This window comes from Battus philenor, unplaced genomic scaffold, assembly GCF_028537555.1.
Source record: "Battus philenor isolate CCGP_79_NKW_IND1 unplaced genomic scaffold, ilBatPhil1.0.hap1 SCAF_7, whole genome shotgun sequence".
NCBI lineage: Eukaryota > Metazoa > Arthropoda > Insecta > Lepidoptera > Papilionidae > Battus > Battus philenor.
The window spans coordinates 14,583,691-14,727,869 of record NW_027181737.1 but is presented as its reverse complement, the minus strand read 5'-3'; the positions used below and the strand labels follow the sequence as shown (position 1 = coordinate 14,727,869).

Here is a 144,179-nt window from a genome sequence, read left to right as displayed (position 1 = left end):
TTTAGCTGTATTTACCCAAAAGAGAAAATTGTGTAAGAAAAATTGTAAAAAATTATAAAACGCTGTCGTGCCTCGCAGCTGGGAGAAGAAAGATCCATATCAAATAGCGGCAACCCTCTCCCAACTGTCTGCGTTTAGTTTAAGCGAAAAATAAATATTGTAAAAAAAACAGTAGCGATACAAATTAGAATTAATTAAAAAAATATATATATATATATACCTGTATAAGGCAGACTTACTGAAGTGTTTATAACACATACATTAAAATTATTTTTAATTCAAAAAATATATGAAACGAATAGGCAAGTATCACCGACATTATATATTCAAACTTGATTTTTTGTGATAATTTTTGTGCGAATTTTTATTTCTTCTTTTTTTATTACCTTTCATTTTACACGCTGGAAAATATGTACGTATACCAATACCTCACTTTGCGTCGTAGTTACGTTCCAAAAAAAACACGACGCAAATTGAAACGCTGCAAAGTGAATTAAGATTTTCTTTAGCAAACCATGTAAAGATCGAAGATAGGTACCAGGGTCACGAAATTACTACTTTTTAAAAAGAAAATAAACATTTAAAGAACAAAGTAAACATTCAAAATATAAAAATAATATAACTCTGCCAATAAATATAATATTTACCTTTTTTGTAACCAGAAACAACACGTATAAATTTATATAAATTTATTATTCTCTTTTAAAAAAAAGCACAACACATTACATTACTACACACTAAAAATAAGCAAAACAAAGTGAAAATAAAACTGTATTCAAATTGCGTTGATTTTTAGTTAGAAAGGAAATCCCCGAGTTTTGATGGCATGGCGCAAGGTCTCTGCTATTTGGCGCAGAAGATTTCAGCAGGTTTAATATTATGATAATAAAACAAAAAGTAAACAACACGAAAAATTTCCTTGGACTTATAATATGTCATCATAGTTGATATTGAATGAAATAAAATAAAATAAGATAATTTTAAAAAGAAGTCAAATAGTTGATATTTACTAACGATGACTAAACATAAAACAGAGTAAGCGGAGTTTAGAGAGGCGATAGAAGTTGAATTTAAAAAATGAAGATCTACGGCAACAAATTTCTATATTTTTAATCCAGAATTTAGTTGCCTATATTTAACAGAGGATCTCCTACGGCTACAATACTGATAATGAATCTTTATTACATTTACATAAGCATTGTTTGTTATTGCTTAATACAGACGCTTTAAAATGAGACGATTCCGGAAATAATTACGTCATCGGTTGCTACATATTCATAAATAAGTCACGGCATTTGTTTGATTAGGTTCCCCGTCAGTATTACGATAAGGTTGTTCCCTTGAGAAATTTTAAAGTTAATCAATTTTGTGTTAATACATGCATTTTACATTAAACATATAATCATACAGGATGATTATTTATAAGTATTAAAACTTCAAATGGTTTCAGTAATAATAAATGACGCAGTGATATCGTAAAAAAGGGTTTTTTTTTCAGATATCTAAATTAAAAAAAAATAGTTTTTGTCCCTGTAGACTTTGTGATGCAAGAAGCCCTTGGCTTGTAGCATTCCAAAAGAAATGTAACGCCTTTCAGTGTATTCACTTTATACAGGCTGATTAGAAATAGGCTTAAAAGTTCTGAAGCTTTTTGCTGGCAAATGACCAATACATTATATTATAATTACAAGACTTTATACCGATAGTCAGTCGAAAAGTATGTTAGTAATTATTTTTTATTTATATATTCGTACCTGGAAAAACCGAGGGGTCGAAGACCAGTAGGTAGACCCAGGTATCGCTGGATCGATCGCGTTGAGGCAGACTTGCGCGAAATGAATGTCAGCCAATGGCAGACGATGGCGCAAGATAGAGGAAAGTGGAAGTCTCTCGCTTCGGAGGCCAAGACCCACTTTGGGTCACTGAGCTAGCGGAGTAGTAGTAGTTATATATTCATCACAGAATGTAAAATGTTGTTTAGTAATATAATAGATAAATATAAGCCTTTCTTACCTTTATAAATAAACTTTAACGTAGATTTTATCTGTATTAAAATTGTTTTGGAATATTTGGTACTATACACCAAGCTATAACACTTTCTTTCCTCTTCTTCACCTAATATATCGTAAGTGTTTTACAAATGACTTTTTATGTATCTCTGCCTTTAATCTACGACACCAATAGAAAAGTTACAAAGAGGAACTGTCTTCTGAAATATTTTATATTTTATCTGTAGTTCGTTTTATCGCACGTAGATTACTTATATTTGATCACAATATTATATTGAGGATATGTCATAAAATTATGTCCAAATATTAAATCTTTCTTTGACACGGTCGTTTCACCGAAATCAAAGAGAGGGAGAGAGAGAGTGAGATAACATCTTTAATGATTAAGAAGCACTAATTTATATTTACTTTTACTTTTACAGGTAAGAACCGGAAGGCGGAGTTCCTCATGGTAAGTAGCTGCACGTCCTTTTCAAAGTATCGCCAGAACTTTGATATACTATATCAAGGCACTAATGCCTTCATTCCAACTCAAAATCAAACTAACTCTCTCGTTCAGTCAGCTGTCACGAGCTCACAGAGAAAAGACAAGACAGTCGCGTTCATTCACAGATTAATATAATTTGGTCACGTTATACAGAATGACTGAAGAAGGGGCCTTAAGATTTTGAAGTAAAGATCATGTACGAAACACGCAGCGAAGCATATTCACGATGCGGGCACCTTCCAACCTGTGCTATTGGAAATCTATGAAGGAGATCTATGTCCAGTGAATGTTCTACAGCAGAGTTCCCCAAACTTTTTTGTGTCGTAGACCCCTTGCCATGTTTTTCCGTGTTGTGTAGACCCCCTACTTACCTGATATTGATTTCCTGTAAATTTCTAACTGTAATGAAGTTTAGTGTTAAAAACTTTAAGTAAAAACACATGTTAATTTATACATTTAATAATTGAATTTAAATTAAAAGTACTCAAAATAAAATTAGGTATCTACTATACCAACTAAACCAATCTATTATAACATCCTACAACTTACACAATTTTATAAAAATGTAATTTTTTTTTTACTTCATAGGTAATTTAAAAATAATGTAAATGTTTTGATATTATAAGATAGTATGATGTAAGTAAATAGGTACTATCAGTGTATGTGTTTAAATCCACTATCGTGGACCCCCATTTTCATTTCATGGACCCCCAAAATTTTTTTTCGCTGACGTAGACTCCTTGCAGGTTGCCATAGACCCCTAGGGGTCGATATAGACCACTTTGGGAATCACTGTTCTACAGTTTAAATAATGATAATGATCTGTAAAAAGATTGAAGTCTATATTGCTACTCCGAGCCTATTCCACAGAAGCGTATCACGTGGGGTTGAAACTCAAAACTCGCAGAACGATAGAGCAAATAAATTGTTTCATTAATGTTGGTTTTAATACACACAAAAAGAGATTAATACTATAATTAATTACTAACACCAATTTGAAATACAAATTGACTTTCATTGGCACGAAGGAAAGAACGTATGTTATTTTTTTATATATATTTCTTCTTTCCAACCTTCGTCTAGATATCGCGAATATTGGCTTTTGAATTTGGTAAAATTTCTCAAGATATTCACATACCACCGTATCTGTCAAATTAAGATTGCGATCGTTAGAAACAGGTACGCAAAATGCGTTCGAAACGAAAGTTTTTTTGACGCGCTCTTGAAAGTTGTAACTTGTAATGAAAGCCTTAATCGAGCCTCGTCGGATAATCTTCGGCGCCCATAAAGCCAGTGTACTAGGCGTGGTGCTTATAATTTGGTTATCATCCCATCTCCGCTGCGCCGACGAAACCTTTTTATGTTCCCTTGTCCTATCTCACGGACATCGTCATTGTTTTCTTTTAAACACGTTGCTTCACTCCGTACAACTTGTTTGGGTTTCGTTTTGCTGAAATGTAATTATATACACTAGCAAACTCATGTGACTATGTCTGTATAATTTTATTTGAAATATTTCTTTTAATAAAAAAATTCACTTTAAACCACGGTCATGATTTTTATTGTCATAAATAATTATTATACAAAATGATTGGTTATGGATGTAATAGCTTTAAAAAGATGAATGTATACCCCATCTGCTATCAATTTATGTGACATATAAATAACATAGAAGATAATATAGTAAAAAAGCTCCCTGAATTCGATCTACTATATATTAAAATCAATTATTGTTTACTATATCTCCCTAAAGACTTTGTACTGTCATAAGTTATTGGCTTGTCGCATTAAAATAGGAAAAATAATATGTGTAACATATTTCAGAAAGATAACACATACAGAGTTGATTATAAATAAATGTAAAAACTTTTAAACTTTTTGCCTGTACATAGTAGGCCAGTCAGTCTTACGACTACATGTCTGACAATCTGACAGGTCTATACTCACATACTATATCAATTAATAAATTCATTATCTATTACTATTTTGCAGAAAAATAGTTAAAATTTTATTAGAGTTACAACTCCCCATATCACTTTATATGGATGCCTAACTTCTAAAAGTCAGATAAGAGGATTAGACCATGGATGCACAGACCGCGGCCCGCTGACAGCAAAAATAATACTTCTTTTATAATAAAAATAATAATAATAATTCGAAAAATATTGAATTCTATTCCAGAATAAAAACAAAAAATATCCTATACTTCTGGCGGCCGGCCCGCCATCAGTTCGTGATTTGCCCGAGTGGCCCCTAGTCTTAATAAGTCTGTGCAACCATGCATTAGACGTTTTAATAATAAAATACATTATTTCATATAATGCAGCATATAAATTAGTCATATGTGTACGTGACTATATGTGCAGTCTTGGCGCTCACTGCAAGCGGCCTTCCACAAAGATATCAAAGAAGAGATGTACTATAATCGCCACACTTTTTTTGTTTGCTATTATGGTACGCAGAGTATGCTCCTGCCTATCTGAAAAGTTATTTTTTCAGTGTCAATACTATATAATTAATGCACAAAATGTTAATTATATAAGATTGTGTCCTGAGAATCGAACCCGTGATTTATGATCGCTAGTTTCAGTTCTCTACCGAGTCATTATCTGTGCTCACATTTAAATATATTAAATTAAAGTAAGCCGATGTCAATGTGATATATATGAATATGTCTTGTTACAGAAGCTATTAACTTTTCTCGAATACGACAACCGCCTCATATATACTGGCATACAATCTGAGGATGGTAATATGTAGTAGTGATGAGGAAGTAGACGAACATACCGTTATGTTAAAAACTTGACATTGTTTTTTTATGGCTCTCGTTGTAGGGAACCTTTTCTACACCATCTTATTTTTACGAATAGAACCTTTTATTTTTCAATAACTTTTTATTGTCATTTTCGTTTACAACCTTCATATTATCATTCGTTCATTTTCTATCATACATCACAAAATCTTACATTTCCATTCATTCTTAATTTCCCTTTTTGCATCGCCTTTCATTCTCCCTCAATTATCACAGTACAGTGTTTTATCACAGTTTATCACAATATTTATTATTCCAACGATTTAATTTTTATTTCTATCACAGATGTTTACATATATCACTATACATTGTTTTCTTTTGCTTTTTATTTTATTACTCTATTATATACTTACAATTATTAGACATCGTTAAGGCGTGTTAAAAATAGTACAGTTTAATTAATTTAATTAAGTCCAAGTTTTAAGTTAGAAAATAGTATTAGAAGGGAGTAGAATAACTTAGATTTAAATACACTATGGCATGCTTAAATTTAAGAAAAAAAAATCTGAAATATTAAACGTATATGTAAAAACAAAGGCAAATAAAAAAGTTCGTATTAGCTTTACATTTTTGTACTGTCGTTATTAATTTACTTGCTAAGTTTCACTAAGTTACTAAGTTATCTTCTCCATACTTAGTTTAACTAACACTATACAATGCGGTTTATTCTTGTCACAAATAAAAAAAAATTGTTCACATGATTAAATTAAAAAAAAAAAGTCAACTATTCTTAACATCGACTATGCGTTCGGAAAGACATATTTAAACACTTATCTCCTCTTTGAATCTAATACATGATTTGATATCGCGATAAAGATGCGTCTACAGTATGGCGTGTCTTAGATGTTTCAGATTTCGTCTTGACTATCGATTCCTATCGTCGCATTGTTAATTTGACATTCATTGCCATCACGATGATTCTCATATTAGATATAAGCCTTAACCTTTGTATATTACCTTCATTATTTTTAAAAAGTACACCTCACTTTGCTCGTACAAATATATGTGAATAATTTTCTATTTATCATTCCCAGTTGCGTATATTAAAAATAAGCCATACTGAAATATAAATGTAATATGTTCTGATATCATCGCTAATGATATTTTAAATTAATATTTTTTTTTTTATGATTTAGTAAGAATGGGACTACTATATAGCTACTTCCGCTATGCAGCAATAGTCGTGCAATAAAGTGCACCGCCTGCCAGCCCGCTGATAAATGCGCGTGCGGCAAACAATGCGAAACACAACTACCGCCGTTAATTCATTCAACACGTGTTTCACCCCTCCACGAGACATCCTCAGGAGTAATGTTACACCGACCAGTGCCAAACACCGAGTTTTTTTAATTATTGTTTTTCTTTTTATATCAGCGGGCCAGTGCACTTCATTGCACGACTACTGCTGCATAACGGAAGTAGCTATATATTAGTCCCTTTCTTAGTTGGGATGGCCTTTGGCGAGGTAACGCCTGAATCTACATATTAGATTTATAATTTAGTATCATTTAAAGAATATAAAACAACGGTACATAAACAAAAGAACTGGCCGATGCACGCCGTGGTTCGTCCGAACTTCCATGTTGAGTGGGTACGCTTGTACGAAATAAATCTCTATTTTTTATTTATTTCTAATTTGAACTTTCTTCTTTCATTCTTCACAATCTCAATCATTCTGTTCTTCATTCCATACTTAAGTCAATTTTTCTCTTCAGCTCTAATATACTTTCGTCCATCCTCAATTATTGCAATTTAGTTTATTTATACAATATATATATATCTCAGGTTTTTTAGTTAATTTTACATCTTATACCTATATATCACAATTCTCTAATTTTCAATATTAGTATTTATAACTAAATTTAAAAAATAAATCGGTGTTATTGAAATTTCTAGGAGACGACAGTATCCAACGAATGCATTAATGTTGATGATGTCTTATTTAGTGTACAATAAATGTATTATTATTACTATATATGTTCAGTTCTATATCAAAATGATTTCATATTAAAAACATTAGAGACCTTATATACTAAAAAAGTAGATCGTCTTGTATATACGAAACAGGGCCGGTTTGTCGAAGAATTTCACCATCTAAAATTCTAATGCGCATATAAATTGATTTTGGTTTTTAGTCTTGTATCAGAGTCCACGAATCCTAATTTATCTTCGAAACTAAAGTTTCAAGCTGGTTTTTTTTACAATCCGTCAAATTCCAGGTCGAGAGCAGGTATAAAGCGTCCGAAGGGAAACAATAAAAATCAACCCTGCGCAATATAAATATTCATTTATCTCAAACTAGTGAGAACAGGGCTGTAAGTGGATATATGGGGTTTGCCAAAGAAAGAAGTAATAATAATTTTTATACGTCATTACGTACGTGAAATGATGTCGAGTCAGAATTTACATGCGAAAGGGAGTCGCCAATATATTATTTCCCTTCCCGTCGTCGGCGCACCAAATCAACTTTTCGATCCTCCAAGAACTCAACATGAAGGGAGGTTATCTTTCACAGTACAAATAAGATTCTTCAAGTTCTTCGGACATGTCACGTGTATTGCGGAACCTTATACAAGGTTTAGTGTTGCAAGACAAAGTGGAAGGCGATCTCGTGAATGCTCTCCAATAGGATGAAGACGTAATAAAAACTGCAAGTAAAATCCTAATAAATGAATACTCTTACTTCGCCAAACACATGTATGTATGCCACAGAAACGGACCGCAGCATGACCACTACCAATTAAAAGAGTGTACGAGTGACAAGAAAATATACCAGTTAGTAAACATTTAGTTCTTTCTTGAGAATCTAGGTTTGAATTCATAGATATGATTTAAAACGTTCATTGATATTTTATTAGTTTCTTTCTTTACATACTGTGTATTGGCAGACTTGATACCTTTAACGATATTGTGTTTAAAAGTCATGTTTATCTTTAGAATTTGACATAGCGATATTATTGTCCTATGTCCAATTTAATTTTAATCATATTTTTATTTATTAAAAAAAACATTAAATATTGCTTGATGAATATTGAAGAAAATAATTAACATGCTTTATGAGCTTTTGTTCCAGGTAACTGCATTCGTAAATCTAAGAAATAAAAAATGAGTTTGAAATAATAAATTAAAAAGTTTTAATGGCGATTATTAAACCAGAAAGATGATCTTGGGATGTTTAATACAATTAATAATGATTTACATTTTACACATCATGGAGTCCAGACGTTTATATAAGTTTTTTGTTTTAAATTTCTAAAAACTATTAACAATAAACACAAAAGGTCCAACGATGCGTGGTAGCAACAATAAATAAAATGTTACTGATTTAAAACGGTTATTTAATTTGGAACTTAAATATAAACGACTTTCTGGTCGAAACGATAGACGATCCCGAATATTTAACATGGCCGAACAAAAAAAATATACAAGCCAAAGTTTTTTTTTTTTCTCAATATCCCAAGTTTACGTGGGTCGTGTTTTCGAACCACCTTTTTTATTTTTAGGGACATTGATTGATTGAACCTTATGGTACGTCTATGAGAATCTTGGGTATTGTTTTTTGTGGCATACAAACTTTTTTTGACCGTTTTCGGTTACGAATTGATCACCAAATTTATTGTATCTTCATTTCTATTATCGAATCCAATCTATTTAAAACTGTTTCTTGAAATATTATTTAATTACTAACCATAAACATTTGCTTCGTTTCTTCTATAAATAAATCTTTATAAGGACAATAATTTACAACTACGAGGAATGTATATCTACCTCAAAATGTTATTACCAACAAACATATAAGTTACTAGCTGATCCCGCAAACGTTGTTTTGCAAAAAAAATATTTTTAATTTTCAATTTAAAAATAATGGTTGATCGTAGAGGGGTGAAAATTTAGGGTTGTATGTATTTTTGTATGTTGTATCATAAAAAAATAAAAACGAAAAATTTCGTCAAAAAAAAAAAAATTTAAGGGTTAACAACCCTTATCACTTAAGGGTATGAAAAATAGATAGTAGCCGATTCTCAGACCTACTAAATACAATACAAAAGACAATAAATTGATATGACTCATTTCAGGGTGATTATTATTTATTAAACAGATGTAAATAAAAATATTTTGTAACAGATAAATACTGACCGTTAATAGATAATTCAAACTACCGGCATGTGAACAATCAAAATTGCTTTGTTTAAAGCGCGTCCATATGAAACTATTACATGCACAAATATACAAATCATTGTATATTATGAAATTACTTAATTTATACACGAAAACTTTAAACTTTTTACAAAATGTTTCCATAACTTTTCCCATAAGAAAACACTAAGGAACAAAGGGAACATATAAATAAAAGAATCAAAACCATTGTAGAGGTTCTCAAGAGGTTCTCAATTGTGACCAGGAATAGGCAATATATATGTAGGAGAGAAATGAGACTAGAAACCGTATCACGGATTCGATTCCCATAATAAAAATCCTTATTACTTACTTCCCATAATAAAATCTTATATAATTCACACACTGTGCATTAATTATATAGAATTGCCACAGCTCATAAACAAGTTTTCAGAAGATGGGCAGGCTTACCATAATACAATACTACACTCGCTAACACCCCTGCCAACCAAAATATCTTCGGGGGAGACATATGCCCTACAGTGGGCGTTTTTAAACTAAAACGACAATATATATAAATTGAAATTACGATTTCAAAAGATATAATAACAGTTTCGAAAACATAAATTAAATAAAATTTTAAACTTCTCAAGGTCCGCGCACTTAGTTGAGCCCTTGGGCATTCAAATGCGATTAAAACTCTGTCTGTACTTGTCCGGGGGTCCTCTTTAAGAGGTTTAACTTTAACATTAACTTCGTTCACTTAATTTGAAGCAAATAAACTTGTTACGGCATAATAGAAGAGAATAACTTAAGTTTAAGTGTTTTATAACCGGAGATATTTGAACGTAACATCAGATTTAAATTTAAATGGCAATTAAATAAATCAAAACTTGAAGAAAATTTTATTGCAATGTATTTTTTTAAATATATACTATTTATATCCTTTATGACGTGTAGCCTTGGCAAAGAACAGGTCCAACCAATTTTTTCTCGTGAATATCGTACGATACCACAGGGGAATTAGTTTCTTGAGAACAGGCTGCAGAGTCATGATATATCTCCCTATAGATGACTACCAATATATACATGTGCCCCTAGTCCTCGTCGGCTCTACTGTTCCTGGCTGCGGAATCCCCAGCATTTAATGGATTCAGGCGTTACCTTGCGGAAGTCCATCCTAAGTAAGAAAAGGACCAATATTTAGCCACTTCCGCGCATGCAATGGTAGTCGTGCAACAAAGTGCACCGCCCGCCAGCCGCTGATAAATGCGCATGCAAACAATGCGAACCACACAACTGCCACCGCCAAATCACTCAACACCTTTTTCACCCCTCCACGTGGCATCTTCAGGAGTTATGTTACACCGATTAGTGCCAAACACAGTCTTGAGTCAGAGATTGAAAGTCATATAGAGATCAAAGAAGAGTGTATCTATATCTATCTTATATCTATATATACTATTATGTACTCGTATATACGACTCAATTACTTTTCACTAAAAATGTTTGCTGGAATGTATTTTTATATTGCATTATATTACATGTATAATTAATATTGTATTATCAATTACCCATTATTAGTACTTCTACCTTTTCCATACTATGGGTGTCTGTAAGAGATTGCCTTGTGTTTTAAGTCTGTCTTTTGTACTTTTGTTTATATTATTGTGAAACTATTTAAATATGTCCTAATGTGTACAATATAGAATATTAATTTAGGTACTTCAGGTGTTTTGAATAAAATAACAAGAAAATAATTTAAAAAAAAATGTTTTACGGTCTCACGAAAACGAACCTGTGACCTACGACTATTATTAACATATCTTAATCAACAAGCCACAACTGCTAGTGAGCATATTGAATAACAATTGACTACCTAAATATTTTTATAAGCACGTACTTTGAAAAGTTTGTACTTAAAATTCAGTTCATGTGATACATTGTAATGATTATGGGACCAGTAAACGATACTCCGATATCTACAATCTCGCCTCTGTCAAAACGTTTGAAGACACAATCAGACGAATTGGGCATAAAAACTTTCTCGATACAACGTGGGGAGTTTTAATTATAATTGTATTATCTCTATAATTGGCAAGCGGTTCTTCTTGTGACCGCTTGTTTAGACGTAGCTCATATCGTCTTGTTTTGTTCTTTCACTAACTTACAACGTAGAATGTGTGTTACAAGTGACTGGTGACAAGTGTTTAAGTTCACTGACCCTTCTGCTCCGTGAACTCAGTTCAGATGAAGCTGTAAAGCCTTAGGGATAACAGCAACAACTTCTACAGAGTAAATGCATGGTGACAAGTGACAGGCGATATCTCTTCTTCTTCTCAGGGACTTCCCGTGACCCTAACTATTTAGTCGGACCATCTAGTGGGGGATCTGACCTCGCCGCTCCACCGGTTCGTGGTTGCCACTTGAGAACCTTTCGGCCATCGATTGCACGATCGATGTACCTCGCCTACTGTCATTTCAAACGAGCTACATCGATAATGTTGATTCTTCTGCAAATATCCTCATTTCTCAATTGATTCCGCTGTAACTCCGAGCATAGCCCTCTCCATTGTTCTCTGGGTGACAGCTAGCGTTCTTATGAAGAGCATCCTTAGTGTCTACGGAACCTTATGTCTATAAATAAATGTTAAATCAAATCATGATCTTCGTCATTTAGATTTTCCATTGATTTTATGACCGCTAAAGCTTTTGTTATGGTCAAAGGAAGAGATTAGTAAGAAAAGAACCAATATTTAGCCACTTCCGCACATGCAGTGGTAGTCGTGCAACAAAGTGCACCGCCCGCCGGCCCGCTGATAAATGCGTATGCGGCAAACAATGCGAATTACACAACTGCCACCGTCAAATCACTCAACACGTGTTTCACCCCTCCACGGGGCATCTTCAGGAGTTATGTTACACTGATTAGTGCCAAACACAGACTTCTTCAAGGTAACGCCTGATTTCATTAAATATAAGGAAGAGGCTGTTTCCTGGTTGCTTCCAATCGGTCATATCGAAAGTATAGGAGGATATGACCAGTAATTGAAGTGAAGGCTGTAATTATGAAATTTACTGAAGTATAAAAAGCAAGTTCTCATTCAAATCTGCGAACACGTTGGTTATATGAAAAATGTTAAAAATCCACTCTTATATATCAGCGTGTTCGTGCTTTTAAATTTAAGGGTCCATCAAAATATTTCTTTTCGTATTCGCGAGCGGCATCAAGATGCTGTTTCGCGAATAAAATTGAGTGTCTCGCCTGCGGGCGCGCGGAACAAATAGCCCGTTTACCCCAATCTCTCAAATGTCCGACAAGAATTTTATTCGTTATTTCACTCCTTCTGTGTCTCATTTTTTTTTTCCCCCGCCCGCTAACTTTGAATTACCTTCGTAACTGAATACTGACAATTATTCTTGTCCGTCTGAAGTTTGAGGAAGTTTTTCTTTTTACATTTCTCTTTTAGAGAATTTTTTTGACATTAAAACTTGAGATATATTTTAGATGTCGTAAGAGACTTCTTTTTTTTTCATTCACGTTCTAATGATTTATCGCAATGTCACAAATCTCGGTTTTATTTATATATTAACTGTGCCCGCGTGGAACATTATTACGCGTGGTCTTCATCCGCGTGGAACATTATTTAGTTCTTTTTTATCATTTAAGAATTTTCTAAAATAAAAATAGCTTTAGTTACTTCTTATTACATCACCTAACTGCCAGTATGTCCAGTCAAAATCGGTCTAGCCGTTTCACACATTAGCCAGAACAAACAGATGTATGTCTATACAGACAACAGATAAATATACGTATACATACATTACTAAATATTTACATTTATCTCTTTAAATGTAATAATAAACATTCAAAACCATGTTACAATACTAATTTCATATAATAAGTACTTATAATGCAAGGTTTTTCTGTAACAACACTACGACCATTTTCTTGCTGTCAAACTTTCAGAAAACATTTTGTATTCAAAAAAAATCAATTTTAAAAAATATGAAAAAAGGTTTATCATAACCTTTGTAAATAAACTATATCTGGTATATTTAAATTTGATAATAAAGTAAATTTTAGTATGACATGAAGTAGAATTTATTTTAGAGCATAGCTTAAAGTATGAACTGTAACAGTAAACAGCTGGAGTTGCATGTAGCCAGTGGAAATCATGACTCGATGTACAAGCGGCTCAGTCGGAAGCCCTCGAGCGATGTTTTAAGTGTTCGTATTACGTTTAAACTTGGAATGCCGGTTGGCAATGCTTCGTGAATTATACATCCATTCGTTTTGTTCAATACAATATACGATATATATATATATATATATATATTACTAAGATGAGGGAAGGAAGATGATGCACGGGAGACGATTTGAATGTAAAGAAAGATAGAGATTTCTAATGGATTCGGGAGTTATTTTGCGGAAGTCCATCCTAAGTAAGAAAAGGACCAATATATAAAATACTTCCGTAATGCAGCAGTAGTCGTGCAATAAAATGCACCACCCGCCAGCCCGCTGATAAATGTGCGTGCGGTAAACAATGCGAATTACACAACTACCACCGTTAAATCACTCAACACGTGTTTTACCCCTTCATGAGGCATCCTCAGGAGTAATGTTACACCGAATAGTGCCAAACACAGAGTCACAGATAGAGATTGTTAAGGCTTAAACGAGAAAGTGAAATAAAAAAATAAAATGAAAAAATTGTTGACACATGACAAAGTCCATTAAAAATTCCGATCTTATTAGTAATATATGAAAGAAACCAACGTCAAGAAGTGGTCTTCCCACGACTGAATTGATGACGATGATGCTAAGTTCTATCGCTTTGATGATGAAATCTAGTTCCATCATAGCACGATTAAAAACTAAAAGAACTATAGACATAGAAAATTGTTTGTCCTAAAAGCGAACAGAATAAACAACCGAATACACCGAAGTAATGTCGGTATTTGCAAAGACAAACACAATTCGCGGGCCCATTAGGATCGAGGGACATATAGATAAATCTTGGGCAACAATGAAAAATTGGAACATTAAGATATTCTACGTGACATGCGGCGGTTGGATGTTCCAACTCGTTGCTGTCTTGGGAATATAGAACCTTTTGGACAGGAGGCACTTACGGCTTAGCATCCTTTAGATAACGCATCGGACATATTCGTTCTGCTTACGAAATCGACTGTTTTAACTGTACACGGCAATTTGTTATAGGTGTAAAAAATTAAAAGTGTGAATGTGTAGCTATATATTGCATAAATAATAAAGATAAATCGTTTCAAAAATTCTATTTACATATTAAAATCAATTAATGTTTTCTATCTGTACCTGCGTGTTTGTATATTATATTATTTTTAGAAGAAAAATGTTTTAAATATTAACGATATATTAAAACTATTTATTGTTTACTATCACTTTCTGCAGACTTTGTACTACCAGAAGTTATAAGCATATACCATTCCAATAGGGTAACATGGTGATTAGTTTATACAGAATGATTAGAAACTGTTGTAAAAGGTTTAAAAATTTTTGCTTACAAATGACCTATATCTATTCACTCCTTTAAAGGTTTTACATCTATATATAATCTGCCCTGTATGTGATACTAAAACTATTTCGCTATGCCCGTTATTTTTTTTTCCTTCATGTATTTTTCGGAAATAAAAGTAGCCTTATATCTTATTACATCAGGTACCTGCTAGTATAAGTCCCGTCAAAACCGGTCCAGATATTTCATAGTTAAACCGGAAGAAACAGACAGACAGATAAAAATTAATAAAATCTACTTCTGATGTATGTATGTATATAACATATATATTCATCTGCATGTAGTAAAAAGTGGTTATCTTAATATTTAAAACGGATACTGGAATTTTATTAAATAAATTATATACACCATTATAACTATATGAAATAGGATTTAAAAAAAGAACATAAATTAATGACATAATATCATCAATCCTATCATAGATGTCTAAAAGGATCGGTTGAAAGCAGCCTGCTTCTAGAATCTTCTGATGATTTTAACAAAGTCATTTCTCTACCTGACGTCCCACGCTGTGCTTGTTGGTTCCTGGTGTCTTCTCCACAGAGCCCCAGTCGTCGTTTGTTTTTTTTTTTAAATAGTGTTTCATTATCAAATCTAACAAAGTTTCGGATGTCACTAACATGACCCATTACTTCTTTTGTTTATTACTCTTCCTGAGATGGTTTTGCGGAATCTTTTTTGGAAACTTTCTATAGTACACTTTTTTATTCTAAGTAAGGAAAGGACCAATATTTAGCCACTTCCGCATATGCAGTGGTAGTCGTGCCACAAAGTGCACCGCCCGCCAGCCCGCTGATAAATGCGTATGCGGCAAACAATGCGAATTACACAACTGCCACAGTTAAATCACTCAACACGTGTTTCACCCTTCCACGGGGCATCTTTAGGAGTTTTGTTACACCGATTAGTGCCAAACACAGAGTGACTCTGTGTTTGGCACTAATCGGCGACTTTTTTATTCCTTTGTAGATTTTATGAATTTCATTGATTAATAAATAAAGCTTCATATAGAAGGTAATACTTCGTGATAAGTCTGTTCGGACGGAAGGCACTGTAGATTTACCGTTAGGCATGTAAAAATAAACGTTTCTTCTATAACAATGTTCTCTATGTTTCTTTGTTGGAATATTTCGATACAAAGTTCGACATGTTTGTTGAATATCGATTTTGGAACGGAATTCTTCCTTCCTTTACATTATATTTCACGAGTTGTAAACGATTTGTTTTCTCGGTTTAATAAATCATAATATTTTCCTTCTTCAGCCATTCCGACCCGTCCGCGGGGATTAGCAATGATGTTTTATTTGACGGAGCGTCTTTTGAAGAAAACAAAACTGAATGAATAGGGCGTTAAAATCGACTCGCGAAATTGACATTTTTTGATATTTCTTACATGTTACATTCCCATGATACTTTATATGTGTGTTTTTTGAACTTATTTTCAATGCTGCTATAATTTCATTTATAAATTCCACTTCTTCAATATAGCAGGATGTAGAGGAAAACCTTTTTAAGATCTCGAAGCTTGTGGACTCTTTTTTTTTTAAATTGACCAGGATAATTGGACATAAGACAAATATATGCTTAATATTTACCTATATAAAGGTTTCACATTTCTATATTTACTATTATTTACAATTATTTTAACTTTACAAAACTTTTATCAACGAGATTTCTTATATACATTCACAAGTTTGTGAATGATAAATCATAAAATAGAATAAATCATATATTATTCATTACACACAAAAAAACGGCGAAATTTTTCTTATATTTAATTCTATCCTTGTATACCTTGAAATAGTTTTCATGTATATGTATATATATACTATGAATTGAAACAATTATTTTTTCACCCCACTTTTTTATTATATTTATGTTATAAATGGATGGATGGATGGAATGGATTTTTATATTTATATTAGAAATGGATATGTATGCAACGTACAACAAAAATGGTAATTTTATTCAAGCAAAATGTTTAAAAAAAACTCGAAAAAGTTTATAGTTGAATCTAAATCGAAACGAAAATCAAATATTTCTCCGGGTATATAAATATTAATTCTCTTTTCATAAAATATCAAAATATACGATCGTGTTCATAGTACAGGTTTTCTTTGCAAGCTCACAGTTATTATTAAATTGAAAATGGAGGCTTTAAAATTCGTTATAAATTAGATTAACCAACAGGAAACACTTAATTTGTATGCACGTTTCCATTATCTATGTTATATTATGAACAAGCATTATCACCCGACTTCATTTGGATATAAACATCATTTTTATTTTTAAAATTAAATACGTAGTTTTTTTTTAAATAAAAATTAATAGCCAAATGTTGATAAGCGTGAGAATGGCTCGAATAAATCGGCTAACTTAAACAAAAAAAAAAATTTCGCATTTCGCTTTTTCACAAAGTGGCATTTGCAAATTCTCATAAGGATGCTTCATAATATGACTAGATTCAAGAACTTTTCATGAGGATCTAGACTTGGTGTGTCACATAGCGATATTACCAAAGATAGCTGAACCTCCACTTGGTCAATTTCTAATACTTGCCTAATATTAGCAAGCGGTGGGAGAGAGAGAACAAGTGGAAAAAGAAACTCCAGAAACACTTCTATGCATAAAGATTTGATGATGAGATTGTGATGATACCGACAAAGCCTGAAGAATTTTGAAATGTCTTTTTTTAATATTACCTAAATCTAAAGGCATATAACGGTCCGTAGCGTTTGGGCAGCGACTTAAAATAAAATAATGTAGCAACTAATATATAACAGAGTATTCCAAATTGTATTGTTAATATGTATAAATTTTAGCTGTATTTACCCATAAGAAACAATTGTGTAAGAAAAATTATAAAACGCTCTCGTGTCTCGCAGCTGGGAGAAGAAAGATCCGTATCGAATAGTGGCAACACTCTCCCAACTGTCTGCGTTTAGTTAAAGCGAAAAATAAATATTGTTAAAAAACACTAGCGATACAAATTAGAATTAATAAAAAAAATGTACTATTTGTATACAAAATATTTCGTAAGTAAATCAACTTTTATATCATCGTATATTTTATATAATTTTATAAATAAAAAATAGCATAGACGTACAAACAGACCGTCCGAAGTACTGCAAGCGCACAACTGCGCAGTTATCGTAAAACTATGCAAATTAATTACGCTCTCTAAGTAAGTTGATGTTAGATATTTAAGTAAGGGATATATGGTTGTAAAAGATTCAACGAACTTCTAACGATACGCTATCGAGTCAGGTAGTGCGTTAAAGAGAAAGGTACGGTTGGCAATGCCTTCGAAATTTAAAATTCAAATACTTCATTAATAATAATGTTAACTTTATGCTTAAAATAAATATAAAGTTCGAGCAGTGAATGCCCAGCTGTAACACACTGATAATTACAATTGTAGGTGGTGTGTTTGATTTCTGGGATATATGATTGTCACTTTTCACGAACAAGTTTCCAGATGATGGGCAGCAGTGTCCCTTGTACTATAATATCACACGGTGATCATCAACCCGCCTGCCAAGCGTGGTGATTATGCTATATCCCCATAGATATCTTTTTTTTTATGGTCCCCGCTGTTGGGTACCTCTCGTTCCCCTATCTCGTGTGGGACAGGGACTTTTTAATTCTAATAATTTATTCATATTTTTTATTATTATCATTCTTCTCTTTCATATATCTGTCGATAAGATTATCTGTCGTACTGTTTCTTTCATTCTACAATTTTCCCAGTCTTTCTCTTTCATTCCATTAGCCATACATTCATCCTCAATCACTGCATTCTAGGTTTCCTTACTATTTTATTTTGCAACATTATTTATTGTTCAAATATTTAACACGTATTTTCTTTGTAATTATCATCTTATATTATACTATTTATTACACTAATATATATCTTTGGATCATAGATATCTTTGGAAAAGGCCTGTACCTTGTAGAGTGCATCTATATGCGGTAATGCAGTGGTTAGGCTTTCACCAAAGATATCTATGTGGGATATCCATTTTTTTATGGCCCCCGCTATTGGAGGCCTCTCGTACCCCTAATTAGTTGGGATCAGGGTCTTTGTTTACAAATAAGTTTTTCAGATTTTTCATCTTTATTCTTCACTCACTATCATACTTCTCAATTTCTTTAATTCTTACCTTATTTCCATCACAATATCTTTCATTTTGTTCTTTCATTCCTTCTTGCTTTCATCGCCTTCCTTCCATGATCTTATTACTCTTAGGTGGCTAGTTACATTTTTTTTATTCTTTATTTTATTATTTACATATTCTATTACATATTATATTATACTATAATCGCAACGCTTTTCAGGTGGATTGGCGATTGCAATATAGTTTAATGGAATCAGGCGTTACCTCGCGGAAGTCCATCCTAATTAAGAAAAGGACCAATATGTAGCCACTTCTGCACATGCAGTGGTAGTCGTGCAATAAAATGCACCGCCCGCCAGCCCGCTGATAAATGCGTATGCGGCAAACAATGCAAATCACACAACCACCACCGTCAAATTACTCGCGGGCTGGCGGGCGGTGAATTTCATTGCACGACTCAAATCAAAATGTCATCAAATCCTTTAAAAGTCTTAAAAGATTTGGTCTTTGCAAGCTCAAAGTCGCTCAACAATGCCTGAAATTTATCTCCAGAAATGAGAATATATTTAACCAAATGAATTTGCAAGTTGAAGTGGCAATGAGTAAGTCAGATAGAGGTAGAAGATAGCCGCTGGGTTATTAACTTTCTGGAGTAGAGACCACGAAAGCTGTCGGAAGATACTACATGCAAGCCGCTTCCAACCGCTATTGTAAATCTATAGGCCTCCATTTGCATAGCAGAAGTCGTTTTACGACTGAAATGGATATAGACGAAGAGTATATACAGTGAATGGCTTAAAAATAAACTTTTAATGTCTATTAAGGTAAATCAAACTATTGTATTATATTTATAATATGTATTATACCTTATTTATTATAAGTATATATGCTATATGCATATTTATGTATGTCTATGAATGTTTTGTACACGTTAACTACCTATTATTTATACTTCTACTGTTTCCAAACTATAGTTGTCTGCAAGAGATTGCCTCGTATAAGACCGCCCATTATAATTTCTTGTTTATTATTATGAAACTATTTAAATGTCTCCTAGTGTAACAATAAAGTATGTTAAATTAAATTTAAAATAATCTATTGTATTAGTATATAATGTTTACAAATATAGATCGTCAAAATTGGATTCTTTTAACGAGAATATATTTTATATATGTCAATGAATTTACATGTGTATGTTATTCATTACTTTTTATCTCGTCTTTGTATTGTAAACATGTTATTTTATCAATCTCTCATGCTACCCTTTGCGAGTCGCCTTTAGCTATCTGTCGAGTGATGGTTTTACGAATATAACATGAAAATACTCTTGTTCGGAACTGCGTAGAATTATTTACAAGCGTACAATGCTATTTTAAACTCTATTTCTAATGCGTTATGGTATTAAATAGATTGGAATGGAGTTTTTAGTACATCCCACATTGCACAGTGCTTGGATAACATGTAATTATATGTTGATTACTTCGCATACTTTGATTCTGCGAGTACTTTACGATTATGGTCTAGGTGTTAGCTTCTCGTCGGATATAAACATAGTGATTAGCGCAAAACCCGATGTTGCTACGTAAATAATTAAATTTATTTGTTGAATGGCCATAAGCGATCATATTTACAAGAACCGTTTTTCTGTTTCTCTTTACTATTTCTTATCTATTTTATTAAGAACACAATTACTAAAAATATAGCTTGTTTTTGTCCTTTTATAAATGATTTCCATATACACCAATACCTCGCTTTGCGTCGTTTCGTTTGAGTTCTTTTCGTAGTTGCGTCGCTGCTTATTTAGTACTAATATCCACTCAGCGTCGACAGATTTTCGAGGTTACGTTGTTTTGGGTTCGAGTTTAATTTTATATCTAAAAGATGGTAACACTTTTGTTTCTAATTGTTCCATGTTATCAAATCTCGGGGATTCCCTTTCTAACTAAAAACAACGCATTTTTAATACAATTTTATTTACACTTTGTTTTGCTAATTTTAGAGTTCAGTTTCAATTACGTAGTGTGTTGTAATGTAGTGTGTTGTGCTTTTTATAAAAAAGGAAAAATAAATTTATATAAATTTTTACGTATTGTTTCTGGTTACAAAAAAGGTAAACATTATTCCTATTTATTTATTGGCAGAGTTATATTACTTTTGTTTTTTAAATGTTTACTTTGTTTAATTTTTTTTAAAAAGTAGTATTTTCGTGACCCTGGAACCTATCTTCGATCTTTACATGGTTTACTATAGAAAATATTAATTCACTTTGCGTCGTTTCAATTTGCGTCGTGTTTTTTTGGAACGTAACCACGACGCAAAGTGAGGTATTGGTGTATATCTTAGTTTCATAGTCAATAAAAGATTTTATTTATGATGGTAATTATAGATAAAGAAATAATTAAATAATAAGTATTAAAAAAGTGTAAAATTTGGAAAAAGAAAGTCAAGTGGTAGTACAGCGGTAGAGCACTTAGACTTGCCATCATAGATCGCTGTTTCGATTCCTAGTATACAACCTTATACAATTCACACTTTGTACATCAAGTATATAGTGTTGCAACTGCTCAGAGATAAGTTTCCAGATTCCAGATTGGCAGTAGCGTCTTCTTCATACCATAATATCACACTGCGATCACCAATCTCCCTGCCAAGCATGGTGTAATGTAAATATATATAGTATCTCCCCCTATATATATTTATATTTGAGACCTATGCCTTGAAGTGGGCTTCTATGGGAGGTAAACGACGATAGAATATGAGTGCTAATAAAATTTAAGCAAAAAAATATTAATAGGAACTAATGTAATCTAAATGTCGATATTAAGTAGTACTAAGTTAAGTAGGTAATAACCTAGACTGAGGTCAATAGAACTTAACTATGTTATAAGCCTTCCATTAGGTGGATCGATCGAATCGAATGCGGACCTATATCGTTTAACACTAGCTTCTTCTTCTCCTTCTACTTTTCAGGTAATGGACTCCACTGCAAGAAGTAAGCCATCTCCAAAGATCTCCAGGATGACCAGTCCCGCGCTGTCCGCTTCAAGAGACTTCCCACAATCTTAACTATTTCGTCGGTCTACCTAGTGGTATATACATATGTACATATATATATATATATATATATATACTAAAGAAAGTTAAATTGAGAGTAGATAGTTTGTACATATCTCATCTAAAATTTGAGACTAATTACTTATGAAAATCATCAAGTACACTAACATTAACATTAAACGCTTGTCATACCAATAAGCGAGGCTGTATCTTCAAGAGATCTCCGAGAGATCTTTGAACTTTGACCGAGCGACAGGCTGCCGAGATAATTCAAATCGCCCACGTGATTTTAAATCCAGTCTTTAACACTAATATGCGAGGAAGTTACGTTGTATTTCGAAATATCTCGAATTCTTTCACCACGTGTGTAATATTACCTTGACAAGTTTTTTTAAATGTCTTTATGTAAAAAGATATTTAATTAATAATACGTGTATTAAAAATAATAAGTTTATCTATTTGCAGACCATTTTCGGATCATTTTTTGGCGTACCTAAGTACATGATTAAGTCAGTGTTTTGAGGAATAAATCGAAGTAATTTTTTTTATTTAAAACAAATAATTCTTGAAAAATAAATACAATAATTAATTTTGCGCTATTAAAAATGCCATAGTTGATATTTTTCTGTTTTTAAGACAAATTTCAATACTATATCGCCTCAGATCACGTCACGGGTTAGCCAACAAAAAAACTCTGTATATATATATATGTATACATATATATATATATACATATATATATATATAAATTTATTTATGTAAGTATTATATATATGAATAACTATGTATTATTTATTAATAATATAATTAAATAAATATAAAAAGATACATCTGCATTCCTATTTTTCTGCAGTAGTAATTCCACGAGGTGTTGGATTTATTGATAGCATAAAATGGACTCACAGAAAGTTCACAGAATTATTATTTATTTTAATTATATTTATTATAACTACAGATTAATTTATTATTACAGATATTCGGTTTAGTATAAGGAACTTTAAAATGGAATATCGTACCATTTACGTACTACTGTTTGACGACAGATTGGGTATCATTGTTCTTTTTACCTAAAAATGTCTGGACAAAGACATCAACACAAAGCCAATTAGATAATTTAACCAAAGATAATTTTTAAATAAATAACAATAATTAACAATATAGTGAGTTGTCAGTGATGACAGGGAAACTCTATTTGGTATAAAAAAAGTTGAATGAGATTATTGCTATACTGAAGACTAAGGTTTTTGACCAGTATGTGTTGCCGGTGATGATTTGCTTAGATCCGAGATGTGATCGCTTACGATGGTATTTATAAGACGGCTCCAGGTCATCCAAAGAGCTATGAAAAGTACTGTGCTCGAGTTTACACAGATACAGAAATAAAGAGATCGACAGAAAAACCAAATTTAAGTACGTACCCTGAAGAATTATTCGTCTGAACTGGCCTAGTGAGGCCTAGTGGCCAGTAGGTACCAAATAAACTGCACATAAAATAACTAGTCAATTAATAATAAAAATAGAATAAGAAAAGTATAGCAATTTATTAAGAAAGCACAACCCAAAGAAAACTGTGATAAAAAAAATAGAATAAGTCAATAATATAACAAAGAATAAAAAAAATGTACCTAGCCACCTAAGAGTAATAAGATGATGGAAGGTAGGCGATGAAAGCAAGAAGGAATGAAAGAACAAAATGAAAGATATTGTGACGGAAATAAGGTAAGAATAAAATAAATTGAGAAGAATTACAGTAAGTGAAGAATAAAGATGAAAGATCTGAAAAACTTAATTGTAAACAAAGACCCTGATCCCAACTAATTAGGGGTACGAGAGGCCTCCAATAGCGGGGGCCATTAAAAAAAAAGAAATGGCAGTGGAGTGAAAAGAAGCGGAGTACATTGCTTGTTCAATCGAGGGCCATTGGTGTCTAAATATTCTCGAGCGTGGGTGGATTGATGACATATTAAAAGTTGCTTGAAGTAGATGGATCCGGGCAACGTAAGACAGGGCATCGTGGCGACCTTAGTATTAAGTTTATGCCTAACAGTAGGCGTATATCAGCTGAAAGGATGAAGAACAGTTTTGTAATAGGATCAGAATTCTAAAGATGTTTTAAATGACTGTCCAAGCCGATGAACTCTCTCGGTTTTCATGAATTCTAAAGCGTTGTAAGTTTGGTCGACTTCCTTTCAGGTAATATTGCAAATGATATAACAACTATAGTCGAGGTTCTAAAGGAAGCCATTAAGGTAAGTTACTTAAACGCAGTGTAAGCTAATCGCCTTCCGCGGTCTCTCCCCTAAGCTCGAAGACTCTATAAATACATATATCTTAACAGTATAGATACAAAACTTATCAACACGTTGACAGCCATTGCATTTTTTAAACGGTTTTATTTAGTTCGACCCGTACGGAATTTGTTTTGGTCAAAATTAGAAATTGAAATTTAAGCACCTTCCCATTGTCAGATTGATCTGAAATTTGGTACACACATTTAATTTAGATGACAATACAAAATAATAAAATCAATAACATTATAAATCTAAGATGGCCGTCGTTACAAAATGGCGGATTACATATTTTTCCTTAACCCCCTCAATATGGGTATCAAATGAAAGGGCTACACTAGTAAAACACGATGATTATGTCAAAAATTAAAATTCAAGATGGACACCGTTCCAATATGGCGGACTATCAAAAAACCGTTTAACTTAAAAGTTTTTTAAACGTATTTGTCAGATCTGAGAGTGTGGCCTAAAATGACAATTTGATTTAATATCAACATTATTAAAAACTCATTCTAGTGTATAGTCATTATCAAAAAGCATAAAAATGTGTATTTTATGATTTTTGTGAACTCCATTATTTAGAGAGTCTACCGCCTATCGAAAAAAAAACAGCGTCCGACAAAACTATATCTTATATTTACCCAAGAAAAAAAAACGCCAAGAATCACGTTATTTCTGTTCAGCCTATAAAAAGAAGCGAGTCCTTTATGTGGAAGATTGTTTTTAGAAGTTCCACAAAAACTATTTTTTTTTATTTTCTGAATTTTAATTAATTTTCTTTAATTATATTATTTGATCGTTTTCTAATAAATTATCTGTTACTGCAAGCCGGAATAGTTTTTTAGTTATTTTCCCAGAAGCAGTCAATCGATATTGACATAGATATATCTCAAGTATAGTCGTAGCTATATAAAAATAGCAAGTAAACACAGGAAGAGATATCTCGTAGTTTACACTCAACGTGTTGAATGTTTCTTCCTGTAAATGCATATTAAGGATCACTCATTGCGATAAGACTACCTTTTACTTCACTAACATATAACTATAGTAGCAAATCTTTTCTACATACATATTATTCTTCCTCCCCCCCCCCCCTCTTGGTTATCTCTCGTTCTGCCTTACCTAATGTACCTTGAACCTTACGTGTAAGGCAGGGACGATACAACTCGGATAATTTCTATTTCATTTTATTTTTTTATTTCACTTTTTCCTTTCATCCATCACAATCTCTTTCTTACATTACAATTTATTTCTGTTCTCCACTATCTCTTTCTTCCTTCACATTTAAATAGTCTCCCGTGTATCACCTTCCTTCCTTCATCTTTTTTTCTAGACATTATCAAAATTTTGACAAAATTTTTCGATTTTATACATATTTTACTATATATTGTAATTTTTATTTCTAGTTTAGTTTTTGCATAATTATGGCTATTTCATTCTATTTTATTATTTACTAAACCTATATTACTTTATTCATGACTTGCTTGGAATCTTGCTCGACTCTTTCAACTTAGTTATAAGGCTTATTTTTGATGCTGCCTTCTTCCCCGTCTTGACATCAAAATGCTAAACCAATTTTTATTTGACTTTTGCTTTGACTAGTAAGGCTATACCTTTTGGTTCATCATGTTAACATGCATATAATAGTTAACATTTTCTCATTATAACGATGGACAAGTGCCTTATGAAGAAAGTAGATTTTTTTTAAATAAGCAAAGCCGTTGCTATATTCTTTGCGTTGTCAATAAATTATATCCGATCTTAAAGTGAGTCTAAAAGATTATGCAATTTTAATAGAAGAGTCGATTCCGATTCTGCATCCAAGTTCCACAAAATCGATTTTAAACGAGCTAAAAGCGACTACCATAAACAATTTAGAACGCACGATCATAGCTCGCGGGTGAGCGAAAAATACCGGATCGCGAAGATGTAAGATAGACGTAAGTACTGAACAATGGAGTAATGTAGTGTGGAAGCAGTTAGGCGTGGTCTTCAGATGCAAATTGCACTAGCCTCGGGCCAAAGGCAAGCGGCGACCGCACCAGTAGTCCACGATGCGAGACGCCCGAAGCCACCGCAGTGTTTATTATTCTGTCGGCAGCTAAAGTGCTCCCGCCTTCGTGTCTTTGGGGAATTTTAGACCGTGACACGATTAAACAATACCACGGATGTGGTTTCGCGCGAAATCGTGGCGGTATTTGGGCTTCATAGACAGTCAACGATACTAATGACCAATGACATGTACAAATATATCAAATCAATATTCCAAGATCGTTTTATCAATTTATTTCTTTATATATCGGTTTGTTGAAAATTTATTGTTGTAGTGTAAATATGTATTTATAAATCGCTTGATAAAAATTAATGGATTCTTAGATTTTGTTTCATTTAGAGTTATTTACGGAATTGAAGTAATCAAAAACTAGTGCTCTAGTTATGGTAGGAGGGCATCGAGTGATATGTATTAGGAGGACCGAAAAGTAATGTGGTTTCTGTCAACATATCTTACAAAAAAAAATGATTTATTTTTACCACTCCGGCATTAAAAATTTGTATACTAGATAACAAAAGGTTGTTGATAACGAAGGTGAATATATTGTTGATTAAAAATAAAAACTTTTTAAAAATGTAGTCGTGTGATTTTAACTTAAGAAAGCGATATTACTTTTTGGTCCCCCTTATAGAAGAAATTGGACTAATGATATATACGTCATAAAAATAACTATATATAGTACATAGTTCAAACAAAGCTAGCCCTGCGGTAGAGGTGACTTGGGATCGGTCGCGGATTCGATTCCTGGGACACAATCTTATACCATTCACACTTTGTACATTAATTATATAGGATGACCACTGCTCAGGAATAAGTTTCTAGAAGATGGGCAGTATCATCCTCCTCGTACCATAATACCACACTGGGATCGCCAACCCGCCTGCCAAGCGTGATGATAATGATATATCCTCCATGTATATCTTCGGGGAAGGCCTGCAGTGGGCGTCTATGGATTGAAACGGAGACAATATTACTTAGTTAACTTCATAGTTATATACAACATACTATTACAGCTAAGTAAAAGCTTAAAAGCTCTAAACGTATACCTCATCTGGTAGAACAAAGTCTGCAGGGACAGGTACAAAACAATAATTAATTTTAAAAAGAATTTAGCAAAATTGCTTTTACTACCTATATTTTCATTACTTACTTACTTCGCTGGCTCAGTGACCCAAAGTGGGTCTTGGCCTCCGAAGCGAGAGACTTCCACTTTCGTCTATCTCGCGCCATCGTCTGCCATTGGATGACATTCAATTCGCGCAAGTCTACCTCAACGCGATCGATCCAGCGATACCTGGGTCTATCCACTGGTCTTCGACCCCTCGGTTTTTCCAGGTACGCTACCTTCACGCTCCGATCCGATCCCATTCGCTCCAAGTGACCAAGCCAGCGGATTCGTTGAGCTTTATATTCGCCAATGATATTTGGCTGTGCTACTAAAGTCTCAATTTCGGAATTCTTTCGGAGCCTCCAAGATCCGTCTTGATTTCTCGCTGGTCCCAAGATCTTCCGCATGATTTTGCGTTCCGTCACTAGCAGTTTTTGTTCTTCTTTCAAAGTTAGCGTCCAAGCTTCACAGCCATACATATTTTCATTACGTTATTTATTATTTCTGAAACCTTTGGATAGACTTTGCAATACATTGATTGACGTCAAATGAGCTATAAATACACCGCTTCAGAGCTTTTACACTTGCAACAATGCTATATATTTATATGAAATAAAATATAACAATGACAAGTAATCTATATATAATAAGTTTAAGTTTAGCCTTTATTACTACCACATATACATACGTACCAATAACTTGTTAGAATATTAAAAGTAAAATTAATTTTCAGGTTCAGAAATTACATTTAATTACCGGAACCATGTCGTTTCGTCGCCGCGGGCGGTGGATACACGATAGACAGTAAAACGTAAAAACATCTTGTATACTCTACGCTCTTGTATACTCTACGCTTTTACTTTTTAAGTCTAGACGGTATAAATGTAACGTAATATCGAACCTTCCGAGCTTTAGCTATAAATTTTAATAAATCATTTATATTCATCTATTGTAAACATTTGAAAAAATGCAATAATAAAATCAAACTGTACAAATTTTTAAATAAATCACTAATTTAGTACTGCGGCACTTTCACACTTTGTACATTGATTATATAGGATTGCCACTTCTCACAAAAGAGAGAGAGTATGGGCAGAAGCGTTCTCTACATACAACCTACAAAGTGTGGCGATCATAGTATATTTCTCCATATAGAGCTATACCCCTTCAAAACTTTCATTTATAACCAATAAAGTGCGAAGCTTCATTAAGTTTTATAGACATTTCGAATGTCCATTTATATTTGGTTTTTGAAAGAAAGTTTAATAAATTATCATAATTAATAATTTTGGTATAAATTAAAGTAAATGTTTACTTAAAATGATTTTTCATAATGTATCACGTATATTAAACTTAACGCAACGAAAAATTTTAAGTGTCATTATTATGTAAGAAAAGGACCACAAGACTCTGTGTCTGAGAACTGTGTTTGGCACTAATCAGTGTAACATAACTACTCCTGAAGATGCCCCGTGGAGGGGTGAAACACGTGTTGAGTGATTTGACAGTGGCAGTTGTGTAATTCGCATTGTTTTCCGCATGCACATTTATCAGCGGGCTGGCAGGCGGTGCACTTTGTTGCACGACTACCACTGCATGTGCGGAAGTGGCTAAATATTGGTCCTTTTCTTACTTAGGATAGCAATACCGCAAGGTTACGCCTGATTCCATTAAATAGTAATTATTATATCCGATTTTTTTCCCAAAGAACATTTTATAAAGAATTACGAAATTATTAAAAAATCATAAATGACATCAGTAGAGAGTAGATCTTGCACAATATTAAATGCAAAGAAAAATAAAGTGGGATTTTCCTCAGCAATAGAACACTGATTTTTGGGTTGCTATAAAAGTAGCTACTACTAGAAAATATCTAATGGTGGATTGTAACGGATCTCTGCAAAACCCCACAATTGCGCAGCAGGTGAGAAATTTTCAAGCAACTAAAAATATTTCATATAAAAACTTATCACTCACGATTGTTTTGTCATAACCGCTTTTTGCCTGATCTCCTAACGTAGCTCTGATCGATTTCTTATACGATGATCGAAAAGGTCAAACTAAAAACGAAGCGAAGGCGGAAAAGCATAACCGTTACGAAAGATTACTCTTTAACAAAGGGACTACAGTGAAAAAAAAACCTCCGAGACGCCCTAATGGAATCTCCAAACTCGGTCTATTATCGACGCCTGAGTCACGTAGAATATTAGACCTTTGCATTCGGAATAAAGTGAAACGAGATCCGATCGACTTACGTATACAGATCAAAGGTGTCTTTGTAAAATCGATTGACAAGTAACAAGCCTAAAATTGCTACTTGATCGTAATTTGTCTTGCCTACTTTGTTTCGAGGTGTAAATTTTTTACTCCAAATTTCAAGTTAATTAATTTATGGCAAATGACATCTATTAAGACGTCTCATCAATAACAATTCGCACTTCTCTTTTCATCTCAAAGTGCTTTTACCAACAGATATGAACATCACTTACGAGTAGATTAATAGAAATTTCACTTACTGTTTCAACATAGACATAAACTTTTTTTTTGTTTGGTTTCGGTGGGGAAAATCTTCCGGTATTCAAGATGCCCTGACTCTGGGGGGAGGACAGGGATATGTGGGATTCCTACCCACTAAACCTCCCCCGCCGGTGGTCGCCCTCTGCGCTAAACGGGGGACCGCGGTATCTCCCGTTCAGGGATCGCCACGCGGTCTTCCCTCGCGCCGTGCTATTTTTCGATAGCCCGTCCCTGGGTATGCGTGTATACGCTACCCCCGAAACCCTCGTGGTGCTATCACGATGGTTCGAGACCACGTCGAACCATCGTCCGCCTCAGAGTCGCCGAAGCTAGTGGTAGTTTAGGGCCCCCACCTTAAACTCCCGCGACTCCGAAGGCAGACATAAACTTGCTTCAACTGTGCATTGGTAGCCTAGCGTTGAAAGACTGAGACCCGCGAACAAATCATTCGATTCCCGGGATACAATCTTATATAGATCACATTATATGCATTTTTCTTTGCTAATTGCCACAGCACACAAATAATTATTTTGACAGCAGACTCTTCTGATTACTATAACACTACACTGCGATTGCCACTTCATCTAAATTTATTTTTGTAGTGTAGACACATATTTATAAATCGTCTGATTTTTTTCAATTTAGAGTTATTTATGAATTTGAAGTGATGAAAAAATAGAGCGTTCATTGTTATGTAGAAGTAATTGTAAACACGATCTATATATGAATTACAATAAATGATGCATATATCAAGGAAAAATAACTATATAACATAGTACATAGTTCGAACAGTGGCAGACAAGCGATAGAGGACTAAAACTTCATCCAAGCTTATAAAATTCACATTTTGTGCAATAATTATATAGGATGAGCGCTGCTCAAGAATCAGTTTCCAGAAGATGGACAGCAGCGACCTCTGCGTATCACACTATGATGGACACCCTGGCTGCTAAGTTCCAATGTGCTAAGTTCCTATATATATATAAATCATTGGGGGGAGACGAAGATTGCTAGAATAGCAAACGTCCTTCTCGGGCGCCTCTGAGTCGAAGTCTTATGCTTGTACTGAGTAAGCCTAGAAGTAATCCTAGCAGAGGTCCGTCCGGCTGTCTCGCGTTAGGTGCGGTAAAAGAAAAATAGGTCACTGGTGTTTAAGAATTTTTCTGAAATAAATATAGGTTTAGTTACTCCTAGTTACATATGCTATCTACCAATATAAGTCCTGTTAAAATCGGTCAAAACATTTTAGAGATTGGCCGCAATAAACTGACAGACAGAAATTTAAAATAAATGTAATGCATATTCATATGTATGTACTGAAAAGCGGTTATTTCAATATAACAAACACTCCAGTTTTATTTATTTCTATGAATAAATACAGATGCATATTATTTGTGAAAAAATTTATAAAAGGGAAATTGACATATATATTCTAGCGTAGGCCCATAAAATAAGTTACTAATTGTATATAGGAATCTCTGAAAGATAGAACTATCTAGAATATTCAAGACCCTGTCTCATAGATGACTTCCAAAAGACTAAAGTCTAGTGCCAAACAATTTGTCGGACAGTGAAATAGAATTTCAAATTAGCAATGTTATTGTCCAATCCGACTACATCTACACAATACGTGATCCGAATCTTTGAATTCGAAATGAAAATGAAAAATTACGAATGCAATTCTGACGGCAGATGTCGTTAATGATTTGAATTGTTTTATTTAGATCTGCGATCACATCGTGCGAGCAAATTGCTGGCTTAAAATAATTGTTTCCCTAGCACACTGAGTACAGTAGTTAGCCATAAATTTCCAGTACATAGACTTCTATGTACTAGGAATCAACAGGACTTAAAGCATTAGATAGAGTCTGCTTTACCCAATTCAATCACCACCACTGACATACCACTTTTAGTTATTAAGTTAGTATTGATTTATATTGCGACACAATTATTCTTACTACTGCTGTTATAAATAATCAGCCGTACCAACATTAACCTTTATGTACATTTGTACTATTTATTATTTCTAGTATTGCTATTATTGATACTTTCACAATCTCTATTCGTATCACTACCACCGTCACTACTATTTTCACTACTTCTATCACTATCACTGTCACTATCATTATCATTATCAATATAGCAATTACCGTCACTATTATTATCATTATCATTGTCACCTTCACTACCAATGTTTCTACTACTATCACCATTACTATCACTATCATTTCCCATGATTACTATCACTATGACAGGGTCACTACGTCTTCTAACATACGGCACTACAGTGGCGATATCAATGTCACTACTTATATCACCATCCTTATCATTATCATTATAAATATCGCTGTCACCGTCACTATTATTATCATTATCATTGCCGCTATCACTGCTACTACCACTATCGCGATTACTATCACTATCACTTTCACTATTATCATCACCATCACGTTCACCGTCAGTGTCACCATCACAATGACTATCACTTCATAATACTATTATAAATCCGATTTCTAATAGTATTGTTACTACAATTACTATAAATATATGTTTTTAATGTTAATCTGTAATTATGTCTTGTGTTACCTTTTTGTAAGAACTTTTAATGTAATAAAAAGCAAAATAAAACAAAAACTGTCTTACAGGTGTACAAACTACAAAAAAAAAAAAACAAAAATCTGAGATATTTATTACGATCAAAATTTTGTCTATCCGAAACTACACAAGCACATATTGTAATGACATTAGATAAGAAAATATACGTTACATAAAACACTCTGGCGTCGATGAGCTCATATCTCTAAGTAGTACAAGCAATATATCACATGTCATAATTGCTGATAATGTACAAACGCACAAATTTCAAGGGTTAACGATAGTTTATCTACAACCATATCTATTTATAGTTACCGCCGAAGAACCTAAATATCGATTTAATTTAAGTAGTAATAGACATGAGGCAGACATATAACTCAATTGTGGTATAATATACGAAATTAGGTTAAAAACCAATGTTAAGTAACAAAATAATCTCTAAATGTTAATTAAATTATTCTTCTATTGATAATTTAAAGCATATAGATCAGGTAGAAAAGGAGAAAAAGAAGAAAACACCATGGATACTGGAGAGAAAACACAAGGAATTGTGAAAAATATAGTAAAAGAAGCAGAAACAGAAGATAAAAAGATAGAAGATGACGAAAAGGAAGAAAAAAAACGATAAGATGAAATTAAAGAAGGTTAAGATACGAAAGTAATCAATGAAGAACGAAATGATATAGTTAAAATATAACATAACCCACAATGATATAGGAATTGTAAGCGAGTCCAATAATAGTCATTTAGTTATAAAAAAAATACTGAATATAGAATAGAATATTCTGGAAGAGTAGAAACGCAATTCTTTCAGAGTCTGGAGCAAATTGATCGTAAAGAAGGTATAGTCGATGCATTGAAATGTGAGCGCGGAGGTAGTAAGGAATAAGAAGTGCATTGAACGATGGACGGATGAGTTGAGTTGGGACGTCGCTTGAATAACAATGGCCAACAAGATAGTCTCGACTTGCATGCAATGGGTTTAGAATAACCAGGCTTTACTTACCACCCACTGAACTTGATAAGGGATTTTTATTATCACTTCAGCTTGTTAGCGCAGGTAAAATGACTTCACCAACCTGACACTCGGGTGTTGAAATTGTTTCTTATATTACGTTGCGGTGAAGTTTAACAACCTTAATTAGATGCTTAATAACATATGGAAGTACATCGTTAAGATGGACAGAATAATTCGTGTTTTTAATTAGATAAGATTGTCTTTAATACGGCCTAAAGTTATTTTTAAAGTATTATATAAAATCAATTGACTAAAACTAATTTATAAGTCTCTGTCTGTGCTATAGAAGATACTTACAGGATGATTAACACGTATAAAAGCTTCAGAAGTTTCAATATATATCACATTTGTCAGCAAAAAAGCTGTTACACCTATTACGCCTTTGATCTATATAAAGTGATCACACATGTATAATGTTTACCATTAATACAAAAGTGGTCTCCATAGTATGGAAACATTTCAAAATTAGATAAATAAATAATCGAATATGTGATATACGCAAGTAACTTTCAAAAAAATGAAACAAACATATATTCTTTCAAAAAAATGAAATAAATATATTATAAAACCTTAAACTTACGAAGTTATTTGTTTTCAAATGATATTGGAAGAGATTTATGCGCCTATTTAAGTTTTGAAGATTCGAAATTCAAAGTTATTTTTTTTAAGTTTAAATATCGAACTTTAAACGAATTTCGCCGCTGGCAGAGTTATTGCGGCTTAAAACATAATCGATTTTAATTCTAGAACGTTATTCATCACGACCAACGGTCAAAAGCAATCAAGACGGCGGTCAAAGCCTACAATTTGTAAGGCTTAATTAGTAAAACAGGCTCGGCTGAAGAAATAAGGGGAAGCAATCAAGGGGGTGCCTTTTAATTATCCTTAAATAATTCGCGGTTGAAAAGGACGAGGAATTTAAAATTGTGAAGATGCCGAGGCGGTCCTGCGCCGTCATCTATCTGGATTTTTGTTTTTGATAAATTTTTCTTATTTGTTTATTTTACTAACAACGACCTTTTCGATATTTATTACCTTCACAAATGATTTTAATAAGTAAATTTTATAGCTTTATATAGCACTCACACGAATTTCCATTAACCCTGTATTAAGTAATCACTCTGAAATATATTATATATTTTTTATTAAAATGCGTCAGAATAAAATGTTTAACAACACAGGAATAGAAAGCAAACAATATTTTTTTTAATACGTAGTAATGTAAATTTTGAAAACGCCTTTTTACGGTTACGTTTTTTAATATGCTATTTATTTTTGCACAGGTTCTGTGTGTATCATACAGTTATTGAGCAATACACTTTGATAAACTATATAGTACATGTAAATACACACAAACATATATATATACTATATCACATTTCTAATCGATTTCTAAGTGTTGCCTTACTTCGGAAACCACTTTTGTATTAATGTTTACCATGTGATCCTGTATATATGCGTACATATATATAACCACATTCCTCGAGGCCGATCGAATAATCTCAAATGTTACTTTAACTTTTACTGACACATATATTTATATATATATATATATATATATATATATATATATATATATTATTAATGTATTTATATACATATATAAACGTACGTATATATATCGAAGCAATTTAAACTAAACGAAGTATGAAAGTAATTAATTATTACTTAATCAAAGGCACTTCTAATAATACAATATTTAGTTGGATTTAAAAAAGCGGTGATAAATTTCACAGAGTTACGAAAAACTATTCCCGGTTCGCGACGGGTGTGCGCATATGGTATGCAGTTGCGTAAGAAACGGTTGTAAAAATCATATGCAGCGTCGTACCACCCAAAAAAATCACCACCCAGTGACAATAAAAAATGCAATCTCGTCGCCCCAAAAGGGGTTGATCGTTAAGCTTTGCCTCTAAATAAGGTTGATTAGAAGGCACCAACGGTTCATGTTAAGTAATAAATAAGTCGAAACTATTGAGATTTTTATTAACATGGCTGTTTTAATGGCTCAAAAGAAATGAAAGCTCTCTACAGGAGCTTTTAACTTTATAGTAGTTAAAAATTTTACAACATGACATTCTAAGAAGCTACAACAAAAATAATTGTAATAAATATATGGTACTTGCGGTACCTCTTCATAATTGATAATAGATGGCCGCTGTAGCCATAAAATAAAAATAAAAGTAAATTAATTAATTCAGATTTGGAACTTTTAACAGAACTCTTATTTATCGTAAACTTTTTACCTATCCTAATATTTAATCTATTTTATTTTTGAATCTACTTTAATTCGCAATGTGTTATAGTTGTGGAGAAGAAGCAGGAAGAAACTCCACCATATATATAAATATATATATATATATATATACTTCCTAACGGTCCTACTAAATATCTGTAGGGTGGGCCTATGCCCAGCAGTGGGAATTATACGACTAAAATAATGGCGCTGGTGATAAATAACGTAAGATGTTATAAAAGAATTTACATGACCCGATATCGTAGAGATATCACGAAGATCTCCATTTGTTTGAGCGACCCCGACCTTTTATGAGGTCCAGAATGAAAGTCATCACACGGAACACATGTTACTTTAGAAAAGTAATTAACAATTCGATATTTAAAAAGAGTAATGTAACTATAGTGGTCGTTATCTGTACAAGTGTATAGAGTGCGATATAATTAAAAACTTTTCACACTCCACTTAAAATGTTGTAGATAAGTAAAACTTGATACTTTACTAGTACCACAGAGTATTGTAGACGAAACCACGAGAGACGGCGTTGACAGATGACGGGTAAACTCCGGGGCGTCTCTGAATAATGATCGTTCGACCATTACTCATTAAATGTCGTGAGTCGCCCGTGCGAAGCTTTTATTTCAAAGTCGCACTACTGTTTGTGATGATTTATGTTACTCTGTGGCGCATTGAGTTGTACTTGTTCATACTTTTTTTTTATTTTCGACTACGGATATATTTTAGTGCAGAAATTAACATCGCTTTTGATGGAAAATGGAAGGATGTTAATGGTATCAAGCCTAAAGCTAGATGACCTATTTATGAACATGACTGAAGCTCGGTGAATTGTTTTATTATTTTTTATCAGATTGATAAATTTTATGAGCTTTAAGTTCGGAATCAAAGGAATGCTTTTATTTCTCGGTAGAGGTATAAAGAAAAAAAATCAGCTTATTTCAATATATACGATTTTTATCTTACTTTAGAAATGAAAATATAAAAAATGTAGATTCAATAATGATAAAATCACATTTAATTTAATTTTTAAAATATTTATACCTGTGAACTTTACAAATTGCGAATCTCAAGTATCACAATGTATTCGTCCACCTTCCAAACATCTGTACAGAGATGATCATGGGCTGCCCTAAAATAGATTTGTCGATAACAGCTATCGTATTACTTGAAAGGTGAGAGAATTCGCAAATGCGATGAGGTAATAACAGGAGTTGATCATATCTATTATTCTCTTTGTAAAAGTACAATGGAGTTGTAAATTTTTAGGATCTTAGCTTCACAATGTACTGCCGTTAATGTATTAGATGCCTGTTGTAATTTGAAACTAGAATGGGACTGGCTTTTGTACCTGCTCCGTTCTTTGGCCTATTGTGCATCCCTTAACATGTGCGATCGTTCAAAAACCTTATGCAATATCGTCTGCCTCTAACGTTTGATGTAGAAATAATTTTTTATTTATTCATATTACATTTTAGATCAGTATTTTTAAAAGTTTTACCTCCCTTACGCCGTCTTTACAACATTTTTTTTTTATATTAAAGCTAAAAGGTTAAAAAATTGAGTCCACTTTCGAATATCCCCCTTATCAAAATTGCCGTCATATGGGGCGTGGGACCCAAGTTGGGAAATACTGTTTTAGATGCTTTTTGTATTTTAATTAGTTTTCTATAAATTTCTCATTATATCCTTTCAAGTTAATAAAGGTAAGGTACAAAATAACATGTATTTTAAATCTAAGGAGACACAGTATGCATTAAGTTAAAAATAGGTTTTCGGAAAATAAACAACAAAATACAAATTTTATTATTCAAGAATGCATTTTTTGTTATTTTTAAGCAATCTAAAATCCATTGCTGCCAAATGTCAAAGACCTTTTTTAAAGGGAAAATATTTTTTAGTTATCTTTTATTTTATCTATGCGACCAATGAAAGCATGCATTTATTTCTGCTTTGTTTATTTTTTATTGCTTGCTTATTCTCAATTACTATTTATACATTACTTATTATTTTCTCTTGTTTTCGTTATTTATATTTTATGTTCGGTATTTTCTATTCTATTCTTTATATCTAAACTTTTTTGACAATTCTATCTATAAAATTATTTACAATTTCTATGCGCGATATCTAATGCGGAAATACATGGCATTTTTGAATCGCCTATTATTCTTAAGTGTAATATTACTTCTACTAGCTACCAACAGCTCAGAAGATTAAAACTATGAAATATTATCATGTACAGTAATCATTTGTAAACGTCAAAAAAGTAATAAAAAACAGACCGATTTGATTTAAACTAGAATAACTAACTAGAATCAAATTTTAATTCTCCATAACGGTATTCTTAAACTTGAATTAAATATCCACATCTAACTTTGTCAGGGGCTATATAATCATTTTCATAAGCGTTCTTAATGGTGTAATTAGACCAATTTATTTTATAAGCAGTAATTTGTTTTAATAAATACTTATTCGTTATATTACATAAAAGAATAGTGGTCAGCGGTTGAGGAATGAGGCTTGCGAACATAGGTCGTGGGTTCAATTCCCGGAATATAGTCTTATATAACTCAAACAGCAGTGTCCTCTGCGTACCATAATACCACACATCTCAACCAGCCTGCTAAGCGTGGCGATTAGGGTTTATCACCACATAGATATCTTTATGGCAGACCTAGGTCTCACAGAAGGGGTCTTAGGGCTGAAACAATGTTCATATATGTATCCGTTTAGCAAGAAAATCTTGCATAATTATTTCATTACGGGGTGAAAGTATAGCTCATATTTTGAACTATGGTACATCCAAGTTTAACATATAATAAATAACTTACTTACAATTTAGTAAGTAAAATTGTTTTAAAAAGTTGGATTAACCTCTCATAGATATCTTTTGGGCAGGCCTATGCCCAGCAGTGGACATCTATGGGCTGAAAAGTCGCTCAATACACACGTAATTTATAGTTTTAAAGCGTAAACAGTAACTTTAATAAAGGAACTAATTTTTGGAGTCTAAAGAAAGGTACAACTTTCATTTTATTTAATATCGTAATACGTATATATGCTTTATGTAAGATAAGCTAGCACATTACCAGCATTTGCTGATTACAAGATGATATATATATATATTTTAGTAGGACTTTTAAATTACCATTGTTAGATAAAGTTTTCGATAACAAACTTTGAATATATTCCTTTACACATAATTTCTATTTTTGAAATTGGTTAAGTTGTTTCGAAATTGAAACATCGGTTTGTCGTTATTCTATCGGTGCTATTTTAAAAAATGTCACCCGCAAGCATCGAAGTGGTTTTTTTTTATCCTAACACATCGTTTCCACTAAGCCCTTGACACGCATTAACACTTAGAACACTGACGTGTACTTTTTCTGTCCAATAACCAGATGTGACTGCGTCATTAAAATCTTCTATGGCACCAAAAAGATCAAAAGTTATCTCTTCGGTTTGAGAGACTCTCCCTTTCCCCTGTGCTCCTTGCCCCCTCCGTTCCCTGTTCCCCTCGGTTTGGTGCCGCGAAGGCAGTCAAGTCGTGACCTCGGCAGGGATAGGACGTGTGGTTCGCAGTCGACTCGCTCCCGCGACATCGTATCCAGTTCTCGTTGTGTTGTTAACAATAATATTAAGTGAAACTTTTCTAATGTGCTGTGCTTTAAACTGTGTACATACGTATAGTTGAATAAAGTGCAAAATAAATTCATCCTAGTGAAATTCGTGTATAGAGAAATATATATTTTTTAATGTAAGTTTGATATAAATTGTTTTTTTCTGTCTTAAACATAATAAAATAATTTTTTATTGTAAGTAAATTATAAATTTAGTTAATACGTTTTTTTATAGATTATAGTAAATATACCACTTAAGTATTCGAAATACAGCGTTCGGAATAATTGTTATCGCTTCGCCTTTCGGCCTGCACTTGTGTAGATGCAATTCTTCTGATACTATAAAGATTTATTGCCCTTCCTCCCCCATTTCTGTGTCGATAAAGAAGTCGGTCACGACGCTATCGGGATCTCTGGTCTCTGCCGTCACTTAGTTTATTTTTTATGACGAAACAGTAAAAGCAATTGTTATGGAAGCTGGGTCTGGATCTGATAAAGAAGATTGTTGTGCTTCTAAAAAATAGGTTAATGTCTTTCTCTATTACAATCCTTTGTCACGTATCAATAGATTAGAGGAAAGATGTGCATTATGATTTTGAAACGTAATTATGCTTCATAAGTTTCCTGATTTAGATTAAGGGAAATTATTTCATTTCTCATTATATTTTCATAATTTATTTAAATATTTTATAACTTTTTATTTATATCTCCATATTGCAAAAGTCTCGATTATAATACGTCTAACTTTATTTCTAGAATAATAAATAAATATATACATTTTTTTTATTGTTTTTAAATTTACGTTTAATATTTCTGATTTTGTTTTTTCTTGCGTTTTAACATGTTACAGTGTTCACTAAGTTTCTTAGTATATTTTATCGAAGCTCTAAAATATCCAGCTTTTAAAATTAAGTTTCGTTCGACAACTTCCTCAACTCCACTCCGTATTGCTATCATCAGGTAGTACGCCAGTATGTGTGGGGTGATTACCGTATTCACATCGATGATCGCATCTTGAGTCTCGTCAGTGTGATACACGCAAAAGTTCGTGTGACGTGATATTGCTACCACCGCGTGGTAGATCCTGTTATACAAGGTGACTGTTGTTCGACGGCCGATGATGACCATATTGACTTCAGCCACTGAGCCTCGTGGATGGTGGTCCTAGAACCTGCCTTCGTACCGTAGCCTTTGCTAATGAAGTTGCTTATCGGCATAGGTATAAGTTAGGTACAAGGAGTTTCTCTGTTTCGAGTTATTCTCCCTAGACGCCTACTTAGGTAGTGTACCATCTCCTTTTACGAATATATGTCCTTAAAAAATGTATACTTTAAAACATACAGGTTTAAGTTTAATCAACTTATAGAAAGGCATATAATTGTATAGCATTTAAATGGATACCGTTATTATTGTTCCGGTATAAATCTATGAATAATTGTTACTAGTAAGAATTTTTATATAAAAGACAAAAAATAAATGTTTGTACTATGTAATATATATCAAATATTAATATATAAAGAATAGTTAACCTAAATATTAAGGTTATTTTTTATTTATTTAAACCTGTTTGGTGAAATCAGAACTAATTGGTTTTAAAAAACCGGTTATCGATTATAATATTAAGCTGACATCTCTGGTAATTAGTAACACGTTCCTCGAGTGGTACGTCTGGGCAAAAAAACTCCCAAAATCCTAAACCCAGTAATGGGATTAAATAAATCGAATGACAAATATGATCGTATCTGTTACAGATCGACCATTGACATTCTAATTACGTTATCGACAATACCAAATGTTCGCCGCATATCAATCTGTCAAGAATATAATTAGCTTTGATCTCTTGGTGTAGCTGAAAAAATATCACAGATTAAAAATAGCTCACATGAGGTTTTTTTTTTTAAATATCACTTCTGGTTTCTGGCACTTATTATTGGCACTTATATATGGAGCATTTTTATATCTACTCCATTTTTAAAGGAGCTACATATATTACACCGGATTTAAAGGCCGATTAGACTTTTGGTAATAAGGATTCCTAAGAGAAAAGTAAAGCTTGGGTTATCAATCACTACATGTTTGGTATTTCAAATTCAGAATGCTCTTGTAAGTCAAACCACGATCCCACAGTTTCCTATAGTATGATTACACAAATGAAATGATATGTTAAATTTCATCGAGTTGTAAAAAAGGAATCGGGTGTTGTGCTCAGTGCTGAAAATTCACGTAAAGTTTATAAAGTCCTTCTTGTAATGCATTGGCGTTTATCTTCGAATGAACGCCTCTCCCTAACTCGATTGACAATTTTTAATATTTTTATTAATATAACTTTGAGATCTCGCTCCTGAAATGACTTAATATTTGCTTTGGACAAGTCTAAATCCTTCAGCTTCTGCAGAATATAGAGATTACGTTGTCATAATACTCCACCGCATACAAATTCACTATTATTAATTTATTACTATATATTTCGTTAATTACATCGTAGCACTTGCTCATATTAGTCATGTAGATATTAGACATATATGTTTTCCATAAAACAGTAAATTTGTATATACGTTTCAACATATTTTCTGTACTATAGGCAAAGTATCACACTACATATGTAATGTTTTGTTAATCGTGCGACAGAGATAACGCTCTACGAAGCCGAAATAAGCCGATTGTATCTTACCAAAAGTCGATGTGCAATATTAATCGCCGGGTATTGTAGATAGATATTCTTTTATATCGTTTTTTTCTATTTTAAAGCCGTATCCGTCTTAAAACGCTTTGACGGAATCGAAAATAAGCCCTTTCCATGCTATCCTATTACGTGCTTTCTTCAAATCAGTTATAATAAAGTCCAGTTATTGACTTGATTAGACCAGCGGGTGAATGTTCGTACAGAAGGTGTTATACCATTTACAACCATTAGATTGTCCAAGTTATCCGATTATCTGCGTGCGAAGTGGCCACAATAATTTTTTTAATTAGGTTCTGTATTCCACAGACATCTGCATCCGTGTCTTTGTTTTTACATTTACGTGTAATATTTTAGAATGTTTTTTTTGGTTCTCGTTTTGCATTTTACAGTGTTTACTCTATTAATCTATTAACTAACTTAAATCGTAAACTATTTGAAACTAAGTTGAAGTAAGCTAATTATTGTGATTATTTTTTACGACGCCCTAACAATGTCTTAAATATCTGCCCTAACTTTAAAATTGTTTTAAGTCTTTATACTGTGAATGTACAGTAGATTTAAATTTCAGTCTGTTTTTTATTATTTTATTTTGTCATGCCACAAATTTTTCCCGGTGTAATATATTCACTGGAATAAAGGTAATAATTAAATACACCGTCTTTTATTATTGTGATTTAATAGTCACACTGTAAGAAGGTTGAACACACACGTTGTTATTCTTCTGTCCATTCCATTCCATCTCGCTGTATTCTTTTCCGTTCTGTGCTAAGAAGTCTTATCTTCCGATACTCCTAAGATCTTTCTCTATATATACCAGCCACATCTTTCTGAGTTTTTCTGTGGGGTTATTGTTGCAGACCCCACTTAGAGATGGTATTACCAGTCCTGGTGTTGGTCATCTGTGTGTTCAAGTGGACTGCTCATCAGAGCCTTTGTGACTTGCAGAACCTGATTTCCTTTCGCTGTGTCCTCTTAAACATTGCTAGTTTTATTTCTTCTTTCTGTGTCATCGTCCAGATTTCTCATGAATAAGTCACAACTGGGCGGATTATCTTTTTAGCTTGGCAGTTATTAGCTTGTAGCACAGGTTGATTTTGCATGCATAGAAAAATCTATTTCCAGCGGTTATGCGAGCTTTGATCTCCTCCTCTGTGATGTTCTGGGAGTTTGAATTAGATCTCATGGAACTAAACTCTTTCATACCCTCGATCTCCCACTGTTTCATGTTCCATGACGTTTTATACTGCTATGGACACATGTACGCATACATTGTTCTGGAAGTTATATGATAAAAACTGTAATAAAAAATTGATAAATTTATCTTAATACTTTCACTCGGGTTATAATAAAGATTATAAGAGAGGTAATAAAAAAATTCTTTAGTAACCTATGGCAATTTATAGCAGCACTCTAACATTGATAAATTATTTTATCTCACGACAAAGGAAAGACGGTTTTTATGGTACAATAAAGTGAAATAAAACTTTAACTACCTTATATCCCTGGGCTTGTATGTATAAAACTATTGCCACGTATGATACAACCTAATTACTTTTACTCATATTTGAAATTTTAAAAACCATATGCCTTTAATTATACTTAAGAAATTGCAAAAGGTTTTATAATACACTTTTAGACTTTACCTGTGTTGTCGGTCTACCTAGAGGTGTGAACTTTCCGGTCCAAGTGGCCATCGGTCGCACGAGTGATGTGCGCCGCCTATTACCACTTCAGACGGACATTTATTCGAGCGACATCGATGATATTGCCAACTTCCCTCAAGCAAAGAACTAAATTAAATGATAAATTGAAATATATCTATCAAATATCTTGATGTAATATATACAATTTCTCTTGGTAGGCATATTAATGGTTTAATATTTTTATTGAGCAATTCGAAATTAAACTATATAAGGTATTTAAATGTAAATGTGAATATATAAATTAACTATTTAATGGAATCAGGCGTTACCTCGCGGAAGTCCATCCTAAGTAAGAAAGAGAGTGCTTGGCACTAATCTGCTCAGTGTTTGGCACTAATCGGTGTAACATAACTCCTGAAGATGCCCCGTGGAGGGGTGAAACACGTGTTGGTGGTGGCGGTTGTGTGATTCGCATTGTTTGCCGCATGCGCATTTATCAGCGGGCTGACGGGCGGTGCATTTCATTGCACGACTACCACTGCATGTGCGGAAGTGGCTAAATATTGGTTCTTTTCTTACATATAAATTAACATTAATAAAAATGTAGGTTATTTCAAATAAATATGTGAACTATATGTATAGCGTACATACAAGGTACAAAAATGCCTTGTACTTATATTTACGCTATTTGAAAGAGTAAACATAGTGTAAATCACGAATGGTATATTGACACATGCATACATTATTTATTTAACATATCAAATGCAAAAAAATTAAGTAATTTGTGGCGAATAAAAGATCGAATTAATGACATTGAAAAGAAAAGAAGATGAGAACGCAAATAGTAAAGTAAAAAATAATATTTTGTTAAATTAGTCCTTATGTTCCCAAGATAGGGAAAGTAAGAAAAGCTCCCAAAAAAAGGAGCCATAGAAAAGAAAGACATCAGACGCTTGAACTATGACAGATATATATACATAATAAACTATACCTATGTTTATTCTATATTTGTTTTACATGAATGAACTGTACCAGCTATTTATAAGGTAAAAGCTAGAGATCCCCTGTAGTAATTGAAATTCTAAGGATTACTTCGCAATATATGTTTAATCACATATTATTAAAGCGCCCTAATTTGTAATCTTATATGAAAAATATCGACAGACATAATAAATACAATAAATGAAATTAAACTCGTAGCCCCTAATTTTCGTGTTAAAATTAAACAAACCTTTAATGGGTCTAGGTGTACGTATATATATATATATATATCTTGTTATAATAATGTGTGTATAAAAAAATTTAATTTTCATTAAAAAGAGCAACTGTTGAGTTTCTGGCTGGCTATTACTTACTTACTTACTCCGCTGGCTCAGTGACCCAAAGTGGGTCTTGGCCTCCGAAGCGAGAGACTTCCACTTTCCTCGATCTTGCGCCATCGTCTGCCATTGGTTGACATTCAATTCGCGCAAATCTGCCTCAACGCGATCGATCCAGCGATACCTGGTTCTACCCACTGGTCTTCGACCCCTCGGTTTTTCCAGGTACGCTACCTTCACGTTCCGATCCGATCCCATTCGCTCCAAGTGACCAAGCCAGCGGCTGGCTATTAACAGATCAATATTCTGAACCGGTGGTAGCTTTCTACTTACTATAAAATAATCGACGATTTAAAAGCTAATATGTTTTTTAACAAAGTTCAAATTCCCTATTTATAGCTAAGATAGAACTATATATAGCCAGTATTTCATAAATATATTTATATCATGACAATACTATAAATTATGAAACGATTTCAATGAATGACAATTCCTTTCATTTTTATACAAATGTCTATTCAATAGTATTTGAAAAGGCACTGATGTAACCGCTGTATATATTGAATAGTGTTGAATAGAACATACAGTTATATAACTAACAATTCTGTATATCGCTGATGCAACTAAACATGCCAAAGCACCTCGCAGGTTGTTTGCGTAAAGGCTATCGTTTCACGACGGAAGCCGTTCTTATCTGAAATAAAACAGTGTAAGTGGCAACTTCGCTGGCAACAATGAAACGGAGCACAGTTTGTTTGCCGATAAGGCGTAAGAATCGAATATAAATATAACTTTTGCAACATCATAACGAGCTTAGACCACACAAGTTGGTGGATATTGAAGCTATATAAGGGACGTAGTTTGAAAAGAAATTTCGAAGAAAATCTCATTTATATATTTATTTAATAATCATCTTTTTAGACACAGACACACGTTGTACCTTCTTTTCGACTGTTTTTACAGTGAGTTATCATCTTCAACCAAAACTATATGATTAACTAAAATATAATCTAAACCACATATATATGTAAATATGTCCGGTTTAATTATATAACGACTTGGGCTATGGGCTTCTGAATTCATATATATATATATACATATATACGAGTATATCCCTTAAATGCATGATATCTTGCAGATACAAGTACACTACGGTGGAGATATATATATATATACTCGTATATATATATCGGAAATAATGTCGTTTCTGTCGACATATTTTACACACTTAAAAACCGATTAATTTTTACCGCTCCGGCATTAAAAATTTGTATACTAGACAAAAGGTTGTTGATAACGAAAGAGAATATATTATTGATAATGTTTTCTATACCGTTGACACTAGACATAACATAACGGGTCAAATGACTCATTTTGAACTTTTTGAACTTTTATTTTATTTTATACATTCAAACAGAAAATATAAAAAGTCGGGTCATTTGATATGTGCCAGAAATGATATAAATAGGTACCTAGTATGTGTCTGTATATGTGTTAAAAGAATACACAAATACGATATAATTATTCTTGTATACTACTGAATAATGACAGCCAGTAGCATACGTTGTATGCTTCGAGAATTGATATGAAACCTTTGCATTTTTATAAAAGTAACACCATTGCATTTAAAAAATAAAAATAAGAATTTGAAACAAAAATATATTAATTATAAATCGCAATCGCATCTGCCATCGCATGGTTAGACGTTCATTTAGTTTATATTATGTAGATGAATTTATTTATCGAGAATATATTTCTTATAATAATCTTTGCCGTCTGGCAACACCACAGTGGTGATTTCACGATTTATTTTTAATTTAAAGTGTGCTATTCGTGAATAAAAGACCATGTGTCTGACCAAAACTTAGATGTTGCCACGTCAATATCGGTCAGCGATAGATCAAGTGATCCGAATCGTGGTGACGGCAAAGTGTTATAACATTTTTAAAAACCAATAAACGCATAAGGTAAAAAAACAACGTTTCTTTGCAATCTGGGTCGGCCGTGATATCAACGATAATTTCTAAGCATGTAAAGAATCACTTATCTAATAAAACACCTTCGTAATATTCGTGCAAACATTAGATAAAATCGTTACAAAAGCTCAAGAGGAAGCGTCTCACCTTATCTTTAGGGTGGTCGTAGATTTAATACCTGTTTATATATGTTCACTGATTTACGTAACAAACATAATTTATGAGTTTAATAACAGTAGCTTGACTAAATGATCTTTCTATCCTAACTCAATACATATACTTATCGATTTATCTATTGTTTTAAAATCGTTTTCCTAGCTTTTTGTTTAGTTAAACTGACATTTACACAATGTTTGTATATACTATTTGCATGATGGATGTGCTGTTTCTTATTTTGTCTTTTAATTTGATACCCAAGTAGCTTTTTTTAAAAATGGCCTCCGCTATTGAAGGCTTCTCGTACCCCTAACTTATTTTTGGGAAGGGAACCTTTATTTTTCTTTTTTAATATTTTTTTCATTATTATTTTTAATTCCGCTCTCTTCTTTCATGAATTTCAGGTTCTTTCGTATTTTCTTTCCCTTTTATTCTATGCCTTTCTTTCATCTCCTCAATTTTATATTTCTTTATTTTAATTATTATTTCTAGAAAATTATTGAAAACATATTTATTTTTAATCCAAGTAGCTTCTTTCCATTCCTCTCTGAGTGGTCTGTATTTTGTTCCTAGTCTTCAGATCAAACGTTCAGGTTTGGCATCCTCACCTATGTGAGGTATGGTAAAATCACAGCCAAACACAGACATCCGCATAAAAACGTGTATAACAGATGCATCTACCTATTCCCTCTAAAGAAAGTGGAGCTGGGCAGGTCACTTGGCGAGGTTTGGTGATAACGAATAGTTTGGTGGACACAAAGGGTTATTAAATTGATGGGACCAGGAGGTACCAGAGCGAGGGGCAGACTTAATGTCAGATGGGCTGACGAGACTGTGGCTACGGCAGATCACGGGTGGCTTCAAGTTGCCAGAGATAGAGAAAAATAGGAGGCTTTGTAGGAGGCTTTTACCCTGAGGGGGTCCATACAAACTTAGTATAAAATTATTAAAACTATTATCTAAAATTTAAAATTACTAATTACAAGTAATTTGTATAGAATGAAATAAAGCTTTATTATTATTTGTATGATGTATTTCAACAAAGACTAAATCATCCAGCAGTGTAAGTTAATTTACTTCAAATGTAAAGGTGTGTCCACCCACGCCGCGTCAACCATCTCGTGGACACCACTCAAGAGCCTTTTGATAACCCAAAGACAATCGGTTACACGAGTGATATGTAACGCCCACTGCCAGTTCAGACGGGTAATTTCTCGAGCTGCGTGGTTATCCTTGGTTCTTTCTTCTACGGATCTCCTTGCAAAACCGAGTAAAGCTCTCTCCATTGTTCTTTGTGTCCTTCTGCCTTAAAGTAAGCCCCCGTGTAAGCGACCACGTCTCGGAACCATAAATTATCAAAGGCAACTTAGATTAGTCAAATACCTTCGTCTTTAGCCATTGCAGCATTCTGGCTTGAATTATGTGCATTTGCATATATTATATCGCTGCTTAAAAAATTGGGAGCTAGCGATTGTAGCACAGCATATAGCGGCCAACGACGCTCTAGAAACAAAAGATCATTTGTAATTTTAAATCGAGTAAAAAAATTGTACTATATGAGGTCTATATTTAGGATTGCTCCTCCATAAGCAATAGCTAAGTGTTTTAAACGACATGACGGAGGTCAAGTATCAAGAATTCCTTCGGCATAATATTTTTAAAATTATTTTAGTGTCATATACAATATAATTTACTATTATTGTACTTCATAGAGGATAGAAAACAGACGTCATTTTTTATTATATTAAATAAATATGTGGTCCAATTGGATTTCTTTCAACCACTTTTTGAACTGAACTTGACGTCATTTACAAATGTAATGAAATGTATATTTATAAAAAATTTAAAGTATTTCAAACTAAACACGGCTAAGGTTTTAGTTTTCGATCTTAATAATTTAAAACAACGCACCTTAAAAGTGGTTTTTCAAGATCGCCCTTCGGATCCCACGAATCGAATATTTACTTTTTACTCGAAAGGGTTCCACGTAAGGGACCAATTAGCTGTTCCAATGTCAAACAAAACCCCAACACAATGCTGTGGCCTATTTCGAAATTTAGAAAAAATACTCAACACGAAAAACGGATAGAATAATTCGAGTAATATTTATTTTTCATATTTTAGCTAAGCAACACGTAGTTTCTAATGAATGGAAATTTGCAAAGAGAATAGTAGTAAACTACAAACAAAACTAAAATATTATCTCCAAGACTTAACAATGTTTTAAATTAGATGTTTTATAATTTCTCTTATCATTTTTCAACCGTTTATAAAGAAAATAATTGAACACGATAGCGAAATAGTAAAACTTATAAGCATTAACATGGTTCGGAATAAACTCTTTGGTTTTTTCTAAATAGATCTAGGGGTTTGAATTTAAACGTATATAAAATTGATGACGACGAAACCGATGTACAGAATTAGAGTGTATATCAGTATTAATACTGCACTCATTCACTTATATACACATTCGTAGTTTTCAAGACGATGATCCAATCGTAAAACTTCTACAAATGCAAAAGTTATGAAACAGGTATATCTAAATATTTAATGGAATCAGGCGTTACCTTGCGGAAGTCCATCCTAAGTAAGAAAAGGAAAAACACAGAGTCAACAAAAAGACTCTGTGTTTGGCACTAATCGATGTAACATAGCTCCTGAAGATGCCCTGTGGAGGGGTGAAACACGTGTTAAGTGATTTAACGGTGGCAGTTGTATAATTCGTAATGTTTGCCGCATATGCTTTTATCAGCGCGCCGGCGGGCGATGCACTTTGTTGCACGACTACCACTGCATGTGCGAAAGTGGCTAGATATTGGTCCTTTTCTCACTTGGGATGGACTTCTGCAAGGTAACGCCTGATTCCATTAAATAATTAAGATCAGCATGCCTATCTGAGACTCTGTGTTTGACACTAATCGGTGTAACATAACTCCTGAAGATACCCCGAGGAGGGGTGAAACACGTGTTGAGTGATTTAACGGTGGCAGTTGTGTAATTCGCATTGTTTGCCGCATACGTATACCGCTGGCGGGCGGTGCACTTTGTTGCACGACTACCACTGCACAATATTGGTCCTTTTCTTACTTAGGTATATCTAGTTGTCACTAATAATAATACTAGTCATTCGACTCTATATAAGATGAATGTATTATGAATAGATAAAAAACTTATTTGAACAAAGTAAACATTGATATAATTAAACATGTTTCATTGTTGTAGGTGATGCGAGGTAGCGCGTAAAGCTATGGCGAGAGGAGGAACGTTGATTGTCCTCCTTTGGATTGTCGCATGCGTAGCCGCCGACGGTAAACAAGGTATGTACAGATTTAGTACAATGTACATATTTTAATTGAAATGTCTACCATTTTTGTTACGTATTCCTGTAGTACCTTTGTTACTGTTCAATTATGTAAGTATCCTTTTTCTACAGGATTTTCTGTTTTCGTAATGTTTTATGAAGCCATGAACTGTGGTGTTTCATGCTTTTATAGCTACATCAGTTTAGCGAATTGTTTACCATCTTTACATTCTCCTTCACTAATTATGGGTCGTAACTCGTTTTGGATTCTTTTTGTTGCGCACTACATCTAATATCATAGACAACATAGTGTTAGTAGCTCTTTCGATCTGTGCATTGTTTTAAAATACACACCCGTGTAATGTCAAAATGAAAAACACTTGAATGTTGTAACAGTGTAAAGGATTACTTATTACAAGGAAATCATACGATATAAATACTATAGCAATGATATTTTTGAAAGTAATAAAAAAATCAGTTTTTATGAAGTTTTATAAGATTAAAGCGTGTTTGAAAAACTATCTTTATTTTACGTTATAAAATTTCATTGACCATAAGACTGCTATGCGGCGCAAAATCGCTTTATTATCATGTTCTAAAACTGCGGCGCAGCGATTTTGCGCTGCAAATTTCATTATCTTTGTGGATCTAGATATGCATTAAGATCAGTTAAATTTTAATTTTTATATTTTTTTTATTTCTTAGGAAAACAATAACTAATTGTTTCTTGTTTCTTTTTAATACAAAAAGAATTATAAAAATTGATTAATACTTGTCTAAATGAGTGTTATATTTGACAAAATAAAGTCGAAATATGACCCGCAGATCTTGAGCGTTCTTGTAATAATTGCTTATAGCAGTCAAACGGTACAAACAGTATAACACATTCCATTCTTAGCCTCTTTACATTAACTAAGCTGGAGGTCTATCGCGATAGCTACGGCCCAGGCACTAAGGCCAGGGGTGTCAAACTCACGACCCGTGATAAATGTTTTTGCGGCCCACGAAGTATATCTGTTAGGTCGATTTTGAAAGTAGCCTTGGCCAATAAAATATCAACCGAAATAGGAAACATAGCATTAGAGAAGAGAGATCAAGTATTTAGACGTAAATAATAATTTAACTATGTAAATGTTTATTTCAATGTACCATTATTTCGGAGATCGCTTAAAGTTATGCATTGTTATTTGGCCCAAGTAAACTTTTGAGTTTGACACACCTGACTTAGACAGTCAATCAATAGTTTGAGTTGTCAAATTCGTGTATAGATTTCGGATCGAAGTTTCTAGAATATACCATTTCTTTTCAACATCCCTTTCTATGTTATGTAATATTTTAAAAATTATCTGCAGTAAAAACTTTTGTTAAAAAAAGAACCTTTCGAAACTCCCTAAGAGATATTAATTATGAACGAGTCAACAGACCCACTTATTTATAAAAAGCTTCAAGATAATCTATTAACAAAAAATCTTACGTCTCGTAGCACACGACTGCGTCCTAAAAAATTTAAGAGGGTGGTAAAAAGTCGGGGAGATAACGCCAAATATTCACTAAAAAGACTCGGCACCTCTTCGATCTGATAGCCGAAGGTGAGACGACAAAAACTTCACGAAGGCGAAGGTTTTATATATCCATTAAGCTCGCAAGTTACGTGAGATTAAAATTTAAAAGTTCTTTTAAAGTAATATTAATCGTGGTATCATCGTATTATAGGCAAACTTCACTGAACGAACCATGAAGAGGGTATTCCTCAAGGGAGGATTCCTAGACGAAGGATAGTAAGTGAACTTTACCCAGCCTATTGGCAAACTGAAATGGCAGTAGGTAGATTAATTCAAAAATAGAACAGATGTTAAGCGGCTCCCGCGGGCCTTTGGCTTCTGTGGTAGACGCCACGGACTGCCAAGGGCGGTATAAAAATCCACTTGCAATATGAATATACGACCTGTTTAGATATAAGACATCCACAGCTACACACGTCTCCACTATATAAAATTTACAATAAAATCAAACAGAAGCGATTTAATAATTAACTTAAATTTAACACTAATTTAAACAATCAGAAAGCAATGGAGATATATCAAATAGGTTCAAGGTAACCCTGAAAGCAATGGGCTATGGTTGGAGCTTAGTTGATAGATCGAATCCAAAATGAGCAGTTCCTCAGTAGAACCAAGAACATCGACGTAGCTCGAAGAATTGCTTGTCTGAAATAGCAGTGAAACATCGCTCGTGCAGCCGATGGCCATTTAGGCCGGGAAGGTTTCAAGTGGCGACAAACTGGTAGACGCGACGTGGGTAGGCTCCTCACAAGTTGGAACGACGACATTGTTAAGTTCAGAACAAAAAGAAACCTATGAAGGTTTTTAGAGATCCCTCGTGCACGTGAACATTTGGACCAGAACTATGTCCAGGCTACGTATATGGAAGTAAAACTAAATTATCATAACTCATGTAAAACCAAACGATATCACACACATAAATATATTCAATTTATTCATATTATTTTGAATCAGTTTCTTGTCTAATATAGCGGTGTAACTGGCGGGCGGTGCACTTTATTGCACGACTACTGCTACATAGCGGAAGTAGCTATATATTAGTCCTTTTCTTACTTAGTATGGACTTCCGCAAAGTAACGCCTGAATCTATTAGATACTTGTCTATTACGTATGTTAATGCACTACCAGATGAATCTAGTTTGATTGAAACTAAAACCAAATTGTCGTTTACTGAAAAATTCAGTAATTTTGCAAAGTAAAGCTGAAAAATTATTTGCACTGGCAGTAAAAAAAATTAAAGCTATGTGAACTTAAATATAAAAAAACGATGAGAGAATTCCCAAATCTTTTTCGTATAACCATAAGATAAGACAAAGACATTAATTATCTCTTACTTCGCTACGGGATCGTAAAGTGTAAAAAAAAAGTTGAAGATAGAACGAAGACGAGAACTCGCAAAAAAGCACTTCATTGTGACACAGCAAGTGCCACTTTCGAACACGAAAATCCCATTAAAAGTCTATCTATAGAAATTTTATGCAGTCAGTATGTTCATTGAGTTACATTTTGCTTTGTAATATCGATAACATAAGTTTTTACAACTTATCTAATACGGTGAATATAAGACGTGCTACCTCACTGCCTATTTTTAAACGGTTTTATTTAGTTCGACCCGTACGGAATTTATTTGGGTCAAAATTAGAAATTGAAATTTAAACACCTTCCCGTTGTCAGATTGATCTGAAATTTGATACACACATTTAATTTAGATGACAATACAATATAATAAAATCAATAACATTATAAATCTAAGATGGCCGCCGATACAAAATGACGGATTACATATTTTTCCTTAACCCCCTCAATATGGGTATCAAATGAAAGGGCTACACTAGTAAAACACGATGATTATGTCAAAATTTAAAATTCAAGATGGACGCCGTTCTAATATACTAGGCGGACTAGGACTATTTTTCCACAACCCCCACAATATGGGTATCAAAAAACCGTTTAACTTAAAAGTTTTTAAATTTATTGAGGAAATGTTTAAAAAAATATTTACTATAATTACGATAGTTAATTTATTATGATAGCTTATTTTTATATTTTATATTTTTTTCTTTCTCTGTCAGTTTGATGGTTTAATTTATTATTGTATGTATAAAATGTATTATATCATATTTATTAAAAATATAAATGCTATACAAATGTATATATGTTTGTATATTTGTGTTTTGTATATGTTAACTATCCGTTGTTTAATCTTCTACTGTTCTACTAATTATTCTTTCATACTATGGTTGTCTAAAAGAAATTGCCTCGTGTGATAAGACCGCCCATTGTACTTTTTTCTTTACTACTATGAAACTATGTACATATTTTCTAGCATGTACAGTAAATAAAACTATATTTAATAAGGATTATATTTAAAATGTGATTCTAGATAACAGACAAACAGAGACTTTTATACTTAGTTGTTTGTAATTTTTTTTTTGAAAAGGATCTAATTCTATAACTGTTATGTTACCACAGGTGAATGTTATGTTCAAAATAAATCTTCTATGTATATTCTAGCGTTATAAGTTAAGGGTTTGTAAACCAAAATGAATAGTATCCTTATAAGCAAACATGTACCATCGTCGACTTAGTCATCGCTTAAAATCAGGCGAGAGAGAGAGAGAGAGAGAAGTCAAATACTTCGCCTATGAATGATAAAAAAAAATGGTTCTGTAACTTACAGAATAACGGTTAAATTTCGAAATATACGAGAGACAATATCGGATAGCAACGAAAACCAAGTATAGAATCGCAAATAGAAACTGAATATCCTTTAAATGAAATACGAAACACCGGCACATCTAGCAGCTGCTTTGAATGAAGCAGAAAATAATACCGGGGACTCCCAGTAGACGCCATTATAACTCGACTAACAAAGGGATTATCTTGTTTGGGAACCTCTTGACTGGCACTCGACCACTCTTTGTATGTATCGTGTTACATTTCCAACCTAAAGGCGGCTATTCAAGCAGTTTTTGTGGGTGTGGTCGTTCTTTGTGTTTTTTTCCTCGCACAGGGGTGAGAATTTGTCGGTACGAACTTTCAAAGCTTGACGGCTATCCGAGAATTGGCCTGCTAGCTTACCTTTTTATATATTATTCCGGTAAACTTTTTTTTAATAACTTCACCAGAACGTCGATGACTATTTATCTATAGCGTGTTTTTATTAAAACAACCCAAGTTAAATCAGGTAAGATATTGATTTTAAAAATTAACGAAATCTGTTTAAGACTTTAGCATCATATATATATGATGCTCAATGCACAATATTTAGTTAATGTTTAGTGATTGTTTTTGTTTCTACAATAATTTTTTTAAGTAATAATATTTTATAATGATATTTAGTGTTTGATTTTGGACCTAGATATCATTACCCTTCAGTTTTAAACATTGCATTTTTATTATTATAAATTATATTTTGATTGAAGACGTAATTTTAAACGTGTGACTCCATGTTTTGGCAAAAAACACTCTCATTTAGACAAATAACAATTAATTAAAATAATTATTTTCAATGATTTTCTCTGACGATAGTTTTAACCAGTGATGTGGTAGAAAAAAAATGATCTATGCTATGGGTGTAGCATCGGGGGAGGCGCACATTTAGTTCAATAAAGACACACTGAAACTCAGTATATATATATATGTATATATATATATAAAGTTTGCCTGTATGCCCATTATACAATCATCATGTGATGATCTTTGCATACGGTTTTTAAGTCGATATGACCAACTTACAACAATCAGCGCCACTGTCATTCCAACGAATTTCATACATTAGAATGACCGTTCGTGTTTATTTGAATTGAAACGAAAATAGATAACGAATGATGAAGTTTCCGAGTTATGGGTGACATAAGAATTTATGTAAATTGTAAAATATATATACCGCCTCACATAATTAAAATAAAAACGAAAATAAGCTCAATTTTATTTTAAATACACGCGTCGCATATGTCGTATGCACAGCGCGTACTTAAATAAAAAAAATCTGTGACCGCGATGTAAACAAGGCTTTATATTGTACTACGATCTAGTCGTAAGGTCACTAAGTAAATTGATAAGTATTTTAATAAAGTAAATGCGATATAAAAGTAAATAAATAAGTGAATCTACAAAGAAACCAGTTATTAAGAGTTTCAAAGCTGGTTTTGATATCGAATATCTAGAAAGAAAATTTGAATGTCTTTTTTATTACATCCGAGAGTACACAGTGTCAATAAAACATGACATTCATAGACAATAAATCGTTTTATTGTTAAGTAAGTTAAAGTAAGAGACAGAAATAAAAACAAGCTAAGTGTTATTATTCAAGTTAATATTGATCGTCATCGTTTCCCACTGCAAGACAAAAGCCTCCTTTAAATATGGAAGGGTGTATCATAATCGCCAAACTTGGAAATAAAACTAAAATAAACATACCGCATTATTTCCTCTGTAAACGGCAATGAAAAAATATGTAGACAGATTCAAATATACAAGCTTGTACTAATTATGTTATATTTATTGTATTATCTTAAATTATTTCGTTTATAATTGATTTAGTCGTTTCTGCTTATAGACACTCACTGTAAATATAGGCCTTCCTCAAAGTTATCTTTGGGTAATTATACCATAATCGCCACACTTCACAGGCATTTTGGCGTTCACAGAGTGGTATTAGAAAACGCTACTGCCCATCCTCTGGAAACTCTATTTATTAGAGGTAAATATATATATATATATATATATATATATAATTATTGAAAAAAGCGTGAATTATATATAATTATATATTTTTCTCCTAGTATACGTTGAGAAGAATAGTATTAGGTTGAGCTCCCCTTTAATAGAATCCTTAAACTTAAACTTACTTGATTTCTTAACACCCCGATATGAAATAAACCCATTACAAAGTAAACGGTAGACCAATTTATTCCGAAGCTTATAATTAAAAATCCTTTTCACTATAATAAGCTTTTTATTAATACACTTTATTACACGTAAGAAAAGGACTAATATATACCTACTTCCGCTATGTAGCAGTAGTCGTGCAATAAAGTGCACCGCCCGCCAGCCCGCTGATAAATGCACATGCGGTAAACAATGCGAAACACAACTACCACCGCTAAATCGCTCAACACGTGTTTCACTTCTCCACGGGGCATCCTCAGAAGTATTGTTACACCGATATGTGCCAAACACAGAGTACTTTACTTACTTTATTATACAATAATAGTCTTGGAAGTATATATTTATACTAATAAGTGTGTAGAAAGTTCGACATTGTTACAGCTTATAAACGCCCACTGCAAGGTATAAGCGTACGCCAAATATATCTATGCGGCATATATCTTAATTGCCACACTTCACAGGCAAATTGACGATTGCAGTTTAATATAGTACGTAAACGTCGGTGCCGGCCATCCTATGATAACTTATATATATATATATATATATATATATATATATAAGGCACCGATAACTATATATATATTTATATATATATATGGTTTAAAAAAAACAGAGTGAATAATATTATTTTAGTCGTAATTATTATAGTCATCGGTTTAAGATGACTCATACAAGAATGGTCGTATATCAAAACGGTGTCTTTAGTTCTAACATTTGATTTACTTTAGGAAAACGCCCATCCAACCATTAACTACGCCGAGTGCATCTTTTTATGTCTCATTCGTCACTAAGTGCATTCACGAGTGAACCACATGAGGCGGAGAGACTTAACCTATAGTATGCAAATGCATCATGCTACCGTTTTATTACGTATTAAAATATATCTTACATCTTATAGGAACCATTTTAGATTTATAACTATAGTTCAGTTTTATAGTTATATTCGTAGAGCCTGTATATTTGAACTTCTATAGTTTTTATATAAGCTTAAAATTTTTCTGTACATGCCTCTAACATATACAAACCATGTTTAACTACTAAGTTTAGTTATTTGTAAAATAGATCCCTGTCCCAACAATAACAAAGAAAGAACGAGTGTTATGTAATTTTAGATAAAATCGCATAATTTTTTTAGGAGTAATATAAAACAAAATTACGATATATAACAAAATTACGACGTATAGTAGTATATTCAAATTACTACGTAATTAGTTTTCAGTTCAGTTCACAATCAAGTGACCAGAGGATTGGCAGCAGCGTTCTCTTCGTACCATAATAACACATTAAGATCGAAAACCCGCCAAACTTGGCGATTATATTATATCCAAAGTAAGAAAAGGACCAATATTTAGCCACTTCCTCACATGCAGTGGTAGTCGTGCAACAAAGTGCATCGCCCGCCAGCTCGCGAATTACACAACTACCATCGGGGCATCTTCAGGAGTTATGTTACGGGGCGGTGCTGAGCGGAGCGGAGTTTGGCGGGCGGTGCACTTTGTTGCACGACTACCACTGCATGTGCGGAAGTGGCTAAATATTGGTCCTTTTTTACTTAGGATGATCTTCCGCAAAATAACGCCTGATTCCATTAAATATGCTATATCCCCCATAGATATCATTGGTAGAGACCTATGTTTTGCAGTTTGCTTCTATGGCCTGAAACAATGACATTATAAATACGTAACTTCTACGAAGCTTTTATAACTAAACTATGCCGTAGAATTAACAGCGTTTATCTTAGAAATGAAGTCCAGGCATATAATTGTAAGTGGTATATCCAACCCACTATACTATCAGTGCTCTACGAATAAAATAAAAAATAGTTTATGTATGGTTTTAGATTTATTACAGAGATTCTCTTGTTATGAAGATTCAGGCACTCAGAGCAGACGCACGGTTTATTGCCCTTTATCTATACCATTAAAGTATCCGCATTTTATTTGGTCGAAGGGCCGCTTGTTGTCCGTTATTAGTTGCATGTGTAATGCGTTTAGTGATAAACTGGTATGAGAGGATAGTTAAATTACATTTTAATGTCGAATCTTACTCCACTTATTCCTGGTAATTGGTGATTTTAATATATATAACTGTAAGTGTATATGTAGCCTTTATATGCTCGCCTCAAATGTTATTAGATGTTTACACCTTTATTTCTTCGTGATTGGTTATTGGTGCTTATATATTTATTTACAATTATGCTGCATAAAGTGATCACTTAGAAATATGAATCACTAGTTTTTATTCTATCGATAATTAGAAATTTGAAAACGCATTTTGTTACTACAATAATGTTATTTATTATTACTTAAAGCATTGATTTTTAAATGTAACCTAGTGGTAGAAGACAGAGAGAGACTTTTTTCAATCAATTTTTCATAGTGCCTTGTAAATACACTATGAACGTCCCCTATTATTTTGAATATATTATAATTATTTTAAACGTACTATTAAATATTGTCATAAATATATTGTGAGGCCACGGTAAGGATTTGATTTCTTAAAAACCGTTTTCTCGACGATATTCGCAGCCCAAAACCGTAAATTGTTCAGGTAGCATTGAATAAACTAGTCTGTCAAAAATTTATTTACTTCACGAGTAATATTCGTGTAAATTCAATAGACAATTTAGTATATACGCATATATTTATTTGGTAATTTTGTACTTCATAATATATATAAATAGATATAACAATAATAAAACGCGGTTTCTAAGAACAGCGATACACGTGTTCCAGCTCATACGGTCTTTAGAACGACAGCCTATTGAGATTATTATTTCCTAGTTCTTTTACATATATAAGGATAATCAATTAATTATTAAATAAATTATGATCGTATATGTATATACACATCGTCTATCATTGATTGTTCAGTGGCAGAGAACTAAGACTTACGATCATAGGTCGCGTGTTCGTTTCCCTAGACACAATCTAATATAATTCACATCTTGTGTATTAATTATATATACCACTTTTCACGAACAAACTTCTAGAGGATAGACAGTGGAGTCTTTTGTGTACTATAACAGCACACTGCAATCGCCATTCCTTCTGCCAAGCGTGGCGATTAGGTAACCTCCCATAAGTATAAGGAGGTTTATGCCTTGCTGTGAGTGTCTATTGGCTGAAAAGTAATCTTTATATCTATAAATCTAAACTTTAGACATTTTACTGTTACTATAATAAATTATATTATCATTATGTGTTTATTTATATTAAAATGATTGTAATAGAATTTTTCGTTTCATTACGTGTATGTTTTTAAGCTAGGGACATGTGTTATAATTTACTCTCTGTATGAGATAAGGGTTTGTTTTTCCTATTACTCATAATTTTTCCAATTTTCTCCTATGAGAACCTTTCTGGTGTATTAAAGAAAATATAAATATTTTTTTTTGATTTAGTCGAACAATTTTCGAGTTATGTATGTATGTATATATATATATATATATATATATATATATATATATATATACGTGTTTGTGTGTGTATATATATAATATTATTTTATAGGAATATTATATTAATTAAAATAAAGTTACTATGTATGTAAACACAATGGATATTGTAACATAATTAATTTTCCCTTTAACTGTACATTCCACCGCCGCATTATAGATGGCGTTGATTAAGCACTTCTCATCAATAAGGCCCTTCCCTATCGAGGATGGTATCGATCTAAACCTTAATTATCCTGACTGCCGGACGAAATGTCTGCCCGATCTCTTTGAAACTCCCGACGACTGAATGCCGCCAATTCGTGTTCTTTGTTTGTTTTTACTTCCCAACATGCGTCCAAAGAATTTTAACAATGATCACTTTGAAAATATTTCACTTCGCGCCGGTCCATTTAGGCATATCTCCGTGAAGGTATTTTAAAACTAAAGAAAACACACCATCCATTAACATCCATACAGTTTGGAATCCTATTGATAAATCTTTTAGAATTTCACTCGCGAATGAAAGTCATTAAAACTAAATAAATCAAGACGTTAAAGTTATTTTATTTAAACAACTTCACGGCTCGCCTGTTCCCGGGGTAGACAGGGCCACTGACATTTATTTACATTTTACAATCATATCGTGATATCCGTCCGCAAGTTTTAGTCGAGCTTCTTGTAAAAGCGAATAATATATTCCCATAACTTCAAGTTATGCGACTTTAGATCTTAGATTAGCACGACAGTATATATAATAGGATGCACGTAACTTAGTTTCAACTTAACAAGATGTTTCGGAAAGTACCCCACGTATTTCATCACTTAAGATAACAACGCGCGTAAGTGTAATCACTTAGAAATCTTCAAAACTGACGTCGACCCAAGAAAATTTGATGATGTTTGCTTTACGAGTATAATTAAACCAAAAGTTATAAATAAATATGTAGATTGTCTTAACTTAGTTGAAGCCAATTACGGAAGGCGTATATAACCGGTTATTAATCAAATTAAAATGCAAAAAATCAATTAAAGAGATGCTATGATGAAGCGATTACACCAGGGATGAGCAACACGCGGCCCGCGGGTCGCATGCGGCCCTCGAGGCATGTAAATTTTTTTTTTTTAAAGGATAACAAAGTGTCTAATTAGTTTTGAATATCTTAAATACAAACATATACCACGCTTATAACATGTTTTGAACCTGGTATATATACTTTATTTTCTTCATGGCCCCTTGTTTTTGAAACTGCGGGCCTCCGAGCAAAAAAGGTTGCTCACCCCTGGATTACACAATACGGGATAAACATGCTTTAATGGAACATTTGATTGGACGCAGCCGCTAACAGAATTTATAATTGATTTTACGATAACCTATGTCCAATCCGTCCCGTAGGCTTTGTTCATATGTATTGGATTATTTATTCGAGGTAAAACAATATTAATCAACTTATTTGAGCAATTTATGAATTAGGGCCGCGAAACTCTTTGAGAAAACGGTTCAAAGAAATCAATATTCTTATTGTGACCTCACAATATATTTATGATAATATTACAATTAAACGCTTACAATAATCATAATAAATTCAAAAATATAGGATACGTCCATAGTGTATTCACAAGGCACCGTGAAAAACTGACTGTACTAAAGTTTCGACTGCAAAAATCTCTTCAATTATTTGTAATTAACTAAATCAGATTTTTTAATAAATCCTCAAAACTTTATTGGACTACCATTTGAAAAAATCACAATGCATATTAAAAGTAAATTGACGGAAAAGGCTTATTATTCAATAGACGAATATTTAAAAAACAAGAATCCTTGGCAGTGATGTCGCTTGATCATTTCGATTTCATTAAGACTATATCTAATAAAGTGTATGTGTATAAATCTGTTTTGTTAAAATACTAAAAGGTGTATTGTTGTGGAGTTTCTTCCTGAATCATCTTCACAACTACAACACCTTGCGAAGCAGAGTAGACACAAAAATAAAGCAGATTAAACAATTAACGATCAATAAGAGTTCTGTTAAAAGGTCTAATGTTGTATAAATTTTATCTTTTATGATCCTGGCGTTTTAAACGCAGCACCTGTGTTATTTTGCGAAATTTTAATTTGGTAATATGCAAGACCTGAAGATAAAATAGACTTATTTTGTTAGGATCGGACCAATGAGACCAATTGACAATATTTAAGGATCACAGAATAGTTGTGACTTATGGACGTAATATATCACAGTTCAATATGTAACTATGGGTGCTGCAAAGAACTGACATTAAAATGCGAATTTAAATATACAAATAAAATTAAAATTCTTTCATATTTTAGATATATTACAACTAAATCAATTAGAATTATATAGGAAGTTGAATGAATAAAAAAGAATGTAAATAGCTTGAAGAAATATTAGTCAGATAATTAAAATTATCGAATTTAAGAGGTATCGCTATATTGAAAGATGTTAAAGTCTTACAGGGGGCCGCGAAACGGGAAAAACGGCTCTCGAAACAAATCCTATTAAGGAAAAATAGATTTCTGAACGAAACAGCATTCGGTCCCTACTCAAACGGAAATAGAAATACACTGAACGGAAGTGAAACTAATTAAGTTATCCACGCTCCGTGCGACTTGCGGTTTATTTTCGTACTATTCCATGCTTCAAATAATAATACGATTCTAAAGGTTTTACTGTCAACACTGTTGGAAGAGTAACATACACTGATGTTCCGATAACAATTCCTGAGCGAAATTCCACAGAGGGTGTTTTGAAATAAACCGACAGTGAACATTCGATCTTAGTCGTATCAACTTTCGTTTGGTTTTACCTTGGCAAGGGTTGAATCGGCAAAGTAGGGTATACGGTATCCAAATATCTATGTTTTGCGTGTAAATAGGCGCGAGTGAGGCGTCAAACCAGGTGCGGACTTTTGGATAAATCGATGACGGAGCACGGAGAAGCTTGTTATGTCAGTTGCTATTATTATTTTAACCGAAATTCAAGTGACAAAAATATATGTCTATTCTTAGATTTGATTTTAAAGACTTCTTTTGACCATAACAACACTTCATTCTCAATTGTGAAATACTTTTTAATTTTACGTAATAATTTTTTTTATCATCTTTGATATTTATATCACCATCATATCTCATCATCATACTTTGTTGATAGTTTACGATTTTCTCTCTATGTATGAAATAGTGGAATCTAGACATTTCAAGAATGATGTTAAATAAGGCTTTCATTTTGTTACAGAAATATCAAGCTCTACAGAAGCAGAACATGTTACAGCAGCACCGACGCCGCCAGTACCACTGCGACCAGAATACGCACATCCTGCTGGAGTTGAAGCATTAGATCCATACAATTCAGAGAATAATCATCCAGCACCACATCACAAAGATTATCTTGAAGAAGATTACGATCACGAGACTCATAAAGAAGACGATCATGACAGTCGAGATGATGCAGATGAACTGCCTTCGCTGTCCGGTGATCACTTATTGCAAAGCTCGACTGATGATTTACCAATATTTCTCCTAGAACCTCAGCACGCATTTGTTGTTAGAAATAAACCAGCCATGTTGAGATGTCGAGCCGCGAACGCTCTGCAAGTATATTTCAAATGCAACGACGTACGTTCCGTCGCAAGTACTCAGTTCGAGTTTGTTGACCCACAGAGTGGCGTGAGGATTGTTGAGGCAGAATGTAACGTTACTAGAGATCAAGTTGAAGAGTATTTTAGTGAAGAATTCTCTTGTACCTGCTTTGCGTGGAGTAGTAGAGGGGATATAAGAAGTCAACCGGCTATCGTCAAACTTGCTTGTGAGTATTATAATGATTCAGACAATAAACATCAAATACTTTTAGAAGATAAGATATTAATATATATATATATATATATATATATATATATATATATATATTAATATCTTATTAATAAAATTTAAATCAAAAATGTGTTTTTAAAAACGATGAAATTCTCGTCATTATGACACAATTGTAAACGCATCCTTATTTCTGACTAAGGAAATTAGTGATTCTTAGAGTATTAGCTCTGTCTGTTGAAATATTATATATATATATATATATATATATATATATATATATATATATATATATGTGTGTGTGTGTGTGTGTGTGTGTGTGTGTGTGTGTGTATTTAATGGAATCAGGCGTTACCTTTCGGAAGTCCATCCTAAGTAAGAATAGGACCAATATTTAGCCACTTTAGCACGTGCGGAAGTAGCTAAATTTGGCCCTTTTCTTACACACACACACACACACACACACATATATATAGATAAATATATATATATATATATATATATATATATATATATAATATTGCAACAGACAGAGCTAATACTCTAAGAATCACTAATTTCCTTAGTCAGAAATAAGGATGCGTTTACAATTGTGTCATAATGACGAGAATTTCATCGTTTTTAAAAACACATTTTTGATTTAAATTTTATTAATAAAGATACATAGAATGTATCAGATAATTGGGTATTTGCCATGAATTTTCCATTATTATTAAAAAACACATTTAACGAGTTTTAGGTGTAAATATATTAGGATGAATGATTCGCTTGTTTGTGGTCAACTGATATATGAAATAACTCAATCAAAAATTATTTTTTTCCATAATTAATTAACAGTAATGATAATAAAGTAAGAAGAAGGCTTTTCAAAGTTCAGATTACATATGTCTTTGCAGACTTTGTACTGCTAGAAATTATTAGTCTGTCGCATATTTCAAAGAAATCACTATATACAGGATGATTAGAATTTGGTGTGAAAGCTTTAAAGTTTTCTTAATGACAAATGATTGTGTAATAATAAATGACTAATTATTCATCCTTTTAAAGCTTTCGTACTTATAATTAATTACGCTGTTAAAGTTATATGTGCACCTTTTAAAAATGTAGTCATGTATAAAAACACTTAGATTTCTTAATACCTTTTAAAGGCCACTACAATCGACTTACCTTTCACTTGCTTACTAAAGTGCCATTAAAAGAGAGCTATTAAATCTTTATAAGTAATTACGACATTTAGATCATCGCTATTCTCGAAAATTACTCGTTTCTTTAGTAGTATTTGACATGACTTTTTCTTTAAACTGAAAGATATGTTTCATATTTGTCCTCTGAGTGTCACGATTTTCTATTCATGGAGTAATCTTCGTCTTAATTACAATCCACCTGTTCCTATATTTGGCTTGGGAAGCGCAGCGTGAAGTTTGGTGTTAAATTCCGGAAGAATCAAATTTAGAATCGATTTTTTCTTTAAAACTTCATGTCGCATTTTAGAAGATTATATCGATTTAAATAAAAAATCGATTCTTAATTTAATTTTATTTTATACATTTCCTATAAGATGCGGTGGATATATAAACATCCGTGCAATAAAAAGGTCGATCAACTATATGTAACAGACAGTTTTAAAAATCACTATATCCGTTCCGAATCACATGCCGTGTTACATTTCATCAAAAGTCATAATTCGGTTTGGCTTCCGTTGATAATTTTAGCCTAACCCAGTTCCATCGTCCGCTTCGATACATTCAACTTCTAAGTTGTTTAGGAATGTTATTCAAAACTCTTTCACCTATCACTGTTGTCTATATTCTACAGTGAAGTTACGAAAGGAGAGATATTTTTATTTTTTTTGGTATTAATATTTAACACAAAATTATAAATTATATAAGATATAATCTAAAATATTAAAGCTTTACTATTACAGAAAAGTTTGAGAAGTTTTATGAAGGTACATAGTTGTCTTTAAATATATAATAAAATATTACAAATTATAATATATATAATATTACAATAAAAAAATAACTTTAAATCCATTCATTTAATCTAAACACAGTATAGTTGTAATTAAAGATACACACACAAACTAAAATTAATTAATGTCAGAACAAACTACGGAAAGAAAATTATTAGGTAAACCGGAATATAATATCTTCTGTTGATATATTTTAACAGAAAAACCGATTGATTTGTCACCGCTCCGGCATTGAAAATTTGTGTACTAGATGGCAAAAGATTGTTGATAACGAAGGTGAATATATTGTTGATTAGAAATAAAAGCTTGTTAAAAATGTAGCCGTGTGTATTTAACTTAAGAAAGCGACATTAGTTTCCGGTCCCTCTATATATATAACGGGACCAAGGAGGTCCTAGGAGGCTTAGTTTAAGACCTCTTTTGAAGGAGCGAAGGCGGAATTTCGGTTTGGGCCGCTATATACTATTTTACGAGATTGGATCTATATATTCCTGGGTTTTGTCTGTGATTAATCATTTCATAAATTATAAAAGATTATTCACACCACATCTTCAAGACGTTAATAAAAGTCCAGACCACAGCACCGTAGATGTTATTGTATAATAAAATGTATATGCTTAAAAAATATTTAATTTCAATCATTGGTTAATATATATTACATCAACATTGATGTTATATATTATATAATATTAACCAATGTTTTGTAATGTATTTATTAAGCAATATATATATGTAGAGTGTTTCAAACAATCGTTTCAACTCTAAGTCGGTCAGTATAAAAAATAATTTAAACTCTCATACTGTTAATAGTTATCCAATACAGTTAAAATGTAATAACAGGCTGTATTCATAGACTCAATCAATTTACAAGACAACCCCATTAACTTCAAGTCAATTATCCTTCATTCAAATATGGTATTATTTAATTATTTTTTAGTTTGAATAGAGGTCGAGTGATTTTGATGATACAAAGATGGACCAACAAAAGATATATTGCTTTAATGCGCTAGTACAAAATCGATTACCGTCTCGAATATTTTCAATGTTACTTGGATGTAAATCATCTGTGCGTATTAAATAAATGTAAGCCCGACCGTCTGTTTGATATACGGCCGACATTTCTTAATATATGACACAAATTACCTATTGCTTTGTGCCCACACTAGTGCATTATTAAAATCTATTCAATATCGAAAATTTATATTTCTTGAGGATATATTACTTACGTAATTGAATTTTAATTGGTTTAATTCATATCTTGATTGCACATTACATTGCACTACTTACTTATTTTTAAAAATTTATAGGCAAAATATACACTTGTAAAATAGGATTCTATCTATAATCTAATAAATAAAATTCTCGTGTCACGGTGTTCGAACTTGAACTCCTCCGAAACGGCTAGACCGATTTTTACCAAATTTTACATGCGTATTCAGTATGTCTGAGAATCGGCTTCTATCTATTTTCCATACCCCTAAGTGATAAGGGTGGTCCACCCCTAAATTTTATTTTTAATTTTTTTGGACAATTTTTTTGGTTTTTATTTTATTATGATACAGCATACAAAAATACATACAAACCTAAATTTTCACCCCTCTACGATCAACCCTTACCTTACATTTGTTAATTAAAAACTTTAATTTTTTTCGCAAAACAACGTTTGCGGGATCAGCTAGTAATATCTATAAATTTAGATTTTTAAAAGAATAAAATTTTGCGTGCTATACTGTATTATTTGGGAAGACACTTAGACCACTAGACTTGCAAACGCTTTGATTCACGAGATACAATCTTATATAGTTCACAATTTGTGCATTAATTATATAGGATTGTACACTCATAATCAAGTTTCCAAAGATTGGATATAAGCGTCCTATGTCCTTCACCTGTTAAGCGTGGCGATTAAAGTATATATCCTCAAAGTTATCTTTGTGGGAGAACTATGCAGTAGACGAAATTATTTAAGATAATAGAAAAAAAATATTTTAAGAGAGAAGAAGTTTAGCAGCTATTATTCGCAACATACGTGATAATTATTCGAACACAAAACAGCATTATTTTTCGACACGTATACAGAATTCGTAATAATGTTATAACGATTCGTAGCACAAAGGCGGCTTTGTGCGGAGACAATAAAATCCCTCGCAATGAGAGCGCATTGAACAGGAATCAGAATAAACACTCGCGAGTCTCAAGTCATAAACGTCTAAATATACACGAAACAGGCGAGTGAGACGTTCCCACTTCATCCTAATTGCGAGTAGCAGCCGCGTGTAACGCAAACGGACTAAATTCTCATTCTGACAGTTTTAATTGTTCCATGAGAGCTTTAAATATACTCACAAGTGGCATCTACGCATCTATTAATGAGTGTACCTAGTGTGACGCAGTAGATGTCGGTACTACGTCTTGTATACGGAGATTTAGTGCGACCCGCTGCTTCTAAATCGTCTAAAATTATTATCCTGGTTGTTTTTAATGGAACATTGAGCACGTGTTATATTGAATACACCCGTAAATGACGGGATTGGTTGCTATTAAACTGATATACGAAGATCTATAGCAAAAAAAATATTTCGTATTATTAATTTTATTCTACATTTTTATATATTTTCGATTTATTTATTATTAGTGAAATATTACAAAAAAAATTAATAATAAGACAAATTATATATGGGAAGACTAATTAAAAGTTTAACAAATATAAAGATAATCGTCGCAGAGTTAAGCAAGCGACAACAAAAAAATATAATTCTGTAATATAGGCACATAACGAACGCACTATCACTAGAATATTATATAGACAAAAAGTATATATATGGGGGAATATACCGAAATCGCCACGCTTAGTGGTGTTATGGTATGCAGAGGATGCAGCTGCATATCCTCTGAAAACTTATATATGAGCAGTGGCAATCCTATATAATCAATGCGAAAATTGAGAGTTATACAATATATTCCCGGGGTCGAACCCAGGACCCACTATCGCGAGCAAGTTCTCCACCGCTAGGCTACCCTGTACAATTATTTGTGGTGTCTTATAGCAGGGTTGAGCAACCTTTTTAACTTTCGGGTCAATTTAATTCTAAAATTTTTTGTCGCGCCCGCACATAAAGTGACACTTATTAATATTTTACAAAAGATTATTTTAATTAATTCATAAGAATTAAAAAAATAGTAAAGATTTTATATATGAATTTTAATGTTAAATTAAAACAAACAAGATAAGAATAGCAAAACTAATATACCAGAAATTTGGCAATGTTTTTTTAAAACAAGCTGATCAATATCATCCGGAATTTATGAGATAGTTACATTACGCAGCATTCTAATTTTGCATCATTCAATCTCGATCGGTATACATTTTCGATTATTTTGATTTAGTATGTACTACCATTTTATTAAAATCAATTTTATAACAATATATTGGTTAAAAAAGTCAATAAAATAATTTCAATTTTAGAAATACTTTGTGGGCCGTATCAGCATGTTGAACTGGCTGAAATTTGCCTGCGGACCGCGTGATGGTCACCCCTAACTTATAGGCTTTCTCTACATAGAATGGTGGTAGCATATAACAGGTTAAAAAGACTATATACTAATACAGTATGCAGTTTTTTCCCATCTAATTATTCATAAATACATATTTATTATCTATTTAAATAGTAATTTAAAAATATTTCGTGGTTTTTATAGGTTTTTTATAGAATACACTTTGGAGAGTGCTCGAAGGCTGTTTTCGAACTGATTGAGCCATCTCCATTATTTTATCGGACTACTAGGCGCAGGCAAAAGTTTCATCCATACGTTGTTGACAGACCCAAGAGTCGAACTAAACGGTTTGACAGTTCGTTTTTGGTGAGAGTCGCAAAGATTTGAATGACCTGCCCGGGTTTATTTTTCCAGATAAGTTGGACTCTGGAGCCGTTAAGAGTTGTGTGAGTAGGCTTCTTTTGGATGGGCGTGTACCACCTTCGTCTTCATCTACACTTTCCATCAGGTGAGATGGAAGACAAACTCCTAATCCATTATACAACTATATAAAAAAATATTACGTAATATATAAAGTCTACATATGTGAACAATTTGAATCCACAACAACAACAACAAATTTCTTCGAAAAACATCGTGAAGCCATATTTAAGACAACAACATTTCGCACGTTCGCGAATTCAAACATTTCAAGCGTTGCTACCTAATTCGTACCACGTGTAGATACGATTTTCGTACCGGAAATGAAACGTAGCCTGCTGAATTTATTGCTTTACACGAACTCCCGTATATCATTCACGCTCGGCAACCGCGGCCCGTAGGATTCTACATGATTTCATGCACTTAAAACTACTTATTGTCAACTGCAGTATATCACTAATATATATTCACATAAAAAAATATTTATTCGTATTTATAAACGTGTGCTTTGGAATATCTACACATACAGGTGAAAACCTTAAAGGTTGGTTGGCTGTTAATTAATGAAAAAATAAATAACCTAATGGTAATATAGAACGTAAAAAATGTTTTCGATATTCGATTAATTATACCTTACATTTTATTGTGGTTTATCTCCTCAAACAGGCTTTGTATTGACATCTATTGGCCTGTTGTATTCCAATAGAAAAAAATGTATGAAGATATTTGAACAATCACTTTATACAGGAAGTTTAAATATATATGTAAAAGCTTTAAAAGTTTTAAAGCTTAACACTTACAAATAATCATCCTGTATATATGATATCCTAAAAATCAACGACAAACCAAAATTATTCAAAGAATAGGTAGTATCCATCTTCAGGCATTTCATTAAAAAAAAGTTTAATTATGTCTGCAGAACTTATATGAATATCGTTTATTATATAAGACTTATGTAAATTTAATTTATATTTTTTTTACTAAAAAACCTTAACTCACTTCAGCCGTCGTCCACAGCTAGACATAGCTCATAAGATTTTTAATTAGATGTATGTTTTACAAAAAGTTTTCCAAAAACTCGCCATATCGTTCTGCAACCACTGTATTCATCTGATTTGGCTCTATGCAACTTCTGGCTATTCAAAAGATCATAGCAGGGACGCCGTTTTGACACGATTGAGGAAATAAAAACTGAAAAGATCTTGAGGGCTATACTCGAAAAATACTATTTCGACTGTTTCGAAGCCTGGTAAAAGGTATCGCTAAAGTAAGGCTTATCGAACGAGGATTACTTTGAAGGGGATGAAATTGAATTGGAAGAATAATTAAAGATTTTACGTTTCATGAAAAAATTTACTCTTACTTTTTGATCTCAATTATTTAGTATATCCAAACATTTCCTGAAAATAATTATTTCTTTTTTTATTATTTTAAATGACCCATTTTTCCTTTTTTTAATTATTTTAAATGACCCATTTTTCCTATGTCTAAACGATCAGTCGAGTTAAAAAATATATTGACATCATTTTTAAGTTACAAAATATACATTTTAAATGCAATATGTCACTGCACACTTTCAAAATTACTATCAGAATACGCAGCTGTTCTAACGCTAATTTATATTGAAGCTGACTGTTGTGACTTGAAGATAATCCTTTAACGCTGCCAGCATTAGCTCTGTGCCATCTGTCCAACATTTGCTACCTTTTTAATTGACAGTGTCATCCTATATGATCATTTCGAAATCACTTTAGTAATTCAACTAAGCTTTTTAAGCTGCTATGGGTTAGACTAATGTAGTATTAACCCTTTACACTCGAGGCCGTTTTCGCGCGGACCTGCCAGCAACTTAGGACATTTTTTAGCGCTTTTCGTGACTTTACTACCGCTAACATAAAATGATTACACACGCAAAGTAGCATACAAAACTTTTATATTTTAATACTCAATGTATCTTTACATAAGAAAAGGACCATTATTTAGCCCCTTCCGCACATGCAGTGGTTGTCGTGCATAAAAGTGCACCACCCGCCCCTCCCCGGGGCATCTTCAGGAGTTATGTTACACCGATTAGTGCCAAACACAGAGTTTCTGCCATTCATTTCATTGCACGACTACCACTGCATGTGCGGAAGTGGCTCAATATTGGTCCTTTTCTTACATTTTACACTTCATAAGACTATACAAAGAGAGCATAGGGACACGCGTCGAAGGAACTAAATGTAAACAACTATCGCCGCGCATCAAGTTGAGTGACGAAGTAGTGAGCGACAATCACCTCTCGAGTGCAAAGGGTTAAGATTTGACTTCTGGTTCTTCGCTTCGTTCTTTCAGTCCATAGACGCCCACTGCATTATTTAATGGATTCAGGCGTTACATTGCGGAAGTCCATCCTAAATAAGAACTCGGAACTAAGCACTCGGTGTTTAGCACTAATCGGTGTAACAACTCCTGAAGATGCCCCGTGGAGGGGTGAAACACGTGTTGAGTGAATTTACGGTGGCGGTTGTGTAGTTGGCATTGTCTGTCGCATGCGCATTTACGAGCGGGCTGGCGGGCGGTGCACTTTCATGCACGACAACCACTGCACGTGCGGAAGTGGCTAAATATTGGTCCTTTCTTATTGCCCACTGCATTAGTTAGGCATGCCCCAAAGATATCTATGGGGGCATATACCATATAGCAACGCTTCGCAAGCGAGTTGACAATCGCAGTGTGGTATTATAGTATGCAGGGGACGCTGCTGCTCATTCTTTATAAACTTGTTCATAAGTACTGCAATCCTATATAATTAATGCACGAAATGTGTATAATATATATGACGGTACGCAAGTCTAAAGAATTGGCTACTACTGCTCGTGGCCACATATATGGGGATTACATATCCTAGTCTACTTCAAAAACGATAAAGGAAGAAATATTAAAGTGATTTTAATATCGAAGATAAATCATGCGAGTATATTAACTCATAATTAGTAATAAAGGGTAAATATAAGTTTAGTGTTAAAGTCAACTTTTGGTAGTACAAAATCTGCAGAGATAGACGGTAAACAATGATTAATTTTAATATGTTGCTATCTGAATTTTAAAAAAGTTTTTTCTTACTTTATTATCATTACTAACGTATTTATGGTACGGGGTATTCGTATGTACAATAAAATGAAACAAACAATTTCAGATCGACACTGGAGAGATTTAAAACTAATATTAAAAGAAATATTATTGACCAAAGTACATTATTCTATTCAAGAATACTATACTGATGTAAATACTTGAAATAAAATGTTGATGCTCACTCAAGAAGATAATTATTGTCAAGAGCAACTGTTGAGTTTCAAGTCGGCTTTTGTCAGCAGATCTGCCTTCTGAGGCGGTGGTAACTTTCTGTAGGGACAACAGTGCCTATATTTTATGTTGATTGACAATTCGAAAGTGCTTGATAAAAGAAAAAAGAACTCTTATTGATCTTCAACTAATTATCTATTTATTTTTTACTTTGCTTTGGTAGGTGTTATAGTTGTGGAGAAGAAACAGGAAGAATCTGAAACTGAAACAACTTTGAAAAACAACTGATTTTTAAAAAGGTTGTACATACTATAATTGATATCAAATAAGGTTTAAAATAAACTTATTTCTAATCACCGTGTTTGTTGCTTGCTTAGGATAGAACTTTTGTAAGGTTCTTGAGAAATTTTACTGAAACACTACATAATTTATTTTTAACTTAACTATGTAAGGTGTTATAGTTGTGGAGAAAAAACGGGAAGAATCTCCAACTGAAACAACTTTGAAAAACTAATGATTTTTAAAAAGGTTATACATACTATAATTGATATCAAATAAGGTTGAAACTGACCATTTTTATAATCACCGTGTTTGTTGCTTGTTTAGGATAATAGAACTTTGGAAAGATTCTTGATAAATTTTACTGAAACACTATACAATAGTTCAGAAACGATACATTTAAGTCCGGTATATTTATATCCAATAAAATCCGCTTCATCAGATCTCACATACGATTAGTCTTCGAGGCAGCTAAAAGCATATTTTAAACTGACGCGGCGCTCATGTTTCAAAATTCACTCAGCCACCGCAACGGAGGCAAACAATAAGAGCAACTCATCTTAGACAGCGCCGCGGTCTCGCCCCGGCCGGGCCCGAGTAATGGAGCATGCACACGCCAGATTTATAGCTTCGCTCTCTTAAAGCACTTCGCAGTTGAAACGTTCATTTTGCACCGCGCCAGTGTGTTAGTTCCTCTAAACGCGATTCAACTGAAATATGCTGTGTCTGTATAAAAATACTGCCAACCCATAGCTCGACGCCTGTAAGCGCATGTCGCAGTAAATCCTCAAAATACGAACGTTTGTCCACTACACATACGGCCGGAAAAACGCAATTAGTCTAAATCGTAATAAATTTTTCAACTATAAATTCTGTTTTTTTAAATGCAAAATAAAATGTATAATTTTTATCAAGAATCGTATAAATTTTTACAACAGTAAAAGGAATAAAGAATGACAATAACAAAAAGCAAGAAAATGTAAATGTGAAGAACGATATTTCTTTCGCATTTCTTAACTAAAATAATGCAAAAAACCTAAGTTTTTCTATTAGTCATATGATAAATGCAATGTTTACATAAAACAGAATGTAACGGAGATAAATAGTTAAGGATGAAATCAAAGAGAGAATGTAACTAAGAAGGAGGCTTAATCCAGTAAGGGTAGCAGAGAAGACGTTGGAGTTTCTGAATGTTGCGACCTCATGGATATCAACACTCATTAAAACTATGGGCAATGGTCTTGAAGATGTCGGTGGCCAGAATTATGTATACCTTGAAAGGATATAACGACAGTATTTTCTTTTATAGCTTCCTTTTTTGAGAGCTTCTCGTTCCCAAATTTTTCAGTATTTTGTTCTTTATTTGTCTTCATCCATCGTTCAAATAATCAAGCATTCTCTCTTCCTTTTTTTGCTCCACAATATCTTTCACTTTCAACTTTTACATTCTGCTCATACATCTTCTATCCTTCGCCACATTTCTTACCATATTTACGTTTTTATTATTGACATTCATATTTTAATTTTTGTTACTAAATTTGTTTGTTTCAGCTGTTAAAGTAGATTTTCATATTACTACATCACAGATGGTTTTTAATATTACCCGTCCTTACGGTTTCTTCATATTTACGAACTTCTTAATAAACTTCTGGTAGAATAATAAGAATAAGTAAGAGAGAGTAAGTGTCTGTGACGGCATTCTGTATCCCTAGCTTCCAATCCTTCTTTGATCGAATTCTATATCTGTTAAGATAGCACTGAATGCAATGACTATTGCAGAGAATCAATAAAAGAAAAATGTTCAAAAATGTAATGCGCGAAGTATAATCCTGTGACACAGAGTAAATCTTAGAATACCGAAAACAAGACTAACGCATCTTATTGTCGTAAATTGAAATATTTGATTCAAGATGAACAGAGATACTAGAATGCTATTTATAGCAGTAATAATAGTCAAACTCCATCAGGAGAATGCAATATAAGAAGGTCGATTGTAAAAAAACAAGAAAGTATCGCCGGCTTCTAAAATCTTTTGATTGTCTTTTAGGATATACTGAAATCTATGATTCCATCTATTCATGTCAGCTGATAGACGCATTGCAAGTCATAGGAATCTTCCGAGACGGTCATCACGTGATCGGTTTATCTAGAGGGGGGAATACCCACGCTGCGTCTACCGGCTCGTGATCTTCTATAACAGAGTTCCCCAAACTTTTTTGTGTCGTAGACCCCTTGCCATGTTTTCCCGTGTTGGGTAGACCCCCTACTTACCTGATATTGATTTCCTGTAAATTTCTATCTGTAATGAAGTTTAGTATTAAAAACTTAAAGTAAAAACACATGTTAATTTATAAATTTATTAATTGAATTTAAATTAAAACTACTCGAAAAAAAATTTTGTATCTGTTATGTAAAATATACGTATCATTAAATAAACACGAGACTGCGACTCTCAGGTTTTTACAAGTTCAAAATGTATTGCGACCACAAAGCGAATACCAACAACCTACAACTTACACAATTTTATAAAGATATATAATATTTTTTTATTTCATAGGTACTTTTATAAATAATGTAAATGTTTTGATATTATAAGATAGTATGATGTAAGTAAATGGGTACTTTTACATTTCATGGACCCCCAAATTTTTTTTCGCTGACGTAGACCCCTTGCAGGTTATCATAGACACCTAGAGGTCGATATAGACCACTTTGGTAATCACTGTTCTAGAACTTTTCGGCTTTAACAGCCATGGGATGCACTAGCGATGTGGTCTGCCTGTTGCCATTTCTGATGAGCAATTCTTCAAGCTACATCGGTGATTTTGGTTCTCCAGTATCTTGTTATTTCTGATTCAATATCAGCGGAGTTCCGAACATAGCCATTGCTCTCTGGGCGTTGAACCTTCCTATGGGGCCCGTAGTATGCTACCGCGTCTCGTATCATTATGAAGTTTGTGATTTTTATATTAATATGTTACCACTATGTTGTCCTCGCGGCTTAACCTTCTAACTGCCAAGCTGTTTTGGCCATGACTTCCCCAGGTGCCAAATGGAAATATCAAGTGTAGGCTTTCCTTATGTGAAAATTTGGGATCTTTACATTCTATAAATGAATATAACACATTATGTATATAATAAATTAATTAATATATGATTAAATAATATTCCTTAGATGTACAGATGAAAAATTGTGAGGTAGCCGGCGGCCCTCAAGGCACCTATTGTTGGGTATCATGAGGTAGCCGGCGGTCCTCGTGGCATTTAAAAGGTTAAACGACACTCTCTACGTTGGTTCCAAATATTTGTCGTGACAAGCGGATCGCAAGCGACCAAGTTTCGGATTCATATATCATCACTGACATTACATATTGGTTAAAAAATTACATCTTCAGACATTATGGTATTTTATACGAGAAATATATGTACGATTTTATTTCGAAAAGAAATTATTTATTAAACAATTCCTTTCAAATTACCGAAAATTATTTTAATAAATTATTTCTATGCGATACAAAGCCAAAATTTATAAGCGTACCGCACCATGTGTTGTTGAGTTATCTTTTTTTTTTTCGAATATAAACGTAAATCATGAAAACCGACGCAGCTGCGGCGGTCGCTTCCGAAACATTTTTCTTAACTCTGAAAGTATTATGTTAAATTATAAATTCATTTCGCAATTCTTTGTTTTTTTTCTCGAAAATATACATTATGCCAGAAATGAATGCAATACATTTTAATGGGCACAGGTGGATCGTAAAATGTATTTAACGTAATAATAAAAAAAAAAATAGATATATATAATATAATAATATTACTCAATTGTTTTGAAAAATAACACACTTCGTAAGTAAATTTGTCTGTTTTATAAGTATATCTTTTACTTAATTTTACTTATTTCACATAACTTTGATAATTTATTTATTCATCTTGTTTACAAGTACATCTTTAGACATTCTCTACCTGTCAGCCTGTGGTGCAAATCTCCACTATGACCAGTCTTGTCCGCTTTAATATAAATATTTAAAATTCCGTCATATGTTTTTTATATGCTTTATAAATAATAATAATAATATATATATATATAAATATAAATATATATACATATATATTCTAATAAACATATTACAAAATATATTTTTGAGATACTAATACAGCTAAGACTCTTTATTCAACATAGAATATATTCTTAATAAATTTAGATAATCGTCAAAGTGAAATTTAAGGATCTAAACATATATATGATACAAAATCAAGTTATTTATACCATTGACTCAAGAATGGCTGCACCAATTTATAGTTTTATATTTTTAGATTTGTTTTCATCCAGAAAAGAATGATAAATATTTTAATATACGTAAACTACCTGCGTCGTTGCTTTCAGCTAACTATTACTTACGAGTCTTTAAGTAAAGAGTGATTAGGTTTCTTCTAGGCAAGCGTATAGCATGAAGGACCTCGATATCAAAGACTAGATAAAGGTGAAATGCTTTATCTATAGTCGATAAAATATGTATATATAGATAATTGTAAATTAAAAAAAAGTCAGACAAAACATACGTCTTGTCGTGTAAGAAATTGTGCTTAATAATTTTGTTTTCGACCTGCTACCGCCAGACCAGTCCCGGGAGTTCGTGCGATTGCTTACCACCACCATCAGGAGAGTACCGATCTGCGGTGTAAAATGAGACCAACCTTCTACCTACTACCATTCATATAGAAATATATTTTTCTTCTGCCCAATATCTGCTCAATCATTGACTAATAGGTAGAAATTCCCCGGGTCAGCTGGTTCTCAAAAATTCATTTAATCTAAAAAGTCAGGTTCAGCAATATAATGTGACTTGTTTCATATATATAGATATATTAACGTTGTGATGTTGGAATTAATATTAGAGGCCAATTTCAGCAGGGCATTTATATGCGATTGGTTGATAAGAGCTTAAACAGCGTTAAATTGTTTAATGAAAGGCAATTATTGCTTGTGGGACGCAACGGACGGCTGTGTTGTACAATCGACGTACGCGGTACGATTTTTTATTAGGATTGACATGGGAAGACAGGAGAGACGATGCGGTACAATTCATAAGCGGAAGCGACAGCGGTTTGCACTTCTAATTTAAAAAGACTTAATGATTTCTTTATAAAAATATCATAAATATACACGATACACAAATTAAACTCATAATGCGTTTGCCTGTTAGAGAAAGAAACGTTTTAAAAATCAATTCAGGGTGGTGCTACACGCTTTTTTAAAAGCGTCAATCAAAGGAATAGATCATGGCGTCTAACCAAAAGGAAAACGACCTTCTATATTGTAGAAACAAAAGACATTTCCAAGTTTATTGAGCCCTTCGATGATTCTTAAAGAAAATTGAGGATATCACCCTCTCTAAACTATTCTTAATTTGTTGATTGTACTGTCTAAGTTCCCAACCTTTAGGTTATACCAATGGGGACAGTACACCTGCCTGCAGGCAAGGACCTATTTAAAGTCCACCATCTCTGACAACAGTCTCTAAAGTTAGTGACCCGTGCGAATACGCACCATATGACACTCCACGCTAACTTCCTGTACGTGACTAAAAACACACTAACGAATCAAACCTCGCTCGGGAAGCTGGATCGCTGGATTCCATATTATCCGGATATTGTACCAGAGTTGGTAGTACACTTAATTCACGATTCCCATCACGATATCTATCCTAAACTACATCCGGCTGTGGGGGTATAATCTAGCATAAAACTCTTGTTAAGCAGGCTAATACTAGAGCTGCGGTAACTTGCCGTATGTCTGCCAGCAAAATATTGTTAGGGGTCAATCCGAACCGCGCTATCATCCACCATGCGATCCATTCACAAGATCGGTGACATATCAAACCAGGTTCACGAACATGTCCGACGTCTGGAGGTCCGAGGAGGAAACCAATGACCATCACTTACCTCTCCGGCCGGTGAGTCTGGATAGCCGGGTTCTTATTTTGAACTCTTTGTGTATATAAATCATTCCGTTGCGCTCTGTGATATCCGGTAACCTTGACGAAATGGCGGCTTGAGACGAGGTATATTAGAAATCCCAAGCGTAGTTACTGCAAAGGAGTTTAAACTTTGCGCCTTTAGTTCCTGTGTGTGTGTACGTGCCTTAAAACTGTTAATTTCGCATAATAATAATAACTTCACGTGTTATTAGTTTATATTTGTTTACGAATATATTTTACTAAAAGTAATTAAATTTACCGGACTAATTGCAATTTAAATAAACCACACAATCACAATATGTGCTACATTAAAACCCATCTACACCTAAATCTCAATAAGAGTTAAATATATTATAATTATTTATTTATGTTTTAATATGATTTTTTTATTTATTATCAGAATATATCGCGAAATCGATATCGTACAACATGCTTTGTAGACATAAATCAGAATCAATAAAATTTTAAAATTATATAATTAAAATTAGGTAATATTAGTAACTGAAAGAAGAAATTGAATTGTAACATAACTGCTGTAAATCTACAAGATACTCTTTAGAAATTAAAGTAAAACTATTGGTAGAATAAGTTAGAATAAAAAGGATTTAAAAATACAAATGGAAATAGAGGAGAAAAAGAAATAGAGATTGAAATGTAGAGAACAAAACTCATATAAAATCGCTACTTCTTAATTCTTAATGTTTGTGTACTTTTTAAATAATCCAAAAAGAAATAAGGCTTTAGAAATGGTATTAAAACTATTCGGTAAGATAGAGACAATAAGAAATACGGGTGGAAAAAATTGGAACAGAATAGAGAAGAAATGTATGCGGTAAACAATGCGAATTACACAACTGCCACCGTTAAATCACTCAACACGTGTTTCATCCCTCCACGGGGCATCTTCAGGAGTTATGTTACACCGATTAGTGCCAAATATAGAGTTCTCTCTCCGTGTTGTGCTGAGTGCATTACGTACATGTGCGGAAGTGCCTAAATATTGGTCCCTTTCTTACTTAGGACGGACTTCCGCAAAATAACGCCTGATTCCATTAAAAAATAGAATACAGAAGAATAAGAAATAGATATCGAAACGCAAAGAATTTTGAATCAATCAAAACGCTACCTTTAAATTTTAATTTCTCGCAATCTTACGAAAAGAAGCGAGCATTATGAATGGCTACAAAACTATTTATAAATACAGAAGAAATATAAAAAAAAAACAAAAGACAAACAGGTGTAAGAAGATTAGAATTAGAAACAAAGAAAGAAACGTAAGTAGTTATGTAACTCTGTTCAAATCGCTACATCTCAACACTTAACGTCTGCGACCTCCGCAAATAATCACCAAAGAAATTGCTCAAATAACGTCACTTATTGAATTCATTCGCGATGTTTCGCTTATGACAGCGTTAGGATTATTATTGACATGTGACAGCCGTGCGCTATTGTGTTTGGTTTTTATTCGTTGATTGGATTCGATATGCGGGTCACCTCGAATATTAGATGTGTTACTTACTCTATTATCTAATTTTATATTTCGAACCTTATCTTTCAATTCATATCAATAATTTTAATTAATATCCAATTAAAAATTGTGTTAATTTTTGAGATTTAATTTGACCTATTAGTCAATCGTAAGGTAAACTTGTTTCTATAACTTACCAGCTAGCCTAATAGATGTTCTTCAGTCCTTTCTATTAAACATTATCATCGTTCCAGTCGTCCACAGCTGGACGTGGGTCTTTCCCAATGATTTCTAATAGGACCGGTCCGAATCGGCCTACATTTAGCTTCTTCGACAACTTTAACAAGCTTTGAGTGATCAGTTCTTAGTTTGATAAATTGGGAAAAAAATACTAAAATGTGGTGTTTATTTGTTCGTGATGCTTTTGATATTTTTGTCTCAATGTCTTTCTTTCTTTTCTCTACTTTTCTTCTCAATATCTTCATTCCTTTCCATACTCTCCTTCTATACATCGTGTCACTTCCCTTACCTTTCCTCCAAAGTTCTACAATTTTAATTTAATATTTTTATCATTTGTGTTGTAACAATTTATTTATTCTCAATTCTTATAAATTTTCTATCTATTCTTTTTAGTTTAGATCATTATCTATGAATGCATCGTTTAACCAAAATTTTCTTTTCAGATATACGTAAGATATTCTCGATGTCCCCATCACCGACGTCTGTGGAAGCTGGGTTGACTGCATCTCTTCGCTGCTCCCCACCAGAAGCTGTTCCTGTTCCGAGGGTCTCATGGCTGAAGCATGGTACTCCTTTGCAGCAGGATCACAACGTTGTGATATCTGCTGAAGGCAATCTTGTCATATCCAGGGCTACGTTACAGGTTCGTGCTTCTTTATGCAAGTCTATTTTAATGCTTTGTTAAGTTTTATTTACACTGGGATTTTTGTATTTATTTTGACTCTGAAAATATAATTTTCCGAATTTTAATTAATAAATGTCGAAAAAAACACGTCAAATCATTGCATTCCCGTCACTCCTTTCAGAGACTAAGAAATGTTATGTTAGATTCTATTTATAATACTTTTATTATACATCATAGCATTCAAAAATTCATTCTAAATAAGTGATTAATTATTAATTTCATTTGATTGTCATGAAACTGATGTTATTCAGAATTATAATGGACAGATAGAAAATACTATTAAACTAACAAATACTCTTTAAATATAAATGTTGAAGTCAAAACACAAAGGTGTGTCCCACGGCTCAAGTCAATTTTAAAGTCCTAAATTCTAACGACAAAGCTCTTGACATCGGAAAACTTTTACCTCTGGACTACACTTTTAAAGCAGAAGAAGATATTGACATAAAGAAGAAGGTATTGACCCCGGTCACTAAAAAGAAACTAAAATTAGTTAAACTGCGAAAAAACATGTGGTCGGCGGACCCAATGCCTGGTGGCATTTTTTCCCAGTCAATCTAAAGAAATTTAAAACTAAATATCGAGGCGGCAAAATAAATTACGAGTTTTGTCAAATTACTGATAACTTTATTTGACCTGATTTGTAGGAGGATAATCGTAACATTAATAAAATGGAATAAGACGTAGGATAAAAAAATGGATTCAAGGTAAAACTTAAATAGATATTAAAAAAACAGATAAAAATATAATTGTTATAGTATTCTGGAGGGAAGATTAAGATAGAGAGGCGATGTATGAAAGGTAGGAGTACGAAGTATGGAGGAGAACGAGAAGGACAAAAGAGGAATGAATGAAACATCTTAATGACAAAAGAAGAGCGTGGAAATTCCAAAAAAAATTGTTGAAAATTTTTGGTAAACAATGTCTCTGTTTACACACCGCAGGCCATAAAAAGAAATAGGTCAGGTCACCTTCGAGTAAATACAATCTCAGTTCTCCAAAAGGCATTTCATAAATTAATTTCAAGTTTGGTACCTTTTGATCTCTAGATTCAAAAAACGTACTACACAAGGAATAAAAAATTCTTTTGACGTTTTTTAACATTTCCACAGGAAACAGTTCCGAAACCCCGCATCTAGTAATAAGAGAAATGTTATTTTTTTAATATGATTACAATACAATTGACACGTGACATTTGATGCCATCCATACATTGTACACCCTCTTTCGTGTTATTATCATGTTTTTGTTACTGGCAGCTGTGTGATTATGATTGATAACTTACTTTATTTATTCATTCTTTTTTTAACTTAACGGCTGTTTACTTTTGGTACAACAAAAAAGGTTCCAAACTATACAAGTTTACGTGTAATAGCTTTTTTTTTAGTATTTCACTTCCGGAATTTGTATAAGTGTTCTCTTTCCCCACTTAACATGAAGTGGGTCTAAAGTGAGTTGCTTTATTAGCAAAAAGACACATTTGCCTACCCTTCTTAAGTTGTACAGGGTAACTTGTAACTCGAGATATACATTTTTTGCACATATCGGAGCAATAAAACTATTTTAATTAATATCATCACCTACTCACAGAAATACGTCAAATTATGATGCAATTTGATTTGTTTTAATTATCACCTCTCTCCAGAGATACGTCGATTTACCAGTAATCTTTGTTAAATGCTGTTAATGGATATATATAAGTTTAATAACAATATTTTTTATTGCTTGTACATTTATATTAAATACAATTTCTTATGTACAGTTGATTGGTTATAGGTGAAAAAGCTTTAAAAGAACGAAAGTGTAGTCCAACTTGCTGTCAATAAATTAAACTGCACTCGATCTAAAAATCAGTACTCGTATAGATTTAAAAACAATATATGAAATTTAATAATATGGAAAGAAAAAATGTTAAAAATTTCTTTACTACTTGCCATCTGTCCTTGCAGATTTTGCACTGCCAGAAGTTATTGGTCTAACGCATTCCAATTAATAAAATTAATGTAACGTATTTTGAATCACACCATACAGGATGTTTTAAAAAAGCTCTAAAGTTTTTTTGCAGTCAAATAAACTATTCACAAAGTTAAAAGCTAGTGGACCTTTGATTAGCAGAGAAGGCCTATAAGTTATTAAAAGTTAGCTTAAAAACAGTAAGTAAATTAAAAAAAAAGAATATTTACAAGACCACAAAAAAAATCAACTAGATTCCATATTCAAATCTAACGAATTCGAATGTTACCGAGACCACGTGTCCGTCACATTTTACACGCACGCCTTAAATCTTTCCCGCTCTTTGTTCATAAAATTAATTGCCACTAAATCATTATAACAGCCCGTTTAACATTAATAAAACCACCAGAGCAAACAATGTAATTCTCAAGCTATAATCACGTGTCGGAATTGGGTCTTTCAAGTTATACTTCAGCTTATAATGCAGACTGTTTCAATTTAAGGGCACGCTCATGCGAAACTTGATATTAATTCAAAAGACAAAAGGACCTTAATCCTATATCCTATTTTGTTAGTCATCTTATGAGTCACGTCCTATTCCCGTATGGTTCTTGTTTTATTTGGCCAGGCGTAATCGGATTTAACCATAAGAATCGTTATGTTTTAAGCCAATGACGTAATGCATTGCTTTGATTTCCTGCCCGCCATCTTGGATACGCTTTTAACGGACCTAATCAAATTTCAAATTCATTTTTATTATACAGGATGATCGGTTATAAGTTGATTATTTAACCGTTATAAGTAGTAAGCTTCCACCTTTTCTTAACACATCTGTTAAGGAAAATCGTCTAGAAACTTTATAAATAAAATTTAACAAGTTTTTAATCTGTGCATGATTACCAAGTAACAATTTCCACACTAAAAACTATAATAGGGTTTTTTAATGATATACTTTACTTACTTTGAATTTTAGGCTCAAAATTAAGAAATGATTTGAAGTTAACTGACCATTATTTTATACTTCTACTGTTTACATACTATGGTTGTCTGTAAAAGATTGCCTTGTGTGATAAGACCGCCCATTGTACTTTTTTGTTTATTATTATAGAACTATGTAAATGTATCCTGGCGTGTACAATTTCAATCAGATTGACGAAGATATCTAGTAAATTTTTATTTTGCGTACATTTATTAATTTTTAGCGGGCTGGTGGGCGGTACACTTTGTTGCACGACTACCACTGCATGTGCAGAACTGGCTAAATATTGGTCCTTTTTTTACTTAGAGATAAAATAGTTCTCAAATTTATTGATGTGACGAACTGAAACTGAGAATGGCAATAAAGAGTAGGGATGAGAAAGCGATCACACCAACCTTATTGTTAAAAACAAATAAAACACCTTTGGTTAAAAATAATAATAATAGTTCACTTCAATCAAATTTTAAATAGTTACTAGAGTAACTTAGTAAACAGTGTAACATACAGAAACGTGAGCAAAAAAATAATTCACAGAATTTGAGTTATATAAGATTGTATCAAGGAAATCGAGAGCGCTACCTATGATCACACGTCTCAATTCTCTACTGCTGTGCTATCACTGCTAAATAAATTACTTAATTATAGTTGATAGAAATCAGAACGTATTGATAAAAATTCTATATATATAAATAAATTTAAAAAACTTTTAAGTTAAACGGTTTTTTATACCCATATTGTGGTGGTTGTGGAAAAATATGTACCTAGTCCGCCATATTGGAACGGCGTCCATCTTGAATTTTAAATTTTGACATAATCATCGTGTTTTACTAGTATAGCCCTTTCATTTGATACCCATATTGATGGGGTTAAGGAAAAATACGTAATCCGCCATTTTGTATCGGCGGCTATCTTAGATTTATAATGTTATTGATTTTATTATATTGTATTGTTATCTAAATTTAATAACTGTACCAAATTTCAGATCAATCTGACAACGGGAAGGTGCTTAAATTTCAATTTCTAATTTTGACCCAAATAAATAAACAAATAAATTCCGTACGGGTCGAACTAAATAAAACCGTTTAAAAAATCTATTATATAAAAGAAGCAAGGAAGAACATCATGAAAACGTAACTGAATTAGTGTAGTAATATTCACTTTCTCATTACGTCATGTGACCCAAAGGGACTTTAATTAGATTAGATGGGTGTCAATCCGTGCCTGGTTATATCCTAAGCGAAGCCATCAGCTGACGTGATCTCGACGTCTCGTCGCAAATCGTTTGTTTTGTCCTTACCAACTGCGACTAATTAGTCGTACTGCTCTGACGTTTATTAATTGCTACACAAGTCACTGGCGACTCTTTGTTTTGCTGTCCTTACTCTTTCGATGCGCCGGTCTCGTTGATAATGCGAGTACTGTGTCCTGGGTTAATTTCGTTGCATATTTCATTCGTTGCATCGAATCTGTTTCAACGGAGATTTTATTTTTAAATTGTTTCACTTTGTTAGAATTGTTTATCTTAGCAGATTTTCACTGAGATTATATATTGTTTTCGAAAGATTATTTTCAATAGTTTAACTTTCATTTATTATATTTATTTGTATTTCATCGCCAAATTGATTGACTATGCAAAAATGGTCACGATCTACAGTAATGAGACGACGCAACTAGGATATTTAATAGATGTTCAAATATATTTTTATTTATTGAATTTATATAGTACAGATATTAAAGTCCGTGCCTTTATTTTTATATTAACTGTTAATATTTCTTATTTTGCTCATTACCTTGCATGTCACTGCGTTTACTAAACTCTTAAACCTTTTCCTAAGTTCAATCTTAAACAATTTAAAACTAATTATGCTTAACTAATGTTATATTCTATGCTTCAATTTTTTTCCTTTTTTTTTTTGTTTTATTTTATCATAAAGCAACTTAAAACATATGCATGTATTACAGTTTAAAAAATTACTCTATATCCATTCATTCAATCAAAACGTTGTATAGTTATAATTTAAGATATGCACACAAATTAATATTGATTAATATCTGAACAAACTACGGAAAGAAAACGTGTCAAAAAATGTAGCTGTTCTGTCTACATATTTTATAGAAAAACCGGTTGATTTTTACCGCTCTGGCATTGAAAATTTGTATAGTAGGTAGCAAAAGGTTGTTGATAACGAAGGTGAATATATTGTTGATTAGAAACAAAGACTTGTTAAAAATGCAGTCATGTGAATTCAACTTAAGAAAGCGACATTACTTTCCGGTCCTCCTAATATATACATGTACAATAACCTTTCCAATTATTTGAAAACAATTTTAAAACTTAAAAGTACTTTTATTCATGAAGTATCCATTCGGTTTTAAAAATATTTAATATCATTAAATATAGTATAATACTAAGAAAAACTAATTCGCTTCAGCTGATTTGGTAAGATAGCAAAATAAAGTTTAAATAGATGCATAATTACATTGGTGTATATTAATACGTAATGATAAATCGTTTATTATGCGTCAGCTACTTCGATTCTCTTAGCCACAGAATCGCGAGCATCTCACACCATCTCCGGTTTCCGCTACATGGCATTTACTAATTAGCCACTAAAGCCAGACATGGATTAATTGGAGGCACTGTCACTCGCGTCTCCCTCGCAGCGGTCTGCAACATTATCCCGGAGCACAAAGGTGTTGGGAGCGTTCTTAATTAAATGTAATGTTTATAATCATGAGTTGTATGCGGTGTTTAAATTAATGAATACATCCTTTGTGATTTAAGGGAGCTTTCGCTGAATTAAATGCGCCTTTTTAAATTCTTACTATTACTTACTTGGCGGGGAGCTTTTTTGATCTTTTACTCGAACTTATATGTTTACAGCGCACTTATTTCACTTATAAAGTGAGGACGAAATATAATTTCATTTATCTGTACATTCAATTAACAATTTCGTACTAGAGTAGAATGCTAGAAAAGACTATTGCTTGCATACGGAATAATATATGCTAATGTTTTTATCTTGATATATGGATATCCAATATAAAAAAGTAAGTACAGGAGTAACGGTGAATGAAAAGAGGTTAAGTATGAATTAATAGGAATGGAAGATAATGTGTGGAAAAAATGAAAGAGTGAAAGATATTTTTTTTTTTCTCTCGTTCACTTCTATCTTGGGATGTACAGGGTATATTACAATTCGATAGTTTTTTCACTTCTATTTATAATTTTTACTCTCCTTTTTTCCGGAGTTAAAGAGAGATTTGAAGACAGATATAAGAAGTGTGAGCGAATAAAAAATATGTGAACAACTATGTTAAAAATTGTCCCTGCCCAACCAATGGAGGAAGAATAAGAGGTCTTCAAAAACATTAAAAAGTAAGGGATTTTGGAGACTTGAAAACAAAATCAAATTCATCTGAAATTTTATTATATATATATATTACATATTAATTAATTATGAACATTTAATTATTTCTTAAGTACGTGATTAAATTTATTTTTGTATTTTACTGATATTTATACATGATAGCAATTATTATTTTCTCGAAAAAGATGTGTTGTTGTAGACTTCCTTCTTGCATTATGAAGCAGAGTAGAGCCAAATATAAAATATGTTAAAAATAATTAAATAATATCTTCACCATCAATAAAAGTTCCAATGTTGAATAAATAAATTTTATCTTAAATCTGTAAGTCTTTGATATAAATAAACAAGTTTTGTTAATAAAACAAAGTTATATCTCACATTAGTGTGAGCTTTTACATCTCTCGTTATATTTAGATGCTATGACATTACCTAGACAAGAATTATGGTCGAGCCTAGAGGCGTGATGTGGGCGTTTAGATACAGGACTATCTCTGACTATTAATGATTGAAACTGCACTTTCATTAATTGCAATCATTACACGATTAACTAGACTGTTATTAAAATGGCGGTGACGAAGACTTGCTATCTGAGATTTAGTTAAAAAATTCTAAGTTGTAGCTTATTCGAATCTTAAATTAACACTTAAAATATTTTTCTAATCTTTGTATTAATGTTCTCACTTGTCAATGAAGACGTTAGATGCAATCCTTTTTCAATTCGTTTTATTGGAAATCTATTGGGAAGTCTTGTTTGATATTGGAAAAATAGTCTACTATGTAGATTCTTTCAACTTTATATATGCACTTACAATGTTTTATTCTTAGTATTAATGTCCTCACTTGTTAAATGAGACGTCAAACACAATACACATGCAATTCGTTTTATTAGAAATCTATGAGGAATTCTTGTCTGATATTGGAAAAAATAATCTACCATGTAAATTCTTTCAACTTTAAATATACATTTACGATATGTTTTATTCTAAGTATTAATGTCCTCACTTGTTAAGTAACACGTCAAATACAATACCCTTGCAATTCGTTTTATTAGAAATCTACAGAGAAGACCTATTTCTAGTAGTGGATTCTTTCAACTTTAAATTTACACTTAAAATATTTTTAAATCTTAGTATTAATGTTGCCACGTGTAAAGGAAGACGTTAGATGCAATTCGCTTTCAATTTGTTTTATTGGAAAACTATGGGAGAGGTCTATGCCTAGCAGTGGAAAAAAGTCTACCTTGTTGATTCTTCAAACTTTAAGTTTATACCTAAAAAATTTTTAATCTTACTATTAATGTTCTCACGTTAAGATGTTAATGCAATCAATTACAATTCGTTTTAGTAGAAATCAATGGCGAAGCCTTTGTCTGGTAATAGAAAAAAATAGTCTACCTTAAAGATTCTTTCAGCTTTAAATTTACACTTAAAGTTTCTTTTGTTTTTACCATTAATGTCCTTATTTGATAAGAAAGATATGAGATGCGACCCGCTTATAAATTGTTTTATTTGAAATCTGTGGGAGAGGTTTATGTCTAGCTGTGGACTTTCTACTGCTGAAATAATATTGATAACGAGGAATAAAGCTGGGATTTTAATTTCTCTAATGAATGAAAATAAAAACTTGTTAAAAATATACTCGTGTGAATTTAACTTTAGAAAGCGACATTACTTTCCGATTCCTCTAACATATTTTTTTAATTTTGAAATTATATTAGTTTTTTGTTTCATAAAATTAATACAATGAAACGTAAATATACACGCAAAGTGGTACATTCTATGGTATTTTCAACCTAATTTCGACTACGAAGCTCGAGGAATGCGAAACACGAGGTTATTGTTTTGTTTATTAAACGCAAACAAAACACTTGCCGTGATAATCGGTGATTACATGAAGTCTTTTGTTCCACAGGACATGGCGAACTACAGTTGCGTGGCTGAAAATATTGCCGGCAAAAGAATTTCAGAGCCGGCGCTTTTGACTGTTTATGGTGAGTGTAACGTAACAATTGCTTTATAACGCTTTCAAAATTCTGAAAACCAGATCGCGTGTCGACCCGAGCCTTGATGGTATAAAAATCACATTATAACATTCACAATTTGCTTTAATTACAAAATTTATTTGTTTTTTTTTCACGTATATTGGATTAATAAACTTATAATTTTATACACGAACTCAAAGTGTGAATGTACAGGATGATTGAAAATTCATGTAAAAACTTTAAGGGTGAACGAATTGCTCATTCGTCAGCATATAGTATACAAGTGTAATAAAATTGTAGTAAATAGAAAATAATAAAGCGGTAAGGGTAGGCCTCCAACCTATCGCTGGATGTAGGTAGCGGAGGATCGGTCATCGTAGCGATCTTTGGGGAAAGCCTATGCCATGTATTGGACGTCCATCGGCTGAAAAGAAGAAGCATAAAAGTACACCCTGTGTAAAGAGATCACTCTGAAATATATTACATTTTTTATTGAACTAGGGATACATTGTTAACAATATTTAAATTTAATATATAGAATTCGAATTTTAAAAAACGATTTTATTGATATATAATTTCACCATTACGTGTTTTTTTTAAATATGTAAACAGCTGATTTTTGTATAGGATGTTACATATCTTAGTAGCAAATATCGCTGCGAGATCGAATCAGAAGTAAAGAGATCCGCAGAAGAATCAAGATCATCGACGTAGATCGAAGGATTGCTCGTCTGAAATGGCAATAGGCGAGGTAGATCGCTCGTGCCATCGATAGCCGCTAGGGCGGAAATATTCTCGAGTGACGACCTGGAACCTATGGACTGACGACAGTTAAGGTTGTGGAGGAAGTCGCTAGATGCTGTCATCGTGATCTTTGAGGAAGGCATATGCCTTGCAGTAGGCTTTCATTGGCTGAAAAAAGTAGAACTAAACATGCCTGTATGACCAATATATTTCTTTGATAACTACGATACAGTATAATTTATCTGTTAAACAATTAATTTCCGTCTTTTGATTCCGTAATTCCGCAATACTAAATCGCATTATAACACCGCAAGAGCTTAGACATGTTAATGTCTTGTCTGCTAACGAGGTCCGGACACCGGTTACATTATTTCACTAACAATTTATTCGACGGCCGACGGTTCTACGCTATTTAATGCTCATTTCATCCCCCCACTTGTGCATAATAACTATCTTTACTTCAACGAGATCAAAGGGCATGAGCTTGGTTTGCAATTATATAGCGCTGCGCCGGCGCATGGGAGAGTCATTAAGGACGCGTCGATCGCCCACGCCATCTTGGAAATATGGCGCCTTGCTAACTGATTACAATCACCACCGACTTGGCACGTACGAAAATTGTTTTGTACCTCGTTTATATAGGGAGTTTTACAAAGATAGCTATGTTTTTCGATTAATAAATAAACAAACATTTTTTTCTTACATTATATGTAGTTAGTGTATTCTTACATATACTGTTTCTTACATATTCTTACTGTTCGCATCCTTTATGCAACCTGAACTATGTCGTTGGTCTACCTATTGGTGGGACATAACCACGTCGCGTTTACCTGCTAGTAGTCTTAGTCGGTTGCCATTTCTTGGTTAACAATACAACCACTTCGAGCATATTTATTTCAATCATTAGACGTATATTGCTATACATAGGTCTCCTTATAGATTTCTAATAGGATCAGTTAGAAGCGGCTTTCGTACGCTCTATGACGAGATTAATGAAGTCCACCTTGTCGATGGACGTTCTACTCATCACTTAGTGATCTATAACGTCCACTTCTGAACCGTAGAGATCCATCGATCATCCGTTTTAAGCTTTCCTATAAAATTATGATTCAAATTCAAAAAATGTTTATTATAAAATGTTAAAAATATGACAACGGGAAAAAATATAATTTACATTTAAAATGGTTATAATATTCGTTTCAGTATAATCATAGAAAACACTTTGCAATGAACTACCGAATTTTTTTGTACATATATACTTAACAATATATATTGTGTTTAATGTGTTCAAACACTAAAATATAAAATACGTATTTTGAATTAAATTTAAATTATGCAATTAAAATTATAACTATTTTTACGACTTTTTTTTTAAATGAATATTTTAAAATGGTAACTTTACTTTACGTGTGCATGTTTAACTATCAATTGAGACATTTTTTTCTTCGATCTAAAAATACATTATAGATACAATACAATTTTGTTTTGGCGGGAGAAAATAAATTAAAGGCATAATATAACGATAAGATTAACTTTGGATGACAGGTTACACAGGAGTAAGACGGACACAAAACCGTCGTCAGTACCAAAGGGTCACGAGATCTCGTTTGGATTGCAACCGCAGCCGGCCACTTAACCACTGTACCAACAGCGCAGCCAATTGCTTGTGTACACTGTCGATTCCGGCTTTAGAAACGAAGGTACTAATTGGTACTGTTACTGCGGGTACAGTCAGAGTCCAATTACGTTTATTAGAGACCTCGGGGGCCCTTTCAGTTTGTTCTATAGCAATCGTGGAAGTAATGTGCGAATTGGGCAATACATTGTAATTATCGAGTCTGCCAGAAGTTGTTTCAGTTCAACTAACTCTGTTATTTATTCGTGCGTTTTAAAACGTGGAACGCGTGTTAGTGAAATTATAAAATGACTGTTGATTGGTCAGTGCTATGCAACATGTCTACAACTAAAATTGTAAAACTCAAATATAATCTTTTTACAGTTAGAAGTAGCAGTGGCATTACTAAATTAATAAGGCGAATTGTAATTAATTATCACTAGTGTAACAACGGCTTTGAAACGTGGTCTCTCACTTTTCCATTCGTTGAATTTACAATAGAAGCGGGTGGAAGCGAGCTACAACCAATTCCTTTCAGAGACTTTAATAATCTAACTATTGCCAGTCCATGGGGTCCATTTAAGGCTTCAGTGGGCATCTCTGCACGCTATGTTACCTTCTTTCTCACCACCTTCTTCTTCCACTGCAAGGCATAGACTTCCCCCAAAGATCATCACGATGATCTTTCTTGCCCTGCCTGCATCCTGCGTTTTTAACTATGTCGTCGGTCTACCTAGTGAGGGGCATACCTACAACGCGTCTACCGACTCGTGGTCGCCACTTTTACTAAGAGTATAAAAGTTACTTAATTTTTTTTATTTTATATTACTTTAACAATATTTATATGTGCCTATGCTGTGAGCATAAAACAGGCTTTGGATCAAAATAACTAATGGCATCCAAACCTTAAACTGTTTTAATTAGAGCTTTGAAATAAACTTTATGATATTAATTTTAATCAAAACAATATCTTGTTTGAGTTGTTGTAAAATAAAATTATCTTTAGGAAATTATCATGATCTTGAACAAATTACTTAAAATTAATGTCTTTGCTTAGAACGAAGTAAGGCTTCGTCGGTGCCGAGACTGGCCGGAGACCGAGCTTGCTTTATACTTTAATGATAAACATGAAGATAAAATACGTTTATTCAACATATGAACTTTGAACAGAACCCTTAATGATCGTTAACATATTTTTTTTAATATATTTAATTTTTTACTGTACTCTACAATAACACATCTTTTAATAAAGTTTAACAATACAGATTTATACACATAAACTTTATCAGATACAGACTAAATGAAAATAATTAGGTGTATCACTACCAAGGATTCTTGTCATTTAAATATTCATTTATATATGTATGATGCTTAACTTGTACACCAATTCTTAATTGATATCAATACCTTTAGTCGTGTTTTTAATAAGACCTGTTTAATTATCGTTCCTATTATAAGATTACTTAAGTTATAATATCTCAAGTGATTTTACAAATTAATTCATAAATCATTACGTTGTTTCTATTTCATATCAGTAAGTTAATATGAATACAAAGTTTCATATATTTTTTACTGTTTAGTAGAATTTTATTTATGTTAGCTCACTTTAATGGGTTAATAACAAAGCCCAACGCTAATGGGAGGCAATTAATTTTTATAGATGAGAAAACTCCTAAATTGGAACTGCGGGTGGTCTAATGGAGCTGTTGGAATATTAAAACAACTCTAGTGCATTTGTTACTTGATGCTCTTCTTGTTTAGTCCAAATTATTAACTTACATTACAGGTTAATGTTAAAAAATACATATTTGAATACTTGATACTTAACATATTTGGAGAACCCGAAAGTAATATCGTTTTTGCCAACATATTTTGCAGAAAAATCGATTGATTTTTACTGCTACAGCATTCAAAATTTGTATACTAGATGCCAAAATGTTGTTGATAACGAAGGTAAATATATTGTTGATTAGAAATAAAAACTTGTTGAAAATGAACAAGACTACTTGTGAATTAAAGAAAGCGACATTATTTTCCGGTCCTCCTAATATTTATAATTATTGTCATAAATGCAATAAGATGACTCATGTCAGAAATTTTTGTCTTTATAGTATCGGAACACAAAATTCTTTTATCAAGTCATCAATAGTAATTTAATATTCTGCTTGAATTATTATGATTGTTTTTCAAAAGCTAATTTCTAAAAACGATATAATTATATCATGTATGCAAAAAATTTCTCTTATCTTCCATATGAATTTGCTTCATTTTCTTCTTCCTCTACAAAGGCCTGTACATCTTTAATATTATTACTGTTTGATATATTAGATTAGATAAGGCCTTGAACAGTAAATTTTTCAATTACAATTACTAAATCATCTTTCACGTCGCATATGTTTGAACAAAGTATATATAAAAAATTCAACACCATTAATACTTTTTGGTCCCGTGCACCGTGAATTTAAGTAATTTGGACAACATGTGGCATAGCTGTGAAATCTGACAATTTATAACCGTTAAGATAATGTAATGTTCCCCATTACAAGTAATTTAGGGAAGTATCGGATATTATACAACATTTTTGGATATCCTTATACTTTGTGAGGGAAGAAATATTATGGGAAATTATGGTGTGATGAGGATTATTTAGAAACGTGATATGGGTATTGAGATATGATTAAATGTGCCCATCTTGAACCGTTACGTTAAAAAAGTTTTTTTAATGGCCTAGTATCTTTGGGAAGGACAGGGTCGTTTTATTTTATTTTATCATTTTTATTCGCTCTTCTAGCATTCTTCTTATAATCTTTCATACTTTATCATTCTTTCCACATTTCTTCTGCCTTTCTCTCTCGTATCGCGATATCATACATTTCTCACCTCATTCCTCAGTTTTATATTTCTCTATTTTATTTTAAATATTTTCTTGTATATACTTTTTCTTGATTTTAAATTTTATTTATACTGATTGCTTTTTCAGCAATTTTCCTGCAAAGTTTGAGGAATATTGGTCTCTTTTCGTCCTCCTTTCGAACCTATTAACTCCTCGCAGATCTTCATTCCTGCACAATAAAAAATGTTATAACATTGTGCCATATTGGCACCACATTCAAAGTAAGATACGTAATGTTTTATAGAGTTTTGAAATACAAAATCATGGGCACCAATAGTTTTTGTTCCTAATCGTGGGACGCATTAAAACTGTGTTTTTAACTAGATCAATTACACTATATCTAATTACCCATTGTAAATTGTTTCGTATTAAAACTGAACACAAAAATTCTTCCAAAATACTATTCGCTGAAGAAATGGTAATCACTTTGATATTGCCAGAATATGCTTCACAAATAATTTTACAATAGCCGATTTAGATGTTTTTGATGACTCTTTAAAACATTCAAAAATAGAATTCAGGAGCACTTTTGTAGGTATACAATACTCCAGCTCTACCCTGAGATTTTAGAGTTACTGGAGTTTGAAACTACAGTAGTAAACGAAGGCATTCTCGTAGTTTTAACTAACGACGTCAAGGCAAATTGTGAGATTTTATCCTGTGTGAGTACGACATAACTCTTTCTTTGTCCCGGCAACGGAACGATGACCCATGTTGAAGTACTTCAAAAACTGCTTATAAAGTAAGCGAACATAACTCTCATGCCACCTTGACATACGGGATCAACCCAGATCCGTCACCTTCTCCGAGATCCTAATCTTCGGCTCTGGATGAGAAATTCTGATATATTCTCTCTTTCCTTTCGATGCGTGAGGCAACATTACATTTTCTTCTGAACTTAAATTAATTAAATATGTTACTAAAAATATAATAGCCACTAAAGAGGTTTTAATTAATTTTAAACGTAACAGAAATAGCGTCGACGCGGTGTACAACTTTATCCGATCGCCCGGTCCTAACAAAGGTTTAGGAATAATTAAATATTCTAGACAAGCGTATGGGTCAGCCAGGCATAGCACGCGACCTAGCATGACCGCCCTATAGTTACCTGTACATATGATCGCAGCGAGAGATATAACGTAAGTTCTCCTTGCATTTGCGTGTTATGCCTGGCCTTATTTAACATTTAGTTTTTAAATTAAATGAAATTATTTCTAATTGCTTCATTACATCGATACCTTATAAGTTAATTAGAGGTAGTTAATTGACTTTAACGTGGTGAAATTGGCCTCGAGGATGGAGTAATTGTATGTACCCTTATTACACGGGAACATTAATTTTGTTTTCTTTTATAAAGTTACATCTTTTGCCATCTAGTATACGTCTTCCAAGTACGTAATGACAATCAAATATTGTCGACACACAAAAACACACACACACACATTTATATATATATATATATATATATATATATATATATATATATATATATATAATACTTCTAGATTAACAAAGCTTATTTTAGTTAGTGTTTAAAGACTGGATATAAATGATAGTCCTTGTGTTTCATTTACATTTGATTTATACTATAAATAGACGATCAATCGAAAAAAAAACTTATCTTAAATTCTAGAATCATATATTTGAAACAAATGTGGAGATAGGCTTGTGTTTTAACCACGAGAATAACACAGTGAGAATATCTTAATAAAACAGCAATAAAAATTTAAACAAACTAGCGATTTTAGCGACATCTGTCATATAAACTGTATATTGCGTTATTTTTACCGACCAATAAGACTCACAAATATTCAAATAAAGCAAACAATTCATGCTAAGCAAAAGAGACTACAAAATATGTATTAAAACCACAACAATTAAAGTTATATGCAATACTGTCTCACCGATACGTGTACAGGATGATTGGTAATAGATGGAAAAAATTGCACTTATTTCTAATCACCGTGCATAAAGTGATCACTCTAAAATACGTACATGTACTATGTAAAATTGTTATTTTTTTTTTGTTAGAATACGACGTTCCAATAACTTACGATAGTACAGACTGCTGGGATAAGTAATAAACAATAATTAAATTTTCTATGTAAAAATCTGCATTTTTAACACTTTTAATATTACTGAAATTATTGATCATGTGTCGTCATTGCTTCAGCCCATAGAATACCAATGCAAGGAATAATAGACCTTCTCCAGCGATTTATATGGTGCGATATAGCATATTCGCCACGCATGGAAGGACACTGCTACCTATTCTTTGGAAACTTGTTCGTTAGCAATGGAAATCCTATATAATTAACGCACGAAGTGTGAATTATATATAATGCTATATTTCGGGAATCGAACTCGGGGCCTGCGATCGTAAGTCTCAGTCTTCTACCGCTGGGATACCTCTGTTCATTATTCATCATTCAAATCTTTTAAGCTTTTACATCTGTTTTTTTTTACTCGTGAGAAAATCCTGCATCCGATTCCGTTGCCAAAGTCATGCTAAGTGGTTTGGAGAATGGCGCGGTTTAACACCCTCCATCGTCCAGGTCGACTGCGGATAGGCCGACTAGATGTTCCTTCTCTTTCTCTCTCTCTCTCTCTCTCTATAGCCTCCTTCTGCGACATCACTTTTTCGCATATACTAGCGCTCCATGACTGCTCGTTGTAAAGCATTTACACAAGTCAATATAGAGGAATAAACCTTACTACTAATGTGTGTATGTTTATTTGTGTGTGTGTGAATAATTATTCGCAATTACCCTCAGTGAACGGCGGCTGGAGCTCGTGGGGTCCATGGACACAGTGCCGCTGCAACGGTCGCGCCGCAGGCGGGCAGCGGCGCACGCGCACCTGCACCGAGCCCCACCCCTTGAATGGAGGGGCGCCCTGTCAAGGTCAAGCCGTTCAAAGAACCAACGACTGTATACCATGTCAAAGCGGTGAGTTTATTACGAATTATTAGAATAAAATATGTTTTAATACGCATTTAATTATTTTTTTAAATTGTGGATACGTTGCTTAGAAAAACGTGTGAAAATACATGAGATGTAACTAGAGAAATATATTTAACAACTTTAAAAATCGTATGAAATGTAAAAAACTAAGTTTTTTCCAAAAAAAAAAACGTGGAAAAGACATAACAATGAAATTATATATAAGTGTTTATAAAACCCTAAAGTATCCGTTTTTATAACAAAAAAAAAGTATTACGTACGGGAAAATTCAATCCGACAAGTACAAAACATTTATAATTACAAATTCAAATTAGGAATTTAAAACGATTTCGATTTTTATCCCTACTTTGATAACACATTAGCCAAATATACATACGCTTAGAAAAAAAACCTTTGTATTACTTTAATATTTTTGTTATTCTTTTATGAAGGTAAAATTGAAAATTACTTAAGATTCATTGCCATACGTAAAAGCTATCAAACGAGATATATTTCATAAGCACTATACATAAAACCTTGATAAAAATTGCGTAAATTAGAACGTATATTTAAAGGAAAGTTTCACTTAAGAAAGTAACAGTTTAAGAACATTTTATTATCAATGCCTTAAATACATCCGAATTAATTATAGGCTTTGTATATAAAACTACAAAGGTGTACATTAAAACGCTGCATTGAAAGTAATGTATTTTGTATTGAATATTTATTAATTAAATTAACATGCAACATTTTAACTACCTTATGTTTCACATGCATAACTATTAAATTTCACTTATTTTCTACTTAATTATACATATAAATGTTAAAATTTAGGCACGAGCACTGGTTGATAGACTACTGAGATTTGTGTCGCGGGTTCGATTCCGGAGATAAAGTCTTATATATATTACACACGTAGTTGTACTCATAACAAAGTTGAAAGAGGAATGACAGCAGCGTCCTCTGCATACCATAATATCACACTGCGATCGCCAACCAGCCTGCCAAGCGTGGCGATTATTTAGCAGAGGGCGTGTATGAGCTGAAACAACGATGTCATTAAAATGTTGCATAAAAAATAATTAGTTCTCTGTTGAAAAATTTTAAATTAGGTTAATATGCTACATTTCTGTTCACATGCGATTGTAACGTGACAGTAGATATTTTGCATTCGTGACTCGAGTCTTGTCGTTTGGCACGCAGTGTTAGTGTAAAATATATTCCCACCTACGCTTTGGTAGGCATATACACATATATCTACATATTTATGTATATAATTTTTGACTTAATTTTGTTTGCATATTTAAATTATTTTCAGGTTATTTATTCTTGATATTTTAAATGTTTTAAATGGTTATATATTTGACAAGCAAAGTTTTCTAAAACACCTTAATATGACCCTAAAGTAAATGTATAAAAAATTTAAAAAGTGTTGTTTTAATTTTATTTAGATAAAATGTATCTTATGCATTAATTCTTTTAAAGGTTATATCTATAATTATACATAATTTATTAAGATAGCTAAAGGTAAACACAGTTTGAGTGGGACCCCACTAGTGGGACCGACGACATAGTTGAGGTCGGGGGAGGTCGCTGGATGCGAGCAGTGCAAGACTGGTCATCATGAGGACCTTTGGAGAAAACCTATCACTTGCAGTAGGCGTCCATCAGTTGAAAAGAAAACGACAAAACAGAAAAGATTGTGATGTACAACAAACAGATTTGATTTTATATAGCATCTTCTACATTTAAATGTAAAAGTTTTTAACTTGAATATATTCATGTATTAGCTTTGCTTATATTCACTGATAGATATATATAACTTTAAATTTTTTTTTTCTCACAATGCTTACTTACGAAGATGGATACATGGATCTTCAAGCCTACGACAACACACAACAGTTGTTAGTTGGTGAGTAGAGAAAGAAAAAATAAATTTTATATAAGACCCGTATACACTAAAGGTATAATATAATATTTTTACTCAATGATGATAATTTGTTTTGAGCTAACACAATTTACACATGTTTAACGTGAAGTTATGACTTAAATACATTATTATGTAGATGTAAGAACAAGAATAAATATTTTATTATCTAATGGATTCTGGCGTTACTTTGCGGAAGTCCATCTTGAGTAAGAAAAGGACTAATATACAGATACTTCCGCTATGTAGCAGTAGTCGTACAATGCACTAATCGGTGTAACATTACTCCTGAGGATGCCCCGTGGAGGGGTGAAACACATATCGAGTGATTTAACGATGGTAGTTGTGTAATTCGCATTGTTTGCCGCACGCGCATTTATCAGCGTGCGGGCGGCACATCATTGCACGACTACTGCTATATAGCGGAAGTAGCTATATATTAGTCGTTTTTTAAAATATTTTAATCACTGAAGAACTTACATCTGTTAAATAAACTATTTTAAACTGTCTCTTATAATCGCAATAAGTATTGTGCGTTTGAGCTTGTAACTATAGAAATAAACTTTTCATAACTTAGAACTCCCCACTAAATTAACGAATGAATTTTAAGGCAGTGTTTTTCAAACTTTTATATGCCATGCCATACCTTTTTAAAATTCTTACGCCTCCCTATGTAGCATATATGTTATGTTCAAGCTCCAGGGATAAGGTCGTGTTGAATCCACTTTCGAATTGCCCTCTTAACAACCAAATTGCTCCTTTGTGGAACGTGGACCCCATGTTGGGAAACATTTCTTTAATAACTTCATCATCACATCATCGCTGGAACTTGGATTTCCCCTGTAGAATTTCAAAAGGAACGATTTGAAGCGGCCTGCATTAAGCGTCTACCAACGATCTTAAAAAGGTTGTCTGTCTACCTAACGGGCGTACGTACTATATTACGTATGACCATCCCTGGCCCCTTGCAACCTTAAGATAAATATTCCATTATCGCAGCCAATGTATTTGATGCCTTCTAGAGCATTCTCGAATAGGTATGCTAATCGTGTTTCCAGTGACAGCCTATATTATCTCGAAGGCTCTTAAGGCGTATCACTCTTTTGAACTTACCGCCCTAATATTTAGGCTGTATCTTGATAAATCAGAGAATTCTATAAGAAATATCAAGTTTAGTTACTAGTAAGAGAATTGATCTGAATACCGTTAATGTTCTGCCTCTCCAATACCGTTAAAGCTGTTAATAACGATAAACAAAACATAAAAAAAATCAAGGGTACCTTTTGTAGAGTACAAAAACCTCATAAAAGATCGTTCAGTAGGGCAACACCACGTGCCGGAGATCCTTACAATTTGAACACGAAATAAACTCGTGTGTCATAATCTTTCATTTCCATCTAAACTATAAAAATCCCGCCATTTAATTTACAAAGAGCATAAACCCGATGCCGCGGCCAAACACATCAAAGGGCTTTAAGTATTTCATAGCAACACTAAAATTACGAACAAGTGTACTATACCAGGAAGTTGGCATTTCTAAATTGATACACATTGCTTTGAACAGTGGAGAACTCTCTTGTATGATTAATAACAAAGACTGATTAGGATTAATGAATTAGTTCCTGCACGGTGTCCTTTGATCGGGGTAAAGTTTCAAAGGTTTCTTATAACGATTTGTCTCACTGTTATAAAAATAACTCATTTAATTATCATTAATACTTGAACCTTTATTCGTCGAATACATACCTTATTAACATTCAATGTTATTTAAAATTCACTATTGTAACAAAAGCATCATCTAAATAAATACATTTAAAAACTTTTAAGTTAAACGGTTTTTAGATACCCATATTGTGGTGGTTGTGGAAAAATATGTACCTAGTACGCCATATTGGAACGGCGTCCATCTTGAATTTTAAATTTTGACATAATCATCGTGTTTTACTAGTGTAGCCCTTTCATTTGATACCCATATTGAGGGGGTTAAGGAAAAATACGTAATCCACTATTTTGTATCGGCGGCCATCTTAGATTTATAATGTTATTGATTTTATTATATTGTATTGTCATCTAAATTAAATGCGTGTACCAAATTTCAGATTAATCTGACAACGGGACGGTGCTTAAATTTCAATTTCTAATTTTGGCCCAAATAAACGAATTCCGTACGGGTTGAACTAAATAAAACCGTTTAAATAGATAACATGTGCGGTAAACTGTACGAACTAAGAAATTTATTTCGTTCGAAAATTATATTCGCATCATTTAGAATAAAAAACTAAATATTTTTCATCACCCGTAAATTATTTATTTATTGGAAGTAAAAATATTGCATTGATTTTTTATTGTTATGCTCTATATTCCAAAGACATAAGAGTCCGTGCCTTTGTTTTTACAATTACGTTTAATATTTACGAAATTTATATTTCTCACTTTTCTGTATGTTAGTGTGAACAATTTTAATCTAAATTGGTGTCAACTAATTATTATAATTATTAGGGATGTTATAATTCCTAAGTTGAGTAAACAGTATGATTTAATGGAATCAGGCGTTAGTTTGCGGAAGTCCATCCTAAGTAAGAAAAGGACCAATATTTAGCCACTTCCAAGCAGTGGTAGTCGTGCAATGAAATGCACCGACTACCACTGCATGTGCGGAAGTGGCTAAATATTGGTCCTTTTCTTACTAAACAGTATGAATTTTAATTACAAAAATAGTTGCTAGTAGCTAATCGCAATTTATTTTAGATAATATTTTAACTTTTACTATTCAAATATTACCGAATGTATCTATAGAATAAAGGTAAACTATTACTATTGTTTTTAATATAGAAACTACATTTAAAACAGTTATAAAAACGTGTAAACTTGCATATGTTATATTTACCTTCCAAACATACTTTCTCTGTCGTAAATATTTCGTAGGTGTACGAAGTAAATGAACTCTAGACCAACCGAGTAGACAATAAAATCTAATCAGCGGCGTTCGTTCAAACCGTGAAACGTGGCCTGATCATTGTTCGCACTAATTGGTAGCACATGTCGGCATACTGTTGAACGCACTGTAGCTGTCTCGTGTGACTCGAAACTGTTGGGTACAGTCCGCGCCGATATACACTGTGAAGTTAGAATAACTTAGTTTGTATTTTTACATACTATTCATTATATCTAATATATAAAATTCTCGTGTCACGGTGTTCGAACTTGAACTCCTCCGAAACGGCTTGACCGATTTTTACCAAATTTTACATGCGTATTCAGTATGTCTGAGAATCAGCTACTATCTATTTTCCATACCCCTAAGTGACAAGGGTGGTCCACCCCTAAATTTTATTTTTAATTTATTGGACAATTTTTTTGTTTTTTATTTTATTATGATACAGCATACAAAAATACATACAAACCTAAATTTTCAGCCCTCTACGATCAACCCTTATCTTACATTTGTTAATAAAAAACTTTATTTTTTTTTTGCAAAACAACGTTTGCGGGATCAGCTAGTTGTTATATAATAAATCGTGTTTTAATACTTGCATAAATATCTATAATTACAAGTAGTATGATATAAAATAAAAATAAATCAATGCGTTGGTACCTTATCGTCCATTGTCGCTTTCGTTACTTATTAAACCTATAATTTTTTGTTATGACTCATTTTGGTGTTAAGAGCGTATAAATCCGGCGCGAGCTATACCAGATTTAGGGTGAATATAATAACAGCGCTTAACCAATTCTTGCAAGAACGCGCTAAAACGGGAAATACTCATTTAAATAAATATGAACACATTTTAAAAATTATTTTAGTACGATTTTAACTTAAAATAGTTTCAAGCAGTAATGTGGTAAAAAAGAAATTAAATTATGCTATGGATATAACATCGTGAAGAAGCGCCTTAGGAGCATTAAAGACATTTAAACTTACAGCGCAAAAGCGCTGCGTCGCAGTTTTCGAATAAAAAAAACGCAGCGCTTTTAGCCAGCGTTGCAGTCAAATGGTTTAGTTTATTATGTATTAGATTTCTTCGCTATATTATATTTGAAAATAACAGTTTATATTTGTGTGTTGTTTACCTCAAAAAGTTATGTCGTTTTTAAACTTTATAAATCGTCTCAGCGACGTCTTACTTGTGACTAATCAATTTAAACTTAATTAAAACTTATTTAAAAAACACAGTGTTTATGATGTTGCTTTTTGGTTCACAGCATTGTTATGTGTATTTTCCGTTTCGTAAATAATATAATGTTGAAGTTTTTGACATACAATTGCCAATGTAAAAAACGGATTTATAAAATTGATTCCACAAACACTTAACGATAGCCTTTCCTATTTATTTATCGAAATTTTAAATGGAAGCCTCACTGAAGATTACGTCCTTTTGATAAGAAACTTTTTCAAAGTGTAAGAGAATTTTAATAATTCAATCAGCATTGGTAGATAATATTCAATTAAGGACGACAATACGTTGCAACCGAATTAAAAATAAATAAGAATAAAAAAATAAAATAAGTATAGGAACAAATTGTAAGCAATGGTAATATTAAAGAATGTGGCGAAGAAAGAGAGATAACGTGGGTGTGACTGAATAAAAGAAAGGGAATCTAAGAAACTGTAAAGTTTGAAAGAGGATAAGGTTGTATATATTGTGAAAAAAAAACAAATTGCAACCTCCTTAAAGATATTAAGCAGATTGTCTCGAGTACCATTAATGTACCTTCTTCCTATAACGCGATGGAACCGACATGGAATAGTACGTTATATTTCTTAAATTATGAAAGTTACGTTATAAAGATACATTCCAAATGAGATGAAAAAAATTATATTTATTTAAGGCAATTTTTTACCAGCCTCAAGGTATTGCAGTCTTTACCTATATAACCAGAATCACAAGCAAAATAAAACTCAAAGACGTGTCTGCAAATGTTTTCATAATAACAGTGTACAGAAACAACACCGGGTATTATTCTATCCAACCTATGAATCAAGTGTCGCAATGCAAATAAGAATAACTTCGCGGCGCAAAGTTAAACGGCTGTATCACGAAATAGCACTTGCTGCACTTAAACCGACGCCTGGAGGCACAGAGCCCTGGTAATTGGTACTACTCTAAAATGGTAGCATAATCGATTTACACCAGTCTGTACCGCATTCTATACTAGACTGAATAATGTTTTGAAATCTGTATTAAATTATCTGTAAGGCCTTGTTGCTTTTATATTCACTTGTATACTTGATATCGATGATTTGGTCTCTCACTCACCATGAGTTGCAATTTAGATATTTTGTTTGTCTTTCCATTGATCTATAGTGTTCAAATGAGAACCCTCCGTATTACTGGCAACTTCGGCTATATTTGTTTTAAACTTAAGTTATTCTTTTGAGTAAGAAAAGGACCAATATTTAGCTACTTCCGCACATGCAGTGGTAGTCGTGCAACAAAGTGTACCGCCCGCCAGCCCGCTGATAAATACGTATGCGGCAAACAATGCGAATTACACAACAACCACAGTCAAATCACTCAATAATTTCTCACTTAGGATGGACTTCCGCAAGGTAACGCCTGATTCCCTTAAATATTCTTTTGAGATTTTTATGCGGACGCTGTTAGTCGATATCATAGTGTTTAAGTCATTATTTATTGTCAATACCATACTGCGATCGCCAACCCGCCTGACGATTACAGTATATCCCATATATGCCTTTGGGGTTGGTCGAATCCCAGCAATGGGCGTCTGTGGGATGAAACGACAGCCAATATATCTATCGTTAATTTCGTTTATAAATATTTCTGTCATTATCGTGTTAATATGTCTTCGCTTCCCATAAATATCTATAAACTTAATAAATATTAGATTTAGTTGAAAATGAAATATATATATCTAATATATAATAATAGTAATTGCATGTAATTGTTTTGTTATGATATACACGCTGATAAAAACTGCAACTGTTATAGTATGGAGATAAATATCTGTATAAACCATGCCTTATCCTCTTGCCTATGCCCTTTGCTCGTACCTAAGGATCGTGAACCTTCTTAGAAAGTTTATGGCGCACTATGTCGTGTCACATTTGACGGTCTTCGGCCACTATGGCGTCAAGTGTCGTTCGGGTTCAATCGGACCAGCTCATAGAGCTGCGTTCTTATGGTAGCTGTCGCTTCTTCTGTATATGTGACCAAGAAACTCAAAAACCTGTATTGTACATACGGTGGAAGGCGAGTGGACACTCCTGGAATGTATACCTAAAACGAATACGATGCCTAACTATTAAGGAAGTAACAAAAAGACCAATATTTAGCCACTTCCGCACATGCACTGGTAGTCGTACAACAAAGTGCACCGCCCGCTGATAAATAATGCGCATGCGGCAAACAATGCGAATTACACAACTGCCACCGTTAAATCATTCACACACGTGTTTCACCCCTCCACGGAGCATCTTCAAGAGTTATGTTACACTTTGTTGCACGACTACCACTGCATGTGCGAACGTGGCTAAATATTGGTCCTTTTTTATTTAGGATGGACTTCCGCAAAATAACGCCTGATTCTATTAAATAGTTATCAAAGAAGTTTAGCCGCGAATAGTGAACAGTTTTGCGAGAAATAATCGTTTCATGTTCACATAAAGAGGGCGATGGAGGTTCATAATTTTCTACTGCTCCTTTATTTCCTTGGAAATAGGCGCATTTTTCCAGAATATTCTATTAACACTCTCAGACGCCTCTGTAATATACTCAACTTTTACGGTATTGCGTACTTTATCTTCGCCAACGGCTTCTACATACAATCCAAACATTGCGATTCAACTTCTTATAACTCCCGCAATGTATTTACATCCTTAACGTCCATAAAAAATATTGTTAGGTTAAGAGTGAAAGAGAAAACGCTAGCTGTCATTGTTCGTCCTCTAACGAACATCGACTGATTTATGCGTGAGCGCATTAATTAATAAGAAATGCCGCACACATGTACATTTAAATACGTTCCACCCACACACGGAGATAGATCGTGTGTGGTGTAAGTTATGGGACATTAAGCATTCATTAGTGATCTTTGAAACGTTTATTTATTATTAACTAGATAGTTTCAGCTTTATGGTTTATTTTTATTAGTACCGTTCACTATATATTTTTAATATTCACTTATTAGGTTATTAAAGTACATTCTATTCTCTTTTTTAATTGTTGTATTCATTAGACTTATAATAAATAAATATAAATATTTAATTATCACTGGCGGTTAAATTAGGCTTAGCCTGTGTCTAAGACCTAAAGTTACACATTGTATAAAATGAGTTCTTTTTTGCTTTTTTATTCTACCATGATAGAGGCGCACATTTTAGATTTCCATCTATACGGTTTTAAAATTATGTTTTTCAATACTCTATAGTTTCTGTGTTTTTCCACAGTTCATTAAGCACGTATACATACACACACAACTTTGTTAGCTCACTGCGTTCCGGTTCAAGGGCGCCGTAGTTGGTTTAATTACTGAGTCATATACTAAATAATGTAACGTTCGGAAACGTGGTTTGTTCGAAAACCCTTAGGCTACTTAACACTTTTAGCGTTCCTTCAACATAAAACCGTTGAAAACGTAAATTTCAACGGAAAAAAAGTTATTGTCGTAAGTACATTGTATGTACGAGTATAGTATAGTAGAGAGTAGAATGATAAAGAGTCAACTCTATCGCTTACCCACAAGGTCATGCTCTTTGGTATTAAGGGTCAAGTTTATCCAATAGCAAGAATTATGCTCGGAGTTTCGCTGCGTGATCGAATCAAAAATGCAGAAAAGTCAGACTTAGCTTGAAGAATTGCTAGTTTTAAGTGGCAGTGGGCGCGGCGCATAGCTCGTGCAACCAAAGGCCGTTGGGGTCATTAGGTTGTCGAGGTGACCAAGAGCAGATAGGTGCAGCGTGGCGGGTAGGACCCCTAATAGATGGACCGATGCCATAGTTAAGATCGGGGGATCTTCGAAACAGGCCTATGTTTCGGCGTTTATCAACTGATATGATGGTGATGATGATATAATTTAGTGTACTTTCCTTGCAATATATCATCTAGAAGAATATAATCTGCAGTCTGGGAGTCTCTTAGTCCAGAGGAGAGCGAACGGCTCAATATCCAGAAGATGCCTTTGTGATGAGAGGACGTGAAAAGAACCTCATTATACCGACTGATTTGTCTAAGCATAGGACTAAGAAGAGTTTTAGCTATTCACAAAGCTTTATAAGATTTTTAATTATTTCATATTTAATAATTTTAATAATGCAACTATGTTAGAATGCGCATTATTAATAACTTAAATCTCTTGATGTAAAAAAAGTAAAAATAGATCCGAAGGAAATATGTTTTTACGGTTAAAGTAATAATATTATAAAAGCTTCGGAGGTATTTTTTCCTTTTTTATTTATATTATTGGAAATATGATATGATAATGAACCTTTTGAATTGATAATTAATTTTCAATTATCGTACTCAGGTTTCTAAACTTTTTTGATATTATCTTTTAATCAAACACGTTTTGTAGACTTCACGATTAGCTATAGTTGAGGTATACATTAAAAAAAGTGATTACAAAAATGATTTTATAATAACTCAATTTATTTTGATACGCCCCGTCGCCGCTTGTCGATTGTACCACACGATAACGCAATACGAAGTCACGGGACTATTTCTTTTGTAAAAAAAAATGTGATTTATTCCCCTCTGGCATGTAAGGGCAGTTACGAGCATCTTGCCGTTGTATTATAATTTCAATTTATAGGGCGATACCTCATAAGTAAAACCGTTGTATTATTGGATATGCAATTAATAACGACACTGTAATTGGTTTTGAAATAGCGTGTACGAATGGGCTAAAAGCCATTTTGAGATTCCTTATACGGTTTGTATTTTAATTTATTGTATCTTTATATTCATGTGGAATAAGTAATGTAACGGTCTGTGCAAATATTCCTAGGGGAATCACCTGCTTGGGCTATAAAGAGACCTAGGTTATGCACCTTCAGAGCTCCCTTCTTAAATCTAATGAAACTTTAAATGCTAACGGATAATCCGTAATCCAATTGTCCAAAGTGTGAGTTATATTTGAGAAAATAATTTTTAAATGTCAATCTATGAAAAATTCCTAGGTATCTATTGAGCAACTGTCCATCTACCTTTAGTAGAATGGTTATCTTTTCGGTGTAGAACTGCAGAAGTAGTGAATGAGAATTATTAGATGTCCAGGTGATTGATTACTTCACCTAAGATGATCAATGCTGGATTATATATATATATATACATACATACATATATATATATATATATATGTATATATATATGTATGTATGTATATATGCAAAAAATTATTATAAAACAGGTAATGTTTATTTAAGCACGAAGACTGATATTAAGTAAGGTAAAGAATGTAACTGAAATGTCATATAGTGTTTTTTAAGGGAGAGTGACGGAAGCGAGTAGATGTATGGAAGGAGATAAAGTAGGAAAATGAATGAAAGAGTTTGTCATGTAAAGAGGAAAGAGTGTGTGACGTTGACATGGATAATAGATAAGAAGTAAGAAAAGGACCAATATTTAGCCACCTTCGCACATGCAGTGGCAGTCGTGCAATAAAGTGCACCGCCCGCCAGCCCGCTGATAAATGCGTATGCGGCATACAATGCGAATCACACAACCGCCACTGGCACTGCATGTGCGGAAGTGGCTAAAAATTGGCCCTTTTCTTACTTAGGATGGACTCCCGCGAGGTAACGCCTGATTCCATTAAATAATAGATAAGAATAAAAATATTATAGTGAACGTAAGGTCCACTTAAACGGGAGCCAATAAAAAATAAATCAGTTAAAACATTGTCCCTGGTTTTACCACAAATAAAAAATGTCGAAATCACTTGCTACATCTCATCTAGTAAAAATTATAATTATAGTCCCTATTCCAATATGATACATACGCACGTTTATTATTTCATAAGTATAATTTCCATATTAAGCAGTTAAACTTGAATTAACTCATTAAATTTACGTTCTTAATTAAGAAGTCGACATGAAAAAAGAAATGAAATAATAATTGGCGTTCGAAGCTGATACGGACTGTTATAATGTACAGATAAAATAAAATGTCCAAGATACAAATGTTTACGATAATGTCTACTGGAAAGCAATTTACGCCTCAAGTAAGGTGTGTATTTTAGGTAGTAAAATTTAATTTCCACACCGCTCTGAAGGCGAGCGATTTTTTTTTACAATTCCAGATAAGATTAAGTTTGGTAATATTAATTTCATAATTATTGTGGAAGAGCAACGCGTGGGAGTGAATTACGAACTAAAATCGAATGAATAGAGTTTCTTCCATCGTTTCATACGACAAAATGGGTATTTATTTGATGCTTTAACATACATGAAATATATAAGATAAAAGTATCTTTCAAATATATTTATGCATAAACATATATCTTGAATACCTAGATTGCATATGCAATAAAAAATATTGTTATATGTACAGACAGTAAATATACTAGCATAATTTAGCTATTTAATCATGTAATAAGGAATAATACTCATAAAGATATACTTTGTACTACAATCACGATTTTTTCTGAATCTATAATGTATTTAATTTTGACAATTTATTAGAACAAGTTATGAAAAATAAGCAAACAAAATTTCAACAGTATAAACACAAAATATTTAAAAAAAAACGTACAATAAAAAATGCAGACATAGCAGATATGCAGACCAGTTTAGATAGTGAAGAAATAAATTAATGAAAAATAAATAAAAAATAAGACTTACATAAATATATTAAAGGATACTATCTATAATTACATATAAATATACCATAATATATATTTTTAAATATCCACATATAATTATATAAATATAAAAAAAAATAAAAACCAATAATCGCGATGATTCGGTCAGCTTGACAAGCAACAGCTTTCGAACCTTCGCTTTGAATGCGCAGCGATTCCTGACCATCCTGATATCAAGGAGTTGCACGTTTTAAAGAAGAATAGATTGTAAAGCAAAGTAGTGAATAAAGTAGGCACTGTGGGAACATCTAAGTAGACGATTGCTAAAGGAACGAAGTGTTTTTTCGTGTGTACTGGCTACAAATAGGAATTGAATTCTTGAGTAAGCAGGTAAAAGATATGAATGAGATACATTGAGATACTAAGGATCAGTATGTATTTTCATATACATTTATTTTTATCAGTTACTTTTAATTTGGGTTCTTTTAAAATTCTCCTCTTTACTTAAAGCAGGTGGTGCAAAAGCAATGTCATGATTTCAGCTATTTTGTGATAAATTAAAAAAGGAGCTTTGTTGTTGAAAGAAGTTTATTTGAAACTGGAACATTGATGATATTAATGGAAAAAATTATATCTCTCAAATGACCACCTTCCGAGTGCACATTTAGCATCATTTTTAAACGGTTTTATTTAGTTCGACTCGTACGGAATTTGTTTATTTGGGTCAAAATTAGAAATTGAAATTTAGCACCTTCCCGTTGTTAGATTGATCTGAAATTTGGTACACACGTTTAATTTAGATGACAATACAATATCATAAAATCAATAACATTATAAATCTAAGATGGTCGCCGATACAAAATGGCGGATTACATATTTTTCCTTAACCCCCTCAATATGGCTATCAAATGAAAGGGCTACACTAGTAAAACACAATGATTGTGTCAAAATTTAAAATTCAAGATGGACGTCGTACCAATATGGCGGACTAGGTACATATTTTTCCACAACCACCACAATATGGGTATCAAAAAACCGTTTAACTTAAAAGTTTTTTTTAAATGTATTTATTAAAAATCAAGACACGTTCACATTATGACATTACTTTTGCGCCTCCTATTACCATAGATCACTTTTATCATACAAGATAGAACAGTAAATATTAGAAGCATGGAATATCTCAAAAATCACAAATAAATCAAGGGGTAATTCAGTTTTATCAAAACACTGTGCATATTTTTTAAATCGCAAAATAATCGCGTACAAAAGCTTGACTTCGTTTAATAATGTGTTCAATGTTTTGCGGCAATACTGCACCAGGGTCGTTAGGTTCCGTATCAAATCGCCTAACTCCCCGATCGCATGTGTTAAGACGATAACAATCATAAAAGATCGCCGTCAAAGCGTTTCAATTACGTACGGATGGTATATTTTAGTGTAGCGGAACAGAAATAGCTTTTTTCGCAACTCACCGCAAGTCTTGTGCTGAAATTGTTAACAAATTTAAAACAGTGTAGCAGTCTGTAACAAAATACGTGAGAATGATTGCAGAATGTTTAAAATTGAATCCAATATTGGAACGAATCGCAGAAACTTTTTGCTTCCATAATCAAAATGAAATGGCTGTTCAAATTGTATCGCTTTAATGTACTTGTCAAGACCAAATCAGGTGATAGGTGGTAAAACCCAAAAAATTATTACAGGTCATAAATGTGGACCTCAAAGAAGGCTTTCAGTGTATAGATGCATGCTTTCAAGATGTGATGCTGAAAGATGAGGCTGTATATTAAGTATACATGATTCCGCATGACTTCATGATAATGCGTATATGTAATATCAAAATTCAAGCAAACTTTCTATCGTGTTTTTATGCTGCTCAAGGCATTTAATGGTATGTAACGCTTGAGCAGCGACTTGAAATAAAATGATGAACCAATTAATCTATAATTAAGTAAAACTTCCAAATTATATTGTTTATATGTATACATTTTAGCTACATTTACCTATAAGAAAAATTGTTAATAATGACTCGCAGCTGGTAGAAGAAAGATCCGTATCAAATAGCGGCAACACTCACCCAACTGTCTGCGCTTAGTAAAAGCGAAAAAAAAATTACTAGCGATACAAATTGGGATATATAAGAAAAAAATAGGTTTTTAGGTCACGTAGCTAAAAAGTACGAACACACAGACAGATTACAGATTGTAACCGATGGTGTATAAGAAAGCGGAAGGTGAATGTCCTTCGAATCGTAGTTAACATGTTAAGACTAAATCAGGCACTTAACACTAAACACGGTAGCACGCTGCAATGCCAAAGATACAGATGCCACAGTACATACAATTAGGAAATATATATATTATAACATAGTAAAATAGTCCAGTGGTGTAAAAAGTACGAAAGAGGCGACAAATTGAAAGCTGAATTTCGTAAAATTGATCCATCTATCGTCAAAGTTCATATAACATAGCAATGTCCTAGTTTATGAAACATGTAATATAAATCTAAATAAAAATTTTAAAGCAAATTCATACTTTTATTTTTAAAGTTATTTTTGTTATGAATAATACACTGATTAAATTAATTTATTTCCGTAAATATTTTGAATGATAGAAAAAAATCCTGCTCAAGAGCCGTTCCATAATACGATCATATACTTTTTAGTCGCATCTTAGTAGAGACGACGTGATCATGAGGAGCTTCTAATAATATTACATCATCTTTCTCGCATAGTGCTTACTTCTACTTCGTGCATATAAGTTAAGAAGTGAATGAGGGTCCTTAATTGATTTGCTCATCACAAAGCAGGACATTCATCACTCTAATTCCAAGGACGAGATGAGAAGAGGATCAAAGAAGGCATCGGCATCTCCCTCATGGGCAACGACAAATGTCACCCTATATTTCTAGAATTCTCCAAAAATGCTCTACAATCGGGCAAGATCTCAAACATGTCATGAATAAAACAGTATAGGTTTAGTAAATAAGAAAATAAAATAAAATAGCTATAATTTAAAAATAAAACTAGAAATAAAAATTGCAACAAATGGTAGAATGTAAATATGATCGTAGAGTCAAAACTCTGATAATGTAGCAAACTCTAGGAACGAAGATGGGTGAAAGAAGGATGCATGGAAGACGATTTGAATTTAAAGAAAGATTGTGAAGGATGAAAGGAAAGAGTGAAATAGAAGAATAAAATTTAAAAATACTTGATCCGAGTTGTAACATCCCTGAGAGGTTCCCAAAAATTGGGTACATTTAAAAACAAGAAAAAAACCTTTAAAGTTTTTTCCATTCAATCTAATTTGGTTGTCATAGTCTTTACACAGCCTAGTTGAACCAGTTAACATTATACACTAATTGGTAGCTTTATTACAGCTCTTCCGGGCCGCTGGGGATCTTGGTCGGAGTGGTCGGTCTGCGGAGCGGACTGCAGGCAAACGCGGCGAAGGTCGTGCACGGGGGACACGCCATGCGCCGGCGCACATGCCCAACACGCGGACTGCGTGGGCGACTACTGCGGCGTGCATGGAGGTAAACGAAATATCTATAATAAATACGAAATTTGCATATACGTATTGAAATCCATCTAACCTTTGTCATTGTCAATGTACTGTTCATCAAAGGGGTCGGGTGAAAAAGTGTTACTTTATTCTTCTGTCGCCTCTTACCGGCTATATGAAATACAGTACTTGCATCCATTTGAAGCTACGAAAAATTCTAAATATTTACCACTATCTATTTGGGATACTTTGTAATTTGAATCGATTACTTTTTTATCGTGTATGATTTATAAATATATAATACAAGTATATGTATTTGTGATCGCAAGTACAAATTAATTGATTGAAAAGTGTAATTAATAATATATACATGTATAATTTCGGAACGACCAGGTCAAGATCATCGGCTTCGGCGTCTTCTTCTCTATCTTGCATGGTATACTGTTAATAAAATAAATATTTATTTTTAGTTTCTTATAGGGATTTCATCTGTGAAAATATTAACCATTCATATAATATTAACCAGTCATATAATTGTTAATCACGACGTATTAAAAACAATAACCAGTCATAAAATTGTTAGTAGCTGCATATTAAAGACAAAGCGTAGATTTAGATAGCTTAATAAATAACGAAGATTGTTTTGTATGAATCGAAGAAGTTTCAGCAGTTTATATATATTATTTAAATTAAAAACAATGCAGTTTCCACATTACACTTATATATTACTTCGATCATAAAATAACCTATTTAGGAGGCAGTCTCCTAAAGTTAAAAGTAAAACTCGACTCCAAGAACAAACTGAATCTTACTTTACGAGACTCTGTAATTTTACGAAACCTTACAACTACGTTAACTAATCCTAGAACTAACTTTATTTATTCAACCAATCACAATCCTTAAATTATAACCAATCACACGTCTCGTATGTGTGAGAGCGACGGAAGATGTGTGAGAGAGAAAGGTATATAACGGTATACATAGATACGAAACTCCTCGTTTTGTAGTCGTTTTAGATTATTAATTCGCGGATATCGGATCCGCCAGCACTTAGTCCGATGAAGCTATAAAAGCCAAAATAGCTAACAGCGCGCATCAACATTCGAATATAGCTTTGTAGTCGTTTTAGTTTATTAGCTCGTGAATTTCGGGTCCGCCAGCCCTGAGTCCGATGAAGCTATAAAAGCCAAAATGGCTAACAACGCGCATCAACAATCGAATGTAGCCCATAATCTTTGTAGTCGAGGTAGTATCATGATCCTTCATTATATTGCCGAGTGATCCACGCTACCTTCTAATCGTCACTCCATACACACTACACGAACAGCAACACAGACTTGACCAGGTAAGCCTTGTCTTAGCTGCCTCAACCTCCATCACCAGACAAATGGTAGGTGAAAGAAAACAGCAACTCGGCAACAGAAGAAAAAAAAATATATTTAATTATAATCGGTAGTGGGCAGAAGGCCTGGTCTGATTTTACATCCTTGAACTCATTTCTGATGAATCTGTAAAAGCCTTAGGGCTAACAGCACAAACATCTTGGAATCTATGCAATCAGTTGATGTCGGTAGTTCATGAAGAGCCATCATCATTAATTTCAAACCGGACGATGAAACGTCACCCAGTACAAGGTCTGCTTTATGCGGTCCTTTTGATGTTTAATATAGAACACGTCAAGTGCCCTATTCGTTAGAAAGTTACACAAACGCGCTAAATGCTTTTAACTCTAACAGCCGATACATGAAGTGGATTATACAAATCATTTTCAATAGCACCCACAAATGTATATAATGCATCAGGTGGTGCGATTAGTGAACCGCAGCTGCCGAAACTCAGACACATTATACTTTTACACATAAAACGTACAATTTTATAGCACCTATATCTCCTGTGACACGTCTTCGGGTATCAATTTAAATAACATGTCATCTTTATAATGTCAACATGCCCCAAATAGAATGGACGAGCTAAAACTTTTAATAAAACTCAACCTTAAGCCAATGACACGTCGTCCCTTTGGCCCGAGAGCTCGAGTTATGAAACCGTTCCTCAAGGGACACGATAATTAAGCCGATTCTATGAAAGGCGCACGAACCAGATGCCGCCTAAAAATACACTTCCTTTTCCTCGCTCATAACTATGAAATGTTACACGAACTGGCCGCCTTATAACAGGCTATCGCCTGTATCCGTGGCCCACCAACATAAATTGATACGTAACACCTTTACAGCCGAGAGTAAGTCCGTAGCGATAACAAATATCAGAGGTCAAGTGCGGGTGGTCGCCTTGAAAAGATTCGAGAGATACTAAAATCGGAAGCCGTGACCATCTGTGTCATATAATATCGTCTAAATTTAGGATAGGGACCTAAAATTTTATACGAGTACCTTCAGCAAATGACTTACAATTACGTAGTTTAATGCTCTCTCACGAAATTGGACGCGTTTCTATTGTCTTTTCGTTTTTTATACTTCAAACTTTTCTTATAAGATAATCTTAAGCTTACCGAAAATTTATTATAGTTCTTTTTATGTAAAGTTGTATAATTTAACTTTTGCTTCAGTTATAAGTTGGACTATTTGAATTTAAAGTGCTTATACATTTGCCGTTATTCAAAATACATTACGATCCGTGTGCAATAAATCTTCGTTAATGAAAGCAAGAACAACACAACGATTAAACATTTATTACCTCTCCCTAACAGCTGGAAACGTGCATCTCCCTCGGCGGTCCCAATCCAATACACCAAATGGAAAATGAAAATGATCAGTCAATATTTTGTTTACAACGCCAATAAATCATTTTCGTGGTCGCCATGATTCTGTTTCAATTTCCTATTTCGTTTTATCGAATATTTGATGTACACCCCGCGGCTGTCTTTCGTGTGCCTTGGCTCGATTTTTACGCTAAATAAATCTGCAATCTCCGTCATATTTGCTTATAGATTGCCTTTGTTTATATTCCCGAGGAGGCTGATTGTTATTTATTACGTATCGTCTCTCGATTTCTCTTCATCTAGATTGTTAGACGGTTTTGTTTTATTTTAAGGAATATTTTACTTAAGAAATACTTCTTATAATTGGTAAAGATGAATTTATTCAATTTCGCTGAAGAAACTTAATATAGCCCTTTTAAGCCGCACTTTTTAATGAAATAACGGAACTGTTAAATAAACTATTAAAGACATATTTACCTTAGTCATTAGGTGACTAAACATCGAGTTTTTTCGTTTCTTATATCTATATATATATACACAAATTAATGCTAGTCTGTATGTCCTTTATACAATTTTAAACTATGAATTTTATCATATGATTAACTTTAGCAAAGTTGTTGTTTATATGCTCACAAAGGTTACTAAGTTAATATGACCTATTATCGACAGATGACGCCACTGTTATTACAATGAATTTCATTTTGTTTTCACAGTACATGTTGTTTTCAGCTGAAACGAATATGGCGAACGAATGATGATGTTTCGTGTTATGGGTGATAAATTAATGTCTCAAAAATAAAAATTAATAGTAATCAATAATATTGTTTGACAAAAAATAAAAAAATAAAAATACACTTATATGTGTATATATATGTAAACAATTATTGAAAAAACTGACTGGAAATTATTAGAAAATCTAATATATAAAATTCTCGTGTCACGGTGTTCGAACTTGAACTCCTCTGAAACGGCTTGACCGATTTTTACCAAATTTTATATGCGTATTCAGTAGATATGAGAATCGGCTACTATCTATTTTCCATGCTCCTGAGTGATAAGGGTGGTCCACCCCTAAATTTTTATTTTTATTTTTTAAACAAATTTTTTGGTTTTTATTTTATTATGATACAGCATACCGAAATACATACAACCCTAAATTTTCACCCCTCTACGATCAACCCTTATTTTTTATTTCTTAATTAAAAACTTTAATTTTTTTTTGCAAAACAACGTTTGCGGGATCAGCTAGTATCATATAAAAATTGAACATAGACGCACCGGGTTACGCTTCGTGTGGGTATATCGATCGCAAGGTAAAACCCTACTGCCCGTAGTTGGATGCCGACTAATACATCTAAAGCTATATGAGACTCTAGAATATGGAGCATCAGTAAATTACCCACATGAAAGGTGTGCGGTGAATGCGAAGAACGCTTTAAAGACCATTCATTCGCCGGGGCGGCAACCCAGCTCTCTTCATTAGTCTAATTGCCATTACAAAGGGGAAATGGTGAAATTTTATACACGCTTTTCATCTCTCGTTATTTCATTCGTATAGTGAAAGTTCTTAAGTAAACTATAAGGCTTTAATAGCTCTGTACAATTATAGTCTAAAATACTATTGTGTTATACATATTAAATATTTTGATACCTCATTGGTTTTGTAAAAGTTAGCATATAAAAAAACGGAGATATTTGTGGGCTCTTCTCAATTGAAAACTCTTTTAGAAATCTCATATCTTTAGTAAGAAAAGGACCAACATTTAGCCACTTCCGCACATGCAGTGGTAGTCGTGCAACAAAGTGCACCGCCCGCCAGCCCGCTGATAAATGCGTATGCGGCAAACAATGCGAATCACACAACTGCCACCGCCAAATCACTCAACACGTGTTTCACCCCTCCACGGGGTATCTTCAGGAGTTATGTTACACCGATTAGTGCCAAACACAGAGTCTAATCGGTCTAATGGCAGCGGTAACGCCTGATTCCATTAAATCTCATATCTTTTTAAGTAAAAGGATATCATTATAGGGAAGTCAATTTGTTCTCCATTAATATCTATGGGAGAATATACCATAATCGCCACGAGTGTGCGATCACAGTGCAGACAGAGGTAAGGGACGCTGCTGCCCATCCTTTGGATCCTTTATTTATTTTCCTTTATTTATATATTGATTTATTTACCGTAATTATCATTTATTAAAATTTATTTTTTAAAAATTACATCGTCGAGATGTGCTCCGTCTCGCCGTTGGCCCCTTACTCTCACGGTTTTGGAGAAATCAAGTGTTGCTATTTGCAAAAATTTTTGGCCCACCCTATATATAAGATTGTGTCCGGAAATCGAATTTGCGACCTAAGATCGCGACACAGTTCTCTAACGCTAGGATACCACTCAAACCATCTACATATAAAAGTTATTAGTATATAAGAACCCTAGTGGTTGTAGTATTAATAAATAAAGAGATTGAATGTGAGTAAAAATATTCACTCTTCAATCTGTCTATTTATAATTATTATTTATATTTACAACTCAAAAAAAAATTACTACACAACGATTCATATGAAAGAAAGGTTATCAAGATATATATATAGAAAATAGGAAGGATCATATCGATCCACTGATGAGTAAAGAGGATCATCGTCAGATCTTTTAGAAGTTCTACAAAAAGGTAACAGGGAAAACAATAGAACGCAATAAATAAATAAAAAAAGAATAATAATAATAAAAATTATAAACAAGTGTGACAAAATGCTGATAATAGAAATGTTAATTAAGTTCGATATAGATAAAAAATGTAAATAAGAATTATGAGTAAATAAATTGTTAAACAAATGATAAAATAAATAAACCTATAATTGTAGAACTTTGGAGGAAACGCAAATTAAGTACAGAAAGAAATGAAAGATGTTGTCAAAGAAATTAGAGAAAAGAATGAAAGACATTGAGAACGACGAAAAATGAGTATGGAAATAAAATAAGGTAAAAATATTAAAGAATATAAAAAAATGTCGACTTTTTTGATTCATAATAAAAACGCACATAAAAATAGCACAAAAAAGGATCGCACAAAAAAGTTTTGATTGTACATTAATACAAATAATGATTCAGTTAAAGATGTGTGGAACGATAAACCAGACCTAGCAATTATTTCTGTCGTAGACTTGGCTTTTTAACGCCATAACAAACAAAAAACTATAAGGGATTTATACCCGATGCAGTTCTCATTATCGGAGGTGGGCTCCGTGAATGATTTGTTGTGATTTCGCCGAGTGTACGCAGCGGGTGTTCGCAAACTCGATCCACATATCCGTCCGCACCACACACACGGCTATAACCTTTAAGGTTGATAATATTAAGAGTTACATTCCCATAACGACTAGTACTGTAGAATTTAATTCGGAAAGGCCTCCTACCATGTTATGGCTAACGCGACAAGGGCCTGTATATTTCGATTGGATTTCGTATCTACAATCTAACTGCAACTCTGATATGCGAATGGCACTGACTAATGTTTGCAGTGTACAAATTTCAAACATAGGTCTTAGGGTGAAATATGATAACATAAGTAAAAGCATTAAAGTTGTGATAGTTGTGAACTTCTATCAGGATACGTTAGAAACGATGTTAGATTTATTAATAAAAATATTGTGATGTACTACTGCTATAGAAACCAGTGTTGGACATTAGTATCTTCTGAAAAAGAACTATTTCAGCCATAAGAAGTCCACTATTGGACATACGCTTCTCATACATATTCAATAGGATCAGTTGTTAATCATTTAGTACAATTTGACCGACAATGCGCCCACAAAGTACGCGGGAAGACCTTGGATGTAGGCCACTTCTATACTGTTCTACTAGAAATCTCCGGGAGAAGCTTACATCCAGCAGCAATCCTCTTATAGCTGAAGTGATAGTGATATAGATGACTTGCTCCTAATCCTTCTGATTTTAGATACGCATCAAACAGGCGGATTTATTTCTGATCACAAGCTTCATTATCAATTAAAAAAATCCTTTATACTAACATCATTTTATACAAATAAAAGAAAGGTGAGATGTCAAGTCAACTAGATCTCTGGAAACGCTGCAATGAGATGCCTATCGACAAGCAGATCAAATGCCGCAAGTGAAAAAAGGCCACACGCTTCGAAGGGACCCTGATCACATAGCAAGCCCTAAGATGGAATCCTCAAAGAAAGCAAAGACGTGGCCACCCAAAGCAAACCTAGCGGACGATCGTTGCAGAAGTGAAGGCAGTTGGAATGACGTGGAGCGAAGTAAAACGCGAGGCTCCTGACCGCTTTGGGTGGCGAATTACTGTGAACGCCCTCTGCCTCATATTTGGTACATAGGAATAAATGATGAGAGGTCAAGTAAAAGTGTTAGTCACATTGACACACAGTTAACCATCTTAATAACTTTTGAAGGAGGAAGAAGTATTTAATAATAATCGGTGTAACATAACTCCTGAAGATGCCCCGTGGAGGGGTGACGTGTTGAGTGATTTAACGGTGGTAATTGTGTAATTCGCATTGTTTGTCGCATGCGCATTTATCAGCGGGCTGGCGGGTGGTTCACTTTGTTGCACGACTACGACTGCATGTGCGGAAGTAGCTAAATATTGGTCCTTTTCTTACCGGAAAAATATTTTTCACATTTTGGTAGTATAGTATCAAGTTGCGCAAAATATAAATATAATGTTATAACATCGGAACACTTACGTAACTTTCGTAACATAGTAGCGGATGTTAAATGATTTATTGAATTACAAACATCGTGAGATAGTAAAACTTGCGGCTGCTTCGTAAGTATTTATATCGCAGTTTTAAAGGCGCTTCTTACATGTTACTACGATGTTACGTGACCGCGTAATAACATTTCGAAATAGGTATCTAAAACATTTGATGGCTTGCGAGTACATACTTAAGTCTCAGTTTTATTCACAGATACAGGATGATTGATTATTGGTTATAGATATATGCTTTAATTGAGTAAATTTACAAAAATCAAAGACATGAAAAATAATAAATATTGATATGATGATGTAGCAAAAAGTGTTTTTATAATTCATATTAAAATTAAGTATTGTTTACCATCTCTCCCTGCAGACTGAATTGCGAAGAATTATTGCACTGTCCTATTTAAAAAAAATAAAAACTAAATGCAAACTATTTCAATGTAATCACTTTATACAGCCTGATTGGAAATTGTTTTAAAAGCTATAAAGCTTTTTATAGCCTGCTGAGCGATGTATACAGCCCTTTAGAGCTTTTTACATCTATACCTGATACGTAAACAAACTTATAGAAAACTTTTCGAACAAAAAAATAATGGTAAATTGTTGAAAAACATCGACGTAGAGAGAGCAAGTTAATTATTCGTCGTTGTAAACAAAGTAAAAAACGCGACTTAGTAAGTCCTTATATTGCCTGCAAAGTATATAAGCATACATAACAAATTACATCGTGATACCTTAGAAATATTATACAAAAAATTTAACACGTCATCCAAAAAAATATTAAAAGAGATATCTTTGATATACAGGTTAGAACTTGGGATTAAATTATTGTAGTTATCGTGTATAAAATATAACCCAGGTCCCTTTAAGGTGAGAGTAAACAGTTCTGCTTGCTTCTTAGATCACAACGTCACTTTCAAACAGGCGAGTTGGTGGTCAGAGACGGACTAGTAAACGACAAAAAAACGATCACAAAGAGAAACGCTAATGTGTTCTGGAATCTTCCGATTCCAATTTTTTAATTGAAGGATATCTTTATATGAAAGCGCAATTTTATTCTAGTTTAAGTCAATTTATGGATTTTTGTCATACTTCTTTTATTAGTAACAGCTATGATTCAAAGCGAAATATAGTTTGATTATACGTTTAAATAAATAGCGCAGTAAATTCTAACAGCTGCTAAATGTTGTTAAAAATAGCTACATTCGAAAATTCAATCGATGCGTCAATAAAACGCTATTTTATAACTTAGACGCTAATAAGGTGTTCCGCAAAGTGTTCCGCTCAGAGGGATGAAATAGTTCGATACGGAGCGTTGAAATGGCTTCCATCGGTTACGCGCTTTATGGGCGTTTAAGACGCCCGTTTGTTACCGGCGGAGACGACGCGTTGACGGCGGAGCTTAACGCGCGTTTGTAACTGTTACAATATCGGTGTGGTTTACAGACGAAATAGTATAAGGACTCTGTTTTTATAGCATTATTTTTAATTACATAAATTAAAAACGTTGGGCGTTTGCGTTTGAAATATTGAATTATATTTCGTAAAAAGGTTTAACAAAAAGTCAATCAGAAACATTTACAAATTGCATTGATACTTCTCTCTCTTATTATCTACCTTCTCTTTCTTTCATCATGTATCCTTTACAATTATGATCTCATAAGATAGTAATCAGTTTATTAATAAATTAAAAATGTAGTATAAATTTAAAATTCTCGTTATAATCTATTTGTAAAATTTTACTTGCTTTTGTGTTCATTGACACTAGATCACCCAAGAAGTCATTTTAGAGAGATACGGCCATTTAATATCGATTATAAAAACAATTAGGTAGGAATCTACATAGTATATTGGTACTTCGGTAAAATACACGTCAACCCGTTAGAAGTTCAACAAGATGGCGACCATTGACATGCGGTATTTATGCCAATGCGAGAGAGCTTTAGAGCAGAGAGCTTTGCAAATATTCTGATTATACATAAAATAATTATCATTATATTAAATTGATATTATAAATCAAAATGTTATATCAAGTTATTTAATATGAAGTTTTTCCCGCTTCTTGTTCACAACTATTACACCTTGCGAAGTAGACTAGACTGAGAAATAAAAAAATAAATTAATTGACAATCAATAAGAGTTCTGTTAAAAGTTCCAATATTGGATAAATTAATTTTATCTATTTATTGGAATCAGGCGTTACCTTGCGGAAGTCCATCCCAAGTAAGAAAAGGACCAATATTTAGCCACTTCCTCACATGCAGTGGTAGTCGTGCAACAAAGTGCACCGCCCGCAAGCGCGCTGATAAATGCGTATGCGGCAAACAATGCGAATTACACAACTACCACCGCTAAATCACTCAACACGTGTTTCACCCCTCCATGGGGCATCCTCTGGAGTTATGTTACACCGATTAGTGCCAAATACAGAGTCACAGTCAGAGAGGTTTCGCACTAATTCGTGTAACATACTGAAGATTTGCGGAAGTGGCTAAATATTGGTCCGTTTCTTACTTAATTTTATCTTTAATGTAAGATGCACATTTATCTCCCGTTACTCCATGAAGTTTTTGTCCCCATGCGATTGAATGGAGCAAAGAACAACACGACCATAGAGCCTACAATTACAAAAATATTAAAATTAATGTGTTAACAAATTTCTTTTTTGTAATTCTCTTACGATGCATTTCAGTTAAATAGGTATATTCGAAATTTAAATATTTCTAGTGTAAAAAGTATTATGTGCAGTTAACAGCAAAGATCGTGAAAATGTTACTTAGATAGAATAAAAAAAAATCTTTTCATTCCAACTCGCTGAATTACTTAAATAAAGTAAATGACTTTACCTGCATGTAGTAGCAGTTAAGCAACGCGTTTGAACAGCGAATGCTAAGTTCCAGAGGATGGTTTTAAGTGGAATATGTTAATTTCGCTGAGTACTGAATGGTTTGTGTAACTTTTAGCAAGTTTCTTTGATGGATGACCACATTAGTTGGAATCTACACGCTTACATTTACCCTTCGCTAATTTACGAAAAAGTTTAAATAACAGCCATTCTTAATTAAGTCTTTCGCAATCGTTATTTTAATTTTTATTACATTTTCTTAATATCTCTCTGCTTTTTATATGAACAAGATTATCTAATTGGTTCTTTGTTTAACTTTCTCACTTTTACTTTACTTTTTGTTATAAAAATATTAATATTAAACCTTTGCATTCGCAAATTATTTTCACATTTACTTCTAACAACTCGGTAATGATATATATTTTATTATGAAAAATGTTGGATAACTTTTTAATTAAGAAAATAACACTATAAAATATATAATTTCTACATACATTTATTAAAAGAATTTATAAAATTTCACATCCTGTAGTTTTCTAGATTGTAATACGCTATGGGACCGATATAAGACTCCTTTGGCGTTGATCCTTCTTACTACTAGATACCTTATACTTTTTATATACAACCTAATTATTCAATTTGAATTTCGAATTGCCGAAATTAAACTTCATACCAGCACTGCTGATATTCCGAGTTGCCGGAATAAAATTTCTTATCAACAGTACTGGCATTCTGATCAAAGGGTAAAGAAAAAAAACTGATTAGAAACGTTTTTGAAAAAAGAATGCATAATCGGTGGATAGACCAAAATCTTGCTGTTCTAATCACGTTTTAAAAATGTCGTAATTATAAAATTAAAAATAGTATGATTGTCTGTAAGAGATTGCCTTATGTGATAAGACCGCCCATTGTACTTTTTTATATATTATTGTAAGAGTTATTAAATGTAGCTTAACGTGTACAATAAAGAATATTAAATAAAAAAAAAATAATTGGACAGGAGATTCAAGGCGGTAAGGAACCAACCGCATAAAGTAGAATTAACAAATATTTGACAGTAAAATTAAATTAGGCAAATGTCACGGTCACTGCAAGGCATAGGTCTATCCAAGAAATATCTATGGAGTGATATACTATAATCGCCACGCTTGGCAGGCGGGTTGGCTATCACAGTGTGGTATTATGATACGCAGAGGACGCCACTGTACATCCTTTAGAAACTTGTTTCTGAGCAGTGGCAATACTATATAATTAATACACAAATTGAATTACATAAGATCGTGTCTCGGGAACCGAACTCGCGACCTAATATCGCAAGTCTCGTGCTACGATCATCAACCCGCCAAACGTGGCGATTATGGTATACCCCCCATACTTACCCCCAGACTTTGTGGAAGGCCTAATCCTTGCAATGGATGTCTGTGGAAATAAACGCTATGACCAGATAAACGTACATATAGAGTTTCAGAATCATTCGATATTAGTCGATTTTAGGATTACATATGGTGTCAGAATTATAACAAAAAGACATATTCAAAATATACCAATTGGTTGTGATTTATTTTCACGTATTTCCATTTTTACAACAGACATTAGTTCGACCACGAAATACCGGAAAAAGGTATATCTCTGTTAGGTATATATTCCAATCATTGGTAATACGGGTAGGCACAGAATAGGGACCCGTCGACTCAGAGCAGTTTTAATTACGATCGTTATCGGATTGTCGAACGATGACGTCACCGGCGCCGAACGCTGCCGCAGATTATTTAGTTTTTTTTTTCTGGCTACGCGTCGAATTTTCTCCGTGGAATTTACCATACCTATGCTTCTATCGGGCGAAGTCTGGTCGATTTTTAAAATATATTAAATACTCCTTAGAAATTTGACTCAATTCAACTAATTATTAATGAGTAAATAGAATTTAAAGTGGGTGCATGAAGGTGATTTTTTTGTTCAAAGTAGAGTCGCATTATTTTTGTTTTTACAATACCTTATATATAAGGTAGCATTGCCATATACAATATGTTCCGCCAAAATATCTACAAAACCGCCTACAAAAAGGATCTATCGTCAATAAAATTTCTCTACATTTTAATTCCGATATAAAAGAGAAGCTTACAATGAAATATTTAATATTCTTGTAATCGAGATAAACCTTTTTTCGACTTTTAATCTTACGACAATCTTTTTTACTGATTGTGAACAAAATCTATATTTTAAAATTCGAAAATGTGTATCCTGAAGCTACTGAGAATCAAACCTGAGACCTTAATTAACTATTTCTAACAATCGACCAACTTTTTTGAATGGGCTACCACTGCTGCACAAATGACAGTTGCTGTCTCTACGGGTTCCAGGCGACAGGGCGCAGAAGCTCGCGAGCTTCTGGACTACCCCAAGCTCGAGCCACGATTATTTCATCACATTAAGAGTCCGCCAAGCTCTTGGATTGCTGCAGCAGATGCTTCTTTGAGTGACTCATTCCATGGATCCCCGAGGGTGGACCACGGCTTGAGCATGGACACAATGGCGCCCGATGGGCTGAACCTCAACTTGGTCAGTTGCTATTGCCTGGCTTACACAAAGCACTTCGGAAAGCGTTAGACACTGGGTGAAGTGGCAGAAGAAACTCCAGAAAGGCTTCTATCTAGTACGATCGGGAGATTTACGAGACTCTACTAGTTCGATCGACGACATAGTCATGGGAAGTAGCTGGAAGCGAGCAGCGCAAGATCAGTTATAATCGCCCTATTTGGGAAAAGCCTATTCCTATAGCGGCCATGTACCGGCTGAAATTATAAACCATAGCTACCACTGTATAAACAATTTACATGCATGTAATTATTCCGTAGACATCCCCCGCGTTAATATCGTTGCATAAAAAATCCTTTCTTATGACACGAAAATAAAAACAGCTCGTTAAAATGCGGTCCAGAACTAATCGTAAACTTTGGGACGCGATGACATAAATAATATCATGTGATGCCATCGATTCGTACGACTTAGTTCAGGGGTGTCAAACTTAAAAAAATCTAATGGATTCAGGCGTTACTTTGCGGAAGTCCATCCTAAGTAAGAAAAGGACCAATATTTAGCCACTTCCACACATGCAGTGGTAGTCCTGCAACAGAGTGCACCGCCCGCCAACCCGCTGATAAAAGCGTATGCGGCAAACAATGCGAATTACACAACTGCCACCGTTAAATCACTCAACACGTGTTTCACCCCTCCACGGGGCATCTTCAGGAGTTATGTTACATACCCGCTGATAAATGCGATTACATTCTTAATGTGAATGTAATCGCATTTATCAGCGGGCTGGCGGGCGGTGCACTTTGTTGCACGACTACCACTGTATGTGCGGAAGTGGCTAAATATCGGTCCTTTTCTTACATACTTAAACGTAAATTATTGTTTACGCCCTTATTCCTGATATCTTTTTAATAATATCTTTACTGTGCCGGGAGGAATTTGAAAGACCGAGGTTAAATTAAAAATTGAACGAAAGTATATATTGACTAGGACCCAAAAAATCTATAGCGCATGCGTCCCGTGGGCCGTGAGTTTGTCACCCCTGATGTAGATACAGTTTTGGTGTTTCTACGAAAGCGATGTGACAATTTTGAACCTTAAAAACATACTGATAGGGTTTACAAAATAAAATAGATAGAGCGTTGTTTTCGTAGGAGACTATTTCGAATTTTACGGTCGAACTCGTAAAATCGTTAAAAGCTTATCATAGGAAGGTGTAGTGCAATTACGCGGTCCCTTTTATAGCTTTCGATATGTCCTGATATTATTCAATTCCTTTTTGTTAACTGACGAAGCGTCTAAATGTACCAAGGATATATATTTTCATTTCCGCTAAGCTATATGATTGCATACAACACTCCTCACTATATATTCTTTATTTTATTTTACATTATATATTTAATGGAATCAGACGTTACCTTGCGGAAGTTCATCCTGAGTAAGAAAAGGACCAATATTTAGCCACTTCCGCACATGCAGTGGTAGTCGTGCAACAAAGTGCACCGCCTGCCAGCCCGCTGATAAATGCGTATGCGGCAAACAATGCGAATAACACAACTGCCACCGCCAAATCACTCAATACGTGTTTCACCCCTCCACGGGGCATCTTCAGGAGTTATGTAACACCGATTATTACCAAACACAGAGATGAGATAGATAGATAGATAGAGAGGGAGATTTTATATTTCAAAATTTCTGATATGGCGTTCTACTTTTTAAACAACCGTATCTAGTGTAAATACGAGATTAGACGGACAATACCTTGCTGCCGGATTTTATATTTCAAAATGGCGCAAATTGTATGACCCGTTTAGTATAGTGTAACCAAGGAGTTAGTGAGAGGCACAATGCCGTACTGCCTACATTTTTGTATTTCAAAATTCTGGACACTGCTCCAGTTTGAAAAGAACTGTATCTAGTGAGCCGACCTAATGAGACGTGTAATGCGATATGTTCCATGATTTTGTAATTCAAAATTCCGGGTGCCTCCGAATTTTATTAGTAATCCATATTAGATCCCGCTATTTATTATTTGAGAATGATAGAAAATTAAACAACTTTATAATATAAAAAAAAAAACCTTAAACTGCTTGACAATGACAGCGTAGCGGCATGGTTTTTCGCTAAAAAGCTCGCGGAAACTCCGATGTAGACAGTGTACAATTTATTTCGCTTTGTTGTCTTAAAAAAAGCTTTCTGTGCAAACAACACTAGGATTTTCTTAAGACAACCCAGTGGAGAGAAAAGGTGACAGTTTTCAATACAAAAGCTTATAAATACACATTTTTATAATTTCATTGCCGACATAATATCATTTTCAATTAGTATAAATAAATTCCTTTTTTTTGTTAATTTTACACTAATAAATTTTGAATGTATTGAAATTTAAACTATATGCATAATAATTAACCACATTTCTTAGCTTGAGAACAGCTTTACCGATATCGTTTATCTATTTTAGAAGGTTCCTAATTCCGTAGATGTTAATTAAAAATAGAAAATTGCGCATAAACAAAAAAATTGCAGAGATAAAGATAAAATCCATTTATTCAACATTGGAACTTGTAACAGAACTCTTTTTGATCTTCAACTAAGTATCTATTTATTAGTTTAATCTGTTTTATTTTACTCTGCTTCGCAAGGTGTTATAGTTGTGTAGAAGAAGCAGGAAGAAACTCCACAACAACCTTTCTTTTGATAAAGTTAAACTCGAATTGATACATACACACTATATCGGATATAGCCTACATGAAATCAAAATAATCAGGCGACAATTCATTGCCAAAGGTTCTTGTCGTTTAAATATTCGTTTATTGAGTAATAAGACTTTTTTCAATTTACTTTTAATATGCGTTTTGAATTTTGTAAATGGTAGTCCAAAAATGTTACGTGAAGTTATATTAAAAAATCTAATTCCGTTTATTGCAAATGTATGAGACTTTTGGCAGTCGAAACTTTGGTACACCCATTTTTTCTCAGTGCCTTTTAAATACACCATTGACGTCCCAAAATTTATTGAATTTATTATGATGCCACTGTAACAATATTGACCTATATAAACTACTTTATAAAGGAGATTCGTTGTTCTAAGTTGTAAATATCTCGGATGGTTCTATTTTTCAAAACAAATATCTGCTTTATATATATGTAATATCATCATCCTAATCATCAGTATCACATTTACATATTATTATTTGAACAAATTATTTATATGTAACATTTTTGTAAATAAATAAACGAATTTCATTAAATTAGAGAATGAAGAAGCTATAAACAAAATGATATCATATTGTGAACATCAAATAAAAATAAGTTGTTTTTTTTATTTAATACAGATAATAGCTTAAAAGTCTAACATTAAATTATCTCCCACAGTTGCGGCCCACAGTGACATCCCCCTGTATATCGGTATAGCTGTGGCAGTACTCGTTTTCCTCTCCGGCGCAGCGGTTGTTTACAAACTTCTTCAGAGGAAGACAAGAGATCATTCTCTTTACACAATGACGAGAACAGGTAAAATATACTTTCATTCATTCCTTTAGCTGATGGACGTCCACTGTAACCATGATCTTGACTAAGACATTTAATAGAATCAGGCGTTACCTTGCGGAAGTCCAGCCTAAGTAAGAAAAGGACCAATATTTAGCCACTTCCGCACATGCAGTGGTAGTCGTGCAACAAAGTGCACCGCCCGCCAGCCCGCTGATAAATGCGTATGCGGCAAACAATGCGAATTACACAACTGCCACCGCTAATTCACTCAACACGTGTTTCACCCCTCCACGTAGCATCTTCAGGAGCTATGTTACACCAATTAGTGCCAAACACAGAGTCGTTATCTCTTTACATGACTAAGACATCTGTCTACCAAGTTGGAGGCCTCCCCAAGTCTCGTCTACTGGCTGATGGTTGCACGGACTATGTATCTTGCCCACTGCAACTTCAGAAAAGCAATCGAAGCTGGTGCCTCCGGTTCTTCTGCGGATCTTTTCATATATTTATACAAACCTAAACAATTGTATTTCCACAAACAAATAATTATTTTACGATCTATCCAAACGTTACCCGTTAAAAATCAAAACATTCAATAAGACCTTTATTCGTACGAGTTTTCAGTATTTAAAATTATTCAATGAAATTAATATTCAATTTTAATTATTAATAATATAACGAAGATCATTTTAAGTACGATTGCAATTTTAATTAACTGTGTTACTACATATATGCGTATGAAATAAATATTCATAGACAGAAAAATAAAAGATCAGCGTTAAAAAGCGATAGACAAAGTTTGCATTTACATGGTAAAGTTACATTGGCTTGTCTAAGTCTGTTTCATCGGCTAAATTTATATCTATTGGTCATATTTATAACAAAGATTGGATATGGATAGATAATGAAGTTAGACCACTTCTATGATAGAAAACACCGAGGAAAGAATATATACAAACTAAATAACTTGATTTGCGATTGTAAGATAATTTGATACAATAATATCTTTTGTTTATTATGGTGTTATAAGTTAAATAAATACTTTATTTTATACTAACCTTACAGTAATTGTAATTCCTAATTCACTACAAGAAGGTTCGTTAATATTTAAAGGAGTAATATATGGTATATATATGATAGAGTAATGTTACGAAGTTTCACTGAGTGATTTCGAAATGAGTAGATCCTTAGAAGAATCCAGATCATCGACGTAGAGCGAAGAACCTTCTACAATGGCGAACACGAGGCGGTAGACGCGGGGTAGAAAGGCTGTCAACTAGATGAACTGAAGACATAGTTACTGTCGCGAGAATTAGATAGATGCGATCTTCGTGGGATATTTTAGCCTTGCACTGAGCGTCCAATAGAAGAAGATATTATGTGACACATACATATACAATAATACGCAAAAGTTTATAAATTTTTAATTCATAATTCGAATTTCCACGCTGTCGAATTTATCTGGCGTAATTTGCATGAGCAGGTAATTAAATTCGGACAGTATCGGTACATATAATCCAATTTGGTCCGGTACCAATCAATTGGTTCGAGCATAATTTCAACGATAACCAACCGGAAGCTTTTGATGTAATTATTATATCCGTAAATTACTTTCATCTGTTAATGTATGTGTTAATAAATTAAACTTTATAAAAAATCTTTTACATAATTAAATAAGATTTTCTATATATAACATGATTCTATTTAAGAAAAGGACCAATATTTAGCCACTTTCGCACATGCAGTGGTAGTCTTCGTCTCTGTCTCATTACTCGAGTAATTTGGCGGTGGCGGTTGTGTGATTCGCATTGTTTGCCGCATATGCATTTATCAGGCGGGCGGTGTATTTGTTGCACGACTACCACTGCATGTGCGGAAGTGGCTAAATATTGGTCCTTTTCTTACTTAGGATGGACTTCCGCAAGTTAACGGCTGATTTCATTAAATAATTCTATTTACCTTTAATTCTAATTGCCATTGGCCACAAAGTTTCCAGAAGTTAGTATCATCCTGTACGTACCCTTCATATACCTTTGCAGTGGGCTTCGATAGTACAATACAAGAAGATATATATATATATATATATATATATATTTATATATATATATGTACATTGTATTCAAGTTTAGGTTTTTCTAAGTTGCTTAACAAGATATATTAGGAATATATATACATATACATATTATAAGTACCTTTATTGGTCACAATTTTCTCCGTAAATTACTGCCAGCTTCGAAATATGGACTCTAGCGCGAAGAACTCAAAAAGAAACAACATAGAAAATAAAGTAAACCCTGAGAAAGTTTTTGATAAATTTGTAAATTGTACAGATTTCCAACCGGAGATGTATCCGACTGTGGAGAAGCAGTCGCTATCTTTGGCTCCAGATCTAATGCAGCATCGACCACCGAGATACGAACACCCTCAGACTGATACAAGAGCAGAGCATCATTACGATGTACCGCATCTAACCAACAGGTAGATCAATAACCTATTTTTTTTTATAATCTTTATAACTGACTTGATCTGTTCATACCAGTCTCTTCTATACTATATTCGCCTGATAAATTATTCTATTGGACGTCAACAACCTTAAAGAAATTATAAAATGCTTTTACACTTTATGAAACTATTTTATTAAAATGTGAAATTGTAGAACTATGAAAAGAAAGCCAAGGAAGTGAGGCAATGTATGGAAGGTAAGTACGGAAAGGCATGAAAGATATTGTGAAAGAAATTAGAGGAAAAAATGAAAGACATTGAGAAGGACGAAAGATGGAAATGGAAATTAAATGTGATTACAATGTTATCAGAAAAACTTCAATTCACAGCACAGTAAATAGTTTTATTCCACTTTTGATACACTTATAGGCCAACTAGCGTAGTTTCCACTAGACAACTTATCACTTCGATGGTTATCGAACGAGTGACCGAGCTCTCGACTCAATAATCAAAACACTGTTCCAACCCCCACCATCTTCAATCCTTTTACTGGAATTTATCACAAAAGACGGGGACGAGTAGTGTTGCCATTTAAGAAAAATAAATCTACCTTTATAAAATTATTACAGTGTAATTAAAGACACTGTCCACCCATAAAGTTTGAAAAAGAGGCCCCATAAAGATTGTAAAATAGATCCACCATTAAGTAATAATAAATGTAATAAAATAACAAAGACTATACATACTAAATAAGCCATTTGTAGTTACATCAAATAATTTGGATGGACTATTTTAATATTCGTTTCATTTTGTATCAGTCGGCTTTAATATTTACGTCGCATCAAAACCGATGCATCTGTTTTCGATTTACATGCAATTGCAATGATAAATATCTATCGTTATATCTCTGTGTATAATCCTTCACATAAACTAACTTTTAATTAGCTCTTTCGACTTTTAGGTGCTATGATTAACGAAGGTGCTGCCTTTGTGGTCTCTAGTCATCCTATCCCCTACTCTTCCTAGAGCTTTCGTAATATAAAGTTCAGTTATTGAATTTTTTTATAGCTTGTCATTCCATCTCGTTCTTTTTTGACTAAAGAATAGTTTATAATAGTTTTAGAGTTATAATATAATATATATAATAGTTTTAGAGTTTTTTTTATCTAATAAAGGAGTTCGTACGTGTATGTTATACATTTGAAGGCTATAGAATCGGGTTACGAAGACAATTTAACATCAACGTATCTGACAAAACATTATAAACTTTCGGTGGAACTGAATCTTGGTATCAAGTGTTATTTCGTATAGGCAAGCCTTTTTTTTTTGCCCGGCAATGGTATTTCAAATTGATGGAAAAAATATCAAAATACAGTTATTCTCACAGCTACGCGTCGCCAGTGGATCATCAGGTAACGCCGTGCGCCTCCAGCAAGGGACAAAGCGACGAATACGATAGCAAGCCCTACAGTGAATCTGAACATTCCGTTTCAAGCTGTTTCACTAGCTGTGAGTATTGTTCGATCATTTTCACAATTTACAAACTTTCAGGCTAACATACACATATATACATGTACATATCTATACATATTTATCTGAAAAAGGTATTACATAAATACGAATATATAACAAATGCTATATAATATCCTATTTTAGAGGCTAAAGAAGTGCTCTTTATCTTTTTTAAACACTGGCAGCGATTTATCGCATCTAATCAGTTCTGGTAACTTATTTCGTACTTGACAATGAGAGTAGTTAAATATTTCTCTATAAACATTGAATGAGCAGGCATAGTCAATTACAAGTTCTCCAATGATCTAAGCAACTTATCATGTGACTCACGTAAGAAAATAAATCTAGATGTAAGGTAAGAGGCAATAAGCGGGTTAAAACAAATGCTATAGAGAAGGAAAAGGTTGCGGGCATTTCGACGAAGTCGAATCGACAACCACTTGAGCTTATAACGTAATTCAAAAACATGGTATTATTTAGAAGTATTAATATTTACTTGTCAAAACTACAGACTATGAAAAGCTAAATTTCTTGTATATATGTGTGTATATGTGTCTTTTATTGATTAAATTACGGTTAAGATATATTTCTATTATATTTACAGCTTAGTTTATATCAGTATGTTGCAAAAAAAATTATTTTGGTAATTTCTTTAATTAGAAATAAAGTTATGTGGATAGAAATAAAAATGCTCTTTCATTCGGATGTTAGTCTGCGATAATCACTGGAGTTTCAAATGCGCCGCTACGAGTTTCAAATTGGCTTTGCAACTAATCAAAACTTTTGTTCCAGCCGGCTCTATGTACGACGCGGCGAACGAATCCGTTACCCTCCAACTAGCTGAACTGGTCTCCAACTCATCGACATCGCAGTCTGTGTCCGTATCCGGCGCTGGGTCGAGACTGGCTCTACCAGCAGCCGGGGTAGCCTTATCAGTGCCAGAAGGGGCACTTAGCAGGTGCCGGAGGGAGCAAATGTACGTCGCTGTCGTCAAAGATGATAGATACAGATTTAGAATGGGAAAAGGTAATTAACATTTATTATTAGTCTATTCACACGCCTATTCACATTATCTCTGATGGAGTCGACAGATAACACCATGAACCCTTTAAATGTTTATCACTGTTTCAAGTGATCTAAAGAATTTTTTTTCCAATAAATCTAACAATAATTCTCTCCGCTTGCTTAAAAAGTATATTTTTAGTTTGAAATTTATTTTGGTCTAGTTTTAAACTTATTTAAGCTATTAAACTTACTTCACTGAACCCTTATCTGACTTCTACTAGACTAAATAAATACGTCTACTAAATTTCAAGTATCTATACCCCTTATATATAATTATATGAAATCTCTTATACATAAAAAAATAAAATTGGAGTATCTGTTTGTAATATTTAAGTAACCGCATTTTACTCCATGTATTTGACTATATATACGGTACATATACAAAAATTACAATTTATATAATTTTTTGTTAGTCTGTCTGTACGTCTCTTTGTTAAATCTATTATTGCTCTGTAATGGTTGCACCGATTTTAACAAGACTTATTGGCATGTAACTGATTTAATAAGATTTAATAAAAATTGTCAAACAAAAAAATTAAATAAACTAAATAAGTTTTTGTTAAATTTCACGCGGAAAAAATCGCGTGCACAGCTAGTATGTTATATAGTAGTTATGATAAAAAAACCATTTACAATTTTTAAATATTTGTTAGCACAATGAAAACAACCTGGAATTATACCTATGCTGTTAGAAACATTGAATTAAAAAATAATTAAATAAAAAGTAAATACTAAACAATTTTAGTAATAACAATGAGAATAAAGGAAGAAGGAAAATCCTCTAATGGCAAAGTGAATCAAGAATATTGTATTTAAGTTCGTCATTATTTAAATCATTTAGAAAGTATGCCTCAAATTTTTTTATACAGCGTTGTTTTTGAGCGTCTCGTATAACCTCTGTCTTGGATACACGTGCACAATTTTTTGCCTGATCATCTATTCACATTCTTTTATTTTATTTCTTCGTTCTTCTTTTGTTTTTCTCAATATATTTTACTCGTTCTTCTTTTTCCTTATCACATTATCTTTCATTCCTGTTGTTCATTATTCAGTATATTTTAAGTCAGTATATAATGTTGTTTAGCATCAAACTTCTGTTAGTCTTCTGTGTCCGATCATAGTTAAAGCTATGAGACAGATGTTAACTGAAATATTTTTGCATAATTTATAGTTAACAATTAAGAGTGTTGTTTTGTCTCCAGGTATCACACAACTGAGTCCCGTAGTAAAATGTGGTCCACCCCGACTTCAGCTGAACAAGTCAGTCATACTCCAGATACCGCACTGCGCCAGTCTCAAACACGGCTTCTGGAATCTCTCCCTGTACGCCATAGATTATAATAGCTCTAAATCTGACAACGCACAGCCTCAATGGAAGAAAGTTGTTGGGCTAGGTCAGGAGACAATAAATACTCCGGTATTTACTCAGCTAGATAATGACAAAATATACTTAGTAACTGATATTTTATCGACTTTCGTATTAGTCGGCGAAAGCTTCAATGGTAAAGCGGTAAAAGCTCTTCAGTTAGCGATCTACGCACCAGCTGTACCTAATGAAGTATCCCCCGAGTATAACATACGACTTTATATCTTCGAAGATACACCATGCGCCCCATACTATTGTCAGGAACAAGAGAAGAAATTGGGCGGTGTTCTAATCGATCGACCAAAAACATTGTTGTTCCAAGATGGTGGGTCTAATCTCTGTTTGAATTTAGAACATGTTAGTCCCGGTTGGAAGACTAAACCCGGCTTAGGTTACCAAGAGATACCGTTCAGTCACGTATGGAGCTCGAATTACAATGCACTACACTGCAGTTTTGTTCTCGAAAGGACTCATGATTGCGACAGCATTGATTTTAGTATCTCTGCATGTCAAAGAACAAACCCGTCGTATAAACAGATGTTCAGAGTATCGCTGGAGGATATACGAAGCCGTTCACCACGCGGTAGATCACCACGCGCCGAATCTCAGCGGAGTTTTAACATAACTGAAAACTTGATAGAGGCTCGAATGTGCCGCAGTGATGAGGGAAGTGACAGTGGTAAACGAACGGTAACGGTCAGCGAAACGGGAATAAATGAATGCGCGGGTGAAGGACCTTTTAAACTTAGTGCCAGGACTAAAAGACAGCTATGTGCTATATTAGACCCGCCTAACGCACGTGGAAATGATTGGCGTGCTCTTGCTTCGAGACTCGGCGTAGACCGGTACACTACGTGGTTTGCCACGAAGAGCTCGCCAACAGAAGCTATTTTAGAGCTATGGGAATGCCGTGAACGCGGTCCTGGTGCAACAGCTTCTTTAGCAGCCGCATTAAGACAGATGGACCGCCACGACGCCGCTGATCTTCTCCAAGGTCGACCATCCTGGTTATGAACACGTTCTCTCACAATTGCACAATCGAAATATGAATATTGAAGCAGTCTATCGAATAGACACGTATGGACGTTTTGTTGGTAAATTTAGGGAGTAGTTTAAATGTTTTGTTAGAAGAAAAAAAAATACGTTAGTTGTTCGGGCTAGCGTTCTAAATTTGTAATATTCACGGTAGAATATTTTGTATAGAAACTATGCTTTAGATAAGTGATGGAATATATTATATTATTGTAGCAATAATAGTGCCTAATGTCTTTAAAAGAAACGCCAATGTGATTGTTGGTTGACGTATGGTTATTTTGTTATTTTATATAAGTGTTTGAGTGTTCATTGTAACCGAAATATATTGTGTAAGTTACGTGTTAATTTCGCTTGTGCATTTAGTTGGTGTTCGCTGTATAAAAATTAGTCGTGCCAAATTTGCGATGCCATCAAATCGTTTGGCAACAACAACGTATTGACTCTTTGCGACCGTTCTGAGCTTAATGTAATAGATGTTAGTGTTTCACAATTCACAACCTAATGAAAAGACTTGAAATACATTTACTGTCCTATTTTATCGTATCGTAATTAAAGTTCTCTTCGCCTGCGAGAATGTAATATTATATTCAATCACAAAACCTAAAGAGTAATAGACTGCCAATTGCCCTTATATCTTAACTTTGTAATGAGTTCCCTTAGGAAACCTCCGGATTGATTTTTCAATATCACATCTATGTATATAAGATGAAAGATGTCAGTATGTACATAATCCAGTCGCAACAAGTAGGTTGTCTCGTATCGACCTCGGTCTCCTATCGGGACATTCAACCGACGTAGACTATATATATTTTTGTTAATGTGATGACTTTTTAAAATAAATGAATCTGTGATACTTAAAATAATATGGAATAAATTATGTTTAACTGTGGATTCGATGTTTTTTTTTTTTATTTACCTACATTATTTTTAACTCCCTAAAAGATTATGTACCGTAATTTTTAAAGGAATCGGATAGATTTAAACATTTTAATTATGCTCCTTGCGTTGTATCCCTCACTACCAAGGATTTTTGACCTTGAAGAAAAAGTAGGACATCGTTATAAGCTATATGTCTTTGAGGAGGTAATATCTGCACCTATAATTTAATATGGAGTCAAATAAAGATGTAACTGCATGCTTCACCCATAATCATATGAAGTACAAAATATAAATAAAATAAATCTTAATTAAACTGTGATATACCACAATATTAAGAAAATAAAAAGTTTTAATACACAAAAACGTAAAATTCAAAATAAATGCATAATGTATTTATTGGTTAATGATGTTTTTGGCATTGAAAATTTGTATACTAAATAGCAAAAGGTTTTTGATAATGGAGGAGAATATATTGTTGATTAGGAATAAAAAGTTGTTAAAAACGTAGTTGTATGAATTTAACTTAAGAAAGCGACAATATGTCGCTTACATAACTCTCCGGTCGCCCTAATATAAAAATGTAAAATTACATAAATAAAATAATACAGAAAATGTCAAATTCGCAGAAGAAATGCGACGAAAGTAGACGGTATAAAGAATAAAAAGGAATGAAAGACGAAAGAATAATTGACATTAAGATGTAAGAAAGAAGAGAGTGCAAATAATAGATATCTGTGAAGAAATAATTATTCATATAATATCCTTATGTAAGACAGGAGAAGTGCGAGAGATCCTCAAAAACGGTTGCCAACTCTTCCAACCACTTCCAGCCAATCATCTGAAAGAAGATAAGAATTAAATAGAGACGTAATATGGTTGGCCTGCGACAGACACTTTGTGAGTTGCGTGGAAGTACTTCACAGATGAGCAGTTTGTCTACGAAGCATTGCGGAATCTCTATTTCTACTTCCGCAGCACGAGGAAGAGTGGTAACGATGTTACAATAAACCGCTTTTCTTACCAAACGCTGCTAAGCTGAATTGTTACATTGATACGCCGACAGTAGGGCTGTGAACAACTGTAAAAAGCTCAAGAGCCTTTAAACCTGTTTCCAATCATTTTTTATAAAGTTACTTTTAAATGGGTTATATTTTATTTTTCTATTACAAGGACAGTCTGTAGAAACAAATGGTAAACAAGAAATAATTTCCTATCCTTACTATCTAATATATAAAATTCTCGTGTCACGGTGTTCGAACTTGAACTCCTCTGAAACGGCTCGACCGATTTTTACCAAATTTTATAAGCGTATTCAGTAGGTCTGAGTATCGGCTACTATCTATTTTCCATACCCCTAAGTGATAAGGGTTGTTCACCCTTAAATTTTTTTTTTTTTAATTTTTTGACGATTTTTTTTGTTTTTATTTCTTTACGATACAGCAAACAAAAATACATACAACTCTAAATTTTTACCCCTCTACGATATACCCTTATTTTTTATTTGTTAATTAATTTTTTTTTGCAAAACAACGTTTGCGGGATCAGCTAGTATATATATACATATAATCATTACATTATTTATTGTTTTAGAAACAATCGATCTTATATAGTCGAATTTAACCCATAGATGCCTACTGCAGGGTAAAAGCCTTCCCCAAAGATATCTATCAAGGGATATATCATAATCGCCGCGCTCGGCAGGCAGGTTGGCGATCGCGCTATATGTTACAAAAAGGACGCCACTGCCCATCCTCTAGAAACTTGTTTGTGAGCGTTGTTTTCCCATATAATTCTTGCACAGTGTTAGATAAGTTATACCGTGCATATAGAAAGCAAAATTACCAAAATAGTCCAAAATTTTTAAAATAACATTTCATAAAAATTACTATACACAATGCAGTACATTTTAAAATCGAATGAATACAATAGACAAGTCTTTAAAATTTTAAGCTGATTCATATTCTCCTCGTGTTTGAACACGTCAAAAACAAAATTGTAACTAACTCTAAGACAGGCGACAAAATCGTTAGGTAAACTGACAATGATACGGGCGAGCTGCGTGTAAACGGTTGAGCCGCGTGTGAATGGTTGAGCCGATATGGGCATTGGCTTTTGTAACCAGCCCGCTAACTAAGCAGGTGCAGGCGCGCCGGCGGTGGCTTGATTCTTCACACGTCAGTGAGCTGTAACTAATTTTGTTGTGTTGGAGTGCGTGTTGCAGCGGGAGCGTTTAGCGGGTACATACTCTTTAACTACTTGAGCATGATATTTTTTCAACTTATTAATTTTATTCAATGCTCAAAATTTGAACCGAAGACACAGTTAATATTAAAGAAGATCTGTAGATGTGTGTAGCGTAAAATCGCTCATCGTTATGATCTTAGGGGATTTTTAAGCCGGCTAAAATAATGATAATAATGGTTCTACGTCAATATAATATTAAAACCTTTTTTTATTTTCCATCAAAAGAAACTTATATGTTTACCTGAGAGTTACACATAAAATTCTTTTGTATTAACTGCACAAAAAGTCATACAAAAGAAACTACTTAAAAATTGATTAATTTTAAATGTGGCCTAGGCTCAAGCCTTCAAGTTCTGAAGTGGAAACCAAAGACTGGCAAGACCAACGTAGAAGGTTGACTCATAGGTTCGACAGACGACCTTGTTACGATCTTTTAAAGACTCCGAATGCAGGCCGCTTCCCACTGATCCTATTGAAATTCTGTGGAAGAAGCCTATTTCCAAAATGGACGTCTTACGGATGAACTGACAAAAGCATTAAAAAAAATTTAATGTGTAAAAAATTTGTGAATGTGTTTTAACATAAGTATTTTTTTTAATCAATTACAAAATATTCGCTCACACATTGACCATACATTTTTCTACATTAACAATCCATACATTTCCATACATAATACGCTATTTAAAAAGGCCGACTCTAAAAAGCGGGTGCCGTTTCTATAAAAAATAACTAAAAGTAACAGTCAATTACGTTTCGAACCCTTTTTTTATCTTTTCAACGAAACGACCGTTCTGTAGAAACAATTCTTGTTAAGTTGGGAGAATGTTTACTAAGAATTAAGTTTCTATTTGTATTGATTGTATCGCTAATGTATGAAGGTTTATTTTACTGCAATTAAATTCTAATGTCCGTTGCAAAGTAATAAAACACACGCATCAATGTGTCTTGATTTCAAATTAGTACACCTACATTCATTAACGTACACAGATATACATATATATATATATACATACACACAATGAAGATAAAAAGGTAACGTGAAATTGTCACGAAGAACTCCGGGCATTAGGAAGACATGTATTTTTTTTCCTAGATTGGTAGGACTGTCTATAATATTTGCCAAGCATCTGTTTGTCAAAAGATTGAATATATTTTGGCTCGGCCCAAATCATTTTTAACGATGTTTTGTGTCTCAGACGCGTCATTTTCATACTCAACTGATATCGTTCCTCAACCACCGTATTCGCATGATTTGGCTCCGTGCTACTTCTGTTACTTCAGCAAACAAAAGGCAAACCAGGGAATACCGTTTTGATACTATTGAGGAGATAAAAACCGAAACGATAAAGAACCTGTAGACTTTGCCGGAAAAAGACTATTCGAATTGTTTCGAGCACTGTAAAAAACGTTGAAAAAGCTGCGTTTTATCGAACGGAGATTACTTTAAAGGGGATGAAAATGATTTGGAATAAAAATTAAGAATTAACGTTTTATTAACAAATTCACCTTACTTTTTGATCACAGTATTTCAACGATTCGACCACTATATATATATATATAAATATAAATATATATTCTCTCTATTAATAAACAATTGTTTCAAACAAAACGAGACAATAGTTTGACTATATATATATATATATATTGTTTCAAACAATTGTTTTTTAATAGAGAGAAGTGATCGCTGCAAATGACCCAAGTATATCGATCGCTTGTATACACTACGAGAAAAATACTTGCTTGCAGAATAGTTTAATTTGATGGAAACTTTAATCAAATTGTGGTACCTTATAAAAGCACCCTTACTTAAAATGTAGCTTGAATGACGTTTTGTAATTTTCCAATCAAACATATGTGGGGTATTGTGGACTAAGGAACAGATGTTGATGTCGCTAGGGGCATCAGGAAAGGCATGCAGCAGGCTTCATTCGAACAAGTTCGAGTTGACCCAACATACTTCAAACTTTACCTAAGTTTTACTAAGTTATATGACCGTTTTGTGTAAATTGTAAAATGCATCAAAATATACAAGCAATCATTCATTACTTAAATCTAAGAGTTAAAGGTTAACACGGTTTTTTGTGATAATTTTTACAAAGATCCCAAATACAGTTCCATTCATTCTCAAGCTATTTCATCTGAATTATCTTTTAAATTTTGGTTAATGTTCCATTAACTTTCATTAATTTATTGTATGATCATTTAGAAACGTTACATGGAATTTTAAAGTACATTTTTATATCCTTGTTAGATACGACTTACATAGATCAAATATTCTTTATATATCAAGATGTCTTTACTAATACGGTCCTATATTACGTGAGTAGTGATTGACAGCAGTAGATTACTAAGATTTTCGTAGGTCGCAGATTAAATTTCCGAGATACAGTCTTATATAATTCAT

General features: G+C 33.2%; 2 protein-coding genes across 4 annotated transcripts; one reads left to right on the top strand and one right to left on the bottom strand.

Annotated features, from left to right (window-relative positions):
- The first annotated feature begins 24,360 nt into the window (after nucleotides 1-24,360).
- LOC137930964 (netrin receptor UNC5C-like) lies at nucleotides 24,361-139,541 on the top strand. Of its 3 annotated transcripts, none has more exons than XM_068774340.1 (12): nucleotides 24,361-24,406; nucleotides 50,607-50,701; nucleotides 63,831-64,400; nucleotides 81,983-82,182; nucleotides 90,438-90,516; nucleotides 98,534-98,707; nucleotides 114,771-114,926; nucleotides 131,116-131,253; nucleotides 133,563-133,710; nucleotides 135,050-135,183; nucleotides 135,979-136,212; nucleotides 137,454-139,541. In XM_068774340.1, the coding sequence occupies exons 2-12, from the start codon at nucleotides 50,632-50,634 to the stop codon at nucleotides 138,629-138,631; spliced, it is 3,081 nt and encodes a 1,026-aa protein (XP_068630441.1). In that variant the 5' UTR covers nucleotides 24,361-24,406; nucleotides 50,607-50,631; the 3' UTR covers nucleotides 138,632-139,541. The 3 variants fall into 3 exon arrangements, with proteins under 3 accessions (XP_068630441.1, XP_068630442.1, XP_068630440.1); XM_068774341.1 differs by lacking the exon at nucleotides 24,361-24,406 and adding an exon at nucleotides 39,546-39,744 and having other exon boundaries at nucleotides 135,062-135,183; XM_068774339.1 differs by lacking the exon at nucleotides 24,361-24,406 and adding an exon at nucleotides 39,546-39,744.
- Nucleotides 32,137-39,589, bottom strand: LOC137931216 (clumping factor B-like). The gene is made up of 2 exons (XM_068774625.1): nucleotides 39,459-39,589; nucleotides 32,137-32,602 (listed from the first exon to the last, which is right to left on the bottom strand). The coding sequence occupies exons 1-2, from the start codon at nucleotides 39,587-39,589 to the stop codon at nucleotides 32,137-32,139; spliced, it is 597 nt and encodes a 198-aa protein (XP_068630726.1).
- Nucleotides 139,542-144,179: the final 4,638 nt, after the last annotated feature.

Bases quoted from the DNA above. Each gene is read 5' to 3' on its own strand.
- LOC137931216 (XM_068774625.1), bottom strand. From the start codon at position 39,589: ATGTCGCGGGAGCGAGTCGACTGCGAACCACACGTCCTATCCCTGCCG. The intron at 32,603-39,458 runs GTCTCTCAAACC...ATGAAGTGATAG, and splicing joins GAGCACAGGGGAAAGGGAGA to TCATTGTGATGGTGACACTG.
- LOC137930964 (XM_068774340.1), top strand. From the start codon at position 50,632: ATGGCGAGAGGAGGAACGTTGATTGTCCTCCTTTGGATTGTCGCATGC. The intron at 114,927-131,115 runs GTAAACGAAATA...TATCTCCCACAG, and splicing joins CTACTGCGGCGTGCATGGAG to TTGCGGCCCACAGTGACATC. The intron at 133,711-135,049 runs GTAGATCAATAA...ATCAAAATACAG, and splicing joins GTACCGCATCTAACCAACAG to TTATTCTCACAGCTACGCGT.